General features: G+C 41.8%; 5 protein-coding genes across 12 annotated transcripts in view; 2 read left to right on the top strand and 3 right to left on the bottom strand.

Moving 5' to 3' along the window:
- The window catches only part of SNX10 (sorting nexin 10), a 73,106-nt gene extending 51,065 nt beyond the window's left edge, over nucleotides 1-22,041 (bottom strand). The window contains exon 1 of one of the 2 annotated variants that reach the window (XM_029234018.1): nucleotides 21,952-22,041. The gene's annotated coding sequence lies outside the window, so the exon portion shown is untranslated. Of the gene's footprint in view, nucleotides 1-21,704; nucleotides 21,889-21,951 lie in introns of those variants that run through there. The other variant, XM_029234017.1, reaches the window with a different exon arrangement.
- A 51,858-nt stretch (nucleotides 22,042-73,899) lies between these two features.
- Nucleotides 73,900-84,508, bottom strand: CBX3 (chromobox 3). 2 transcript variants are annotated; one of them, XM_029233967.1, is made up of 6 exons: nucleotides 84,490-84,508; nucleotides 83,018-83,069; nucleotides 79,968-80,110; nucleotides 78,363-78,525; nucleotides 75,553-75,647; nucleotides 73,900-75,229 (listed from the first exon to the last, which is right to left on the bottom strand). In XM_029233967.1, the coding sequence occupies exons 2-6, from the start codon at nucleotides 83,039-83,041 to the stop codon at nucleotides 75,103-75,105; spliced, it is 552 nt and encodes a 183-aa protein (XP_029089800.1). In that variant the 5' UTR covers nucleotides 83,042-83,069; nucleotides 84,490-84,508; the 3' UTR covers nucleotides 73,900-75,102. The 2 variants fall into 2 exon arrangements, with proteins under 2 accessions (XP_029089800.1, XP_029089799.1); XM_029233966.1 differs by lacking the exon at nucleotides 84,490-84,508 and adding an exon at nucleotides 84,239-84,359.
- Nucleotides 84,509-85,251: 743 nt separating this feature from the next.
- On the top strand, nucleotides 85,252-95,457 carry HNRNPA2B1 (heterogeneous nuclear ribonucleoprotein A2/B1). Of its 6 annotated transcripts, none has more exons than XR_003795110.1 (13): nucleotides 85,272-85,485; nucleotides 88,257-88,292; nucleotides 88,390-88,500; nucleotides 88,668-88,814; nucleotides 89,131-89,341; nucleotides 89,494-89,595; nucleotides 89,670-89,750; nucleotides 90,454-90,516; nucleotides 91,800-91,919; nucleotides 92,168-92,290; nucleotides 92,963-93,045; nucleotides 94,425-94,497; nucleotides 95,115-95,457. XR_003795110.1 is itself a non-coding variant. In XM_029233093.1 (12 exons), exons 1-11 carry the CDS (start codon nucleotides 85,480-85,482, stop codon nucleotides 93,022-93,024), a joined length of 1,062 nt encoding a protein of 353 aa, XP_029088926.1. In that variant the 5' UTR covers nucleotides 85,266-85,479; the 3' UTR covers nucleotides 93,025-93,045; nucleotides 93,203-93,708. The 6 variants fall into 6 exon arrangements, 4 of the variants coding, with proteins under 4 accessions (XP_029088928.1, XP_029088926.1, XP_029088929.1 ...); XR_003795109.1 differs by having other exon boundaries at nucleotides 94,425-94,560; XM_029233093.1 differs by lacking the exons at nucleotides 94,425-94,497; nucleotides 95,115-95,457 and adding an exon at nucleotides 93,203-93,708 and having other exon boundaries at nucleotides 85,266-85,485.
- Nucleotides 95,458-95,893: 436 nt separating this feature from the next.
- NFE2L3 (nuclear factor, erythroid 2 like 3) lies at nucleotides 95,894-130,788 on the bottom strand. Its single transcript, XM_029233092.1, has 4 exons — nucleotides 130,213-130,788; nucleotides 107,043-107,210; nucleotides 102,085-102,168; nucleotides 95,894-101,398 (listed from the first exon to the last, which is right to left on the bottom strand). The coding sequence occupies exons 1-4, from the start codon at nucleotides 130,786-130,788 to the stop codon at nucleotides 100,148-100,150; spliced, it is 2,079 nt and encodes a 692-aa protein (XP_029088925.1). The 3' UTR covers nucleotides 95,894-100,147.
- Nucleotides 130,789-138,064: 7,276 nt separating this feature from the next.
- The window catches only part of LOC114901349 (ribulose-phosphate 3-epimerase-like), a 24,116-nt gene continuing 18,001 nt past the window's right edge, over nucleotides 138,065-144,179 (top strand). The window contains 2 exon segments of the mRNA XM_029233055.1: nucleotides 138,065-138,170; nucleotides 141,625-141,646. Of these exon segments, the coding sequence (XP_029088888.1) occupies nucleotides 138,065-138,170; nucleotides 141,625-141,646 (128 nt within the window).

Raw genomic sequence — 144,179 nt, 5'->3', positions numbered from 1 at the left:
GCCTGCGCGTCCGGAGCCTGTGCTCCGCAACGGGAGAGGCCACAACAGTGAGAGGCCCGCGTACTGCAAAAAAAAAAAAAAAAAAAAAAAAAGGAAAAAGAAAATTATATGTGTTGCCTGTCAAAAAGTGAGGTTCTTAGGGTCTCAGGATTTGATTATCACGATGACAGGCTCGATTTCATAATGTTTTTATTTTTATGCCACAAGTGAACAGCGAACTTTAAGAGGAGAGAGAAAGTAGAGACAAGTAGGAGGTGGGGCTTTGCTACATGAATGTTCAGGGAAATAACAAACTTAGCTGCACTGGTTTGGCAGAGCCTCAAACTCACGTAAGGCCTAAACTATTTGCCCCTTTTTAATAGGTAGATAATTCCTCTGCATAGTCTTTTCAGAGAGTTACGGATAAAGCAGGTCCCACCAGACAAACAAAACCATCTTGAAAAGCCCAGTTAAGCAACTTCCTGACCAAGAAAAGTGCCTCAGGTGAGTGAAACCTTGGGGAGGCCTTGGGGAGGAAAGAATTCCATTTATGGGTTCCAACAAGATCAAGTATCTGCTAGATGAATACATTCTAGAGATCTGCTATACAACCTTGTACCTATCGTTAATGATACTGTATTGTTCACTTAAAATTTTACTAAGAGGGTAGATCTCGTGCTAAATGTTCTTACCACGATAAAATTATTATATTTTTTTTAATAATCAGGTATCTGCTAAGTGGTTTTCTAGGGAGCCCTTCAGGAAGGACTAAGGGAGAGAAACACCAATATCCCTAAAATGCCGCTGACACAAACACCCCTTCATGGCTCTTTGACACACACACACACACACACACACACACACACACACACACCCTAGCTTCTCTCTCCTTTTCCTTGCTAACTTCACATTTTTGTTTCATGTGACCCCTCGGTTCTTTCCTGAGAGGCAGCACGGTGCAGGATGTACCATGTGATACCTTGTGCTCCAGGTGGGGAAACCGGCTGAGGGAAAGGAAAAGCACAGCGCTCTCAGCCGTCTCCCCGCCACCGCCCAGGACCAAGGAGACCACCAGCCAGGCCACTGCTTCACGGGGAGGCCTAGGTCCTGGTCAACCAAAGGCCACCATTTCAAATCACAACTCGGCCCTGTCATAGACGTTACCGTGTACCTGTAAGCTGACATCACATAACGCTTTTATTTGCTGTTTGTTATCTGTCCCCACAAGAGCAGGGCAGGCGCTGTGTCTGTCTCATCACTAGCTGTAACCAGCTACTTGGCACAGAACCGGCCACTAGGTAGGTGCCCTATTTCGGGACGGATCCCTGACCTCTGGGCCCTGGGCAGCCCAGAGTCAGCAAGAGGAATCTGAGCAGCTGTGGCAGAAGAGGAATTTCCACAAGGCAGAGGGAGAACACACAGGGAAGAGGCCCTGGGTCTGGGAAATCCAGATTCCCATTTCTGCTTAAAGTGCCCCTCCCCCAGGGCCATTCTCTCCAAGAACCCCGAAGAGCCTGGTGGCTCAGCAGCTCTACGTGCTGAGAGGCAAAGCCCAGAATGGCCGAGGCCGGAAGGAAGCCAGCTTCTGAAAGACAACACGGCAGGCCCAGCCGTCAGCCCCTGGGGACCTGCCAAAGCCACAGGGCTGGGGTTTCTGCTCCTCTCTCTGTGGGGACAGAGCAGAGGCAGAAAACTGGCTTTGAAGAAGCAGGTAACCATGAGTGTCCATGCAGGAGAGCCATTATAGACCCCAGGGTGTTCTCTCTCTAGAGACACTGAGCCCTGGGGTCTAGTACCAGGTACTAGGTGGTGGCCCCTGATCCAGACATACCTCCAGGGTGGCTCGGGGAGCAGAGAGGGAGGATGAGATGTCATCATCTTGGTTAGAGGTCAGACCACTCAGGGTAAGGAGACAGAGAAGACAAGGGGAGGGGGAAGCAGATTCTGGAGTCAGGGCTCAGAAACTAAGCCTGCCTCCCCACTTAAAGAAACCTGATCAGCACCCTAACTGCACTCATTGTCATTCTACCTGCTGAACCCCCCCCCAGGCACTAAGTGGACGCGCCTCAGCCCAGTTTCCAAGGCCACCATCATCTGGCTCCATGTTCCTCACCAGTGCTCCCACCACTGAGGTGAGCGCCCCCCTCCTCCTCTCCCCAGCAGGAGGCCTGGCATCCCTGGATGCCCCCCTTCCCCTCTCTGCCTGCCCCTGCCTTACCCACCCCAGTTGAGGGCAAAACATCAACTGCAAACACTCCCACATCCCTTAGGGAGGCCAAGAACTACTCCAAGCACTTTACACACATCCACTCCTTTCCTCTGCACAACAGCCCCTTCAGGAGGCATCATTAGTATCCCCACTTTACAGATTAGAAAACTGAGGCACAGAGAGATTACGTGACTGTCTCAAGGCCCCATAGCTAGCAGGAGGCAGAGCCAGCAGGCAGCACCAGAGTCCCTGCCCCCAAGCAGGGAGCTGCAGTGCCTCTCACAGCACAACTCAACTGCCACCTTCTCCCCAGGCCTCCCCTGACCCCTTGCAAATCTCCATGCCACTTTCCACACTGGCTGGGCGTGAGGACTGGCTAGGTTCTTGTCTTCTCTCCCCTTCTAGATTAGAAAGCTCACGAGTAAAGCTTCGGGGTATTTCTACATCATCTTCGTATTAGTTTCCTGTTGCTGCTGTTACAAATTGCCATTGACTTAGTGGCTTAAAACCACACAAATTTATGATCTTACAGTTTCGTGGGTCAGAAATCCAACACAGATCTCTTTTGGTCAAAATCAAGGCATCTGCAGCGTTGTGTTCTTTCTGGCAACTTTAAGGGACAACCTGTTTCCTGGTTTTTTCTAGGTTCCAGAGGCTTGGCTCATGGCCCCTTCCTCCATCTTCAAAGCCAGCAACACATCATCTCTTTGACCTTTTTGTGGTCACATCTCCCTGAGCACAGCCAGGAAAGGTTCTCTGCTTTTAAGGACTCTCGTGATCAGATTGGGCTCACCTGCATAACCCAGAATAATCTCCCCATCAATCAAGGTCCTTAACTTAATTACACCTACAAAGTTTCTTTTGCCATGCAAGGAAAAATATTCACAGGTTCCAGGGGTTAGGACGTGAACATCTTTGGAGGCCGTTATTCTACCTACAATTGTTGTACATAAACCTTGAACACCATGGTCCCCATCATACTTCAGCTGCACCAGTCCCTGAAGGCTTGATTATATGGTCCTCTCACTGGCCTCTGATTGAGGTGGACATTAGTTCTGTGCCCCCAAGTCAACTGAGAATTCTTTGAAGGAGTATCCCCAAACAGTGATAGTGATAGTACATGGTGGACACATAAAGATGTTTGATAATCTGAGGATCAAATACAGTGCTAATGAATCTACTGCATTCGGTTCAATTCGTACCTCATCACTACTTTCTGTTTTTTGCTTTGTATTTTACTTTTATTATTTTTGAAAACAACCTTTGTTTCAAAATGTAAAAAAAATGCAAAAGGGTCAAGAATAAACATTCTCACTCTCTCTCTTCTGCCTCTTAGTCATCGTTGGTATCCTCCCAGGGAAATGTTATGCGTCTGCAAGTGGAATATACTCCTATTTATTACCTGCCCCGCCTTCTTTTCTGTAAATGGTAGCATCACATACAGTCCTTCCCATGCCTCCCTCTTTACTTACCAGCATAGACTGCTCCACAGCTATCCACAGAGCATCCTGGTTCTCTTTTTGTGTACTAGTCCACTGTGCAGCCACAGCATAATTCATTTCACCAGCCCCCACGGATAGATACTCTTTTGCTATTAGAAACAGTGCTCAGCAAATACCTGTGAATTTGTCTGAGGGATACATTTCTATAAGTGGAATGTCTGAGTCAAGCAAGGCCATGTGAATTATTAACTCTGATACCGGCAACATGCCCTCTGTGGGGAACTAATACACATTCGCCAAGTGTGTATATATGAGTTCTGTTTTCCCACATCTTCCCTAACACGGATGGTTATCAAAATCCTTTATTTTTGCCAACCCCAGATAGGTGAAATGTAGTATATTTCAATGCACTTCAATTGGTATTTTTTAAATTGTGTGTGAGGTCAAGCATTCTTCATGTGTTTAGGAGCCACTAATTTATTTTATATGGATTATTTCTTCATATCCTTTGACCATTTTCCTATAGAGTTCTGTTCTTTTCCTTATTGAGTTATAATTCTTTACGTATTAGGGAAATTAATCCCTAAATGCATAACATGAAGCGCAAATATATTCTTCCATTTGTAATCTGTCTTTTGTTTTGCTTACAGGGGTTTTGCTATGCCAACTGTTTTGAAGCAATGAATTTTATCAATCTTTTCCTTATGTCTTCTAAGTTTTGTACCATACTTAGAAAGCCCATTCCTACTGCAAAGTTATAAATTATGCTCCTTTAGATTATTCTAGAGACCAGTCAACTATGAGCAGTGAAAAGTTATTTTCTATGGTCTTGGATTACATCCTGGTTATAATGTGCTACTGGCCATAACATATGCAAACAAATTTTAATTTTTATACAGAAACTTTTCTTTTCTGATACTTTGCAGTTTCTAAAACATTGTCCCATGACAATCAGTGAGACAGGTAGCACAGGACTTATCTGTCTTATTTTGCAGAAGAGAACTTCCCAAGCCAATACCCAGAGAGGGTAAACGACCACCCAAAGCCGCACTGTGTGGTCCAGACTCACACTGAGGACTCCTGAAGCTGTTCTCTCCTCTCTGCTCCACTGCCTCTCTCCACAAAAGGACAACATCCACATGCATTAAAATCTTAAAGGACATCTCCAAAGGCATTTCCGAATAATGTCCAAAGAACGTGAATAACTTTTCTTTTCAAAAAACAGTATTTATTTAAATGGGCCACACAGTGATCCAATTAAACAGTGACTCATCCTCAAACGTCTGTGCCAATGTTCTCAGCAACAGACAGAATTCCGTGTTTCTACAGTGTGCCTATATAACCCTGCAAAATTTAATTGAAAAGTAAGAGATGTAAATGTCCCCAGATCCCAAGGCTTCTGAGTGGGTCATCAAGAGCAGTGCTTCTCAATTTATGGAGGGGGAGAAGGTGAGTTATATTTAAATTATGGAGGGCTCTTTTCAAATCACACATACCCCAGCATTCCCCATCACCCACCCCCCAACAGTGCCACCCCAGGAGTGCATAGCGTGCCCCTTCAAGTGTATTGATGGTAGAAAATTTTTGAAAATCACTGTCCAGAGGACAGGGTCTGTGCCTGCACAATCCCTATACACCACACCCTTTGGTTCTCCAACCAACCCCAGCTCTTCTGCACCATCACACTTTGAATTCACCCTAACCAGGTAATTTCTGAAACTCCCCCCTCAGGCCCTTCGCACCTCTTGTTCCCTCTGACATCCCCCCACCTCCCCAGCCCAACCCACCAAGGTGGCTACTTGGTTTAAATGACACCTCCTCAGAGGAGCCTTGCCTGACCACCCACTAAAGCAAATTTCCCCAGTAATGCCCTATCCTTTTATTTTTTTTTCCCTAGAATGTATCATAGTCTGTATAATTTTTATCAATTAATTTACCTTCTTGTTTATTGCCTGTCCTCTCAGAAGTGCCATGAGGTCAGGGACTTGTCTAAATAATTCACACTTTATAACCTTAGCACTAAGCAGAACGATTGGCATATAGTAAGAGCCCAATAAAAAATGGGTCAATTGAGAATCACAACTAGCTGCTGGACAATCATCGACAGGAAGACACTGGAACTCACCAAAAAAGATACCCTACATCCAAAGACAAAGGAGAAGCCACAATGAGACGGTAGGAGGGGCGCAATCACAGTAAAATCCAATCCCATAACCACTGGGTGGGTGAATCACAATCTGGAGAACACTTATACCACAGAAGTCCACCTGCTGGAGTGAAGGTTCTAAGCCCCACGTCAGGCTTCCCAACCTGGGGGTCCAGCAACAGGAGGAGGAATTCCTAGAGAGTCAGAACTTGAAGGCTAGTGGGATTTGATTGCAGGACTTCAACAGGACTGGGGGAAATAGAGACTCCACTCTTGGAGGGCACACACAAAGTAGGGTGCACACCAGGACCCAGGGGGAAGGAGCAGTGATACCATAAGAGACTGAACCAGACCTACCTGCTAGTGTTGGAGGGTCTCCTGCAGAGGCAGGGGGTGGCTGTGCCTCACCGTGGGGACAAGGACACTGGCAGCAGAAGTTCTGGGAAGTACTCCTTGGCATGAGCCCCCCCAGAGTCCGCCATTAGCCCCACCAAAGAGCCCAGCTAGGCTCCACTGTTGCGTTGCCTCAGGCCAAACAACCAGCAGGGAGGGAACCCAGCCCCACCCATCAGCAGTCAAGTGGATTAAAGTTTTACTGAGCCCTGCCCACCAGAGCAACAGTCACCTCTACCCACCACCAGTCCCTCCCATCAGGAAACTTGCACAAGCCTCTTAGGTAGCCTCATCCACCAGAGGGCACAGAGCAGAAGCAAAAAGAACTACAATCCTGCAGCCTGTGGAACAAAAACCACATTCACAGAAAGATAGACAAGATGAAAAGGCAGAGGACTGTGTACCAGATAAAGGAACAAGATAAAACCCCAGAAAAACAACTAAATGAAGTGGAGATAGGCAACCTTCCAGAAAAGAATTCAGAATAATGATAGTGAAGATGATCCAGGACCTCGGAAAAAGAATGGAGGCAAAGATCGAGAAGATGCAAGAAATCTTTAACAAGACCTACAAGAATTAAAGAACAAACAAACAGAGATGAACAATACAATAACTGAAATGAAAACTCCACTAGAAGGAATCAATAGCAGAATAACTGAGGCAGAAGACCAGATAAGTGACCTGGAAGACAGAATGGTGAAATTCACTGCTGCAGAAAAGAATAAAGAAAAAAGAATGAAAAGAAACGAAGACAGCCCTAAGAGACCTCTGGGACAACATTAAACACAACAACATTCACATTATAGGGGTCCCGGAAGGAAAAGAGAGAGAGAAAGGACCCAAGAAAATATTTGAAGAAATTATAGTCGAAAACTTCCCTAACATGGGAAAGGAAATAGCCACCCAAGTCCAGGAAGAGCAGAGAGTCCCATACAGGATAAACCCAACAAGAAACATGCCAAGACAGATAGTAATCAAATTGGCAAAAACTAACGACAAAGAAAAATTATTAAAAGCAGCAAGGGAAAAACGACAAACACAAGGGAACTCCCATAAGGTTAACAGCTGATTTCTCAGCAGAAACTCTACAAGCCAGAAGGGAGTGGTATGATATACTTAAAGTGATGAAAGGGAAGAAAGTACAACCAACATTACTCTATCCGTCAAGGATTTCATTCAGATTCGATGGAGGAATCAAAAGCTTTACAGACAAGCAAAAGCTAAGAGAATCCAGCACCACCAAACCAGCTCTACAACAAATGTTAAAGGAACTTCTCTAAGTGGGAAACACAAGAGAAGAAAAGGACCTACAAAAACAAACCCAAAACAATTAAGAAAATAGTCATAGGAACATACATATCGATAATTACCTTAAACGTGAATGGATTAAATGCTCCAAGCAAAAGACACAGGCTTCCTGAATGGATACAAAAACAAGACCCATATATATGCTGTCTACAAGAGACCCACTTCAGACCTAGGGACACACTCAGATTGAAAGTGAGAGGATGGAAAAAGATATTCCATGCAAATGGAACTCAAAAGAAAGCTGGAGCAGAAATACTCATATCAGATAAAATAGACTTTAAAATAAAGAATGTTACAAGAGACAAGGAAGGACACTATATAATGATCAAGGGATCAATCCAAGAAGGAGATATAACAATTATAAATATATAGGCACCCAACACAGGAGCACCTCAATACATAAGGCAACTGCTAACAGCTGTAAAAGAGGAAATCGACAGTAACACAATAATAGTGGGGGGCTTTAACACCTCACTTATACCAATGGACAGATCATCCAAAATGAAAATAAATAAGGAAACAGAAGCTATAAATGACACAATAAACCAGATAGATTTACTTGATATTTATAGGACATTCCATCCAAAAACAGCAGATTACACTTTCTTCTCAAGTGTGCATGGAACATTCTCCAGGATAGATCACATCTTGGGTCACAAATCAAGGCTCAGTAAATTTAAGAAAGTTGAAATCATATCAAGCATCTTTTCTGACCACAATGCTATGAGATTAGAAATGAATTACAGGGGAAAAAATGTAAAAAGCACAAACACTTGGAGGCTAAACACTACATTACTAAATAACCAAGAGATCACTGAAGAAATCAAAGAGGAAATAAAAAAATACCTAGAGACAAATGACAAAACACGACAATCCAAAACCTGTGGGATGCAGCAAAAGCAGTTCTAAGAGGGAAGTTTATAGCTATACAAGCCAACCTCTAGAAACAAGAAAAATCTCAAATAAACAATCTAACCTTACACCTAAAGGAACTAAAGAAAGAAGAACAAACAAAACCCAAAGTTAGCAGAAGGAAAGAAATCATAAAGATCAGAGCAGAAATAAATGAAATAGAAACAAAGAAAACAATAGCAAAGATCAATAAAACTAAAAGCTGGTTCTTTGAGAAGATAAACAAAATTGATAAAGCATTAACCAGACTCATCAAGAAAAAGAGGGACAGGACTCAAATCAATAAAATTAGAAATGAAAAAGGAGAAGTTACAACAGACGCTGCAGAAATACAAAGCATCCTAAGAGACTACTACAAGCAACTCTATGCCAATAAAATCGACAACCTGGAAGAAATGGACAAATTATTAGAAAGGTATAACCTTCCAAGACTGAACCAGGAAGAAACAGAAAATATGAATTTGAAATCGTGACTAAAAATCTTTCAAGAGGGCTTCCTTGGTGGCGCAGTGGTTGAGAGTCCGCCTGCCGATGCAGGAGACACGGGTTCGTGCCCCGGTCCGGGAAGATCCCACATGCTGTGGAGCGGCTGGGCCCGTGAGCCATGGCCGCTGGGCCTGCACGTCCGGAGCCTGTGCTCCGCAACAGTAGAGGCCACAACAGTGAGAGGGCCACATACCGCTAAAAAACAAACAAACAAATAAACAAAATCTTCCAAGAAACAAAAGGCCAGGACCAGATGGCTTCACAGGTGAATTCTATCAAACTTTTAGAAAAGAGCTAACACCCATCCTTCTCAAACTCTTCCAAAAAATTGCAGAGGAAGGAACACTCCCAAACTCATTCTATAAGGCCACCATCACCTGATACCAAAACCAGACAAACATACTACAAAAAAAAGAAAATTACAGAGCAATATCACTGATGAATATAGATGCAAAAATCCTCAACAAAATACTTGCAAACAGAATCCAACAACACATTAAAAGCATCATACACCATGATCAAGTGGGATTTATCCCAGGGATGCAAGGATTCTTCAATATATGCAAATCAATCAATGTGATAAACCATATTAACAAATTGAAGAATAAAAACCATATGATCATCTCAATAGATGCAGAAAAAGCTTTCAACAAAATTCAACACCCATTTATGATAAAAACTCTCCAGAAAGTGGGCATAGGGGGAACCTACCTCAACATAATAAAGTCCATATACGACAAACCATAGCAAACATCATTCTAAATGGTGAAAAACTAAAAGCATTTCCTCTAAGATCAGGAACAAGACAAGGATGTCCACTCTCACCACTATTATTCAGCAGTTTTGGAAGTCCTAGCCACGGCAATCAGAGAAGAAAAAGAAATTAAAGGAGTACAAATTGGAAAAGAAGAAGTAAAACTGTCACTGTTTGCAGATGACATGATACTATACATAGAGAATCCTAAAGATGCCACCAGAAAACTACTAGAGCTAATCAATGAATTTAGTAAAGTTGTAGGATACAAAATTAATGCACAGAAATATCTTGCATTCCTTTACACTAATAATGAAAAATCTGCAAGAGAAATTAAGGAAACACTCCCATTTACCATTGCAACAAAAAGAATAAAATACCTAGGAAAAAACCTACCTAGGGAGACAAAAGACCTGTATGCAGAAAACTATAAGACACTGATGAAAGAAATTAAAGATGATACCAACAGATGGAGAGATATACCATGTTCTTGGATTGGAAGAATCAATATTGTGAAAATGACTATACTACCCAAAGCAATCTACAGATTCAATGCAATCCCTATCAAATTACCAATGGCATTTTTTACGGAACTAGAACGAAAAATCTTAAAATTTGAAGGGAGACACAAAAGACCCCGAATAGGCAAAGCAGTCTTGAGGGCAAAAAACGGAGCTGGAGGAATCAGACTCCCTGACTTCAGACTATACTATAAAGCTACAGTAATCAAGACAATATGGTACTGGCACAAAAACAGAAACATAGATCAATGGAACAAGATAGAAAGAAACCCACACACCTATGGTCAAGTAATCTATGACAAAGGAGGCAAGGATATACAATGCAGAAAAGACAGTCTCTTCGATAAGTGGTGCTGGGAAAACTAGACAGCTACATGTAAAAGAATGAAATTAGGGGCTTCCCTGGTGACACAGTAGTTGCAAGTCCGCCTGCTGATGCAGGGGACACAGGTTCGTGCCCCGGTCCAGGAAGACCCCACATGCCGTGGAGTGGCTAGGCCCGTGAGCCATGGCTGCTGAGCCTGTGCATCTGGAGCCTGTGCTCCGCAACGGGAGAGGCCACAATAGTGAGAGGCCCGCGTACCGCAAAAAAAAAAAAAAAAAAAGAATGAAATTAGAACACTCCCTAACACCATACACAAAAATAAACTCAAAATGGATTAGAGATCTAAATGTAAGACTGGACACTATAAAACCCTTAGAGGAAAACATAGGAAGAACACTCTTTGACATAAATCACAGCAAGATCCTTTTGGACCCACCGCCTAGAGAAATGGAAATAAAAACAAAAATAAACAAATGGGACCTAATGAAACTTCAAAGCTTTTGCACAGCAAAGGAGACTATAAACAAGACGAAAAGACAACTCTCAGAATGGGAAAAAGTATTTGCAAACAAATCAGCAGACAAAGGATTAATCTCCAAAATATATAAACAGCTCATACAGCTCAATATTTAAAAAACAAACAACCCAATCCAAAAATGGGCAGAAGACCTAAATAGACATTTCTCCAAAGAAGACATACAGATGGCCAAGAAGCACATGAAAAGCTGCTCAACATCACTAATTATTAGAGAAATGCAAATCAGAACTACAATGAGGTATCACCTCACACCAGTTAGAATGGGCATCATCAGAAATCTACAAACAACAAATGCTGGAGACGGTGTGGAGAAAAGGGAACCCTCTTGCACTGTTGGTGGGAATGTAAATTCATACAGCTACTGTGGAGAACAGTATGGAGGTTCCTTAAAAAACTAAAAATAGAATTACCATATGATCCAGCAATCCCACTACTGGGCATATACCCAGAGAAAACCATAATTCAAAAAGACACATGCACCCCAATGTTCATTGCAGCACTATTTACAATAGCCAGCTCATGGAAGCAACCTAAATGCCCATCGACAGACGAATGGATAAAGAAGATGTTGTACATATATACAATGGAATATTACTCAGTCATAAAAAGGAACGAAATTGGGTCATTTGCTGAGACATGGATGGATCTAGAGACTGTCATACAGAGTGAAGTAAGTCAGAAAGAGAAAAACAAATATCGTATATTAACGCATATAATGTGGAATCTAGAAAAATGGTACAGATGAACCAGTTTGCAGGGCAGAAATAGAGACACAGATGTAGAGAACAAACGTATGGACACAGGGGGGAAAGCGGCGGAGTGGTGGGGGTCGTGGTGGGATGAATTGGGAGATTGGGATTGACATGTATACACTGATGTGTATTAAATTGATAACGAATAAGAACCTGCTGTATAAAAAAATTAAATTAAAAAATTTTTTAAAAATAGGGTCAGTTAAGCTTGATTGAATTAGTCCCAGCTAATTCTCTTCCTTTCTGCATCACCATCAAGTTTCTCAGCAGTCCAACCACGTGGGCTGGGAGGATGGACAGAGAACACGTTCCCGGCCCCTCCTGCAGCCCACCTCTGCTCATGGTTACTCATTCACCTTGGGAGAAGAGAAAGCATTTATCCAGCAACAGTCCAGGATGGAATGTCTTGAAGGCCATGTGCCGTCCTCTATTGTTTTCTCTCTTTCCTCCTGACCTAACTCCACTAGGCTGTGGAGGATGAGACTGGAGAGTGATGGTAAAGATACGCCATTCATAGTCAAAAACAGCAACCCAACAAAAAATAACTGATTGTTAACTATGGCACCAGACACTGTACAAAGACTATAACATGAAAGATCTCATCTCATCCTCAAGATAGCCCCAATATGGAAATAGCGTCCAAGGTCACGCAGCTAGTAAGTGAAGGAGCCAGGGTCCAAACCCAGCTAGGAACCACACGGTACCTGCTTACATCTAACACGGAATCCAAGCTACATGCTTAGAGATAAATGCTTAAAAGATAGCAAGGAGTGGAGAATATCAACCAACACATTGAGTTATTAATGTCTCAAATGCTTTAGGGATGTCAGGTTGGGGGCAGGGTTCTGTCTATACATGAACTGGGAAAGCCAACAACCAAACATCTGGAAATGACTTTTTCATCCTCAGAAAGGAGGTAATGTTGAGAGAAGTGTAGTGCCTTCATATGACCTCTTTAGGGTCATTAGCTATAAAGGAGGACCCCCAAGAATAACTAGAGGACAACAAAAATCCAATTCAATGAGCAATCACTGAGAGCCCACTGTGTGATGGTTCTAGGATTGGTCCTGGCGAGGGTTAAGTCACACTCCCTGAGTTCTAAGACCTAAAGATGTCCAGACACAGATATGAAACAGTTTGCTTCTAATGCAAAGTTCACTGTATGTGCCAAAAAAAATAGCACTGGTGACAGGATTACAGGAAGGAGGACAGTGGAGGGAGAGAAGCTTCACGAAGAACGTAGCACTTGATGAGGCCTCGATGCTTGCATGAGGACAAGAAGACAAAACAGGACCAGCCTGGGGTGATTAAGAAGCAGAACCACATGGGACTTCCCTGGCGGTTCCGGTGGTTAGGACGCCGAGCTTCCATTGCAGGGGGCACGGGTTCGATCCCCGGTTGGGGAACTAAGATCCCGCAAGCCACATGGCATGTCCAAAAATTTAAAAAAGCAGCAGCACCACCACTTTCAGTATACCTAGGGGTCCAGTCAACCAAGAGTGAAGGGACTGTGTTGGCAGAATATCACAAGGAGGTAAGTCTGGAAGAGCTTCAGTGGGCATCCTAGGATGGGGAAGTCCTGAATGATGAGAGGAGGAATGCTGACTTCTGTTAGAAGGCAGGGGTGTAGTACACGGAAGCCTGCCACGATGGTAATGACTCATCTGGGGATGGGGTGGAAGATGGATTGATAGGCCGTGAGCTTCATCACAGGGCTGCTGGAATGCACCGGCCAGCAGAAGAGATCATGAACTCAAGGTGGGAGGGGGGATGGCCAAGCGCGTTTGAAAATAACAAGAAGCAGAGCCCAGAGGATTTGGGGGGCAGTGAAATCATTCCGTGTGATACTATAATGGTGGACACATCATATACTTGTCAAAATCCAGAGTGTACAACACTATGAGTTAAATGAACCTCAATGTAAAGTGTGGACTTTGGGTGACAATGGTGTGTCAGTACAGGTTCATTGACTGTAATGACATATGTACACTCTGATGCTGAAGTTGATAATGGGGGAGGGGAGGCAGGCAGGACATAGGATGTCTCTGTATTTTCCCTCAGTTTTGCTGTGAACCTAAAACTGCTCTCAAAAATCAAGTCTAGGGACTTCCCTGGTGGCGCAGTGGTTAAGAATCCGCCTGCCAATGCAACGGACTTGGGTTCGAGCCCTGGTCCAGGAAGATCCCACATGCCGCGTAACAGCTAAGCCCGTGCGCCACAACTACTAACCCTGTGCTCTAGAGCCCACGGGCCGCAACTACTGAGCCCACATGCCACAACTACTGAAGCCCGTGCGCCTAGAGCCCATGCTCCGTAACAAGAGAAGCCACCGCAATGAGAAGCCCGTGCACTACAACGAAGAGTAGCCCCCTCTCGCAGCAACTAGAGGAAGCCCGCGCGCAGCAACGAAGACCCAACGCAGCCAAAAATAAATAAATAAATAAATACGAAACGGTCATTTAAAAATAAATAAATGAATAGCAACCAAAAAAATAATCAAGTCTATTAGGGACTTCCCTGGTGGTCCAGTGGTTAGGACTCTGTGCTCCCACTGCAGGGGGCCCCAGTTCAATCCCTGGTCGGGGAACTAAGATCCCACAAGCTGTGCAGCCAAAAAAAAAAATCAAGTTTATTGAAAAAGATGTACGTAACAAGAATAACCTGAAGACAGAGCATGATGGAAGAAAGGGAGTCAAGGATGACTCACCAGCCAGGTGACTGGAAGAAGGCTGGGGTCATAGGCAATGGGGAAGTTGGAAAGGAGGTCTGTTTTTAGAGGTAAGAGAGAAAGAAGCTGAGTTCAGTTGGGAACAAGCTAGGATGATGATGGACATCCACATGGAACAGTCTTCAGGCACCTGGAGAACAGTTTGGGGCTGAGATAAGAAAAGGGTACAGGCATGCAAATTGGAGACAAAAGTCAGCATTAAATGTTCCCCTTTTACACTGAGTGATAAATTCTCTTTCAAAAAGGAAATCACTGCAACACACTGGAAATAGTCTTCCCACCAAGCTCGCCACATCTGTCACAAAGAACTGCCACTGGGGAGGCAAGTTCAATTACATGGGAAGACAGCAGCACCAGGGGTAGTGATCTACTGGTCAAGTCAACTCTGCCCAACGTGACATCAGTCCAGATAGGAAGAACTGGCAAGTCATCTGAGGGGCCAGCAAGAAGGGAGATTTCACTTTTGAGCAAGGAGTGTCCCCCTAACAGGAGTAGGAAGGGCACAGTGAATGCCAAAAAGCCTGGCTGCGAATTCTTATTCTGCCTCTTGCCCAGGGAAATTCTTTCACGTCTCTGTGCCTTAGCTTCCTCATCTGTAAAATGAGGATAAGAGCCTGCTTCATGGATCCACTGTAAAGATAGATCACATGAGCGAATGTGGAGGTACGCACCTGGAGCTCACTGTGTCAGCTACTGTCACTGCTCATTATTGTCTAGATTCTTCCAAGACCCTTGAAGGGGGAAATGCTGAGGTCTCTTCCTGATGATCACAGAGCACTGTGCCTTTTTAAAAATGTCCCCTTCAAGTATCTGATTTGTCAGGTGGGACAGTAATATTTACAGGAGCAGAATATTTTAAATCTATATGCTCTGAAACAGCCCACGCAGTGAAGCACACACCTTGGCCATTCCCTGCGGCACACACTTACCCAGGGGTGTCCAATGCCTGGCCTTGACCCAAGAAGGCTGAGAAAAGACATAGAGAAAGTCCTTTTAAAAGTGAGTAAAATGCCAAACTTATTATTCCTTAAACGATCTGTCCGAAGCACTGACTGCAATCCTAGGCATCTGATTCATATCTGTCCACAGACTCAGTTTGGCAAAGTTCTCAAAACAGAGGTCACATTTTTGCAAGGTTTCCCAACCGTCAGAGAAATGAGCTGGCTACAAAAAGCCAGCGACCAGTCTGTGCCTCCCTGTAAAAGGTTAAGTTGATTTCCTGGTGTAGGAATTTTCACGTGCACCTGGGCAGAAGGAGTCCCGATTCTGGGGGTCTGATCACCCAGGGATAGCCCACAGAAAGGCTCCACGTCTCCTGCTCTGACACACCAGAACCCAGGGCTGTGGGAACACCTGCATTCTCCTCAGCTGTCCCAAATGCCACTCTACAGCAAACAGAGCCACTGTGTCAGTGAGAAAGGGGAGGATAATTATCAGTAATAGAAACCTCCTTCCTGTGTATTGTGTTTATCATTTCTAAGAAGCATAGTTTCCCTACGTACAATGCCCCCTGCTCTGTTCCGCACTTGGAACCATTTGGGTTTGTAAGTCTGAGAGGAACTGCGGAGCATCCATAGTCATCAAAATAAAGAGAAAAGACCCTGGAGCTCGTGGGAAAGGGAGGAGGGGGAGGGGCAGGGCTGAGAGACCGAGAGAGGGACCCAGGAGAAAGTGGAAGTTCAGGAGCCCCGGAAGGTGACTGCTCCACTAGCTTAGCAAAGTCCTCTGAACCAGCAAAGCACGTGGTGGGGTGGATTTCTCCATCAACATGTCAGGGCTGTGACCAAGGTAAACCAGGAAGAACACGTGAGCCCTCCCCCAACACACAGCCCAGGGAATTAGCAGCAAACCTGGGAGGCCTTTGGAATTCCCTGGGCCATGGGCTCCTGGGTTCTCACCAAGGTTAATTGGTTCTCTAAGGAACAAGGACTGGCAGGCCCTCAGATGACACCTAGGTTAGAAGAGAATGTGTCTTTCTTCTCCAAAACTAAAGATAGTCTAATTTTACTATTTAACATCTAAGCACCAGAGGAATGCACTGAAAAGACTGAAGGGACATCCACCCCAGCTTGCTTGGTTCAGCAGGGACAGGTGCCCTACACTGATGACAGCCCTTTAAGGTTCTGGGCCCCCGAGGCTTGAGTTGCGTGCGTCCTTCCACGTTTTCTCTGATGCCCAGGGAACTTTAGCCAAATGCTGCAGGAGCCTCAGTGGAATCAGGGAAGCATAAAAAGGCCAAAAAAAAAAAAAATTTATTACTTTTGGTCATTGTTCTGTAAGGTTAAAATCATTTCAAAATTAGAAGCTTTTTTTCTTTTTTTTTTTTTTTTGGCGGTACACGGGCTTCTCACTGTTGTGGCCTCTCCCGTTGTGGAGCACAGGCTCCGGACGCGCAGGCTCAGCGGCCACGGCTCACGGGCCCAGCCGCTCCGCGGCACGTGGGATCCTCCTGGACTGGGGCACGAACCCGTGTCCCCTGCATCGGCAGGTGGACTCCCAACCACTGCGCCACCAGGGAAGCCCCAAAATTTAGATTTTTAAAAATAGGAATCTACTGATGAAATCCTCCATACTACTAACCCCTTTCAATTCCACTGCCCAAACATAATCACTGTCTACAGATTAGGGGCATATCCTTATAGACTATTTTTTCCCCAAAAAAATGAGATCACAATATACCTACTGCTCTGTACTTTGCTTTCATTGCTTAATATATAATAGACATTCTCCATATCAGCTCATTTATAGCAATTTCCTCCTTTGTTCAAGGAGGCAAGTATTTCTGAGGGATAAAGTCCTGGAAGGGGAACTGATACATCAGAAAGTATGCAAAGTTTTAAATGTTATAAATACTGCCAAAGTGCCTTTCCAAAAAGTTGTACCAATTTACACTCCCCAGAGAAGTATATGGTGACAATCTATTTTCCCATACCCTCACCATGGTTGCTTTTTTCTTTCTTTTTTTTTTTAATTTTTAAAATTTATTTGGCTGAGCCAGATCTTAGTTGCAGCACACGGGATCTTCATTGCCACGTGCGGGATCTTTAGTTGTGGCATGCAGGATCTAGTTCCCTAACCAGGGATCGAACCCAGGCCACTGCACTGAAAGTGCGGAGTCTTAACTATTGCGGCACCAGGGAAGTCCCACCATGGCTGCTTTTAATCCACACTTACCTGATATTAATGAGGTTTAGGACTAAACCTTTCTGATAAGACTAAATATTAGTCCTATTTAGTCACTGGGGCATCAAGCTTTGGCTAAGAGGTGGCCTGGCTTCCCAGTGATTCACACCCTACCCTTAATCTCAGACTTACTGGAATTTTGCTTGAATTTACAAATCTCTCAGCAAATACTTTCCAACACTACAATTCTACGAAGAGGCCTAAACGGCCTCCTTGTGCCTCAACCAATGCATGTTCTGACTCTTTCCAAGTCTTTTCCCCAAATTTTATCCTCTTGGCTTGTATTTTTCAGCATTGTAGATTCCCATCCTATATCACTGTAGAGTGGTTCAGCTAACAAGATGGCATGCCAAGGATGATATATTTTGATAGCGCTTCCAGGAAGCTTTGCTGGTCTCTCCCACAGTGGGGAAGCCTAGTGGGAGAGTTGGGCGTCTTTTGGCATTTCGTAATTTATTCACCTGCCACCACTCATTCCAAAAGGAGGTATTGGGGTGTGATGGAAAGAATATGAGACTGGAAGTCAGGAGACCTGAGTTTTAGTCCCCTTCCTACTTCTAATTAGCTGCGTAGTTCAGATTAAACTGTGCTGCCTCTCCACTGGGCCTCATTTGTAAAACGAGAATATTGGACTAGAATAGTCATTACTAACCTTTCTTTCTACCATGGGTGACCCTTTAAGAATCTAAAGTAAGTTGCGCATTCTCACCCCCGGAATAATATACTCTTGCACAAGAGTATGAAATCATACATTTTCAGGGAGTTCACAGACTCCCTAAAGCCTATCTCTGTATTCCCAGGGTCAAGATCACTGAGACCTATCATAAGCTTTTAAAAAATAACAGAGAATACAACAGAAATGTATGCAGAATCACAAAACCTTAAGTGAAGTTGAATCATTTCCAGAACTAAAAGCATCTCCTCCGCAGACACTGGGAGGAGGAAGTGGCTACTTAGGGAAAAATAAATGAAAATGCCAATTAAGAGCTGCCCTTGATTGAGGTCTGGCTAAGCCCTTTACCTACATTCACAGAGGAGTGGCTGAGGGAGAGTACCCATTCCAGAGCCAGGCTGCCTCATTCAAATCATGGCTCCATCATTTACTAATTGACTTAGGCTCTGTGCCTGTTCCTTCTTCTGTTATTTTAAAAAAAAGGAAAGAAAAGAAAAAAGGAGGCGAGGATTAAAACAATACCTATCTGAAGAATTGTTAATATACATATGGTATTTTAAACCAGGCCTGGCACACACTAAGCCCTAAATAACTATTCCATATTATAGAAATCTGGGACGCATTTGCTGGGTGGTTAAGATTGTGAGCTGAAGAGTTTAGGAAAGCCATAGATATCTTGATAACTCATTTTCTCCCAGATGTAAACAAAATCTGCTTCAGAAGTTTGTTGTAAGGATTCAAATGTATAGACACCAAGGGGGGAGAGCGGCGGGGGGATGAATTGGGCGATTGGGATTGACATGTATACACTAATATGTATAAAATAGATAACTAATAAGAACCTGCCGTATAAAAAAATAAATAAATTTCAAACATTCACACACACAAAAAAGAAGTTTGTTGTAAGGATTAATGAGCCTGCCACATAAAAACTCTTTTCACAATGCCTAGCACATAATCAGTGCTCATTAAATGTCAACTAATGTTACGAACAATTCTGGGAGGCAAGGATTATCAGTTCCTTTTTTTTAATCTCTGAATAAAGGATAAATCAGACTGTGAGAGTTAAGTGCCCTGCTGACAGTACCTCAGTTAGCAAATGATTATCCCAGATTTCAACACTAATGAGTCTGAAACCAGAAGCTGTAACCAGTACCACATATAACCTCTTAGTTTGAACAGGGCTTAGAGAACATAAAAGCTGATTCATACCTACTAGATTCTAAGAGAAAAAAAAAAAAGATGTTGGTGATAACAGTTCAAAATGCAGGGTATTCTCCATTGAGGTCAACCATGACTTTGGCCAAAAGCCCTCCTTTGCCACTCTTAGAAATGGAAGACTGCAAAGGCTGGACCTGGTCTCAGTCAATTCTAAACCCCTCGCAAGTGGTTCTTAAACCACAGCCCTGACACCAAAAGAGGAAAAAGAAGCCATTTCCCATAAGAGCTGAACTAACAAACTGAGCCCTCTAAAATGAAAGTAGAGACCCTAAGGCTGAGAGGAGCTATTATTAAGAATGTTCCAAGGGAGGGTGGGAGGGAGACGCAACAGGGAGGAGATATGGGGATATATGTATACGTATAGCTGATTCACTTTGTTATAAAGCAGAAACTAACACACCATTGTAAAGCAATTATACTCCAATAAAGATGTTAAAAAAAAAAGAAAAAAGAATGCTCCAAAATCAAGTAGAAATGCTGCAGTAGAACACAACATTAGTCTTTAAACAACAAACTTCTATGTGGGAAAGAATGAAGGTGTTTATTTCTATGTTTGGATACCAAGATCCGGGAAGCCTTCCCTTAAGTAAAACAAGAGGAAGTTACCACAGCCCAGTATGGTGGGGGGAGAAGCAGAATGCCAGTCAGTCAAGAGACATCTGGTGAGAAGCAGTGTCACCTGAGCAAGAAGTCCCCACTCTCAACACCAATTTCCTCCCTAGTGCAACAGTCACCTCGGAAATGAGAATAAAATAGACGGGCAGGCGAAACGGGGTGATCCAGTGAAATATAGGTCAGTGCTAATCACCTTACTTCACATCTTATATATATTTACTTCTGGATGTGTTTTATTTTGTATCTTTATTCAAAACAGTCCCATTAGGCAACCTTAAATCTCCCATGCCTTAAAAAAAAAAAAAGGCCTTAGGACTAGGCATCACTGGAAGGGATGGTAGAAGCAGGAGAAGCACCTCACTCACCTCCATTCTCAGACTGAGGCACCCCAGCTGAGTTTGGTCCAAGGATGCAGCAGCCAGTTCTCCCCAGTGGCTTCACTCACCCAGCCCACTCCCAGGGGAGAAGAGGTTGTTTATGTATTCCAAGCCTACACCCACCTCAGGCCCCCAGGGGTGGGGAGAACGCTGGAGTCAGAAGTCCGCCAGAATCTAGGCCTGTTTCTTCTCCCGCCCGGCTGAGCTGAACAGCTGAACGACTCTCCTCCCTGAGACCTTAGTTTCCCATGCCTCAAATGAAAGGTTTGAAGGAGATCCCATGAAAGCCTCCTTCCTGCTTTCTAATTCCATTATTCTTACACGTAAACGTGCCTTGCAGAAATAGAAGCCCTTCCTTTCAAGCAGGACGTGTGGCTCTACGTCCCCGTGACCATTCCCCTCAATCACCTGCAGACCGTCTTACAGAAGTATAATGCATCAGAGAACAAACGTATGGACACCAAGGGGGGAAAGCGGCGGGGTGGGGTGGTGGGATGAATTGGGAGATTTTGATTGACATATATACAGTAATATGTATAAAATAGATAATGAACAAGAATCTGCTGTATAAAAATTAATTAAATTAAATTTTTTTAAAAAAGAAGTATGATGCATCAGAACTGAAAAACAGGCTGTTGCTTTCCCATGGCACCAGACCTAGTAATCAGTCAACGTGGATTTTCTCTCGGGCCTTTTCCCGCAATCCCACAATCCCACGAAAACCCTCTGCGTACCCCTCCCAATTTCTAAACTCAAAGCTACCCTTTCGTGAATTCAAAAATACCCACCCACAACCCGGCCTGGTGCAAGGTGCCTCAGCACTTTTCCTAGCATCCAGGATTCCACCTCTGCCCCACCCTCTCCCCGCGGTGTCTTTTTAGCCGGATCGATCCGATCCTTGCCCTCCCCTGGCAAACAGGCCGACCAATTTCTCCTCCCCGGCAGGAAAGAAGGCAGCGCCCGGCTCCAATCCCAGGAGACCCAAACCTCTTCCCAGCCCGCAGGGAGTGGCACCTGGTCGCAGCAGGAAGGGCCCCACGCCTCGGGAAAGGAAAGGAAAGGGCGGCCGGCTCGCTCCCAGCAGCGATCCTCCCCCCCGGCGGCGCAGGGGAGGCCTCCCCAGCAGGTCTCCTGTCACTTACGGGCTGCACCTCCGGGCAGAGCCTGGCACAGCAGGACCGGCGGGCCCAGGCGGGCGGCGGAGTTTGCTGACTCAAAGGCGCGTCGGAGGCGACGGCGAGCGCACAGAGCGCAGCCCCGCGCTCCCAGCGCACGTAGCGGCCCCGCGCCCGCGCCCGCGCTCCGCGCCCGCCTCCCGCTTCCCTGGCCACCGCACCGCCCAGCCCAGGTGCTGCCGGGCGCCGGCCCGTCCCGCCCCCTGCCGCGGACCTGGAGGCGGCCCCTCGGCCCCAGGGGCTAGGGAGAGCCGAGCGGCCGCCGGGGGGCGCAGCGCGCTCGGAGCCCGCTTCCCCTTCCCGCGTCCGCGAAACGGGGCTGCGGAGGAGGCACCCGTGTTTGGCCCCAAGCTGAGGCTGAAGGGGTGCGAGTCGCGCCCTTGGAATCGCCACTGGAAAGCCACCTTCAGCTTGCTAACCCCGCCCCGCCCCCTTAGTTAAGGGGAGGATTGATGAATGAGGAAGAGGGATGGTAGATAACGGTAGACTGTCAATGATAGAATGTAGGTGGTGGGCGTATGGATGTTTACTGAAAAATTCTTTCAACTTTTCAGTATGTTTGAAATTTTTCACAAGGAAACTTTGGGGGGAAAGAAATGAGGTCTGGCAAGGAGCCTGGATCAGTAAACCATTTTCCAGGTGGCACCTTGGGCTGCATCTGACCCACCTGTTTGCATGGAAAACCGCAATAATCACTTAAACCGCTAATGGGTGACTACATGGCAGAATAATGTAGTGTTTAAAAAAAAAAATTCCACTGAGTACATTTTAAAGATTTTATTGGCTTTATTCAGTGATTCATGATAGGGCAGCATCCAATCCAGCAGATAGGAGGGAGCTCTAAGGAGCTGTACAAAATGAAAGACTTTTACAGACATAAGGAGGCAAGACAAGGAAGTTATCACAGCAAAAAGCAGATTGGTCATGGCAAGGTCATGTCTTTTCTCTAGGAAAAGACAGGGGTCTATCAAGGAGATTCACCTTGCCAGTGCTGACCAGGGAATTGCAGATTGACTGCATTCCTTTACTGGGAGAGGCTGAAACTACTATTAAGTTAGGTACTAAGTTCCCATTCGGTGATGTCTCCGCATAAGTGCTTAGCATAAGTGACTCCATTTGGGGCCTATTGTCTCTTTTTTTAACAGGAGCCTAACATTTCATTATTTAAGCATGAATTTTCCCATTAGACACAGCCAGCTCTGATGCCCATTCAGGGCCATTACAGGCCCACCTGAAAATGTACACGTCTATCCTCCGTACCCCAATTGGCTTAACAACAAAACTTCTAAATCTACAACGTTGTGTCTTAATATCTTGGATCCTGACATTGCATCGCTGAATCTTGAATCACCTGTGTTTAATTTCCTAAAATTGCACCCCAGTTATAACACACAAGTGACTGTAAACATGATCACTTCTGAAAATCGAATTAAAGTGTATTTTTCAAATTCTTTTCCCTATGCTCCACAAAGAAAAGCATTGACTGGAAAACAAAATGCAATATGTGTCTAAGATCCTAAGAGCTTCTGCAAAATTAAAATCTTTCTGGATTACTATCATCAAGAGCACACCCTTACAAATGTGGGCAGAGCAGCAAAAAAAAAAAAACCTTTAGAGAGTCTATAGGAGGTCATTTAAATATCTGTTAGAATTATGGCCCTAAAAGAAAGGAAGAATATGAAAAGAATTCAGAATAGAATGACGCGATGGATTTTAATCCACTCCATCAGGGTAGCTGCTAGGTGCTGTTTCTAGTTTAAGAATTGTACTGTGCAACCTGAATCCAGGGGACTGAGCTAAGTGACCACCAATTTTTTTAGGTTGTGACTTTTTGTTATACTATCAGTGGGCAGGTAAAAAACTGGGACTCTCTTGTGCTTAAGAAATCCTAGCATGCTAATAAAACCACCATAAAATTGCTTTTAAGAAGAAATTCCCTTACCTGCCCCAATCCTGCCTCTTCAGTAGCTCCTAGGGTCAGGTTAACTGATTCAAACCCCAGCTTTACTACCTCTCACTATGTGATCCTGGGGAAATAACTCTGTGGGCCTCATTTTATCATCTGAAAAGGGGAGATAATAATAATAATAATAGATGATAATAAAGGGGAGATGATAATAATGATGATAATAGAACCACCCTCATAGGGTTGTTGTGAGGGTTGAGTGAAATAATCCGGTAAAGCTCCTGAACTGTGCTAGATACATTGTAAGTGCTCGATAAATTTTATTTATTATTATTGAAACCAAGCTGGGCCCTATGGGGCTCCCAGGTACGGAGGCCTTTTTGTCCCCCATTTCTTGTAGGCAAGACTCCAGCCTCCATGATCTTCCCTGAGGTCCAAAGGGCAGATTCAACAGTTGCAAATCAAGGGAGGAGCAGCCAGGAAACCACCTGAGACAAGATTAAAGGGACCAGAGAAGCTCATCAAGATTAGGAGACTGGGGGCTTCCCTGGTGGCACAGTGCTTAAGAATCCACCTGTCAATGCAGGAGACATGGGTTCGAGCCCTAGTCCCCTGGTCCGGGAAGATCCCACATACCGTAGAGCAACTAAGCCTGTGTGCCACAACTACTGAAGCCCGCGCCCCTAGAGCCCATGCTCCGCAACAAGAGAAGCCACCACAATGAGAAGTCCACACACTGCATGGAAGAGTAGCCACCGCTCGCTGCAACTAGAGAAAGCCCGCACACAGCAACAAAGACCCAATGCAGCCAAAAATAATTAATTAATTAATTAATTAATTAAAAAATATTAGGAGACCACCTAAGACCCTGCACACCCCCTAATCTTGTTAGCAACCCCACCCTTTTGAAACTGCAGAAGAAAGAAGAATGCAGGACTGTTACTGCCTTGAGCCTTACCCCATACCCCTGACCACAAGCCCTGACTATAAGACCTCTCCCTATTCCCCAGGCAGGGGAGCACAGTTCTTGACATGCCAGCCTGCTGCGTTCCCCTCTTTGCCTGGCAAAGAATGAAGCCACCCTTTCTTTCTCCTCCAAAACTCTGTCTCCATATCTCATTTCGGCATCTGTGTACAGGGAGCCAAGATTCTGACAGCATTATAATCCTGTTATTATAACGTGATCCTCTTCTTGAATCTCTTCCATCTCCAGGTAAAGTGCCCTTAGTTAGACCTATTAGGGAAAGCCAGCTTTGTGCCCTGCCTCTAACTCAAGAGTCAATAAAAAGACATTGAGTTCTCATCCATCTCCTGGGAAAACTGCAAAATCCACAGACAATAAAAATGGAAGCTGCCTGAACTTGGTGTTCAGAAGTTATAATTAACTGATACTATACTATCTAAAACTCTATCTTTAAATTTACATGAATTGTCCCGCCTTCTTGAGAAACACTGTCATGGTACATACGCATACTGTACAAAAGATGGTTTTATCGTCAAACAACTAATAATGGGATGGGAGCAAAAATTTTAAACAAATAATTTGGATTTTGATTTCTCATTTTACATCATAATCTTTTTTCAATAGTATGAAGACATATAGATTAATGTGAATAAAAATAATCACTCGACTATTGTTGATGAAAAATTAATCAATGTAAGAAAGAAATGGAAAATTGTATTCACGCCAAATTGAGAATTATAACCCAGGAACAGCCTCTCAGAAAGCTCAGAGAACTGTTCTGCCCATTAGAGGTCAAAGCACTGTTATATAGGTTTTTGAGACAGAGGGCTGTATATTAAATGACATAGTTTTCACCATCCGGATCTGCAGGTACACAGTGGTGGGTCACTGTGACTCCTTACGAAATCAAGAAGGAATGTTATCTTTAAGGAGCTGTCTTGTTGGTGCTGGGAGAATGTTGTTCTTTATGGCTGAGCAGGCATTTCTGCTGGTGGGTAGGTCTGGTAGATGCATAATGCAGATACACAATGCACAGTAGAGCAGGGAGAGGAGGCCAAGGGGCAGACAAAGATTTTTATGTTTAAATTTTCCTTGACTTACCTTAGAATATGAATGTTATGCATGTCAACATATGCTTCCTCCCCTGCTCCAACAATCCCATATTACTGTCCACTGCCCATAAAGCTACTTCAAGGAATTTCCCCTTGGTTGCTGTGATGGAGGCAAATCGGGAGAAAAACTTTGTCTCTTTCCTCTCGTGTGAACTTCAGCCCTGACCTTGCCCAGATGTTCTCCCACATTGCTCTCCAGTGCGTGAGACACACCGCCCCAATCAAGTCCACCTATTGCTATGTCACTGTGCAGGAGAAGACATTTAGCTCTTTCCTCAAGGCAAGGCAGCTCTGAGGAGCATTTCAGGGACTCAGACAACCTGACAACTTCAGAATGGTTTCCTGCCAGCTATGGTTTCCCTTCCTACCCTGGCTGGCACTGGCTCTACTTTACAAGCCTCCCAGCAGCAGCTGGTCTCTGTCTCCATGGCAACAGACAGGCCTGAAGGAGCACACTCTCCAGCTTCCCTCCACAGGACAAAATTAGGGTGCCCACAAGTAGTTCATTAACGAAACAAACACAGTGGATTAAGAGAAAATGGGAGAAATAAAGGAGCAACTGAACAATGATCTGAACAATGAAAAAAATAAAAGAATAAAAAGAATAAAATGAACATATGGACCTAGAGATTACCATACTAAGTGAAGTAAGTCAGACAGAGAAAGACAAATACCATATGATATCAGTATATGTGAAATCTAAACAAATGGTACAAATAAGCTTTTTTACAAAACAGAAACAGATTCACAGACATAGGAAACAAATTTATGGTTGCCAAAGGGGAAAGTCGGGGGAGGGGTCAATTAGGAGTTTGGGATTAGCAGATACAAACTACTATATATAAAATAGATAAACATCAAGGACCTACTGTATAACACAAAGAACTATATTCAATATCTTGTAATAACCTATAATGGAAAAGAATCTGAAAAAGAATATATATATCTGAGTTGCTTTGCTATACACCAGAAACTAACACAACATTGTAAGTCAACTATATTTCAATTTTAAAAAGTTAACAAAAGCAAGAGAAAATATGTAAGGATGGAAAGAAGCAGTGGAAAATGGCAGGTTATAAAAGGTGTGTAAATTACCCTTTCATTTTTGTTTTCTTAGAGAAGGCACATATAGTAAGTACAAAGTGGTAACCATAATCTAATTTTTTCAGCATATGACCCATTTCTCTATTTTGTTTATGAAAATAAATCAGACTCTAAACCCTACTGCACTGGATTAGTGGGAAAGTCAATCTTAGACGTTACTAAAGGCCTCTTAATGCCTTCCCCACAATCCAATTCCTGCTTCCGTGCCCTGCTAAAAAAGGAGCCAGAGATTTTACTCAGAGCTAAATATATGAGGAAGTTTCAGATCTCTAGTCTCCACTGGTTCTCACTGAGATACCCATTGTCCAAAGTCTCATGGTCCTTTTATGTTATTTTTGTGCCATGGAATTTGATGAAGCTGCATGGAAAAAAAACACTGAATGTTCTAAGGATGTTAAAAGAGACAAACAAATGAGCAATTCCATTAAAGAAAAAAGAAATTATAAATCCATAATAGGCAGAAGAAAAACAAGAATAATTGGATATAAAAAATTGCCAACTAAAACTGAGGAAAACTGTAGTCAATGAAATTTAGAAGTCAATGCATGAGATAAACTCTAGGCTGGACACAGGTGAAGAAAGAATTATTAAACTGGAAAACATAACTGCAGCATTTGCCTAGAATGTATCACAGAGACAGTTAAGAGATGTGGATAATAACATTGAGAGAATCCAAAATAAATACAAGTAGTGCTCAAAAAGAAGACATTGGATTAAATGGTAGTGAAGTGATGTTTAAGGTGATGACAGTTGAGAATTATCCAGAATTGTTAAAAGGCGTGATTCTTCAGATAGAAAATTCACTCTAAAATCCAAGACGGAAAAATAAGAATAAAACTACACTTAGAGCAGTAAAAGTGCTATTCTAGAACATCAGGGATAAACGGGTATCCATGAAGCTACCAGAGAGAAAAAGCAGATTATAAAAATTATTTAGGGCTTCCCTGGTGGCGCAGTGGTTGAGAGTCCGCCTGCCGGTTCAGGGGACGCGGGTTCGTGCCCCGGTCTGGGAGGATCCCACATGCCGCGGAGCGACTGGGCCCGTGAGCCATGGCCGCTGAGCCTGCGCGTCCGGAGCCTGTGCTCCACAACGCGAGAGGCCACAACAGTGAGAAGCCCGCGTACCGCAAAAAAAAAAAAAAAAATTATTTACACTGGCCATAGAATTCTCAGCGGTAGCAAGATATCAGAAATGCTTAGCAAAAACAACTGACAACCTAGAACTTTTTATCCAGCTAAGTGATCATGCAAGAGTGAAATCAAAATTTGAGATACACATAGATGAAGGGAATTTCCTACCGACAAACAAACAAAATCAGGGCTCTTGAAGCAGCCACAGCTCTGGCCCACAGTGAGATCAGGTGTTGCCAAGAAAATGCACTGGCTCTGAAAACAGTTGCCATGAATTGGTGTCCCATGTGCCAGGCATTCTTATGCACCATCTTTATCCTTCAATGCCCCTGCCACGGGAGTGGTCAAAGTACATAAATGTCAAATGGGGGAAATACAGGTATTCCCTGCTATGCGTTACTCTGTCTCTGCCATAACTCATTTGTTTGACATCCTTGGGGAATAGTGTTACACATTTTCCAGATGAGATGAAATAGAAAATAATACCTCCACTCACTAGAGAATTCTGGCCAGAACAATTGCTTGCAACAAAACTCCACAATTATTGCAAAGAAGGTACAAGCCCCATTCCTAAGGCCCAACATCTCACAGGTAGGAGACCCTTAAAACTCAGCTAGACCTCTTTTCCTTTTATTTACTGCAATTCTTCACTATCAGGTAGCCCAGAAAGCAGAAGTGGACAGGAAATGTTAGAGGTAGATATGACAACACCAACAAAGAGGGAGAAAAACTTTTTGAAAGCAAGTCTGAAAAGATTCTTGAAGTTCCAACCCTACCACAAGGCTAATGTCCACCCTCCCCACAAGACTATGAGCTTCCTGAGGGCAAGAACTGTGCCTGCAGACATCTGTAGCTCCAGACACAGTGCCTGACACACAGATAGTAGGGCCTCAATAAATAGTCACTAGGATGGAATGGGGAGGAGATGAGGGAAGGAAAGGAAAGGAAAAAGGAAGCGAGCTAAAAGGAATGCTCTGAAAAAAAAAACCAAACAAACCCACTGAGAAAGCCTCAGTCAGCTTATCCTAAGGTGTATTGATTTGTTTTCTCTATATTTGATGCTCTGCTATTTGGGGTCTTGATCCTGGAGAGACTGTTCCCCACCCCATCCCCAGGGCCAGCCAATTCCTAGAAAAAACAAACGACTTCCCTGCAACTACGCTTTTGATATACAAACAAACAAACCAATCCAGACAATCCAGCGGTCTCACCCCAGCCCTCTCCTTATCAAACTGTCACACATCAAGCCAGTATTCTCCCTGCCCTAAAATGCCCCAGGGCCAGGTGCTGGCAAGTAGGGACCACCCAAATAGCCCAGAACCTGCTGAAATTATTCAAACCATCCAGTCCTAAATCTCTTCAGTGTACCTACTCTGCCTGGCCATTCCTTTCCAAAAGAATCTCGATAAGGCTCTGGGCCATGCTCTGCCCTCTGCCACTCTTGTGCCTCCTGACTGTCACTGGTCCTTCCCCATGTGGCCCTGTGTGGACGGCGTGGTATGCCTCCTGTATCTAGGGTTTAGGGAGGATAAACATCTTCCTTCATGACAATCATGTCCACGTCTGTGGTCTTACCACATCTGATTAAAACAAATTCTAGGTGCATTTTTAACACATAAAGGTAACCTTTCTTTCCTTAGAAATACATTTCCTACTAAGTAACAGAATTGTGTGGAGAATAGAGAAAGCATTTGTGAATTTTTCCTGTAATATCTATTTCATAAAGCAAAGGGAACCTTGAAAAAAAACCCACAAATTTTCTGAGAAGAAAACAAACAGCCCATATCTTTTCATCAAGCCAAAGATATGAGTTATTGAAAGAGAAGGTCTCTTCTAACTCAGGTTACACCTTGGTCAAGCCCTAAAAAGATTATAGCTTAGTTCTGGAATTTTTCTAAGTGTTACTATCTAGAAAGCCTATTTCAATTTCCAGTTGAGAGAAAATGAAATTAACAAGAGAAATGTTCAGTTCCTTTTGTAATCAATACAAGTAGCATTGAATTGAGTGAGGCAGCATTGAGACAAAGCTAATCACAGTCTGTCCTTTTCCAGTGCCTTATTTGGAATATTTCTCTTTCTTCAGTTTCACTGTGATTCACTTTTCCTGGAAATTAGTGTGGACCAGATGAAGCCAGTCACACGCTGTTCTGGAGTATTTTTCCTGTACAGAAATTAATATACTTCAGCTGTATATCAATGCCCTAGTTAGAAAACATCACCTCCATACCTACTTATTTTTTAAAAAATATTGAAATCTCTGTTCTCCACAATTCCCTCTGTGTAAGAAAGGCCATCAAAGTAAACTCAGAACCAGAGATGATTCCCACCCTTTCCTTTGCCCCTGCTTTGGTTTATATTTATCTTCTTAAAGTTTATTCATTCATTCAATATGTATTTACTGAGCACCCACTAGGTGTCAGTCCACAAGCTAGTTGGCTCACTAGATATTGTCCCTCTCCTCATGGAGCTAACAGTCTAATAAGAGAGACAGATGTTAATCTAATAACCAAAAAGTTAATAATTAAGTATCATCTGTATTAAGTGCTGTGAAGAAAAAGTATTGAATGTTATGAAGGTAAAAACCAAAAGACCTGACCTGGGGGAATCAAGTGAAGTTTCACTGAGAAAATGGGATTTGACACAAGATCTGGAAGGATAGGGAAAGAACACAGGAGAGTGTTTGAGGCATTTGGAACAGCATGTACAAAGGTCCTGTGGCTGAAGCACAGAGCTGGGGGATGACAGCAGGAGATGAAGCTGCTAAGGTGGTTATAGGATAGATAATCGCCAGGTTAGAGATTTGGGGCTAAATTCTAAAGCATCATGAAGCCGGTGAAGCATTTTACATAGGACAGGAATATGATCAGCTTTCTCTTGGAGGAAAATCACTCCGGATTGTGTGGAAATGCGGAAGGGAGTGGGATGGAGAAGAGTGAATACAAGGAGACTAGTTAGGAAGCTATTACAAATGTGTAGGTAGGAGATGATGGCCTAGGGTGTTGGCAATGAATGTGGAGAACATGAAAAGTTTTGAGAAACATTCAGAAAGCAAAATTGAAAGGCTTGATTAACTACAAGTGGTTTGGTTGGCAGTAATTTCAGAAAAGAGTGCCATTCTCATAATGCCTGAGAGGTAGCAAGTTAGAATGGGAAAAGCCTGGATTGTGGAAGGAAAAGTACATTCAATTTTTAACTCTGCTGCTTATTAGCTATGTAGTCTGGGATGTGTTATTTAAACTCTCTGAGCTTTAATTTCTTTGTTTATAAGTAACCCATGTTCATGTCACTCTATAAATTCAGGTGTGCAAGAAACACCTTGACTTTCTTTATATCAACCACCTGGCTCTGGTTCCCCATTTCACTTGACCTGTGAGAAATTCAATCTTAGTTATTCTTGGTGCTACCTCTGCTGTGGTTGGGCAAATGTCTTGGGGTCTTACACAGTTCCAAGGGACCAAGGAGCCCTTGGATCATCAGATAACAACCTATGCTAGTTACCATCAAGTCACCCACAGTTTTAGAGCCCAGGCTCTGCCTCTTTCATGCCTGGCAGGAGGAAAGGATCTGGGGTAAAACCCAGAGGTAATTTGTCAGAGGTCAGACTTCTAAAGGTACCACCAAGCCCATAGGCCTCCCAGGGCCCTGGACCTGCCAGAAAATGAAATGCAGCTACCCAGTCCTTCCAGGCAGGGTTCAGACAGAGGCATTGTGCGTAGTTAAGACAAACTACCCAGCCTGAAGTCTGGAGGAGGGTCTAGGACCCAAATATAAACTCATGTAAAGATTTTAGGCTGGGGCACCCTTGCAGGAGGGCCTCCAGTTTGTTCTACCAGGCAGAACAAACTTTTGGTTGTCCTTCTTGGAGGACTCACATACCTTCCATCCAGGGAATCTTTCCATCACATGATATCTCAAAGGCACCCCCTTCTTTCAATTCTTCTGGGACACCTTGAAAAATGTCTCCATCAATGATCTCACAATGGGTAGAACAACACCTTGTCAGGGTGGTAGGGAGAGTAACATATGAGTAAATCTAGCTAAAGTTCTGACATGTTGTCATTCCCCTTCCCTTAAGATTCTGGAAAGGTGATAAGTTTGGGGGAAAAAACATGAAAAAAAAAATGTTCAGGACAGAACAATACACTGAAGATAGTATCTAGAAGGGTAGGAGGCAGGTATAAATCTGCCAGCCTCGGCTGAACACGGTGGCCATATGGACACAGTACTGTGGGACAGAACCACAAGAAGCAAGGGAATAGGATCCTGTTAAGGCTGAGGTTAACTTCTACCAGTCACTGAAGGAGCAGCTTTTAAAAGAGGAAGTTCAGCCACCGAATGCAGGCAACCATAAGGTTAATCCTGACAGAGAAACACAAGAGGCCAAGATAGCCTAAGGAAGAAGAGTAAGAAGAGTAATTTCTCCCCAGAAAGTATCACTCTTTCCTTGTGACTCTAAGTAGTCTCTTTCCACACTCCAATATCCGGTCAGATTTTTCTCCACATCAGTTTAAATCCAAAATGTATGGTCAGGGAAACAAATTACACACTTAGGTTGTTCTCAGACTTTTTCAGAATTGTTTTGAATTCTTGATGTTCTAGTCAGTTCTCAGGTCTCTACCTGAGAGTGGGACAAAGAACTGCAAGGGACAAGAGGACTACACACTGAGGTGAGAGCTGGGCCTGGGGTGTTAACCTAGATGCAGGTCTGGCCTCCACACGCTAAGCTCTAGCCATCATGAACCACTGTGGCAGGATAATATTTTAAAGATATTATCTCATATTCTTCCTTCTCCTCTCCCCACCTCTTGCTCATCCACAGTGCTTTCCTTTTTTTTCTCTCTCCATTCAAGCAAAAACCAGAAATATCATTGAGTCTCCTGGCTGGTTTCCAAAATCCTAACCCCACTGAGATTAATCTAAGTGTCCCTGCGTGACACATCAAGAAAAATCAATATGACTATTAAGAATGCATTTAATCCAACAAACAGTGGTTTACTAAAGAGGATTTTCTTTTTTCCTTATACAACAGATAGTCCTGAGGTAGGGCTTTGCTCTTTGGGTTCAGAAACTCTTCCATACCAGAGTTCTGGGTCCGCATCTCTTGAGTTCTATCTACCTTCCCATCATGGCTGCAAGATGGCTGCAGTGGCTCTCACAACCATTTCAACAGGGCAAGCAAGGTGTGTGTAGCAGATGCGATCACCCCATATTCCTATGGCCTGTTCCATTTTCAGGGGTGCTGGCCCAGCTTCCAACTGCCAGCATCCCTCACCCTGCTGAGGTCTCTCTCTGGCCGCCAAAACCTCCTTGAGCAGCAGTCAAGCAAGAGTTGACGAGAGTTGGTGAGTAAATCCTGCTCCTTCGCCCCTGGAAGGGGGATCACATTAAAGTTATGTTCTACATTGCTCCCCCCAGGGGGAATATATCTCAGTTAGCCACACTGGGTGACTTGCCCTGGTAACTCATCTTTTATTGGCTTCATGACCTTCCTGGTCTCTTTTCCCCACTTCCCTACCAATGTTTCCTGGGAACATCTTCCAAATAAACCCCTGATGCTCAAATCCTTGCTTCAGAGTTTGCTTATAAGGGGGCAGGAAGTGAGTGACAGCAGCACCAGAAGCCCTATTACCCTGGTGCTCTCCCCTTTGGGGGGAGGGGGAATTTCCCAGAAGCCCTCAGGGGACTCCTCTTACAGCCTATTGGTCAAACTGGGTCACGTGGGCTCCCTCAGCTGTTGGGAGGCTGGGAGAACAGCTCTGGTGGAAGATGGAGGAGAAAGCAGGGCTTGGTCATGGCGCTTGAGTTGGCCAGTATATTAGTTAGGATAAAGCTCAGGGGTAAGGGACGGAAAACCCCAAACAAGAGAGACTGAAGATAGAAGCGTATTTATAACATAAGAACTGAGAGGCCGGTACACATTGGTTAGGGAATACGCCTGGCTTCGACCCCAAGTTCACCATGTGTTCTGGAAGTTTTCCTACGTGACAGGTACTGTTCTAAACCTCTCATATGCATTACTACATGTAATCCTCTTAACCTTATGACGTAAGTGCTATTATTACGGAGATACGGAGGGCTTAAGTAACTTGCCTGCTGCAAAGTGTCAAAGCCAAAGGCAATCTGCATCTTGAGCCGCGTTTTAAAGATAATATCTTCCTGTCCAGGGACATGGATATATCTGCGTTTAAATGTTCTTTAATGTCTTGTATACTTTTACTAAATTTATTACCAAGTCCAAGACCTGGGTTCTTGGACTCTTTAATCAAAAGCAATTGATAGGGCTTCCCTGGTGGCGCAGTGGTTGAGAGTCTGCCTGCCGGTTCAGGGAACGCGGGTTCGTGCCCCGGTCTGGGAGGATCCCACATGCCGCGGAGCGGCTGGGCGCGTGAGCCATGGCCGCTGAGCCTGTGCGTCCGGAGCCTGTGCTTCGCAACGGGAGAGGCCACAGCAGTGAGAGGCCCGCGTGCCGCAAAAAAAAAAGAAAAAAAAAAGCAATTGTTGAGAGGCCGGATGAGGAATTCAGGCAAGGCTTTATTGGGACTGGTGGAGCAGGAGTGAGTGGGAGAGAGAACAAGTAACAGGCGCCCTTGCCTGTTCCCTGAGGCGGAGGCGGGGGTGGGGAGCTGGTCCTTTAAATGCAACAAGGGTTGAGGGCGGACCTGTGGGTTGGGCGGACCTGTGGGTTGGGCGGGAGGGGCGGCTTAGGTGGTCTGCCCACCCCCTTGGTGGTGCTGTGTGCAGGGATCATGTGGTAGTACCTTGCTTTTGCTCCCTGCACCTCAGAAGTGGCAGTTGGGTTTTGGCTTTTGTGTATCTCTTTCATAATGTGCCCCAACTGTGCATGCCTGCAGTTATTTTTATTAATTAATTAATTAATTTTTGCTGTGTTGGGTCTTCGTTTCTGTGCGAGGGCTTTCTCTAGTTGCGGCAAGCGGGGGCCACTCTTCATCGCGGTGCGCGGGCCTCTCACTATCGCGGCCTCTCTTGTTGCTGAGCACAGGCTCCAGACGCGCAGGCTCAGTAGTTGTGGCTCACAGGCCTAGTTGCTCCGAGGCATGTGGGATCCTCCCAGACCAGGGCTCGAACCCGTGTCCCCTACATTAGCAGGCAGATTCTCAACCACTGCGCCACCAGGGAAGCCCTGTTATTTTTAGTCTCTTATAATTTCTTTGTATTCTGCTGCTGGAGGAGACGTGTGTCCAGGTGCAAGCATGACACTAAAAGGCCCCAGGTCCCAGCCTGTCTCATTACTAGGGTCTTTATTTTGCTATTGTTAATGGTATTTTGGAAATTAAGTTATCCTTGTGGCTGGTGAATCTAAATATAATGGATTTTTTGTATATTGGCTTTATATCCAGCCATCTTACTAAATGTATTCATTTGTCTGAATAATCTTGGGTTTTCTGTGTAGGTATTTATCATCTGTGAATAAAATCAATTTTGTTTCTTCATTTCTGACCCTAACGTTTGCCTGCCTTTCTTCCCTCCTTCCTTCCTACCTTCGCTTCCTCCCTCCTTCTTCCCTCTTTCCCTTCTTTAATGCACTGGCTAAAACTCTAGTACAGTGTAGAATAGAAGTGATAATAGTGAGCATCTTTTTCTTGTTCCTGGTTTTTAAGGAGAAAGTTTCTAATGTTTTATTACTAAGAATTATTTTGATTGTAGGTTTTTTGTAGATACTCTTTATCTGGCTAAAGAAATTTCACTCTATTTCCTGGTTTGCCAAGGTTTTTTCCACAAATGCTTTCTAAACAACTATTGAGAATATAGGGTTTTTCTTCTTTAACCTATTAATGCAATGAATTGCATTTATAAAACGTATAATGCTAGATTAGACTTGTATTCCAGGAATACAGTGAATTTGGTATAGGTGTATTATCTTTTCTGCACATTGCTGGGTTCAGTTTACGGACATTTTGTTTAGGGTTTCTCAGCTATGTTCGTGCATGAGATAGGTCTGTAATTTCCCCTTCTTCCAGAATGAATTGAGGAGTGTTTCTTCCTTTTGTTTTTTTGTTTTGTTTTGGTTTGGTTTGGTTTCTGGCCACACCTCTCGGCTTGTGGTATCTTAGTTCCCTGACCAGGTACCGAACCCGTGCCCCCTGCAGTGGAAGTGCATATTCTTAACCACCGGGGACCGCCAGGAAAGTCCCCCTTTTGTATTCTTTGGAAGGCTTTTATTAAATTGGAAATGGTCTATTCCTTGAAAGCTCAGCAGAATTTTCTTGTAGGCGTGGTGATTTGTTTTATTTTTTGAACATTGTCTTAACGTTTTGTTTTTGAGTAATTTCAGCTTACTGAAAAGTTGCAAGTACACTACAAAGAATTCCCGTATATCCTTTACCCAGATTCCCCCAATTGTTAACATTTGATCGTATTTGCCTTATTTTTATCTTTATGTTGCAAATGTATTTTTCTGAGAGATTTAAGAATAAGTTGCAGACATGAAGTCTCATTACCTCTTAATTCCTCAGGGTGTATTTCCTAAAAACAAAAATGCTCTTCTACACAACCACATACAACCAACAAAATTAACATAGATATTGTATGTCCATCTATCCACAGACCCCATTCAGATTTCACTGTTAGTTCCAATAATGTCCTTTAAGGTCTGAGATCCAGTCCAAGGTCAAAATTGCACTTATTGTTATGCTTCTGTAGTCTTTTCATTCTGGAACAGTTTGTCTTTCATGTCTTCCATGACCTTCACATATTTTAAAAGAACAGTTCGGTTACTTTGTAGATCGCACTGAAATTTGGGTTTGCCTGATGATTCCTCGTAGTTATGTTCAAGCTATGCTGTTGGCAAAAAAAACCACACAGGTGATGCTGTGTTCTTCTCAGTGTAACATATCAGAAGGCACATCATGTCTATTTGTTCCACTACTGGTGATGTTAACTCTTATCACTTGGTTAAGTTAATGTCTCCCATGTTTTCCCACTGTAAAGTTAATTAGTAAGTATTTTGTACTATTAATAAGTAATCAATGACTATTTTTGTGAAGAGATACTTTATATAAATATCCTGTTTCTCATCCACCTTTCAACCATAAGGTGAAACCATTAGGATTTATTGATGATTCATTTATTACTATTACAGTGGTTGCCAATTGGTGTTTTTCTAATTTTGTCATTTCTTCTACATTTATTTGTTGGCATATTACTAAAAGGTAGGAATTACTTTCTCCATTTGTTTATCTATTCATTTATTTTTGTGACAACCGACTCAAGGATTCCTATTTTATTCAATAGGTTATAATCTGATGCAATGGCTTATATAAATCAAAATTATTTTTATAACACAAATTATTATATATTGTACAGTGGGAGCCCCTCAGCACTGGTTTTATGTCCTTTTGACATGCCCCCATAATTCTTTGAGCACTTCCTTACATTTCAGCACAATAAGACGTTCCAGGCCCATTTGTAGTCTCTCTGCCCTGGCCCTGAATCAGTCATTTCTCAAGGAGCATTGATTCCTTTTCAGGGAGAATGATGTTTAGTTAATGTAGAAATGAAGACCTGGGTGCTAGGTGTGCTCATTGCTTCTGATATGTCTTGCTTCTAGTCCCTCTCAATGGACAGAGCTGGGAAATGTAAGTATGTATACACATATATACACTTATATCTATCTCAACTTCTAATATATGTATATGTATTCAAAATCATGAGATACATCAATGCCTCCAATTTGATACCACAAGGTTTATTCTTGTCTGCCTGCATTTCCCCAAGGGAAATCAGAGAGGTTTAAAATAACTCACAAGGTATTGGGCATCTGGGAGATTCCCAAGAGACTTACAACTCGAGGCTTGATTAGGACTATTAGGGCAATAAATAGTAAGTGCTCGATAGCATATATTCTAGCATATATAATACCTGCTCAAGCAGTGGTCATGGATATTAATATATGCAGGGTTGAGGATGAGATAGTAGGAATTTTTCTTCCATGTTATTAGTCCCAGTAGCATAGTCTAACTGGCTTATGCATTTCTTGTAGATGAAATAGACAATTCTGGCCCTAGTTCCAAACAGCTGGCTGATAAATGAACTATTAGAAAATAGCCTCTTCTTAAGTTAAAGGCTGCTGCTGCTTTTTTACTTGTTATTGTCAATTTTGATTACCAGATACCTCAAATTTCAAGTGTATATATAGTCCAGATTGGTGAGAAATGGGAATTTTCTCTTCATTTTATAGCCAGAAACAGAATATACTTGTTCCTTTGTTAGCTCACCAGCACATAAAAATGACTGGAAGAGAACTTTGCTTCTCAATGACTGCCTGCTCTTCAGAGCCGTGCTCCATAAGGTGCATCCCAGAACCAAAAGAAGCCAACAGTAATTAAGCAAAATTTCAAAGAGATTGTGCCTTTGCATGACCAAGATATCTTTCCATTTTCACTCTAAGGCAGGTGCAAATAAGACTTGTTACTGTAGATTGAATTAAGCTGCCTTTAAATTCTCTGTACTGGATTTTAAATGACCTGAAGCCAGACCGGAGCTACCAACCTAAGCAGTGCTGTTTCTTCATAACAACAACAAGAACAATAATAAGTAACATGTAATATAGAATATGTGATAAATCACAACAATAGTGATATAATATGTATATTGTAAATGTAAAATAGTAGTAAAATGTCATCTGTCAAGCCTTTTCACAGGTGCCCTAATACTCTTAAAATACAAACTAATTCTTCTGGACAGATTTTTTAAAAGACACCTCTCTGAGTTTCAGATGTCTTTTCTTTAAAATGGGAATCAGGGCTTCCCTGGTGGTGCAGTGGTTAAGAATCTGCCTGCCAATGCAGGGGACATGGGTTTGAGCCCTGGTCTGGGAAGATCCCACATGCCGTGGAGCAACTAAGCCCATGTGCCACAACTACTGACCCTGTGCTCTAGAGCCCACGGCCGCAACTACTGAGCACACATGCCACAACTACTGAAGCCTGTGCACCTAGAGTCCATGCTCCACAACAAGAGAAGCCACAGCAATGAGAAGCCCGTGCACTGAAACGAAGAGTAGCCCCCTCTCGCAGCAACTAGAGAAAGCCCGCGCACGGCAACGAAGACCCAACGCAGCCAAAAATAAATAAATAAATTTATAAAAAATAATAATAAATAAAATGGGAATCAGAAGTCCTTATCTGCCCATTGCAAAGGTTTGTTTAAAGAACCAAATGAAATCATGCATGCATAAGAAGTTTGTGAATAGTAACAGTTGTACAGATATAAAGCTTTGGTTTTGGCTTGAGAAATATTTCCAGATCCATCAGCATTCATCTCTATAGCCATGATGAGCTCCCACCAGCTATTTGTGTCAAGCCAAAAATTAATGTTTTGGTTATAATAAGAATTATAATGACTTAAATAGAGAATAATAATAGCTACAAACACTACATACAGACATTATTTTGAGTGCTTTGTATATATTAACTTATTTAATTTTTATAAAACTTTATAAGGTAGTACCATTATTTTCCCCATTTTATTAATGAGAATTTTGAATCATAGAGTGTTTAAGTAACTTGCTCAAGGTGACACAGCTAGACCCTTGTGTAAACAGAATTAAAATAAGGGGATCTTCTGATGTGATGCAATCAGAAATACACAATATCACCTATGCAGTGTTCTTTCTAAATGATTATGAACAAAGTATTGCCTTTCTTTATTTTCTCTAAATCAATCTAATTATTATCGAGTCTTCATCCCACCACACTGGTGAGAAATTCAATCTCAGTCATTATTGGGGCTCCCTTACCTTCCACACAAGAGACTGGAGGGCTCCAGGGCATCTAGAAAACAACAGAGGACCTCAGATTTCTAGGTCATATCCATTCCATCAGTCACCACTCATATAATCATTTCCAAGCCACATGGTCCCTGTTAAGTCTGGCCACCCTGCGAAGTGGGAGTGGGGGACCAGGAATCCCTGCAGAGGCTAGGATCCCTTTGTCTGGGTCTAGCTTGCCTGCCCCCTGCTGGTCTGTTGCCCACCTCTCCCGGGATCTATTCCCAATCCACTGTCCTCCATGCCCATTCCTGGATTCCTAGCATAATCTCTTCACAAAAGGCAGGAATAGCCATTTTCAAGAAGTTTCTTTCTTCAAGTCCTGTAAAAAAGACATAAGACAAGGACATTTAAAGAGCCTAACTACCTCCTTGGAGTGCAGAAATCAAGGAGAACAAAGCATAGAAAGTATCCAACCGCAAATCTAAGTTGTCCTGCTGATACCTGAAGACCAGATCCTTGCTGGTCCTAACAGAACAGTGGTGAAATTCCCTGTAAGGTGATGCATCGTCCCTATCTGCTTATATGGAGCAGATCCAGCCACAGCCACGCCATATAACGTAAGCACCAAATCTAAAAGATGATACTGCATATAAAATCTTGATTGATTTATTTTCTGACTTGAAAGAACACCTAAGTAGAGGGCTTCTAAATGTGACACCAACTAACCAAGTTCTCACAAAACCCCTTTGGAGGACCAGTGAGAAAAGAATAATTCTACTGCATTTTTTCCCCTTAAAGATCCTCCTCTGATGGCAATCCTTCAATAGTTTCCCACTACAGAGTAAAAGCCGAAGTCCTTTCAGTGATCTACAAGGTTCTACATGTTCTACCCCCTCTACCCCCAGTAATGTTAACTTTAAAACTTCTTATCAAGGGACTTCCTTGGTGTCACAGTGTTTAAGACTTCGCGCTCCCAATATAGGGGGTCCGGGTTCAGTCCCTGGTCCGGGAACTAGATCCTGTATGCATACTGCAAATAAGAGTTTGCGTGCTACAACTAAGGAGCTGGTGAGCCGCAACTAAGGAGCCTGCTTACTGCAACTAAGACCCAATGCAACCAAATAAATAAATAAATACTTTTAAAAAAAGACAACTGAGTCATATCTGACTTAAGAAAAACAAACAAACAAACTTATCATCGAAAGCATAAGGCCCCACCTGTGATGACCAGTGCCTTGATGTTGTCACAGCATTTTGGGGTCTCATGCATAGATTTGTGGCTCTAGAAATTTGGTTTTGTCCATAAGCCAGAGTTAAGCAGACAGACTTAGGTTAACCATACCATGTCTAGTTGTTAATTTTACAATGAAGAGCACATAAGTATCCAGTGAAGGGAATAGGCATGTCCTCTACCAACTGTATTCCTCTTCTGCCCAGGGGGCAGAATTACTGACCAAAAGGCTTCCTGGAAGCATGGAATCAGTGTATGGATTTATGGAGGTGAGGGTGGGGACGGTCTGACAGAGGTATATTTACCTTGAACCACAAGGTTCTGAACTGTGCTGTCTACTTATACCAGATTTTTTTCCCACTAAATTCCTACTATAGTTCTACATGATCCACATTTCTTTGAATCCCAGGATGCAGAACCACTTATATGGGGGGGGGCCGACTGTAAAGTTATATGTGGATTTTGACTTCGTGGAAGTTGGCGCCCCTAACCTCCGAGTTGTTCAAGAGTCAACTGTATTTAATCCACGAAGTGGATGCTCTCATACACTTTGATGGCAATGCAGATTGGTATACCTTGGGGGGCAATTAAGTACAATCTATTAAACTTTAAAATGCATATACCTTTTGGTATAATGATTTCACAACTAGGAATATAGTGTGGCTTTCACTTATGGAAAGGACTTCTACCCAGAGGTATTCACTGCGGCATTGTTTAGAAACAATCTAAATATCTATTACCAGAGGATTGGTTAAATAAGGAAATGGAGTATCAGTTGATAAAAAAGAATAAGTTAGGGGGCTTCCCTGGTGGCGCAGTGGTTGAGAGTCCGCCTGCCGATGCAGGGGACACGGGTTCGTATCCCGGTCCAGGAAGATCCCACATGCCGCAGAGCGGCTAGGCCCGTGAGCCATTGCCGCTGAGCCTGCGCATCCGGAGCCTGTGCTTCGCAACGGGAGAGGCCACAACAGTGAGAGGCCCGCGTACCGCAAAAAAAAAAAAAAAAAAAGAGTAGGTTAGTTATGGATTGAAAAATAATGTCCAAGGTGAATTTGTAACCACTTTGTTAAAAGTTATGTAGAGACACTATCCCTATACTTATATAACCCAGGAAGGACAGATGAGAAATGGTAATAATGTGCAGCTATGGACAAACCACTTGGGTCCACCCCTACCAGTCAGGGGGCCACACCAGCTTTGAAGTCAGGTAGATGAAATCTGCTTAGCATCCCTGTGATAGGAAATAATGTAAAGCCCTTTTAGTAGCCCTTGTCTCTTTGTGTCCAGAAATGTCCATCCCTCTATCTTGAAAAGAACTTTGGGCAGTGTGATTAGATTATAAGCAAACGGGCTGTGAAGCCAGACCATCTGGGTTTGAATTCCAGCTCCACGGCTCATAAATCCTGCGACCTTGCTCAAGTTACTGAACTCTCTGTGATACAGTGTTCTCAGCTGAAAAATGAGATCATAAATTGAACATATTCTGAGAGTTGGGGGGGAGTTGAATGAGTTAATATTTGTAGGAAGTTTAGTTTCTGGCACGTAGTAACCACTAAAAACAATGTGAGCTATTATCATTACTATACCTAGAGAGGGAAGGAAAGCAATGTCTAACTCTGGCAATCTTAAGACAAGGACACTTGCTTTTTGCTGTATAAATATTAGTAATGTTTGATATTTTTTCCTTTGTGAGCATGATTTCCTTCAGGAGAAAAAAATTATTCTGCTAAATTGAAAAAAAAATCCAGGTCATGGTAGGTTTGAATGAACTATCTAGCTCTCCCCCCAGGGTACCCTGGGGCAGGTCATTTATTCATTCATGAGCATTAGGGTCAGGTTCCCTCTCCCCTCCATACAACTGGCTAAATGCACCCAAATTTGTCATGCATATCGTCCTCTTTTTGTTAATTCTTTCTTAAAGGACAATATAAATGATTCAGTTTGATCTTTCTCAGTCATAACCACATCAGTCCACACTGTCCTGATATTTCATCCAGATGATTTTAATTGGATTTTGACTACCCTGAAGTGCCAATCCTACCTTCACAGCCTGCTTCACACCTCAGTACTTCACATCAGGTCTCCCTGCCTCTAGGCCTCCTCCTGAAACTCCAGCCCTCACATTGATGAGCCAAGTCCTTCCTTCCCTGTTCAGAAGTTTCACTGGCTCTCTCAACTGCGTACAGAAATAAGTACTAATTAAAACCGAGATAGAATAACAAGCTGAGGTTTTTATTTTGTTTGTTTGACTATCTGGTTGGCAAAAATTAAGAAGACAAGGAGTGCCCATTTTGGTAAAGATGTTGAGAAACAAGAATTCTCATACCTTACTGGTGAGGTTAACCATCTCTTGGGATAAATCTGGGAATATGTATTAACATTTTTAATGTGTATGTCCATTGCCTCAGCATTTCCCCTTCTGGAAATTTAATTTAAGAAAATAATCCAAAAATACAAAGGTGGTTGTACAAGAATTAAATGTAGCTTTAAATGATAATAGTAGAGAATTTGTTAATTACTTATGGCGTATTATAGCATGGAATACTATGCTCCCATTGAAATGATTATACAGATTTATATTTATTGACATGGAAAAATAGTATATAAAACAATGTTTTATATACTATTGTAGATATTCAGTAATATTTATTACATGAATTCATTTATAATATATTAGGTTTAAAAAGTTATAAAACAATATGTACATTTCCATTTTTTGTTTTTTAAAAACATACATATCTCTGTGTTACATTATATTATATATATTATATATGTCTCTGTCTGTCTGTCTGTCTCTGTCTCTCTGACCCCCCACTTTATCTATCTATCTTCTATGTATCTCTACCTTACTATCTGAAAAAATCCTGGAAAGATATTGATAAAACAGTGGAGAGTAGAGTTGGGAGAAGCAGGGTTTTCACTTTCTGCTGATTGGTCTTTGGTACTGCTTAATTTTTTAAATTAACATATATCAATTTTATGATTTATTTCAATTCTGAAAGATCAAAACCATATTGTGTGGAATGTACAAATAAATAGAAATTCATAGTATGATGGAAGGGTAAATTCCTACAATCAAGGATAATTTGACATTTTGTTTCAAAATCCTTAAACATTAGCATATCACATGAAGCAGCAACCTCAGTTGAAGGAATTTGTGCTAAGGAAGCAAATAAAATTCCCACTAAAATGTCTAATACTAGAAGGTAGTTAAATAAATTACAATATCCACATGAGGGAGTAAGTTGCAGTTAAACAAAATGTAATTATGTTTTGGGGAAATTAAGAAAGGATCCCCCACATTTCCTAGAACCATTTGCTCTCTCCCCGTTCAATATGTGGTAGTCATCTCAGTGGAAGAGATGAAGATTTTTAAGATTCAAAAGTTGAGGAAGCCAGTGTAGATAGATGAAAATGAGCTCAGACCTGACATTAGCCTTCTCTTCCCTCCCCCCAGCCTTGGGCAGAGAAAGGGGAAGGATATTAACTCTACTGAGAGTCAATTTCTACTCCTAGATGGAAGGGGGCTTGAAAAAAATATTAAGTTCATTTATATAGAAGAGTTTCAAAAGTTACAGTCCTTGCACAGCTGAGTTTATATCTAATATGACTCTAAGATTTTTTAAAGTATGCATGAAAAAGATTGAAGAATATATATCAAAATACATAGTGAATTTTTCTCAATTTTAGCATTTCTTTTTTAGAATGAATAAGAATTACCTTTGGAATTGAAAAATAAAACAATGCTATTAGAAATGCTTCTAAGCACAACTTCTCCTGCTTTGCCTTTAATAATATCCTGTAAATACTCAGTTTCCACTTTGCTCTTACCATCAAGGTGTTTTGCTAATAGTTCTTGCTTTGCCAAGCTCGCCTTTTTTACTTTGTATTAAATCCAGTTTTCTGGGGATTTTTCTCTCAATTATGCTTGTGTTTTTCCATGTTCCCATGGTGAAGGCAGAAGTAGGCACTGGAAGCTGTTGTCATGGATATAGATGACACCATGTTGGCTTAGAAGTATGTGATGATATGGAAACAACGTAAATGCCCATCGACAGATGAATGGATAAAGAAGATGTGGTACATATATACAATGGATTATTATTCAGCCATAAAAAGGAACGAAATTGGGTCATTTGTTGAGACATGGATGGATCTAGAGACTGTCATACAGAGTTAAGTTAGTCAGAAATAGAAAAATAAGGATCATATATTAACGCACATATGTGGAACCTAGAAAAATGGTACAGATGAACCAGTTTGCAGGGCAGAAATAGAGACACAGATGTAGAGGACAAACAAATGGTCACCAAGGGGGGAAAGCCGTGGGGGGGTGGTGGTGTGATGAACTGGGAGATTGGGATTGACATGTATTCACTGTTGTGTATAAAATGGATAACTAATAAAAACCTGCTGTATAAAAAAATAAATAAAATAAAATTCAAAAAAAAAAACGCAAGAAAAGATGGTGAGCATAGAAAGTGATTGACTTTTAGGTAAATCCAAACAAATATTTCCTTATAAAAAGAATACTGTTTAGGGACAAGGGTACTACTTCTTCGTAGCTTTTTCAGTTTCATCACTGGAGATAAGAGATCATGGAGCTGTACATATTTTCTGTCAACCACCACCTCCCACACCAGCATGTATGCTCCCTGAGAATAGGGTCTCTGTCTGGTTTGTTCACTGCTTGTGTCCAGTGCCCAGAACAGTGCCTGGCACATAGAAGGACTCAATAAGCGTATGTGATGACAAGATAACAAAAAGTAATTATGTAGTCCCTGAGACAAAGTAGTCCTGTTTTAAAAAAAATTGTCAGTGAAAGAAAATTTGACTGGTTTCCCTAGAGTATTTTATGCTTTCATTGTTCTTTTTAAATTATATGGCTATGAAGAGAGATGTCTGGTGGTGTGAAGGTCAAACCTGGACGTGACACAATGCTGATCTTACTTCCGTCACTAATCCACCGTGTTCAAGGTCCTCTGAGCCCATTTCCAAAAGGGTTTAAAAAAATAACCTGGGAAAGCCTCGCAGTGTTCAGAATAGTGCCCTAGCTCCAGTTTTCAAAATCTTTTTGCATGCAGATTTTTGTGCCTTTCTCTGTACGTTATATATTCTGAAAACAATAAGGTATTTAATTTACAAATGATGAAATTGCGAAAGAGATAGATTAAAAGTTGACCGAGGTCGCTCAGCTGGGTTGGGAGACAACAGAGATCCAAACCCAGGACTTCAGCCCCTGGAACACTAATCACTACAGGAAAAATACACAAGCAACAAACGTTTGTGAAGTGCATCCCGTGAGCAGGCACCGCAACAGGACTCACTCATGGTGCTTTAAATTTCCCCACAGCCACGAAGGCCATGGGAGAATTATCATTCTCATTAAACAGATGAGGAATGGGAGGCACAAGAAGCGTTTGTGACTTCCCCATAGGAAAGGGCACATCTCAGGCATGAACCCAGCACTTCAGGTTCCATGTCAAATGACCTTGAATGGATTTTTGAATAACCTTTTCCCCGCGGCTTGTGGGATCTTAGTTCCCTGACCAGGGACTGAACCTGGACCCTCAGCAGTGAGAGCACAGAGTCCCTGGACTGCCAGGAAATTCCTGACCAACCTTTAAATATTAACATTATGGTTAAAATGAAGGTCAGATGACCTCTGGGGTGGGGGTGAGGATTGGCTGGAGATGACCGTGAATGAACTCTGTGGGAAGAAGGAAACGTTCTCTACCTCGATCTGGGTGAGTGTCCAATAGTTGTAAACCTATGAAAAAGTCATTGAGCTGTAAACTTAAGATTTAGGCATTTTATTGTATGTAAATTATGTCTCAATAAAATACTGTAAAAATATTACTCACTGTTCTACCGCAACACCTGTTTTATATCAGTGTCATCAGTGTGTATGTGCAAGGATGTGATATTTTCTTTTTCACTTATTTTGAAAACATTTTCCCACGTTGTTTCATAATGTCCATATTTGTCATTTTGAAATGATGATGTTGACATGTTTAGAAATATTTTCCTATTCTTTCACTTGATTCTTAAAGCCCCTCTGCAAGATAGGAGAGACCGGCATTATTTTCTCATTTGGTAAACAGAGAAATAAGACTCGGAATTTATTTTCAATCTGCTTTCAAAAAATATTAGAAGTGGCAGTTAAGGGACTTTTCCAAAGCGCTGAAGAAGTAGGGGTAGAACTGAGACTAACTCTGGGATTGCTACTCATTCCCCTGGACCACAGGTTCCCATGGCTGCTCCCATCTGTGCACCTGACAGGGGTGTGTACTAGGGCTCAACACAACTGTCCACATGCCACCTGGACATCAAACTGGCCTCTGATTGTTTCAGGCAAGAAGATAAGAAAGAATATGCAGCACAGTTGTATGCCTAAGTTTCTCCCCCTTTTTAAAATTACAGAAGACGTACATTTTAATTGTAGAAGAATTGGAAATCCAGATTAGGCAAAAATTCAAATAATCACCGAAACAGCAATGCTCGGACATAACCACTATTAATATTTCGGACTGCATCCTTTCAAACTTTGTGTTGGTACATGCATAGCTGTATTCTCTTTAGGTTAGCATCATATCAGCAACATTTATCCATATTTATAAACATAAATCTGCATCATCTCAATAGCTATACAGGTCTCAGGATGTCACCACACAGTTCTCTTGATGTAACTGACCCTATTTTTAGCAGCATAGGTTACTTCTAATATTTCTCTATGATAAATAATGCTTATTTTGAATAACCTTAAATGTATATTTTTTCTATTTTATTTTTTTAGACTACATTTCTAGCAATGAATTGCTGAGTCAAATTTCTAGGTTTAAAAATATTAATATATTTTAAAATTACTTACACAAGCATATTTTATCAATAAAGGCAATTCATGAAATAAAGTCATTTTAATTCTACCACCTGAACAAACTTTTCTGATCTTTTTGTTTTTCTTTTTATTTATTTATTTTTAACTTTTAAAATTATTTATTTATTTATTTTTGACGGCATTGGGTCTTCGTTGCTGTGCGCAGGCTTTCTCTAGTTGCGGCGAGCAGGGGCTACTCTTCGTTGTGGTGCACGGGCTTCTCATTGTCGTGGCTTCTCTTGTTGTGGAGCATGAGCCTTAGGCGTGCGGGCTTCAGTAGTTGTGACGTGCGGGCTCAGTAGTTGTGGCTCGTGGGCTCTAGAGTGCAGGCTCAGTAGTTGTGGCATACGGACTTAGTTGCTCTGCGGCATGTGGGATCTTCCTGGACCAGGGCTCAAACCCGTGTCCCCTGCATTGGCAGGTGGATTCTTAACCACTGAGCCACCAGGGAAACCATGTTTTTCTTTTTAAGCCTTGTCCATAAACATAAATGATTTGTATAGTTACAGCTTACTTACTTTTCTGTCTTTTTTTAATTATAACTTTACTATAAACTTATTAGCACCTACTTTTTCTAATTTTCGTTTTTAATGACTGTATACTAGTTTATCAGCTTGAAACACTATATTTTTATTTAACAGTCCCTTATTGTTGGACATTCAGATTGTTTTCAAACTTTCAATTTTATGCTATTTTCGTTGCTGTGGATGCAGGCCTAATAACATTTTGGCTAGGTTTTGAAGTCCAGGATTAGCCTAAAAGGCATGTTCTTGGGTTAGTCCAGTGACCAACCACAGCTTCATGATGACATGGGACATACCAGATGACCTTGCAAAGCAGGGCCTTTAACACCTGGAGCTATAGCTGGTCCCAGTATCAGCACAATTAGGAGAGGCTAGCAAGGGCCTAGGTTGGGCTCACGTAGTCCCTGCATCTTTTGATTTACCTCTGCCACAAGAAATGGTCTTAAAACCCACTGCCTCTAAGACACTCTCTAAAGACTCCCCATCATGTAGAGTTACCTATTAATACCACCAACCCCAGCCCTACCCCACCATGCTTGGTTGTACAGATTCTGCTCTGCACAACCGTAGGGGGTGCAATACAATGGGATACTCCCATTCTTACCACAAATCCAATCCCAAAATAAAATATATAGTTATGAACTCAACTGTTAAATTATCTGTGTGGCCCCTACCTTGCAAGGAAATTAAAATCACTTAGAAATTTTTAAAAATGCAGTCATGAGTAGGGGTTATGTAATAGGTGTCATCTATTTACTAATACAGACGGTCTCCGACTTAACGGTGGTTTGACTTATAATTCTTCAACTTTAAGATGGTGCAAAAGTGATACGATTCAGTAGAAACCATACTTTGAATTTTTTTTATTGAAGTATCGTTGATTTACAATGTTGTGTTAATTACTGCTGTACAGCAAAGTGATTCAGTTATACACGTACATACATATTATACATTCTATTTTTTTTAAGTTACTGAATTTTTTAAAAAATTAATTAATTTATTTTTGGCTGTGTTAGGTCTTCGTTGCTGTGTGCGGGCTTTCTCTAGTTGTGGCGAGCAGGGGCTACTCTTCATTGCAGTGCGCGGGCTTCTCATTGCAGTGGCTTCTCTTGTTGCAGAGCACGGGCTCTAGGTGTGCGGGCTTCAGTAGTTGTGGCATATCGGGCTCTAGAGTGCAGGCTCAGTAGTTGTGGCATGTGGACTTAGTTGCTTCGCGGCATGTGGGATCTTCCTGGACCAGGGCTCGAACCCGTGTCCCCTGCATTGGCAGGCGGACTCTTAACCACTGCACCACCAGGGAAGCCCTAAATGCATTTTTGACTTAAGATATGTTCAATTTATGATAGATTTATTAGGACATAACCCCATAAGTTGAAGATCGGTACTTTATATTATATCTTTGGTGTGTCACAGACATCTTTCTGTCAGTTATCTGTGATTTGCCATGGTGATAGTTTAGTGGGCAAGGAAAGGTGTCTTATTTTGTTTCTTTTTATTATGAAAATGATATGTGTCATGCAGAAAACACAGCGAAGAGAATATGGTTGTTAACTCGTTGCTTGTTTAATATATAACATGCCCTTATGCTAAATACATTACCTGTATTTTTTCATTTAATCTTCACATCAATCTTATGAAGTAGGCACTGACATTATTAACATTATCCCCATTTCACAGATTAGGAAACTACAGCATAGAGAGGTAAAGATTAACTAGCAGGCCAAAAGTTATATAGTTGTTAAGTGGCACAGCTAGAATTTTTAACTCCAGACCTACTGGTTATATTATCCTATGAGGAAACACCTCCTGCTCTACATGCCCTACCAAAAAATTCTCCTATAATCTCACTCCCAGTGACAATCACAATTAAAACTTCATGCATACCCCTTTTCTTCTTTAATGTATATTACTTAGTATTACGTTACGTATTCTATATATATATAGTGTAATACTCTATAGGTATAGTTCTATATTAGCAGTAGATCCATAATGTTTCTCAATTTCAATGTTCTTCATTGAAATTCTTTCAAATGGTTCCATTAAAAGTCCATAATATATCTGTGTCATAATTTACCATTCCTCTGGTGTTTGACATTTTGCTCTTCATGTGCCATTTGAATTTTATTTTTATACCTCATTTAATAGTTTTATAGAAGTAGAAGTTCAATGTACAATTATTGAGTGAGTCGCCAACCCCCGAAGACAAATGAGGGGAAGTACATAAGTGTTTTCTCTCTCCTTTATCTCAGCAGACATGCTCAACCTAGCATAGTTTCATGGGTATAATGAAAAATTTTTGAAGATTATACAGATGTTAATACTTCATTAATAAAGAATAAACACTATAGGAGCCATCTAATGAGGTAGTATTCCTCCTTAAAGGATTATTCACTTGCTTGATTTTTTGTCCTAGGTTTATTTACTTTTTCCCATGCTGGTGTTCTGCTAGATTAGCAAAACTAACTTCATCCAGTTTTCTTAGAGTTCTCTCTGTGAAAGACAAGGAAGTCATCTGTATTAGTTATCTATTGCTGCATAGCAAATTATTCCAAAACTTAGCAGTGTAAAACAGCAATCATTTATTATCTCATACTAGTTTCTGAGAGTCAAGGATCTGGGAATGGCTTAGCACAGTGGTTCTGAGAGTGTCTCCAGAAGGTTGCAGTAAAGGTGTTGGCTGGAGCTGCATTTATCTCCAGGCTCATCAGTCCAGTCAGAGAATCTGCTTCCGAGCTCACTCACGAGGTTGTTGGCAGCCCTCAATTCCTCACTGGCTGTCGGCTAGAAGCTTCAGCTCCTGGCCAGGAGGACCACTCCGTAGGACTGCTCACCACAGAGCAAGTGATCTGAGGGGGCAAGGAAGGGAGAGGGGTAATTTGAGAGCACCCAGACAGAAGCTTCAATCTTTTATAACCTAATCTTGGAGGTGGCATACCATCTTTTCTGCTGTATGCTCTTGGTCACACAGACCAAGGCTGGTACAATTTGAGAGAGAACTACCTAAGGATGTGAATGCCAGGAGGCAGAGTCCTTGGGGGCCATCTTGGAGGCTGGCTACCACAGCACCTAACCAACGCTTCCTGTCTCTGCAGCCTGCCTATGCCTCATGAAGATCAGTAGAAAGAGGGGAATATAATTTCACTTTTAAACAGTGAGCTTCCTACTCAGTCACCCTGGGAATTGTAAGCTTACCCATGGTTCACCAGGCCCTATCTGGTTTGTAGAGGCATATGTTGCTGGGAGTGGGAATTTCCTTGCTCTCTTGGTGGTATTTAATTGGCATTTTGTGCTTATCTGACACCCGGACGTTGTATACAATGTACTGTTGGTATTCGTTATTTTATCGTAGGTCTCTATTTCCTTACTGAAGAAACTAGCTTTATATAACATTTTACCAGTTCTTGACTTATAAGATTACTGGTGTTTTTTTTTTTTTTCCCAGAAGCTTTCCACCTTTGTTTTAATAATTATGACATCTTTTCATAGAGTCTTTGTTTTACTGTGAGCTCAAATTCACATATTCCAGCATGTTTTAGAAAAGAAACACACATACCATTGTGGACATTGTGGGCATGCAGCTATATAATTTACTCTTAAAATTTCCTATACCTAAATAAAAGCTTCTATTAGTTAACCTACAATTTAACTTAAAAATCTGTGGATGAGGACTTCCCTGGTGGTGCAGTGGTTAAGACTCCGCCTGCCAATGCAGGGCACACGGGTTTGAGCCCTGGTCCTGGAAGATCCCACATGCCGCGGAGCAACTAAACGTGGGCGCCACAACTACTGAGCCCCAACTACTGAAGCCTGCGTGCCTAGAGCCCATGCTCCGCAACAAAAGAAGCCACTGCAATGAGAAGCCTGCACACCGCAACAAAGAGTAGCCCCTGCTCACCGCAAGTAGAGAAAGCCCACACGCAGCAACGAAGACCCAATGCAGCCATAAATAAATAAATAAATAAATGTTTTTAAAAATCTGTGGATGAAAGGTATTTACAACTAACATTCTACAAAAAGGGATGAGAGATCATGGAAAAAATACTAATACTTTTGCTTTCTCCTTGTGTCATAGGGTAATAGGCATTCTGTTTCTCAATAAAGGATACAAATGCCCAATAAAGGATATTAACTGTGATGGTAATGGTGTAGTCTTAGGTAACTGCTCTTTACAGTTAAAAAGGAATTATAGATAGAAATCCACATTTTATTTGTTTTATGGCTTAGTTTTCTTTTGCTTACTAGATTTTTGCACAATTCAAGTATTTCTGCACACTGTCCAAGGACGTACACCCACTGTTGCAGGACTGAGGGGATTCCTTTCTGGGCCGTTACGCAAATTGGAGGAATGACGACTTCTGACTTCTTTTCAAACAATAAGCTGTCCTCATTCCGGAGTTCTGTCTCACAGCTAGGAGTGTGCTGCTTTCTGCATTGGGGTGCCGAGTAAGATGGCCCATTCCTCAGAAACAGCCACACTCATCACTGACTTTTGGCCTTTCTGCCTCTCTCCCATTCCTACTTTGCACAATAACATTAACAACTTCATCGCCCCTCTGCTCCACCAAATCCTCCAGCTGGGGGTGCCTGCTTTGGTCTTTTGCTTTGGTCTCCTTCGTCCTCCACATCCAGTCTCAGCAGGCCCCACCATCCTAACCCACCTGAGTCTAACTCGGATCTTCATTCCCTCTTCCCAAAGCCTGCACTGAAATGCAACTGCCTGCAATAGTGTTCTCACCAATATAACGTTCCTCTGACTCCAAACTCAGTCTGGCACCTTATTATGGCACAGCTGACACAGTTCATGCCTGTCTTCCTGCCACCACAGTGCTCATGTCCTCACTTACTATGATGGACACACAGCTTGGTGCTGTGTTTCTTGTATGTCCTCTCCTGTAAACTAAACCAGTCTCTTCAAAGCAAGAAGCATTAGGGAATAATGGTGGCCAGGGACTGTGGCAGACACTTTATATAACACCAGTGGTCCTCAACCAGGGGTTGTTTGTGCCCCCCAGGGGAGAATTGACATCTGGAGACATTTTTGGCTGTCATAGCAGGAGGGGGTGTTACTGGCATCTAGTGGGTAGAGGCAAGGGATGTTATTTAACATCCTACAATGCACGGAACAGCACCCACAAGAAGAATTATCCAGCCCCAAATGTCAATAGTGGCAAGGTTGAGAAACCGTGCTATACACTGTCTCGTTTAGTCCTCACAGAAGCCCCACAAGGATATTATCCTCTTCTTCCAGATAAGGAGGTTTTCCCGCTCCTCAGTTTCCTTTTCCAAGAAACTGAGGCTGAGAAGTTTTTGCCCCAGTTTCACCCTGTGGTGGGAGGAGAATTTGCATTCACGTCTTAGAAAAGCTATGGTCTTTTTTCTACTACCTCCTGCCTGGAGCAGGGCTCTCCTGACTGCCAGTCAGGAACAGCTGGGCAGGACTGAGCATGATCTATGGCAGCATTGTTCAAACTGCAGGTTCCCATCTATTAGTGGGTTGTACGTGACATTAGTGGTGGTCTGGGACCGGCAAAATAATAATTATCATCATAATAATAAAAATTAGAAAACGTATTGTTTTGTGAAACTTTTTCAGGTATGTGTGTGGGTGGGTGTGTATACTTATGCTCATGTGACATTTATATCTTACTAAGATTTACCATCAAAATGTTTGAGAAACCTGCTCCATATAGTTGCTGAGTTGTGGGTGTAACCCGTTAAGGAATCCTTAGCTGTGATCTCTGAGGATCATGAAGCCAATTGGATCTAATCCATGGAGGACAGGAAGGGAAAGGTAAAGTTGGGTTAATTACATACTGGAGACACTATCTCCCCAGTAATCATTCGTTCCTCAAATATTTACTTAGCATCTTGCTCTACCTGGGCTTATTCTAGGTGGTAAAGGTACAGTGGAGAACAAAACAGTTATGCTCTAATAGAGCTTACCTTCTGGTGGGGGAAGGCAGGCAACAGGTAGACAAAAAGTAGAAATGACCCACCTAGTACAGACTGCAGTCACTTTCAGAGCTGCTGTCTTCCTGGGAACTTCCCCCGCCCCAACTCTCCAGTCTGCCATTCCATTCACAGGCTCTACCCTGGTTTCTAGTGATTCCAGTTCCTATCTCCCTTCAGAATCAATGCAGTGATCAGCCTCAGCACACACAGAATTTAGAGACAGGAAAGATTAAAAGAAAAGGGCTGAAAATGAGTGAGAGATCGGCTAGTGTAATCCCCAAACCTTATTATTTACTATAGCTTTTAAAATACTGTTAGGATGCTTCAGAATTGCCATCAGGAGATGACAATAAATTGTAGAGCTTTTAGCCCTCTAGTTAAAAATATTATAAACTCAAGCAATTTGTCCTCCCTCCCAATTTGTTTTTTGAAGAATGGATTTCTTTACAGCTTTTTGGGCATCTATTTCATGCTTATAGATAATGAACAATGGATTCTGTACATAGGAGCAAGTGAGCTATGAATTATTGATATGGAGTCAATAAATAATCAGACTAGTGCTTCCTTTGTTGCTGTGATACAGTAACACTGTGCGATATAGATGTACTGTTATAATATGTTGGACATATTTGGAATTTTACAAGGTGTTGTGTACATACATGAACTGCATCTGTCTAGGGCTGGAAGTGTCTGGTTTGTGAAGTGAGTTGAATTGTTTTGGTCAGAGACCGGTAAGGACATTATGAAGAATAAACCTGTAAGCTTAGACGGAAATGGTCTTTAGGCTCTGGGAGCATGTGGATGTGTGTGGTGCTTGAACAGGGGTAACTGGTTGAGATTTTATTCACATCTTTGTCAAATGGTTAATAAGAACCAGTTGTGTGTGTGCTAGACTGAGGCTCAAACAGTGACCAGGACACAGTCCCTGTCGCCTAGGAGCTTGTCATAGGAAAACAGGCAAATGAGCTAGCAATTACAATACCATGAGAGGTAAGAGGTGTGATGGGGTAGAGACAGGAAGCTCATGGCAGGAAGTCTAACTCATAAATTTCTTTTTAGGGGAAAAGTGTAAATTAGTAGGTAGAGGGTAACTGAAGGCAGAAAGAATTTGGTAAGAAATGGAGGAGGTAAGTAAAAGTAGGGAGAGATCACAGAATGGCAGGGCATGTCTAAGTCTATATGAGCATTCAAAGGGGCACTTTGAGTCCTCTAGCCTACCAGTAATTCCAACTTTGTGTTTGGGTATTGTTTTTATGACACTGTTAAAGTGCACACATATTTAAAGGATGAGGAAGGAGGGCCAAAGTATTTCCTTAGTTTGCCTAAATACTGTGAAAAAACAGTATTTTTGGAGGAGGGGAGTGGGGAATATATAACTCTTTTTAACATAGTAATTAAATTCCACCACAGAAGACAGTGCAAGATTATTTCCCTCTTTTCCATTTAACAAATACAATTGAATAAAAAATACTTTCTTTTGCAAGGAGACTTCCTTTCTTCCTTCTACGGATTTCATGGAAGCCCCCTGCGGCCACTCTGATGTAGCTGCAGCATCCACACCTCCAGCTCCAGCTGTGTCCATATCCTCCCCCACAAACCACCTTCCCCTTTATGGAGAGGGCTGCATCTCATTTAACATGCCTGCAAATATTACTTAGACGTGATTCTGAAAGATAGGAAACAGGATCTGTGGGTTTGCAAAATGCTGCAGAAAAGAACTGAAACAGTAGTCTTGAACGAACTTTTGGTTGTAGAATTAATTATTTGAGAATATGTTCCAATTATGGGCCACTTCCCCAGACACACACACATGTGCGCACACACACACACACACAGAGTTTTGCATTAAATTCACGGGGTCTCTGGCATCAGGTTAAAAAGGCCCAGCTTAAAGCACAGGTGTGGATAGTCCCCAGTGGAGGAGAGCCGGGGCAGCTGTGGAGGAACCAGTGAGGGCACGGGGAATCTCGGGAAGTGAGGAGGAGGGACTCAAATAGAAATCTCACGATTTTCCAGACATTGGCCCTGGAAGGTAATAGTGTACGATGATTAAAAAAAAGCTATGCCATGCTGGTAATGTAGGGTAAAGATTCTTAACCATTCTTTTAGAGAGAAGGTTTATCCACACGCTTAATGCTGTAGAACAAGCATTGGCAAACTACAGCCTTCAGGCCAAATCCGCCCGTTTTTCTGTGACCCAAAAGCAAAGAACGGGTTTTACATTTTTAAATGGTTGGGAAAATATCAACAAAAGAATATTTTATGACTTGTGAAAAATATATGAAATTCAAATTTCAGCGTCAGTAAAGCGTTTTATTGGAACACAGCCACCCTCGTTCATCTATGGCTGCTTTCCTGCTACAGTGGCAGAGTTGGTAGTTACCACAGAAATCATATGGCCCACAAAAGCCTGAACTATGTACTATGTGGTCCTTGATAGGCAAAGTTTGCCATCCTCTGCTTTAAATAAAGCTAGTAGGCATCGGAAGACCTAAGCGATGATGTGAATTATTTGGGGCTAATATCAATGAAATAATTATTCTCATAAAAACAGATCATTGCATTTCTTATACACCAGTTGGACTAGAGAGATATTTTACAAAGATCTTTCTCATGTACTCACATTCATATTAATCCTTAGGGAACATATCACTAAAGCTAAGACAATTTAAAATATACAATAAATCTACATATGAACTATTAATCTAGGGTGATTCCTTATTTAAAATATAGGGGAAAATCAAGGGATATAAAATCAAGGTATAATTTTAGAGTTAACTCACTTCACCTTCTACCCCCTTACTGGAATTGTCTGTTCACTGATTGGTGTGGATAGCCATTCTGCCAGACTTCAGTGCGGTCATATTTATTTTAGCATCTCTAGCAACTTTCTATGCTACAAATACAAGTACTATGACAATCACAACTTAAAAAAAATTCTTCTAAAATTTAGTTGACCACTTTAGTACAAGAATCCTTTCAATGAACATGAAATGTGACACCTCTCAGGAAAATTTCAATCAAGGACTCCTCTATGATCTGCAAACTTCTAGAGCCTTTATCCTAAAGAGATTTATTTCTTGTGTTTGAGAATTAAACTCCTGGCTTATTGCTGCATAGGAACAAATTGGTAATAATAGTTAACTTGACACATTAGGAGAAATTATTCCAAAAATTCACCAGCTTTTTTTAGTACTTTATTGTAGGGTTTTTCTTTGGGTTACTTTAGAAGTTGCTTTGCATGTTGATTTTGGAATTTGGTTTGGGGGAGGGGGTCAAGGAGAAATCAGTAAAAATCAATCAGTAAACAAACAGTAAAAAATGGGATATTTTTTAACTTTGTGTTGAAAACCTGCCAAAGTTCAAGAACTGTCAAGCCTACCTCAGCCTTTTCTTTAAAAGAAAAATAAACTATTGAGATGTAATTTATATACCATAAGGTTCACCTGCTTAAATTGTACAATTCAGTGGCTTTGAATATATTCAACTGGAGGCATGACTCTTAAATGTGGCATATTCTTTCTTTTGGCTGGCTACACGTGGTGTCACAATTGCATGTCTTTCATTCAATGCTTTATTTTCAGGCCAACCTGATTGGGTATTCTCACCAGTGTTCATCTTAAAATGTAAATGCCAGCAGGAAGAGAAGTATGTCTGTCTAAAATAGATCTGGGTCCAACACCTAGGACAGTACCAAGCAAGAACAGAGCAAATGGACAACACTTATTTCATAATAATTATACCATTTTTAACTGGAACCTGTTTGTTGGAAGGGATGATAGTGATTTCTGTGGTGTGCTCCAAGGACAAAGAACAAGATAAACTCAAAAGGTCGGAACAAAGAGTTACAGGACTCCTATCGCTCTGTCACAATGAGACCATTGCAATGTCCCAGAGCCCTCCGAAGCAGCATGCCTTGCTCCTTTCCCATCCCATATAAAGGTATTCATCCCACTGGAAACATGCAGACCCTACCCAATCGGCAGGTGACTCACAAGTCCCTTTGTTCCCTGGCTATAAAAAGACAAGCAACCCATGCTCATCATCGACTTTGCCTGGCTACCAGGAAGGTGGCCCGCTGTTCTTGCAGCGACTGTTCTCTTTAATAAACTCTATCTTCCTTACATTCTGCCTTGTGTCTGGAAATTCTTTTCCAACCTGCGCTCAGACCATGACAGTTTCCACCATTGATTTAATTCATCCATGAAAATGAACATGTACTCACAATCTCTAAGTTCTTCTCACTTCTCCTCCTTCCTCTTACTTCTTTCAGGTCAAAATAGGACGATTTGAATCCAGTTTTCTTGGAATATATATGCTGAATGGGGAATGCATATTTGCTACTGAAGACAAATACGCTTTAGTTAGACAAATGAGAAGTAATAGAAGGAGGAATTATAAACAGTTTAAAAACACTGATAAGCACAAGGGAGGCCATTACAAATTACATGGGAGTAAATTCAAGTAGGCTTCATGATTCTGAAAAAAAAAGAGTGAACATTCCCAGATGTATTTTATTAATTCAGGCACTTGACTCACCCAAGCGACAGCACTTTAAATTTTAAAATATATAATTTTGCCCTTTCCAGCCTTAATATGAGGTCCGTATACTGAGCTTGCTCTATTTTAGGGATTTACTTTATTTTTGCCTTTTTAAAATTTATTTATTTTTGGCTGCATTGGGTGTTCGTTGCTGCGTGCAGGCTTTCTCTAGTTGCGGTGAGCGGGGGCTACTCTTTGTTGCGGTGCGCGGGCTTCTCATTGCGGTGGCTTCTCCTGTTGAGGAGCACAGGCTCTAGGCACGCGGGCTTCAGTCGTTGTGCCACATGGGCTTCAGCAGTTGTGGCTCACGGGCTCAGAAGTTGTGGTACACGGGCTTAGTTGCTCCGTGGCGTGTGGGATCTTCCCAGACCAAGGCTCGAACCTGTGTCCCCTGCATTGGCAGGTGGATTCTTAACCACTGCACCACCAGGGAAGTCCCTGCCTTTTTAAAATTAAATTAAATTAAATTTTTTTACTGAAGTATAGTTAATTCACAATGTTGTGCTAATTTTTGCCGTACAGCAAAGTGACTCAATTATACGCATACATACATTCTTTTTTTATATTATTTTCCATTATTCCAGGAGATTGGGTATAGTTCCCTATGCTATACAGTAGGACCTTGTGGTTTATCCATTCTGAATGTAATAGTTTGCATCTCCTAACCCAAACTTCCAGTCCATCCCTCTCCCTCCCTTGCCTCCCACTTGGCAACCACAAGTCTGTTCTCTACGTCTGTGAGTCTGTTTCTGTTTCATAGATAGGTTCATTTGTGCCATATTTTAGATTCCATATATAAGTGGCATCATATGGTATTTGTCTTTCTCTTTCTGACTTATTTCACTTAGTATGGTAATCTCTAGTTGCATCCATGCTGCTGCAAATGGCATTATTTCATTATTTTTTATGGCTGAGTAGTATTCCATTGTATATATATGCTGCATCTTCTTTATCCATTCATCTGTCAATGGACATTTAGGTTGCTTCCATGTCTTGGCTATTGTGAATAGTGCTGCTGTGAACATAGGGGTGCATGTATCTTTTTGAATTATAATTTTGTCTGGGTATATGCCAGATTGCTGGCTCATATGGTAGTTCTATTTTTAGTTTTCTGAGGAACCTCCATACTGTTTTCCATACTGGCTGCACCAACTTACATTCCCACCAACAGTGTAGGAGGGTCCCCTTTTCTCCACACCTAGTTTACGGGTTTACTCTTTTGGCAGATCCATTTTCAGTTTTTGAATGGTAGAAACACTATATTACAAGCCCAAATTTAAATCCAGGGCCCTCTCTCTCTCCATCACTCCCTTCCTCAAATTGATGCCAGGCCCTCTTGTAGGTACTAGGCACACTACAGTGAACAAAGAACAAGTACTTGCTCCCATAGCACTTACATTCTAGAAGGGAGAAAGTAAAAGTTCAGAGTCCTCCTCTGCCCTCAGCTGCATAACACCCACCTGTAGAGAGATCAATATTCTATTTATCTATGATAATATGAGAGAAGTGTAATTTAAGAATCCTCTCCTATTAGGTGTAATGTTCTAGTGCTAGAAGGTTGCTGAGGGTGGCTCTCTCTGGAGAACAACTGAGATTTCAGAGTAAAACTGAGTTTTTCATTGTGTTACCACTCTGTATAGCAAACTGCAAGAAAGCTACAGCATTCGCTCTGCAAAATTTACAAACACTTATCCCTTTCAGCACATCAGAGATAAGTTTCTAGTACTCCGAAAGTTTTCCTGGTGTAGAGGAATCAGATATCCATGAAAGCTAAATAAAGAGACCATAGGAGTGAGGAGGTATAATAGGAGCCTCACTGTGACACTATTTGCTAGAAAGATGAATTCACTTTAAAGTGAGTCCACCTTGGGATCTATCCAAAGGTATTCAGTTTCTGAATACCGAAAAAGCCTTGTTAAGTGCTAGCCTGGATCCTGAATGTAATATGAATCTTCTTTGGCTTACCAATCTCATTCTCAAATTTCTCCATGCCCATTCTCACCTAGATTTTTCCCCTGGATATCTGCCCCTCGTTTCTCTTCCCACTTGATTCTCTCCTACTGCTCATCAAAATGGCTAAGAGCTTTGAGATACTAAAAGTGACCTTGGAGCTCTAAAAATATAAGCTTAACTTATACAACAACCACTTCAGGACATTGTTTTAGGGTGTTATCAGTATCCAATAAAGGCATCAGGGGAAGAGGTAGGTAGGAGTTGGTGGATACCAATGACCTTGATCTGTATAGTCACACTGAAATATCACAATAATGAAAAAGGTTGCTATGCAAGGTCACAATATTAGTTTCAGTGTCATTATTTTCTCCTTTAAGAAGGTAAAATGCAGGACTTCTGAATAAGGATAAAAGGTTGAATGTATGGTTTTATTTTTAAAAAGTGAGGAATGACGTCACCAAGATGGCAGAATAGGTCATTCCTGACTTTGGTCCCCTTCACGAGAAGAACGACTAACAACCATTCAAGAACAAGACATCACTGAGAGAATCCTAGAACATAAGGGTGAGGCCCCTGCACCAGAGAGCCATGCTGAGAGGTCTCCCTTGAACCTCTAGTTCCTGCAGTGGAAAAAAAGAACCCAGGGAGCTAGTGGAGGGAGCTAACCCCTCTAGCCTTGGGTTGCTTTGTGGGACCCCCAACTCTGATTCACTCCATGAGGAGTGCTCAACAACTGTGAGACTCAACCACTGGGAATCTGTGATGGAAAAGAGGGAAGGGCTTGCAATAACCAGTACACAGATCTTGGCAGACCAAGTTCAAACCTGCAGTGCCCAAGTAGTAATCCCAACCAGCAGCTTTGCTCATATGCAGAACCAAGTCTAGGGTGCACTCTGACCAGGGAACTCAGCAGGGTGCAGCTCTGCCTGATTTGGATCCTCAAATGAGGAGTTTTGCTGGCCATATAGCTTGGTTTGCCCATGCCCAGGCAAAGAGCCTCATGCACTGTGAAGAGAGTCTTCCAGCTGCATCTGACCAGAGGGGCTGGTGACAATTTCCGGAAACTGTGTCCCAGTGCTGTTGGAGCTGAGAGGTGGGGGAGCACAGTCAGTTGCCTCCAGAGCAAAAGCCAGTACAGGGAGGGTTCCCATGCTATGAGTAGGCAGGGAGATTAATCCATAGCCAAGGCTAAGGGTAGCTCCTGGCCCCTTCCAACCAGAGAGCTGGTTTGGGAAATTGAGAATAGCCTGCAGCAACCCCTCCCCCTCACACCCAGGAAAGGAAGCTGAGACATAGTCCCACTCACTCTGGAGAGTGTCTTCTGGCCCCCTGACCAGAAGGGCTGGTGACAACTCCTGGAAGCTGTGTGGCCCAGCAATGCTTGAGCCCAGAGAAGGGCAGGCAGAACAGATAGTTTGCAAAGTAAAGCCAGTGGCCTTATTCCGCCAGGGAACTTGGGATTTGGGTTGGCTTAAGTTAAGACAACAGACAAAACTCTTCCTCAGCTTTAGAGCTACTTCTCCTGTTGCACTGGGCAGGGAATCGAATTCACAGCCCCACTCATTGCTGAATGCAGCCTTCAGCCTGTTTGACCAGGGAACCTAACACAGTTAGCTGCATAGGCCATTCAGCAGCCCTGTGTACTGTGGCACTTGAACAGAAAGCACAGCCTATGGCTTCCCTTGTCTGCAGAACAAAACCAGTAGCCTCACCCAACCAGGGAATTCAGTGCACACTTTGGCCTGATTGAGGTCCCCAAACAATGAGCTGGACCCTATCCTGTTGCCCTGCAAGGGCAAGGAAGCTAATTCATAGCCCATCTACTACTGAATATAGTGCCCAGTCCCAACCATGTAGTAAGCCTGACCAGAGAATCCAGGCAGCCACAGAGCTCATGCTGCAGCATCTCTTGGGTATGCCAGCAGTCCTATTCAAGCCAGCAGTCCTATTCAACTGTTCTCACCAGAGACACCCCACCCCCATCCTCAGAGCTTGAACAGTTGCCTTGCCCCAAAACAGACCATAATAGCAGGTCCCACCTGCCGAAGGACATTACCAGCAGGCATACCCAGAAACCCATACTGAGCTGACTGGTGTAGAACAGTCTCTGCCAGAGCAAACCAGTAAAGTCTAAAAGAGGAGGCTGATCATGAAAAATTAGGTAAATAGGACACCTCCAAAGAAATCTAATGAAACTCCAATAACTGACCCTGAAGAAATGAAGATCTATGAACTGTAGGACAAATAATTCAGAATAATCCTCTTAAGAATGTTTAGTGGGGGCTTCCCTGGTGGCGCAGTAGTTAAGAATCCACCTGCCAATGCAGGGGACACGGGTTTGAGCCCTTGTCTGGGAAGATCCCATATGCCACGGAGCAACGAAGCCCGTGTGCCACAGCTACTGAGCCTGTGCTCTAGAGCCCATGGACCACAACTACTGAGCCTGTGTGCCACAACTACTGAAGCCCGCATCCCTAGGGCCCGTGCTCCTCAACAAGAGAAGCCACCGCAATGAGAAGCCTGCGCACCACAACGAAGAGTAGCCCCTGCTCGCAGCAACTAGAGAAAGCCCACACACAGCAATGAAGACCCAACACAGCCAAAAATAAATAAATGAAATAAATAAATTTTAAAAATAATAAAAATTAAAAACTAAAAAAAAAAAAGGAAGTTTAGTGAACTACAAGAAAATACAGACAACAAAATTAGGAAAACAAGGCATGAACAAAACAAGAAGGTAAACCAAGAAATAGCAACCATAAAACAAACAAAAACAGAAAACAAAAAAACAGAAGTCCTAGAGTTAAAAAATACAATTACTAAACTGAAGGATTCAATAGAGAGTTTCAAAAGCAGACTCAATCAGGCAGAAGAAAGAATCAGTGACCTTGAGGGTAGGACATTAGAAATCACCCAGTCAGAGGAGCAGAAAGAAAAAAAGAATGAAAAAGAGTGAAGAAAGGGCTATGGGGATTATGGAACACAATAAGAAGAAACAATATTCACATTATAGGAATTCCAGAAGGAGAAGAGAAAGAGAAGGGGACACAAAGTATATTTGAATCAATAATGTCTGAAAACTTCCCCAACCTAGGGAGAAATGGACATTCAGATCCATGAGGCCCAAAGAACCACAAGTAGGTTGAACCTCTATAGGGCTACACCAAGACACATTGTAATTATCAATAAATTGCCCAAAGTCAGAGATAAAGAAGATATCCTTCAGATACACAATATAAAAGACATGTAAATTGTAACAGCAATAACCTAAAATGTGAGGGGAAGGAGAAGTAAGAGTGCAAAGCTTATGAATTCTAGTGAAGTTAAGTTTTTATCAGTTTAAAATAGGATGCTATCAGTTTAAGATGTTTTATATAAGCCTCATGGTAACCACAGGGAAAATCCTGTAGTAATTATCCAAAAGAACATAATAAACAAGTCAAAGCATACTTATACCAAAAGAAATCAAAACACACAAAGAAAGACAACTGGATAGGAAACAAAGAACAGTGGATCTACAAAATGACAATAAATCAATTAATAAAATGGCAATACAGGTTGTCCCTCAGTATCATGGGGAATTGGTTCCAGGACCTACTGCAGATATGAAAATCTGCAGCTGCTTAAGTCCCTTTTAAAAATTGGCATAGTATTTGCATGTAATGTACACACATACTCCTGTATACTTTAAATCAGCTCTAGGTTACTTAACACAATGTAAATGCTATGTCAGTAGTTGCAGTCCACTGTCAAGTTTTGCTTTTTGGAACTTTATGGAAAATTTTTTTCCAAATATTTTTGATCCACATTGGTTGAATCTGTGGATGTGGAACCTGTGGATATAGAAGGCTGACCGTAGTAAGTCCTTACATATCAGTAATTAAACATAAATGGATTAACTTCTCCAATTAAAAGACAGAGAATGGCTGATGTATATTAAAAACAAGATCCAACAATATGCTGCCTATAAGAGACTCACTTTAGCCTTAAAGACACATGTAGTCTGGGAGTGAAGGGATGCAAAAACACATTTCAAGTAAATGGTAACAAAAAAAACAGACAAACAAAAAAACACAGTTAGCTATACTTATATCAGAAAAAATAGACTTTAAAAATAGTAAAAAAGAAACAAAGAAGGTCATTATATAATGATAAAGGTGTCAATCCATCAAGAAGATATAACAATAGTAAATATTTATGTGCCTAACGTTGGAACACATAAATATATGTAAAAACTAACAGAACCAACAGGAGAAATAAACAGTAATACAATAATAATTGGGGACTTTAATCCCCACTCTCAACAATGGATAGCTCATTCAGAGTATCAATAAGGAAACAGAGGATTCAAATAACATTATAGACCAAATGGACCTAACAGACATATACAGAATGTTTTATCGAACAACAGCAGACTACACATTCTTCTCAAGTGCACATGAAACATTTTCTAGGATAGACCATATGTTAGGCCACAAAACAAGTCTTATGTAGCAAATTCAAGAAGATTGAAATCATACCAAGTATCTTCTCTGACCACAATGGCATTAAAATAGAAATCAACTACAAGAGGTAAACTAGAAAATTCACAAATACATAGAAATTAAATAACACTCTTCTGAACAACCAAAGGATCAAAGAAGAAATTAAAGGGGAAATAAAAAGTTTGAGACAAAGAGAAATGGAAACAGCACATCAGAACAAAATGTGTTGAAGCAAAAGCAGTTCTAAGGGGGAAGTTCATAGCAATAAATGCCTACATTAAGCAGGAAGAAAGATCCCAAATAAACAACCCAACTCTACACCTTAAAGAACTAGAAAAAGAAGAACAAACTGAGTCCAAAGTTAGTAGAAGAAATGAAATTATAAAGATTAGAGCAGAAAGAAATAAAATAGAGAACAGAAAAACAGTAAAAAAGATTAACTAAGCTAAGAGTTGTTTCTTTGAAAAGATAAACATTATTGACAAACCCTTAGCTAGACTAGCCAAGGGAAAAAGAGAAAGAACCCAAGTCAACAAAAGTATAAATGAAAAAGGAGACATTACAAGTGATAACACAAAAATTCAAAGGATCATAAGAGGCTACCATAAACAGCTATACACCAAAAAACTGGAAGACTACCAAGACTGAATCAGGAAGAAATAGAAAATCTGAAAAGACCAATTACTAGTAAGGAGACTGAATCAGTAATCAAAAATCTCTCAACAAAGAAAAGCCCAGGACCAGATGACTTCACTGGTGAATTTTACCAACCATTCAAAGAAGAATTAACACCAGACCTTCTCAAACTCTTCCAAAAAATCTAAGGGGAGGAAGCACTCCCAAACTCATTTTATGAGACCAGCATTATCTTGATACCAAACTCAGAAAAGAACACTATAACATTATTAGAAAAGAAAACTAGAGGCCAATATGCCTGATGAATATTGATGCAAAAATTCTCAATAAAATACTAGCAAACTGACTTCAGCAGTATTTTAAAAGGATCATTCATCATGATCAAGTGGGATTTATCCCTGGGTTGCAAGGATGGTTCAACATATGCAAATTAATTAATGTGATCCATCACAGTAATGGAGTGAAAGAAAAGAATGATATGATCATCTCAACTGATGCAGAAAAAACATCTGACAAAAATCCAACATACATTCATGATAAAAACTCTTAACAAATTAGGCATAGAAGGAACATATCTCGACATAATAAAGGTCATATATGACAAGCCTACAGCTAACATCATACTCAATGGTGCAAGGTGGAAAGAGTTTCCTCTAAGATCGGGAACAACACAAGGGTGCCCACTCTCACCACTCCTATTCAATATAGTACTGGAAGTCCTAGTTAGAGCAATCAGGTAAGAAAAAGGAAATGAAAGGTATCAGAATTAGAGAGGAAGAAGTAAAATTGTCTCTGTTTTTCTTTTTTTAAAATAAATTTATTTATTTTATTTATTCATTTTTGGCTGCACTGGGTCTTTGTTGCTGCGCATGGGCTTTCTCTAGTTGCGGCGAGTGGGGGCTACTCTTCATTGCAGTGCACGGGCTTCTTATTGTGGTGGCTTCTCTTGTTGCAGAGCACCAGCTCTAGGCACCTGGGCTTCAGTAGTTATGGCACGTGGGCTCAGAAGTTGTGGCTCGCGGGCTCTAGAGCACAGGCTCAGTAGTTGTGGCGCACGGGCTTAGTTGCTCCGCGGCATGTGGGATCTTCCCAGACCAGGGCTCGAACCCATGTCTCCTGCATTGGCAGGTGGATTCTTAACCACTGCACCACCAAGGAAGCTCAAAATTGTCTCTATTTGCAGATGACATGATTTCATGTATAGAAAATCTTAAAGACTCGACCAAAAAACTTTAATCAATGAATTCAGTAAAGTTGCAGGATATAAAATTAACATAAAAAATCAATAGCATTTCTATACACTAACAATGAATTTTCTGAAAAAGAAAGAAATTGATCCCATTTACAGTAGCACCAAAAACAATAAAATACCAGGAATAAATTTAACTAAGGAAGTGAAAGATCTCTACTCTGAAAACTAAAGGACACTGATGAAAGAAATGGAAGAAAACACAAAGAAATGGAAAGGTATCCTGTGTTCATGAATGAGAGGGATTAATATTTTTTTAAATTTATTTAAGTATAATTTATATGAAGTATAGTTGATTTACAATGTTGCATTAATTTCTGTTGTACAGCAACGTGATTCAGTTATACATATATATATTCTTTCTCATATTCTTTTCCATTATGGTTTATCACAGGATATTGAATATAGTTCACTGAGCTATACAGTAGGACCTTGTCGTTTATCCATTTTATATATAATAGCGTGCATCTGCTGATCCCAAACTCTCAATCCATCCTGTAATACCTGAAACAGTAAGACTCCTAGAAGAAGACATAGGAGTAAAGCTCCTTGACATGGTGTTTGTAGTAATTTTTTGGATATAACATCTTGGATATAACAAGCAACAAAATAAAAAAATAAGTGAGATTACCTAAAACTAAAACCTTTCTGCACAGCAAAAGAAACCATCAACAAAGTGAAAAGACAACCTATGGAATGAATAAAAATATTTGCAAACTATATATCTGATAAGGGGTTAATATCCAAAATATATAAAGAACTCATAGAGCTCAATAGCAAAACCCCACAAATAACCCAATTAAAAACTGGGCAAAGGACCTGAATAGACACTTCTCCAAAGAAGATATATGAAAGACCAACAGGTACATGAAAAGATGTTTAATATCACTAGTCATTAGGGAAATGCAAATTAAAACCACAATGACCTATCTCCTCACACCTGTTAGAATGGCTATCATCAAAAAGACAAGAGATAACAAAAATACTGTTGTAGATGTGGAGAAAAGAGAACCCATGTGCACTGTTGGTGAGATTGTAAGTAGGTGCAGCCACTATGGAAAACAATATGAAGGATCCTCAAAAAAGTAAAAATAGAACTACAATATGATCTAGCACTTCCACTTCTGGGAATATATCCAAAGGAAACAAAAACACTACACTAACTCAAAAAGTAATCTGGGGGACTTCCCTGGCGGCACAGTGGTTAAGAATCCACCTGCCAATGCAGGGGACATGGGTTCGAGCCCTGGTCTGGGAAGATCCCACATGCTGTGGAGCAACTAAGCCCGTGTGCCACAACTACTGAAGCCCTTGCACCTAGAGCCCGTGCTCCGCAACACGAGAAGCCACCACAATGAGAAGCCCGCGCACCACAATGAAGAGTAGCCCCCACTCACCGCAACTAGAGAAAGCCCGCACCCAGCAATGAAGACCCAACACAGCCAAAAAAATATATATATATAAAATAAAATAAATTTAAAAATAAGTAATCTGCATCCCCATAGCAGCATTATTTATAATAGCCAAGATATGGAAACAGTTTGTGTCCATTGATGGATGAATGGATAAAGAAGTTGTGATATATATGTGATATCTATATCTATCTACAGTACACACACACAGGAATATTATTTAGCCATGAAAAATGCGGAAGTCCTACCATTTGCAACAATATGGATAGACCTGAAGGCATTATGCTAAGTGAAATGTCAGATAGACAAAGACAAATACTGTATGATCTTACGTAAATGTGGAATCTTAAAACACAAAAACAAAAACTCATAGAAAAAGAAATCAGACTTGTGGTTTCCAGAGGTGGAGGGTGGGTGAGGGGGCATTGGAGGAAGGGGGTCAGAAGGTACAAACTTCCAGTTATAAGATAAATAAGTACTAGGGATGTAATGTACGACATGATGTCTATAGCTAACACTGCTGTAGGATATATAGGTTAGTTACTAAGAGAATAAATCTTAAAAAATTCTCATCACAAGGAGAAAAAATTTTTTTCTTCTTTCTTTTCATTTTATTGTGCCTGTATGAGAAGATGGATTTTAGCTGAACCTATTGTGGTAATGATTTCACAATATATGTAAATCAAACCATCATGCTGTATGCCTTAAACAAGTAATGTATGGTAAGTACTTCTCAATAGAGCTGGAAAAAAAAAAAGTGAAAATTCTCTATGCACTCATAGAGCTAAAAGAGCAGTTTTAAATATCAATGCTCTTGTCCTACTCTCTCAGGTCAATTTTTCCCCCAATACTTAAATTTAAGTAAAAGGGCAGATTTCAACCTTCATTTGAAAAGTAGAGTTGGTAGGAAGTTCCAGGGTGTTCTAAGACACTGAAAATATTCACATTAGAAGTTTTCTAAAAGGCAAGGACAGAGGGTATTTTAAGAAGGTGTTTTCAAATTGGCTGAAATCCTTTGCATTAGTTATACATTTTGTTTATATAAAATATCCACCTTTTTTCTGGAAAGCACTCTTCCAGCGATTGATCCAATTATATTTCTCCACACATTTGGTTATAGTTGATAGTTCCAGGGAGGGCATCTGACCCAAGCCTAACAGACCTCTTAAAGGATTTTTGAATTGGACGTCAGAGAAAGAAAAACTCATCGTTTCTTTAGAGGCAGATGTGGAGATCTGGGAGCTGTCAGCACTTCTGTTTTTGATTTGCAGAGATCAGTTCCAGAGAAGAGAGCCAATAACCAGAGATGGCAAGTCTTGGGGTTGTGCCAGTCCAGGGTTGCAGTCATCCTGAGGTTTACAGTGGAGATTGGTAATAATATTTATCTGGTCCTTATTAAGTACTGGAGATTCAGCTGTGGGTGTTTTTTATTTAACCTTGAAAATCCCATGAGATAAATACCATCAAGATCATCCTCTTAGTTTTATAGATGCGAATATTGAGGCATAGGGGTTAAGTAACTACAATAAATAGCTGAGCTGGGATGCAAACCCATGGGGTCAAACTCCAGAGCCCATGCTCTGAACCAGTTATTATTTTTAAAATAAATTTATTTATTTTTGGCTGCATTGTGTCCTCATTGCTGTGCGCAGGCTTTCTCTAGTTGTATCGAGCGGGGGCTACTCTTCGTTGCAGTGCATGGGCTTCTCATTGCAGTGGCTTCTCTTGTTGTGGAGCACGGGCTCTAGGCAAGCAGACTTCAGTAGTTGTGGCGCACGGGCTTAGTTGCTCCGCGGCATGTGGGATCTTCCCAGACCAGGGCTCGAACCTGTGTCCCCTGCATTGGCAGGCGGATTCTTAACACTGTGCTACCAGGGAAGTCCTGAACCACTGTTATTTTGTCTCTAGGCCAGCAGTAATTTCCCTTATCAAAGCAGGTTTGAGTCGGGTATCTCCTACTTCTGGCCAAATTATGTAATGTGTTGTAAGCATACTAAGTAATATACTAATCAAAGGAATACCTCAATGTATGTCCAAAGCCACTTTAATATCCTCCCCTTCAATGTTTCTCCTAGGTTCCCTTTCTCACTAAATCACATTTTCATCCATCCCAGAAAAAATGAATACTTGGTAGTCATTCTGGATCCCTTTCTTCCTGACCTCCACATCACCTCATTTTATATCCAAAACCACTTTATTCTACAAGCACATATTTGGGACTTACTATGGACAAAACCCTATCCTCAAACGAGTCCCCTTCTCTTTATTCCCATAGTTAATGCTCTTGTTCATACAACTGACTTTGACCTTCTTCAGCCTTTTTGTGCCCTAGTTTCCTCACCTGTAAAATGGAGTCAATCATGCCTACTCTAGAAGGCTATTTTGAGGATAAATGAGATAAAATATAAAAAAGTATTCGTCAACTGTTATTTATTCTACGAATGAAACAATTCTTATGTGTGATCATGGAGATTTTCATACTGTTTGCTTTTACAGTAAAAACATGGGCTGTAATGGGAAAATAAAGATTCCAAATGAAGTTTCGTATTTTTGTCTTTTCCAGGTGACATGATTGCCTGCAGAAATCTTTTAACGTAACATAAATTCTTAAAACACACATAAAACCCCACCAAAAAACCCAACAGCCCTAAATCCCCCCTCCTTATTCGCTATTAGCAGATATGCTGATGATGGTCATGTATCTGAATAGTGCAACACATTTAGAAGAGCTACTACATCCATAAGAAGAATCAAGCTATGAAGATTGGCATCTACTACAATTTCCTTGATTATACCAAATCACCTACTGGAGCTTTAAGTTGTTAAAATTGCTCTCCTTGATCAGTGAATACTCAAAGGTACAAATTCATTTTTTCAACAAAAGATGAAAGGGTCTATGTATCATATAGGTTACATACAAATATACTATTCATATTCAGCTTTATGTTAGAGATTTTTATCTTTTGCTCGATGCCAATATTTGTCCAGGTATTTGAACACATTTCAGGCCTTTTATGAAAAAGAAAAACTTCAGTTTTATATGTTGGCCAAGTCTTTTTGTAGTGGCATAATGATTATCTTTGATCCATGAGATTAGGGAAACTGCTACCTACACATCTACTTCTTCAGAAGCACTGATGTCCATCTTGGGAAACAAAAGTCAGAAACCTTCACATATTCAACAAAATCTCAGATTAAAGACCTGACTACAAAAATGAAATGAAATGAAGAAAATGAAAATAGAAGAAATTTTAAAAGACTATCCATGTAACTTCAGAATGGGAGAGGTATTTTGAAACAAGACATGAAATCCAGAAGACATAAAGACTGACAAGGGTTGACCACATAAAATTTGGTACGACAAAATGGTTATCATAAATCATGTCAAAAAACATTGGCAGAAAATATTTGCAACACAAAAAATTAATAATTACATAAGGAACTGCTACAAATTAAAAAATTTGTAAAATTGGCAATTCATTTATAGATGAGGAAATGCAAATAGTAAGCATGAAAAGAATGTTCAATAAAAATATCAGACATGCAAATTAAAACAAGATGCCATTGAACTGGCAACAAAATCAGTCTCAGTATTATTAATCTGCAGTACAACTAAGGATGTGGGGTAATGACTACTGATGGAAGACTCGTACACCAGTACAAGACCGACTTCATCAATTTCTGGAAATCCATCTGTATCTACTTTTCACTATGTATTATGTAAAAGAATGTTCACCACCTTGCTTCCCTGGAGTCCAGTGGTTAAAAGTCTGTGCTAGCAACGCAAGGGGCACCAGTTCAATCCCTGATCTAAGATCCTTGGAACTAAGATCCCACATGCCCCGTGGCATGGCCAAAAAAATAAAAATACCTAGTAATAAATCTAACCAAGGAGATGAAAGACCTGTACTCTGAAAACTATATGCCACTGGAGAAAGAAATTGAAAAGACACAAAGAAATGGATGTTCACCACATTAATCTAACAGCAAAAAACTACAAACAACCTAAGTGTTCATACCCAGCAACTGATTAAGTTGGGGAACCTCCATACAACAGCCTACGGTGTCCCTACTAAAAATAGGTAACACACATTGTTATTACCACATACAAGGCATTGTTTTAAGTGTCTCATATGCTTGCTTATATTTCATCTTGATTTACCTCTATTTTATAGATGAGGAAACTAAGGTAGAGAGAGGTGAAGTAACTTGTTGAGAGACTGTGCTATACTGGTTTTGAAGATGGAAGGGGCCTGGAACCAAGGAATATAGATGGCCTCTAGGAACCAGCCCTAATACCTTGACTTTTTAAAATTTTTAGGCCATGCCGCATGGCGTACGGGATCTTAGTTCCCCGACCAGGGACCAAACCTGTGCTCCCTGCAGTGGAAGTGTGGAGTCAACCACTGGACTGCCAGGGAAGCCCCAATACCTTGACTTTGTATTTTGGACTCCAAAAATAAAGAAATTTGTTGTTTTAAGCCATTCAAGTTTGTGACAACTTTTTATAGCACCAGTAAGAAACAGATACAACATAAGGGGTATTAAAATACATGGACAAGTTTCCAGAAGTGCTCTCACTAAGCTAAAATTCAAGGTACAGTCATCAATTTCTGATCTGAACAAAAGGTTCTGTATCATTTACAAACCCACTGTTGAGAGCAGTGCTAGGTCTACAAAAAATTGATAAACAGCTTAGTATAGGTGATTTCCTTTTTTCTGTATAGATTTTGGAAATTAGAAGAAATATATCACAACAGTATCAGTCCTATCAGAATACCTGTTTTTTTTTAAGATGGCAGCTTCAACAAACTAGAGTCTGAGTCACTTTAATGAAACAAGCTCCTCTTAGGCATCACCTGAAACTTATTTTTTTAAATAAATTTATTTTTGGCTGCGTTGGGTCTTCACTGCTGCACACGGGCTTTCTCTAGTTGCGGTGAGCAGGGGCTACTCTTCGTAGCAGTGCGTGGGCTTCTCATTGCAGTGGCTTCTCTTGTTGAGGAGCACGGGCTCTAGGCACACGGGCTCAGTAGTTGTGGCACACGGGCTTATGTGCTCCGCAGCATGTGGGATCTTCCTGGACCAGGGCCCAAACCCGTGTCCCCTGCATTGGCAGGTGGATTCTTAACCAATGAGCCACCAGGGAAGTCCACTGAAACTCATTTTAAGAAGAAAACCTTTTTGTGTTAATACATATTCTACTTGAAATTCCTAAACTCAAAGGATCTAAAACAGGTACTCTAATGCCTTAGTGATATCACACTATTTACAAATATGAAGTTAATACAGTGAATGTGTTTCTACTCCCACTATAAAGTCATCAGATTAAAAAAAAAGTCTAATCAATCACATAAAGGAATATAAAACTATTTATTGACCACTGTTCACCAGTATTTACAATAAAGTAAACAATATACAGTTGAATAACATTCTGATTACTACAAAGTTATTGTTTTTCCTGGCTTCTGCTGAACCAGTAACCCAAAATACTGAGAAGACTGAGCCTACATGTAAGGAATGGGTTGGGGTAAAGTTTGAAAAAACATGCAGGTCAAGTTTAGATTAGAAAACTTTGTTCACTCATTTATTCCTGCAGATCCTAAACTGCCAACATCTCTAACCATCTGATTAGGTTTCCATTAACAAGTCTGAGACACTGCATGTATAACAGTCTTTCATTAAATACAGCACACGGATTTCAACTTCTTAAGAGTGGTTTGCCAAAAGGAAGCTTTAAATGTCCATTTAACTAAGTCTTGCTTGGCTAATAAAAACATACCAGAATTTTTCTATTTTTTTCATTTGGGTTGACAGAGATAAAATTTTCCTTTCAGGAAGGTTTTACATATAAAACTGCATTTACATGATGGTAGATATGGATGCAGATTCTGATAGGGCTGCTTTAAAAAATTATCCAATTTAAATTGTTTAATTTGTCTCATTAATTACAAAATTATTTAATTTGAAAGGTTAAGACTTAAATTTTCAATTTAAGTTGAAGTGATTTCTTATATTGCTCAAAATGATAGAATCCCAGAAACATGGGCTCATCCATGGTTGTGAAAGGCTGTTTTTGTTTTGGTAAATGTGTTTAAACAATAACCAAAAAAACCCCAAACCATTTACATATGTATTTTATGTATACACATACAGAAAACCCAGAATGGTCCTTAGGCATATATGAGTTAAATGCAAATTCTAAATTCTGATTGAGTAATGACTATGGAGATTTTCCCCAACATTTAGAAAAGCTGTTCTCTAATGCAGAGGAAATAATATACCATGGTATCAAATGTTCTTTTCTGCTAAAGGAAGCAACTACAGAAAGCTTTTATTTGTTCAAAGTAACCAGTGCTACAGATGCAAAAAAACCAAAAACAAAACCCCCAAAAAACCCCCCAAAACCCAACAACTTCCCCAATACTACTTCAAAACGAACATATCAAACTTGACTTTCATTAGAATGTAGTTATTTCTTCACACTAATAAATCAAAAAACCAAGAACCAGATTTTATATATATATATAAATATATATAAAAAGCAACGCAAACAATTATTGAGCTTCATCTTCTGGACAAGAATGCCAAGTTAGTCTCTCCTCATAAAAAGCAATTACAATTTGAGGACACTTCATATTTGCCTCTTTTGCCAGCACCAAGTCCGCCTCATCTGAATCTTTCCTGTTGTGAGGAAAAAAAATATTCAGTTAAAAAGTCTAAACTGTTTTTTGTCAATTGATAAGCATTCACTTAAGGATCATAACTCAATCAAAAGGTATTGCTTCAGGGTTATGTGGTTACTTGTGGCTGTGTTCCAATAAAACTTAATTTTCCAAAACGGGCCACAGTTTGCCACTTGTTGCTTTAGCAAAGTAACTAGAATCATCCTTCTAGCAGATAATTACTCTCTACCTAATGATGGTCAACTACTTATAAAACCTAGGTAGATATGTTTTCTAAAAATTCTTACTGTAAAATATAACAGAAATTACCCACACACTTACCACTTCATGAGAAACATTAATTCTCCACTGCTGTCTGTGGCACCAATTATTCGCTCTGGATCAAGACCTCTCGCAAAACCTCTTGGTTTATCAGCCTGTTTAAAAGAGGTTAAATGATTATTTACATAAATGTTCCCACACATTTTTTTCAGAGAGCAAACTAACAATGTTAACTTCCAATTTGTTTTCATGATATATAACTTTTAAATAAAAACCTTCTGATGGTGAAACAAATGACCAGAGCAAGAGCCCATATTTAGTACTAAAACACGTATTAATTTCCATTAAACTTACAAGCAGAAAAAACAAATCTGGATGTCTAAAATATTCTGAATCATAAATTAAGAAAACAGACAAAACTTTCTTCATTCAAAGACACCAAAAGGCAGGAAAAAAACCCCAATCTCTTTTTTTCTGGTAATTCTAAATCAATTAATAATTATAAATTCTTGAAAGTCAGTATTTCAAATTACTTCTAGGAATCGTCTAAATTACCCATGTTATTTTTTAAAGCACACAGAAACTATAAACAGCAAAGTAATAAAAACTTTAAAATGAGACTAATCAGTATTGTAATCAATCTGAATTACAGTAAACCTTATAAAATACTTAGTATAAATCAAAACTGTGGCCTGAGGGACTCCTGGGGATGCCCGAGACCTTCTGGAGTATCTGTTTATCTCTGCAAGATCTCCTCTTTTCATGTATCTGTGACTTTAGATTGTCTTTGCATATCTCCACCAAACAACATAGCACAGCAAATCGAATACAGGACTAATGCCTTATTAAGACAGACACTGACAAGATTTGCAAAAATGTAAAATGCCACTCTTCTCATTTAAAGTTATTTTTCATGAAAAGTTATGAACATGTAATAATCTTCGTCCTTCTTAACTGAATATACAAAACTGTATAAGTTTCTACTTTAATTTCTAATGCAGTTAGTACTGATAGTTATAATCCATATAAACAAGTTTTTTGGGATCCTCAATAATTTTCTAGAGTGTAAAAGGGACTTGAGACCAAAAAAGAGAAGTGCTTACAAAACAAATCCTTTCTCCCCATGAGACTTTTTACATCATTATCTCGAGCTCTGGAGTCAGACTGCCTAGGTTATAATGATGACTCTAACCTTCACTCGCTGTGTGGCTTTGGGCAAGTTAACCTCTTTGTGATTCAGGTTCATTTTCTATAAAATACATACAATTAATACTATCTGTTTCATAGAAATTTTAAAGTATATGAAAAGCAAATTAAGTCATTTAGAACACTGCTTGGCACATTACGAGGGCTCAATACAGGATAACTATTGTTATTAAACAGTGCTTCTGTTGAGCATGTGGTTGACTTCCCATTTACTTACAACTGATTAAGATTGTTACCTTTTTGCCTTGGCTGCTAAAGTGTTCAGAACCAAATTTGTAGCCCACCTCTGTTTCCCTTCTGTAAAAAATGAGGGTAATACCTATGATCTTGACAGAACTGTCATTAAGAGTTATTGGACTGGGACTTCCCTGGTGGCACAGTGGTTAAGAATCCACCTGCCGATGCAGGGGACATGGGTTTGAGCCCTGGGCCAGGAAGATCCCACATGCCTCAGAGCAACTAAGCCCGTGTGCCACAACTACTGAGCCTGTGCTCTAGAGCCTATCTGCCACAACTACTGAGCCTGCGCGCCTAGAGCCCGTGCTCCGCAACAAGAGAAGCCACCGCAATGAGAAGCCCACGCACTGCAATGAAGAGTAGTCCCCACTTGCCGCAACTAGAGAAAAGCCCGCATGCAGCAATGAAGACCCAACACAGCCAAAAAAAAAAAAAAAAAAAAGTTAATGGACTGCGAAGTACTTAGCATCTAATTCAAATGATCAAATTTTATTTTTTTGCGATATGCGGGCCTCTCACTGTTGTGGCCTCTCCTGTTGCGGAGCACAGGCTCCGGACGCGCAGGCTCAGCGGCCACGGCTCACGTACCCAGCTGCTCCGCGGCATGTGGGATCTTCCCAGACCAGGGCACGAACCTGTGTCCCCTGCATCAGCAGGCGGACTCTCAACCACTGCGCCACCAGGGAAGCCCCAAATGATCAAATTTTAAATCCAAAGTCCTTATCAATAAATCTGTATTGTATGTTTAGTCCCCAAGCCTAGATATAATTTAGACCCAAGACCTTTTCCCAAATTGCCGTGTTAGGCCAAAAGGCAGGACAAGTATGTTTTAAAGTTGAGGGTAAAAGCAAGGATTTATGTAATTTGCTCAAAGCCACAAAGAAATCAACGAAGAAAAGATTGGCTCAAAATACACATGCAGTGAATGAACCAATTATCTCATTTTATGCTAATAAAAATTAATAAAAAAAATTATTATCCAAGATTATATACTTCAAAATCAAAGTACTGTTTGGCAATACAAGGATCATGTGCCAAAGTTTTAGTCACTACCACTCACTAATGATCTATAATCAAAATGTGCTATGTAGATTGTTTTCACTGTACTGTAAGGGATTTTCAAAGATCAATTTTGTATTGTTTTTACTTAAGACAACTGGTCTAGATCAGAGGAAATCGTCTGATCTGAAGTCAAATTCATCAATCTATCCAAAGTAACACTAGCACAATTTTAAGTGGTGTAAGCACTTACTAGACATTTACACAATGTAGGGTAAACCATGCCTATCCTTTCTGTCCCAAATATTAAATATTTAACAAAGGGCTTTTAATGATATTTTTAAAGTACTTGAGTTTTAAAAAGCATTTAAAAAATCAAGTCATCCTTTTACAAAAAGCCTTTTTGCTGGCCAATGTTTTATACGTACAGCATCTCTTTTCTTCTTTGATTTGCTATCATCAGATTCACTGTCAGATAAAGATTTTCTTTTTGTTCCATCTTTTTCTTTACCAGCTTTTTGAGAATTAAGAAATGCTTCAATTAACTCTGGACAATCTAAATTTTCTTCGGGTTCCCAAGTATTGTCTGCACTGTGTTCAGTTAAAAAAAAAAAAAAATTCATTCAATTAAACATGGTTCATCACCATCATCCAGATCCATTTAATACATACCTGACAAAAAGTCCTCTGTACTGCAGATATTAATCATTTCCCCCCTCCCCTCACATTCTTTTGAGGAAATCTATACTTCCTTTTGTGTCTACTTTCACAGTTCGTACTAAGTGGGCAATGTTATTACCTCCAAGGTTAACTGAACCTGACTCTAGCAGAATAACTGGAACCAATATTTTTCCAAGTTATGCGGACAACTCACTTTAGAATTCCTCTGGAAGAGCCTTTAAAAAAGGTGGATTCCTGGTTCCCACCTCAAATTACTTTATCAGATTGTTCTTAGGGTTGAGGCCTCCAATACTGTGTTTTAAAACACAGCAATTCAGAGGCGCTCTCAAATGTGAGACAGTATTTTCAATTTCTGCTGGGTACTCAAATTGGGAAGTGATATAAAACAGGGGTTGGCAACTCAAAGTCAAATCCAGCCTTTTGTATGGCTGGCAAACTAAGACTGTTTTTTACATTTTTAATTGGTTGGGAAAAATTGTCACAATAAAAGTCACATGGAATTGAATTTTGGGGCCCATAAACAAAAGCATTATTAGAACACAGCCATGTTCATCTGTTTAACGTATTGCCTATTGCTGCTTTTGTACTACATTCTCAGAATTGAATAGCTGTGACAGAAGCCCACAAAGCCTAGATTATCTACTATGTGACTCTTATTAAAGTCTGCCAATCCCTGATATACAGCAGAGATGACCATTTCCATGTGTTTTTCAGAAGGGCTGGAAAGAAAATGAATATCAATTACCAAATGTGAAAGTAAGATCACCCTACACCACTAGTTACAAGATTGCTAACTTTGTGTGCTCTGATCCAGAAAGCCTTTACAGAACTAGACAGAATGAAATTAATCATTTTAGAGATGCTAGGAAAGATACTTTTAACCTCTGATTACAACTTGGTCTATTGATGCCCAGATTCTACTTCTTAGAGATTAAGATACAGTAAACCTAGTGTAGGACCTGAATTATGATGAGCACTTCTGTTTAATACCCACTAGTATACCTTACATAGCTTCACTATTTTTTAATGTCCTCTGTAGGAAAACCGTGTACATTAGGTATTCTTGGTAGTACAGTATCCAAAGACATTAAAAAGCAAACTGTACTCTATATTATATAAATCTGACTCTCCAAGGTAATCAACTAGACTCAAATCTGCTAGGTTACCACTGCAGGCAAAAGACATGGATGGCTCTTTTTAAACATACCTCAAACAAGATACCCTGGATTAAAGGTGCTTTTAAATTTAAAGAAACTTACAGAAAATGGATAAAAAGATCTTAGACTAAAAACAAATTTTAAATGTTACTTAAGTGCAGTTAAACATATAATAAAAGCACTGAGATCTCTTACTCTGTAAATCCCTTCCACTTCAGGAAATACTCCACCTTCCCATTCACTACACGTCGGTCCAGTACTTTTTCTACCACAAATTCTTCAGGTTCTGCCTCTTCGACTTTTTTACTTTTTCCATTCTGTTTCTTTCCCATTTTTTGCTAAAACAAAACAAGACAGATTTAAGAAATGTCCTTTTTTGATTTTTTTAGTACATTTTAAAGGCTAGAGTACTTATATTACCGTTGCATTTGACACCTAAATTTCCACTTCTATATCCCAGAGCAGATACCTTCTGAAAAGGTAAAAGTTAACAGATAATAAAATAAAGGAATTCTTGATTCTGTGGGTTTAACTCAAAACTATCACCCACCACCCTTCAGTGAAATAATACAATCAAAAACATTCTTTGAAAGCAGTGTTTTATCTTTTCCTGGTCTTATTTCTATGTAGTCTACAAGACCAATTTTAGTAGAGTTTTCACTCATTTTAACCACAGGACAGCAACAAACAACTATTAGAGAATGATACAAAGGAGAATAACTAGTAGTGACAGGTCTTATTAGTGAACCATAGACCCATTAAAACTACAGCCCCCAAACACTAAGACCCCCTTTCCCAATTGAAACACCGATGTTAAAAGCCTCGACAATTTAAGAGAAAAGATAACTGCAGAACAAAAACATGGTTCAGAACCCTGATATCAATTGCAGGGTCAACCAATGAGACCATAAATAGGTTAAAAAGGACAAGATCATTTCCCCATAATCTCTGTACATAATGTCACTGACCACTCGGAACAAACCTATAATGCTGTCACTTTAAGAGGCCAAAATGCTGGATCATTTTAATTATCTAATGTGAAAAAATCCTTTTCTTGGCTTCTCAAGAGAAAGACTCTAAAGTGGTAGCCAATGAAACTAACTTACAAGTTTTTAGGTTAGATTTTTTTTTTTTTTTGGTATAACACTCTTTGAGAGAAGCAGGAGACCAAGCTCAACAGAACAATAACTCGAAACAGATTTGTTATTGAAAATGGATAAACTTTCAAAAAAACCCAGAAATGGTTATTAAGAGACTAAGGGGGGAAATCCCACATGTTATGTTCATCTTGGAATCATTTCACCTTAAAACAGGTGCTATTAAAAAAAAAAATTAATTGCTCAGTCACTAAAGTCATCCCTCCTAAAGCATGTAAGCAGAAAAATTAACAGCTATGCCTCAAGACTGCAAAGGACATTTAAAAATATGTAATCATTTAGAGGTGTACACACACATGTAAGAAATAAAAATCCTCTGAAACTTAAATAATGCAGCAAACACCTGATTTTGTTGGATACCATTCCCCATGTCAGGTCTTATAACTTTCATTAGTCAAGATACTTGGGTACTGCACCCAGTCAAATAGCCTTCTGCCTCCATACAGTACAAGGAAGGTAATGATGGTAGTAGTGGAAAGAGTGAAGAAAAACTGGTATAGACCAAAGCTTATCAGACACTGATCCTAAATGAAAAACGAAAAAAGTATGTCCATGAAACTAAGAGGCTAACAGAGTAAACAGGAAAACAAAAACAAACACAGAAAATGAAAGCTAAAAAAAATTTGGTCAAAGAAATAAAGTATTTACTACTATGGCACCCATAAACTAGTTTCAAATGCTCATCCTTTTCTTTTTAAAAGAAAATCCACCCACTTTCCCATTTAAATTACAGCACACATTATCTCACAACACTAACAAAATTATTTTAAAATGCAAAGTTAGGTAGATTCTGAAGACTATCAAACTGTATGCAAAGCAATTTAATTTTAATAGACGCATCTATTTGCTTTCTGTGTCTATACTCATCCTCATAGTCTCAGGGACAGCTATTTCGTTTCCCATCCAATACTTCTGATACTGGTGATTGTAAAGCCAATTTAATTATCTACATTTTGGTTTACTGATTATGAAATTTGAAGGACAGTTCAATCCTGAGGAAGCACAGATTATGCTTTGTGCTTTTTCCATTGATGGCTTTGATGGGAATAAATTATGCCACCAGACAGGCTTTATATTTAAATGTTTCTCAGGATGTTTGACTTTGAAGTGCAATCTAATGATGAAACAAATTAAAAATCACGAACGTGCCCTTTATATTGCAAAACTCAAGGGGAGAATACACAAACCAAAACCATTTTGCTTTATTTAGATGTTTACACTCACCTTTATATACTTGCAATTGTTATTAACGCAATGTGTTAGAATTAAATACCGTGGGAACCATAACTTTGAATTTCGTGATTTTTATGTGAATATTCCAACGATTATGTTAAAACTCCAAAGTTGATATGGCTGAATACATACATGTCTACAGGTTTACAGAAGTTTTAATGAAGCCTAAGAATGCAAACTGTGGGTTTAAGAAAACTGCTGGAGAGAAAAAACTTAATTTCTCAAAAGATGCAGATCTAGTTTCCTCTTTCCTGGACGTATGTGTGATGTTTTTTCATGTCGTGTATTAAAAAAACCACACTGCAATGATTTAAATTTAAGACCCTTCTGTATTTTAGAATAAGCAAGTTTGAAATATGACAGTGACCAAAACAATTCGAAACATTCAATGACTTTTGTCTCCATCTAAGTGTACAAGGTAACCGTTCTTTAAACAGGGCAATGCTGAAAATACCTGCTTTCCCTAGAATTCAGTAGAGTGATTTCGAGAATAGTATGCCAATCAACAAGGGCTTTATTGCTTTGTCTGTGTATGCTTATAACATTCTTCCAGGTCACATAACTTTTTGTATCTTTATTTCAAGATAAGAATACTTGGTAAAAATTCATTTCATGCTACTCTCCCAAGATTAGGTTTCCCTAAACGAATCAAGACACTATTAAACCAAGTCAATAAATATCTCAATGTAGTAATTTCCTTTTTGCTCCTAACTCTCCCCATAATAACAGTGGGGAGAGAAGGGCCTGGAAACTATTATATGGATATAAATTTCTCAACCACAGAGATGCAAAGTTATAATTTTTGAAGAAAGTTTGTGTTAGATCCTTAAATATTTTAGGTTGTCATTAACTTACCAATGTAGTTTTATTGGACGCCATTTTTTATTGCAGACTTGAAGAGCTATTACTAGAAAAATGCATGACAGTTAAAAAAGTTTGCAAGACACAAAAAAGTAGCTAAACATAAGCTTTGTTTGGATTCCAACCCCCACCTAGGTAACTCACGTTATCAAACATGTATACAAACCCACAGAGAAGCAGTTTTGAGATTCTGCACAAACTAGTGATACACACCTAAGAGTATATCAGTGTTGTAACCAAGTGTACCTAGATAACCTTACCGGGCACGTTAGTACCCGAGAAAGCTTTAGGTAAAAAATAGACAATTTTTTTTTCCCAATCCAAATCCCACTTATAACAGAATTTTTAAAAAAATGGCCAAATAGTTTGGTTCAAAATCAAACGACTGCCCGAACGATCACAATAACCAATTATTGTGAATTTCTCCTCTACACTTAACAGTCCAAAAAGTCGCCTATGTAATGTAATCCCAACCTGGTTTCTTCTTAGCAGCCTTCCCTTTCCAATCACTAGTTAAAAAATTAAAGGAAAAACACACCGAGATGTTCCAGTCCCATTTCGTGCCACTTTTGAAACCAAATCACTTCTTTTCTGCACTTTCATCCGCTCCCCTCAAGCCCCTGCCCCACTCGGCTTAACAAGGCCTTAGCGCCCGGCCCCCGCCCCGCCCCCTCCCCCCCTCGGGAGCGCGGGCCTCGTGGTCAGCGCATCCGCGGGGAGAAACAAAGGCCGCGGCGCGGGGGCTCAAGGGCACTGCGCCACGGGGCCCGCGCCTCCCCCGACCAGGCGGCGGCCACGTAACGGAGCGCCCGCCGCAGCCTCCGGACATCGGGCCGCGCGGATACGGGAGAATGCACCGCCCTCCTTGGAGGCCCAAGTCGCCGACCGAGGCCAGGAGGGGAAGGAGAGCCCCTCTTCTTGATCCGGGATGGGGGAGGGGAGAAAGAAATGCGCTTTGTCTAGAAATAAGGCAGTTGTCGCCACAGCTTTCAACCTTGGGGAGGAGTCTCGTCCCCTAAACCAACTACAGACGCCGGCCCAGCGCCAGGCCCGCCGCGGGGTCTCTGTTCGCTTCTCCTTTCCTTCCCACCAGCTCCTGATTCAGGGTCGGGCGGGGAAGGGATGGGAAGCGGGGGAACTGGGGGCCTCTGGGGCGCATATGGTATCTTAAGCAACACCACCGAGTGAAAGCTAGAGAAAAAGAAAGACACCGACTTCACCGCCTCCGAGCTGCTCCGGGTCCCCGGTCTGCACCGTCTCCGGCCCTGCGCGCCTCAAGCTCCAGCCACATCCGAAGGGGAGGGGGCTGGGGAGCTGCGCGCGGGGCCGTCGCCGGGGGGAGGGGAAGGTGGCACCGCCCACGCCCGGCGGCCGCGAGGGGCGGGGTGGGCGCGCGCCGCGCAGTGCCCGCCGGGAGCCCGAGCCCGGGAGGGAGAGGGGGAGGGGGCGGCGACGGTGGCGCTTACCGTTCGTGGCGTGGCGCCTGGTGGTCCCCGGAGGGAGGGGAGGGAGAGGGAAGGTTGGGGGTGTTGAGGGCCGTGACCGAAGTCTCGGCGGAGGTTTTTTTCTGCTTTGCAGCAGTAGTGGCTGGCGCCAAAACAGGACTCCGCCCACTTCCTTGCCCCTGGGGTTGGGTGCCTCCGAACGCTGGGGGTAGGTGGGGGGGGGGAAATCGGGAAATAAAAACGAGCGCCCCTTTCGACTACCCGCGAGGTCGACCCCGAAAGCGTTGGACAGGGTTGGGTTCGTGGAGCGTGAAGTGTAATTTTTTGACTAGAAGTCGCTTCGGGTGTTTCCGGAAGGGGCCGAGTCGGTCCTCCGCGCAGAGGAGGAAGGGTGGGGGAGGGAAAAGGCAGGAGAGAAGGCTACTAGGTTTTTTTTAAGACGGGGGGGGGGGGAGATTATCAAAGCGTTGCTATAAAGACCACCTCCGGGGTTGAGGGGGCTGGACCTCTGGGCTGAAGATTAAGCTCCTCCCAACAGCGTTAATTTCAAAATGCGCGACCGTTTCTCACCTGCCCTGCGCTAAGGCGGGGGCTGGACCCAGTTCCGAGAGTCACATACGCAGAACTCGAGCCTTCCACAATTCACAGAGCCCTTTTACGCAACTGACGTCAAGCACCACTACTGGCCGCAAGGGGGAGGGGCACGTACTTGGCGCAAGGAGGTCGTAGAGCGTTCCCGCCATTGGCGGCGGTTAGGGCGTTTACGCAACGGCCTGACGTAGGGGAGGACGCGTTAGTCGGGGGGAAGGTTCTAGAAAAGCGGCGGCAGCGGCTCTAGCGGCAGTAGCAGCAGCGCCGGGTCCAGAGTGGAGGTGCTCCTAGCGGTGTTGTTTCTCGACCAGCGGCAGTTCTCACTACAGCGCCAGGACGAGTCCGGTTCGTGTTCGTCCGCGGAGATCTCTCTCATCTCGCTCGGCTGCGGGAAATCGGGCTGAAGCGACTGAGTCCGCGATGGAGGTAACGGGTTTGAAATCAATGAGTTGTTGGAAAGGGCATGGCGAGGCCGTTGGCGCCTCATTGGAAGTCGGCCATCCGCCTCCGTGGGAGAGCGGCAGCGAAATTGGGCCACTTCAGAAGCGGCTGGTCTCAGGATGTTTTTGAAGAGGGGTCGTTAGTGGAGGCCTGATTGTACAGCGCTTTCCCCACCCTCAGTCTCCCGGCGCCATTTCCCTTTGCTGGGGGTGGGGGATGGGGAGCTTCCACATGGCGGACGCAGCCCCACTTTAGTGAAAATGGGGCGCGGAGGCAGGAATTCTTACTCCCCTTTTACAGCACGCTGGTTTGGGGGCCCCGGCGTGTCCGCGCTTGAGCGTTTCGGCGGGCCTCGGGTCCTCGCGAGCGGGACTGCGGAGCTTCCCCTCCCCCCTCCCGGGAACCGGATTTGGCGGCCGCCATTTTCATTTCTCTCCTTCCTCGCAGTGTTTTCCTTTTAACTCTCTAAGTTCAACTAGTTTGACTCTTTTAACAAAGAATAGAACTGGTTAACTATTTTTTTTTTCTCGGACTGTTTTCATGCCGTTTCGAGGTGGACTCCTAGTGTCTTGTGAGCTCGGGTCTTTAAAGTCTTGCGCACCTCATTAGAGGCTCGCTCCCTTCCCCTCGATGAAATGGCGCCATTGCGTTCAGGAGCCGCACCGAAGGGCGGGGGGAGGGGGCGGCGTTCTCCAGGGCGGGTTCGCAAGGCTTAGGAGGTAAAACCGTGTAGGGTGTCGGGCCCGGTTTAAGGCGAGCGGTAGTATGAAGACCACATTTTGTTTTCCATCCCTTGTTTATTTGAGTAATGGTTTTATCTGGGTCTGCGGTAACTAAAAAGGCAGTTGAATCGTAGGAAACTTCAGAAATGAAGAATCAGATTTAGAGCCATCAGCTTACTACCGACTATGTGGGGAGGCCGTGGGGGAAGGAGGTCTGTGGGGGGCGGTATTTGGTTCAGAATCCTTTATTTTCCTGAAGGATTCTCTTTGAAACGTAGTATTTGTATTTTAAATATTATTTTTACTGGGAAATTTAATCTTTATTGGGCAAGACCACAGGTATTTATTAGTGGTAAGTTAGAAATCATGATGAAAATGAAATAAAAATGACTTTATAGTTGTACTCTGGTTAAAACATGGCTCAGTCCTTCAATGCGTGTATTGCTATATACAAAACTTTTAGGCTGGGCCGCTATGTTTTTGAACTTTGTCACTTGCTTTTCTCGTTTATGTTTGCAATCATGGTTGATGATTACATTGATAAGCATAAGGTCTCAAGCCAAGGGGGTCTACCTGGGTATTTTCCTTGACCCTAAGCACGCTTATAAAATAACTTTGTTTGTAATCGATAGTGGACAGCGGGTAAGTTTGGAAAATGAGGTAAGTAATGAGTTTTTGCCTTTGTTAGTGATTTGTAAAAGTTGTTGTAGATGTATTTTTTAATCTATTTAATTTAATTGGGTTTTAAAAGGTCTATTAACTGACAATATTTGGAGTAAATAAAATTTGCTTAAGAGTCCAAATATCAGTATGCTAAGTAACTTCTGTAATTGTTTTTTAAGTGTCTCAGGAGCTAGTTTGATAATTTGTTTTCAAAATTTTCAGAATCCTGAAAAGTTAACTATATAGGGAAAAAACTGAATTGCTTATCGCTGTATTTTCTGAGCTGTTGGGAGAATGTCATGCATGGAGAGAGGAACTTCATAGAACTATGGGTTGAAAGTTGTAATGCTGTTTGATAACAGTTGGTCACGGACATTGTGACTAACTTTCGTTTCTGAATATTCTTAGTTTTTTAACCTAGTCAACTGAAAACAATGACCCAGCCTGCTTTAACTCATAGCCCCAAATACAGAGCTGTTAATGCAACTTATTTGCTTGCTGGTTTGTAAGGATTGAGTTTTCAGACCAGGCTCTTTTTTTTTCACATGTGAAAGTTGTTTATGCTGTGTAATTTGCCAGAAGACCACTAAGTTCAACATGGTGAAGTGTAAATTGTAGTACTTTGTAGCTACAGGATAGTCGCAGTGGTCATTTAAATATTTTTATGGCTTTGAAAAGTGAGATGATCACAGTGTCTTACTATGTTTCTGCTTTTAAGCTCAGTAACGGTTCAGATTGTTTCTGTGTTGTCTACATGTCAAAAACTAGCTATGTTAAAACTTAATTAAGTTTTAGACACCGTTAATTATGAAAGTTATTCTGCCTTGGTCAGAAGAGAGGTAAATTTTACGGATATTTTGGTACATACATTGAACGCTTAAAATTTTCTGTAATGGAGAGTTGGTATATGGGGAGAGAACAATACTAGGTTTTTGAAAATTGCGTTACATTAGAATCACCACCAGAGGGAGCAATGAAGAGAAACTCACTTTTCAAATAACTGAATCCTGAAATAAATGGCAACTCTTGGTTATAAAAAGGCAACAGTTTTTATATTTTAAAAATTTATATTTAAACGGAATATTTAAAAGTTCTCTGTTCTGGGTTATAGGATTGAATGCAGATTTTGATAAGAATCTTAACTTTTCAGTCACCAGGGAGTAGATTTGCTCCTTTTTCTTCAGAAAGTTTTTTTTAAACTAAGTTATGCTAGATTTGTTTAAAATAATTTAATGTGAAGTAAATTTAGATCAAGCGTTAATGATTTTGAAACTTGTGTAATTCAGCTGAGGCAATTTTTTTGGTGTAACACAACTAATGCAGTTTAACATATGGTTTAAATTTGATGTAAGTTTTTTTTTTCCCCCCCAGAAAACTTTAGAAACTGTTCCTTTGGAGAGGAAAAAGGTACTCTGCCAGCAGGTCACCTCATATTTAAGAATTTAATTTCCTGCATACAAAGAGAAAATGTAAATAAAAATTGAAATGATGTTTTCCTTTGCAGAGAGAAAAGGAACAATTCCGTAAACTCTTTATTGGTGGCTTGAGCTTTGAAACTACAGAAGAAAGTTTGAGGAACTACTACGAGCAATGGGGAAAACTTACAGATTGTGTGGTACGTTAAGTGTGGAAGTGCTTAGGGATAGTAGTCCTTCAAGTGTTGGGTTTCTCTGTTTAAAATGAGTGAATCATGGAGAAAATCACTTTAAAATTCATATTCATTATTTTAAAATGCTGTAAGTGATGAGATTAAATGGTAACATCACTCCTTTGGATTTAAAGGTAATGAGGGATCCTGCAAGCAAAAGATCAAGAGGATTTGGTTTTGTAACTTTTTCATCCATGGCTGAGGTTGATGCTGCCATGGCTGCAAGACCTCATTCAATTGATGGGAGAGTGGTTGAGCCAAAACGTGCTGTTGCAAGAGAGGTGAGCAAATACATAACTTGTTTGTTCAAACAGTTTTGAGGAAAATTCCATTTCGCTCTTGCTCAAGATTAGAAAGTGACTTTTGAAAGAACAAAGTTATCTGTATTTAGCTCAAAGTGTTTTTGTTTCTTTAATAGAGCTTCGTTGGGTTTCTGTACTTATAATTTCCTAGACTAAGTTATTTCAAAGATTAGGTTCTTATTCATAAGGTGCCTTAGTATTTGGTCATAGGATAGAAGCCATGTATGTTACTCAGATAGTGTGCCTTCGTTCATGTTTGTGGTTTCTTCAGTCAGGATGATTTTTTCTGTTTCAGGAATCTGGAAAGCCAGGGGCTCATGTAACTGTGAAGAAGCTGTTTGTAGGTGGAATTAAAGAAGATACTGAGGAACATCATCTTAGAGATTACTTTGAGGAATATGGAAAAATTGATACCATTGAGATAATTACCGATAGGCAGTCTGGAAAGAAAAGAGGCTTTGGGTTTGTTACTTTTGATGACCATGATCCTGTGGATAAGATTGTGTGTAAGTGTCCATAAGTGCTAGGGGTGTGGCTTTTTCACATTTTAAGTTTTGAGTATGTTAACACCTAAAACTTTGTTAAAGTAAAGTTTAACTTGTAACTTGGCTAATATTATAGGATGCTGACTTAATGGACTCTGAACTTTTCATTCCAGTGCAGAAATACCATACTATCAATGGTCATAATGCAGAAGTAAGGAAGGCTTTATCTAGACAAGAAATGCAGGAAGTCCAAAGTTCTAGAAGTGGAAGAGGAGGTAACTTCAATTTCATTTTTTTCTTAAGATTTATTTGTATAAGTGTTTGTTACTAACCAGGGTATTTATTGTAGGCAACTTTGGTTTTGGAGATTCTCGCGGTGGTGGTGGAAATTTTGGACCAGGACCAGGAAGTAACTTCAGAGGAGGATCTGGTAAGTCCGCCTTCTAAGTTTAGAAGGGTGAATGTGCTTGAAAACTGAGTGAGTTTTAATTAGAATCTAGGAAATCCAGGCTAATTTTTAAAAAGTTATTCTTAAGTTCTAATGTAGGTTCTGTCCTGATGGGATATTCTGATTTGGCTAGGCAAGAGGTAACATTTTAAAAGTCCTGTAGTTATAGTCAAGGGCAAATAATTGCATAGATCCTTTATGGTTTTCAGTTTCTGGAAAAGTTAAGATAGTGCAGCCATCTTAAATTTATGAGGTCTTCCTGAATAGTCGGTGGAAATACTGTAGAGACTTATGTGTAGATTTGAAGAGGTCTGTGTCTTTGTTTTTTGCTTTGGGCTTTATATGTAGGTTAATCTGAATTAAAGTAGTGGGGTGCCAACAGAAATACTGCCCCTGTCCATTGTCATTCCTTTTCATAAATGAATATCTTAAGTGGAGGTTTGCCAAGTCCAAGCCCCAAATCAGGCAGTTACCTGATGATGAAGTGGAATCACATACTTTAGTGTATTTTTAACACTAAAATACAGCATAAAATATACAGTAACACCAGTGTACAGCTTAAGGGGAATGGGTTCCTAATAATTCTTATTCATAGATACTAATAGATAACGTGGAGGAAGGGAGGGTAAGGAATTGAGTGGCATGAACCACAGGAAAATAATCTTTTTTTTCCTGCCCATAACAGATGGATATGGAAGTGGTCGTGGATTTGGGGATGGCTATAATGGGTATGGAGGAGGACCTGGAGGTCAGTTTCTTCTACACGTCTTAAGGTTTAATCACACTGTGTTGTCCGTTTTTGAGTGTATACATGAAATTTTTCTTAATGTTTTACCTTTTGTAAAGGGATTAGGTGATAATGGTTCAGTTATTTGGATTTTTATTCTGATTTGCATCTTACCTGTTGTAAATTATAAAAGGAAAAATATGGTTGTAGGTGTTTGTATTTTTGCAAAATCAATTGGGTAGATTTTAAATGAGAATTTAAAAATGCTGTTTAAAGCTGTCCTGTTGTTTTTCAAGCAAGAGAATTGGAGATAGATGTGATATTTTGTATACTGTTTTCCTGAAAAAGTATAGAAAAGTGGTTACGAGCAAGATCAACATGTAAGGGGAATGTATATAAGAGCCCTGTGTTGTCTTAGCTCTTACCAAGATGAGTCCAGGAGGATAATGTTCCAAAAGTCCCCGAAGGAACTTTTCCAAAACATACACAAGTGTGCTCCTGTGTCTAGCTAAGGTGGTGAGCCACTGTTAAATTTATCAAGTGATATGTTTTGTTGAACTACAGAAAAGAGTGATACTTGCTGACAAATGTCTTAATAGAAAGGAACAAGACATTTAAAACTGATCTAAATAATAGGCCTTATTTCTGGTTTTGACCTCATTAGGCATGACTTAGGAGTCACATAAATCTCACTATTTCCAATATTGCTTTGAAATCCAAATATTTGAGATTTGAGAAAGATGAGTTTTTGTACTTACTGCAAGCAATCTGAGAATACCAGTTTAAGTTTAATTACATGCGCAAGTTTGCTAATTTCTGGTCCTCCCCCCCATTTCTACTCAGGAAAAGGGTGGTGGGCATTTTATTTAAGAGACATGGTAATTCACAGGGAAACATGAGTTGGGAACTTAATCTTTTGGACCAGCAGGAAGATGTGGTACTTCTACTTTGTTCCATTAGTCTACACATCTTGTCTGCCCCACCCCACCTACAACCTTACACAAAACATAAATAGGATTTCAGGATACCTTCCAGAGAATCCATGATGTGTCTTTAGTTTTAGGGGAGACCTGTGGCATTACAGGTATTTGTTTATAAAGGTTTTATCCAGTTGTTAGTGGGTAGGCACTCCCCACCCCCAACCGTTTACCAAGGATGGATATTAGAATCTACCCTTGAGGATTTTAGAGATTTTGTAGAACGAATATCTTACTTAAAAAATACGTGTTTTGGAAAGCTGGAAGTGGGTGTTCAAATGGCATTGAAAATATTAAGTAATTACTTAAAGGCTTATTTTATAATAGGTGGCAATTTTGGAGGTAGCCCTGGTTATGGAGGAGGAAGAGGAGGATATGGTGGTGGAGGACCTGGATATGGCAACCAGGGTGGGGGCTACGGAGGTGGTTATGACAACTATGGAGGAGGTAATAAATTCACCTGCATCTTTATGTGGGAATTTGGATTGGAATTAATGATTTTCAACACGTGAGATTTTTCATTTCATTGTTGTTGATGGTTGTCTTTTAAAAAAAAATGTAGAATTGTAGATAGGTGTTTTGCATTTATTCTGATTTGTTTCTGTGGGAATTTTAAGTACTTAGCATGTACCACTGGTTTAATATTTGGTTGTGTTATGGGGTTTATTGTACAGAAATTTCCAAATTTTTTACAGGAAATTATGGAAGTGGAAATTATAATGATTTTGGAAATTATAACCAGCAACCTTCTAACTACGGTCCAATGAAGAGTGGAAACTTTGGTGGTAGCAGAAACATGGGAGGACCATATGGTGGAGGTAATTTATTAGATTTTTCAAATTTGTGATGAAAATATTAAGTGTTCCATGACTTTGAAGAAAGATAACTTTCAAGTTTATTTATGCTTGGGTAACACTTCCCATCAAATACAGTGTTATTGAGAGTAAATTTTGGGGAAAATAAAAATGTAAGATCATTGGGGGGGATTGTTGTGGTGGGATGTTCAGTGATATAAAATATTTTGGGGTTAGTGAAGTGGATTAGATGTTTTCAGTGGCTTGGGTGATTAAGAAAAAGCCAGATAAAATTGCTGAGCATATTGCAAGTGGTGTAAATTTTGTATGACTCTTAGAAAGCTAATTTAGTAAATCTGAACTTTTCGTTCAGATCATCGTTGAGAGTTGTTAGTGGGACAGAAATAGATTCCTTATGTTTCTTATGCTGGGTATACTTTCTTAAAAAATCTTTTAAATGATCATGGAAGAGAGCCCTCTAAAGGAGAAGCAGTAGTAAAATGTTTTCAAGTTTAAAGGAAAAAATTGAAAAATCTGTGAATCTGGATAATTTAATCTTGAGTTAACGAGGGTAACTAGAAACAAGTATGGTCTCTGATCTGCATGTTTTAGGGAGTGTATGGCTGTAAAATAAAATCAACTGTAGAACTTGGGAAATCAAAATAAGTTTGCTTTCTCTTGTTCTGATAATTCTAGGAAACTATGGTCCAGGAGGCAGTGGAGGAAGTGGGGGTTATGGAGGGAGAAGCCGATATTGAGCTTCTTCCTATTTACCATGGGTAAGTAGCTTTTAAGTTTCACGTTATTAATGTCTTGGGAGACCTAGCTGCCAGGAGTTAAAAGCTTTTTAGGATCATGTTATCTTTCCTTAAAATCTGGTTAGATGGATAATTTCATAACCTATTTTTTTTTTACTCTTTACTTCTGTTGAAACAGGCTTCACTGTATAAATAGGAGAGGATGAGAGCCCAGAGGTAACAGAACAGCTTCAGGTTATCGAAATAACAATGTTAAGGAAACTCTTATCTCAGTCATGCATAAATATGCAGTGATATGGCAGAAGACACCAGAGCAGATGCAGAGAGCCATTTTGTGAATGGATTGGATTATTTAATAACATTACCTTACTGTGGAGGAAGGATTGTAAAAAAAAAAAAAAAAAAATGCCTTTGAGACAGTTTCTTAGCTTTTTAATTGTTGTTTCTTTCTAGTGGTCTTTGTAAGAGTGTAGAAGCATTCCTTCTTTGATAATGTTAAATTTGTAAGTTTCAGGTGACATGTGAAACCTTTTTTAAGATTTTTCTCAAAGTTTTGAAAAGCTATTAGCCAGGATCATGGTGTAATAAGACATAACGTTTTTCCTTTAAAAAAAATTTAAGTGCGTGTGTAGAGTTAAGAAGCTGTTGTACATTTATGATTTAATAAAATAATTCTAAAGGAAATTGTGTAATTATAGACTTTTTATTTTAAATAAGTTAAGGAGTGGGTAGTATAATTAAGGTCCATTGCAAAGCTGTTGTTATATTTGTGTAAGATAAATGCTGGTCAGATACAAGTGTGTTGTCTGCAATTCATCAGGATTAAATTATCTAGATAACTTAAGGGATATCTCTGCAAGGAGAAACACCTTTTTAGATCTTTTAGATGCTGCTTCTTCAATGCAAGGAAAGGAAATAACCCCAGCGAGGTACTCTTCAGGGATACAGGTCTAGTACAAGAGAACTCTTGACGGCTACTAAGTTCAGCCAGTCTTAAGAAACTGTGCTGTTTCTACAAAGCTTTAACTACAGTAGTTTATAAGGATGCCAACGAAAGCTGAGGGTGTAGAGCAAAATAGTTCTAAGCTTCAGTTAAACTTCTTTAGGTAAGATCTCATTTACTTTTCCTTTCTTAATTTTCCTCCCCAAAAGATAAACTAATACTCTTTAATGGTCTTTCAGTATAGTGGTTCTCATGTAGTTTAACATAGCTATAAATTGAGTTTAACAATTTATAAACTCAAGAGAATAATTTTATAAACCCTGTTTTCCAATCTGTCATTTACTTAAATTATTTTGGTTGTTTTTTTTTCCCTTTTTTTCCTTCTTTCCCATCCCCCTCCCCCTCTATGAAGATTCAGGTGCTTAACATATCATTTTTTTCCCTGCTGGAATTTTAGCATTGATATGAACCATGGACACGTATATTCTGCTGCCACAAAGACTGTAAAGTGCTTCATTTCAACAGCTGAGGCAAGCCAAGTGATCATTAATAAAGCTTTTCTTGGTTCCTTCAGTGGTGTTGGTAGTGAAATGGTAGGTAAAAGTTAGGCTGCAAGTTGAATGAATCATGAAATTTCCCATCGTTACACCCTTGTGTATTCACATTTCTTGGATCAAGCGTTTTGAGTGAACTAGGGATTTTTTTTTTATTAAAAATAAAGACGTTTTGTTCTTCTGTTATTTTGATACGGTTCTAGCTTTACATGCTTATCAGGATCAGGCTAAGGAGAAGGTAGGGCAAGATGGTTAAATCTACTTTCAGATAATTTATATTTATGAATAAAAGTGTCTACATTATAAATCTTGTATGTATCCAATTCTAAATACTTAGGTTTAAATGTGGTAATTCTTTCCCAATCCCTAACCTATAGGAGAGACGTAGGTTGGCTGCTGAAGTTTCATTTCTTAAATGTCATCAGAGATTGATTGCCTGGCTTTATTGCCTTTTCAGGAATGTGATAATCAGGGCATATTCTACTGTATGCACCTGTGAGTCTTCTTTGATCCCAAGACCACCACTGAAATTATTTAGGTTCTTTGGACAAACATGATAAACTTCTTCAGATACTTTTTTTTTCCTTTGGCAGGAAGGTGTCTTGCTGCAGGTAACTAATGAAGAAGTGGTCAACCACAGAATCTTCAAGAAATAAGAAATTCTGTACCATCTGAAAGTAGTTCTTGTTGGTGCCTTCATTTTAAAAAGCACTCTTTAAGATTAAAGGGAAATGTTTTCTGATAAAATAACAGACTTCATTTAGTACAGGTTCTTAATATAAAACAATTACAAATTGAGTATTGTTTGTAACAGAGTAACATCAGTTCAGCTAGAGAGAGAAATGTATCGTGTTTTGAATTAGGTTTTGTGAGTAGACAGATTAAAATTCTATTTTAAATATAAAGTTTATTAAAATAAATACTTTTGTATTCAAATACTTGGTGTAATGTTTACACATAAAATGTGAATCTTGTTCTATGAACATTAAGTTGTCTAAAGGATTGCCATCCACTAGATTTCTAAAGCAGTTTCACAAAGCAATGCATATTGCCATTTTCCTTTCAATATGGATAGACAAACGAGAAAAGCACTGTGGACATTATTGGCTGTCCCTAATAAAATGCCATTCTTTATACACTGTATATTCAGCGTTTGAATAATGCTACAGATTTCTGGCTTTGCCTTGTATGTTTAACATTGCTGGTGGTGTTTTAAAAGTCATTACAGATTCTAACCAGCTAAAGTGGTCCAACCAAGTTTAAGTGGCTATGCAAAAGGCACTGAGACAAAATCTGTCATTAGTTTCTCTCAAATGTGAATTAGCTCTGTTTCGTTATACACTTAGTATCAGGTGGTTGTCTTGAAGGGTTAAACATGGTGGATAAAATTTAATAGCAAGCAGTGAGTTTCTTACTTGGATGTTCACCTGAAATGATGAAAAACCAGAAAAATAGTAGGGGACAAAGTAAAGTTGACTTGTTCTAACTATCTCTTTTGGTTTTGATATGAGGTATCTTACAGGTAAGTCAAACTAATGATGGCTAACGGAAGATGAACTTTGCGTCCATTGTCGGCTATAAATTTGTTTACATTTGGCTGTGGATTTACTAGGAAAAAATAATTCTTAATGTCTTAAAAATGTCTAGCTCTTCAAAGAAGTTAACTTTTGAAGATAAATCAAGTTGGTGTAATACAACCCTAAAATACCCAGCATTTAACAGTAGCACAGATAGGGGAAGACATCTGTATTATGTATTAACGGGGCGAAATGACCTAGTTTATTGAAACATGCAATAGGTAATGTTGAGTATTTTGTGTGTGTATATGTTGTGTGTGTTGAGCTGCTAATTTTCTTTTAGAAATTGAGATTTAAGGACGGTTTTGTTCTAAAAGGAAATATTTTAGAGAACTTAAATTTTCACCTCACTGTTTTTGTAGGTCAGCAATTTGGAAACAGCTTAGCTGTGCGATTTCTAGCTGAAGCTTAGGGTTGTGTGTAAGTCAGGGAAAACATGACTTGGGCTGGAATATTTGAATCCAAAATGGCCTGCTGACAGGACTGAAGGTTGGTACTGGCTATTTCCTTTACCCATAGTGAAGCAACAAAAGAATCCTCAAAATACAACCAGTGTTTTTGTAAGTTATCTTGTGATCACTGTGGGAGGGGAGGGTTTTACTCACATGACGACCAAAAAGCACGATATTGGGAGCCATCTTGGGGGATGGCTCCCATACCTGGAGTGTTTTCCTCTTTGGTAAAAGCTTTTGAAATTGGATCTTCTGTGTGGTTTTCAGTATTGCGATTAAGTGCATGAGTACGTTAAAGTTGGTCTGAAGTGATTCTTAATATTTAAAAGTACTGAGGCAATTAAGGGAGGCTTTAAAAGAATTGTGTCTTGGTTCCTTAGTAATGACAATTACTAGTTCAAACGTGTGGATATGTGGTGCCTTTGCAGAAGGTAGAAAACATCACTAATCTCAGTATACCCAAAGTGCATGTGTACGTTGTGGCTTATATTTTAAATCAGTCTAAAGTTTGGAACAAATATTCTCAGGTGGTATACCCAATGATTTTTTTTTTTTTTTTTTTGCGCGGTACGCGTGCCTCTCTCACTGTTGTGGCCTCTCCCGTTGCGGAGCACAGGCTCCGGACGCGCAGGCTCAGCGGCCATGGCTCACGGGCCTAGCCGCTTCGTGGCATGTGGGATCTTCCCGGACCGGGGCACGAACCCGTGTCCCCTGCATCGGCAGGCGGACTCTCAACCACTGCGCCACCAGGGAAGTCCCCCTACCCAATGATTCTAATGCTGCTCTGCTATTACTGCAACTAAACTATTTAAGTGAAAAATATTTAAATTATTAAGCACTAATATGTACTCCATAGGATGACTTTGTTCACTTTGTTGTTCTGGCAGCTGGGCTGACTTCTTAACTGCTCCTGTATTCTAAAGGTCAGTGCTGAACTGGAGCCAGCCTAGAAATGGAACCCAGATATCCAAATCATATTGAGCACACGTTGCTTGAAGATTACACGCAATAGTTCTAATTTCCCTGTGAGGATTTCATCATGGCCTGTTGTTAGCTACGAAAAGTAAATAAGGTTTTAATAGGAAAAGGACAAATGAGATGCTGAGCGCCTGTCGGAACCAGATTTTAATTCTCAACTGATGTAATTCTATGACAAAGGGATGATTTCAGGAATAAAAGTATTTTCTATAGGTAAGGAAGGTAAGACTGCTTTTATGTTGGGAGTAGTTAAAAATGTAAGTTTGGGCCAGTCCACTGAAATCAGGAGGGAAAATGATGCCTAGCAAAAAACATGCTTCAAAGAGGCCGAAGGCCAGTTATACAGACTACCAGATTTACAGGTGTAAACACTGCTGATCTTACCTAGTTCTGTGGGTCCTTTTGCGGCTACAGTCTGTATTTAAACCCCCAAACAAATACTTGGAGACACTTGGGAACTTAAGTTTATCATCCCCCAACCTTGATTGATGGAACTGTTTCTCAATTCAAGTAAGTCTTTACTGTTTATCCATGTCTTGTTCAGATTAGCTGAAGAGTGATTTCACTACTTAAGGAATGGGTCAGATAGGTCAGATAGCTAACAGCTGTCCAACAGTCAGTAAAATTAAAATGCATATGGCTTCCATTAGAACTTGATATTTTGATCTGTTTATAAAAGCTTGAGAATCATTTTCTCAACACTCCACCTATTCCTTTCAACTGATAAAACCTGGCTTTTTTTTTTTTTAAAGACTACTGAACTAGCAGAATATTCAATCTTGGTGTATCTTAATCTGTAAGTAGGGAGCTTAGGCTAAAATAGTGGTGTGAAATTTTCACTGCTGACATCAGTGATGGAAAGCAGTGTGGTATTTGTTCAAAGGGACTGTCCAGAAACTAGCCTATGGCAAATGAGATGAAACTGGCCGGTGAAAGCTGCATTCGTTGACCTTTGGTCACAGTGCACCAAATACCTCATGGATCTCAAATTTTCAGTTGCTGTGAATGTTTTGAATCCCAGCTGTCTCTGCTGTGCGCCTCTTTTTTGCCCATTTGATGTTCTTGATATTTTCAGGGATTGGGGAGAATGCTGAGCCTGACAAGAGCAAGCACTGAAATTGAGCAAACTGGGATACCTGCAGTTTCAAAACTTATAATTGGTTGTGGCATTTTACATTGTATGTAGACTTGAAAGAATGTGCCTTGAAGCTCTGTATTTAAGAAGCTAAGACATCTGAGGTGGGCTCCCTTGCAAAAAGCCAGCCTGTCACCATTGAAAAAGTGGTTATTGCACAAAACTGGTCAGAAGAGCGAAACTTGCATCTAGAAGCATTTTGCTACTACGTGGGGCTTGGAACAAATTCCTAGCTCCAATTTAAAGTATAGAGGTTTACTATAAAAACCCACACCCTGCATTTCTGTAACCCAAAATAACTTTGACTTGTGACATTTATGTTTTTGGACAATTATAACCGCAGAAAACATCTGACAACCTTGATTCTAATTTTGATATTAGACTATTCATGTTAATGTTCTCAAACCTTGACAGGGCAGTTGTCTTCAGAAAATTCTTGAGGTTTCATTTCAAGTGCCATTCCTATTGTCCTTTTTATCAAATGGCTGTCTTTTTGCCTCTTTGAATATCTTTCATTTTGCTTCAGTATTTTCATTTCTTTACAAAGTCTGTGCTTATCATCCCTTAGTGGTGGCCTGCGTTCTTGTAGGGCCTCCTGTACATGCTTGATTAAATCTTTCCATATTTAAGCAAGTTAGGGTTTTTTTTGGTGTGAGCTGTCAGTGTTCCAGATGTGGAGCTATCCCTACAGGCTGGCTTTTACTGCCAGGGAATTAGTCCTATTTCTGTATATGCAGGCAACTCTCGTTATGGGAGGCAGGGAGGCTCTTTGTCTTCAGGTGTTAAAGCCTAATGCAGTAATATTTTAAAGCTCCAGTTTGTTTTGTTTGGGCATCCTGGTGTAGAGCTTGGTCTATTTCATGTCATGTTTTGTGTGTGAGGTCTAAGGGGGGGGTGGGATTTTGCTTGTCAGTTCAGTGTTGACTATATTCGGTTTGACTTGAGTCTGATCAATTTGTGTAGTTTTTAAAATTCAGCACTGCTGCCCGATTTGCTAGATATTCACGTGTTTTTAAATGTGGGTATTTTGGAAGAGAAGTTTGCTTAGGATTTCTGTATAAAAGGGGAAAGTTAGTACTTTATAAAATCAAATACAAAATTTATTTCCACAGAAAAAGCTACATAAGTTTTCATCTATTAAGCTAAAACAGTTCTTGAAAACTCTAAATGAAAATATTTTAAATCATAAAAACATGTTTTGAAATGTGTTTGCTCTCTTTGAAGGGACCATCTTACTAAGAAATGGCTAGTGAAAGACAGTTACCAAGTTTCCACGTCACCCTATTTCTACATTAGTTCATGAAACAGGCCCCCAAGTCTGATATTGAAGTCCTAAACTGGTCCATATAAGCTTCAAAATGTAGCCTTAATTGAGTGATTCAAGTAGCAGTAGATAACACTTGAGCTAAACTTCGAAGCAGATTCAATGGTTTTTGATCAGTTTCTGAACATTACGACTTTATGCATATGGATGGAATCCATCTTCAATTTCTTCTCTCACTTTTTCGTTTTCCTTTTTGGTTTTCCTTTTTTTGGCCTGGGGTCACCAATTCCTTGGGTACAATCAAAACACTTCCATCACGGCTGCACTGAAGAGCATACTGGTTTGGATTGACTGGCCTACCTTCATCATCTCTTAACCTACTAAAAACATCGTGATAGAGATCGTGCAGTTTCTGTTTCATTATATTTATAGCTTTGTGACACTGGGATCGCTCTCTCTTAAGGGTTTCCTTCTTTGCTTGCAAGTTACATACGTCATCTTCCAGATTCAAAATTACATCCAGTTTGCGCCTACGGCAGTTCTGAGCAGCAACTTTATTCTTCCCTCTTCGTCTAATATCACGGATGAGCGACACTTGAAAATCTGTCAGATAGTACCTGCTTAGCATGCTGTTGAAAGAATCTACAGGCATCTGGACAATTTCATCCACAGAAAAAGGGATGTGCAGAGCTTTAGCACGCTGTTCATCACGGCTTAAGTTTCTGTCTGTGTCGTTGAGGTACCCACGCCTTATTTTCTGTGACTTCCCAGGCCATGAAAAAGATTCATAAGTGGATTCTAGTGCACTTGGCTGTAAGTGGTAAGTGTGGTTATGTAATACGGGTTGAAATGCAAAGTCCCCATGAAAATGAGAATCACTTCTGTGATCCATGTGACAAAGTTTAGTGGGCTCTGGGTAGTAGCCTCCTACAGCCCCTTCTAAGTCACGGTGGGAAAGAGATTCACTACTAGAACGTGAAGCACCTTCACATACAGAGCGCGAGGAGTTAGACTTGGTGACAGAGGTGCTATTGTGGCTTGAGTTTAAGGAAAGCCCAGAATCAGAATCTGGTTCTTCAAAAAGCTGAGAAACTTCCATTGGATCAAAACCTTCTTCTGTGGCCAAAGACATTAAATTTATCTCGTCAAATATGTTTACATCAAGGTCATACAGAAGGTCTTGGTTTGTTAGGTCCCTCATCTGATTGTCAAATGGAAGAAATCCTGTCAAATTAGTTCCAGAAAGGGTCTGTTCAGGATTGGTAAGAGGAGAATTTAACTGCAGAAATAGTTCTTGTGGCTGTGAAGTCCTTGCTACTGGATCCCTTCTAAATGTATTGTCAGGACACAACAACATGGCCTCATGGAGATTTACATCGTGACTTACAGCCTGGCTATAATCTGCATGTGTAGGAGAATTCATGCCATCATTGATACTTCCTGGGAGAGCACTGTCTCCCAGTGAGATGCCCTGAAAAAGGAAAGGAAAAAAGAGCACTATAAATAACAAAACTATTTTAATAGCAGTTATAGTACCTAATACAGTACTTGTTCTTCTCTTGTGTTAATTCCTCTATGTAAGTAAGGATATGCTGTTGGCTACGAATAACTTCCCTTAGTTAAATAATGCAGGCAACAGAATACATGATGTGAGCCCAGGTGAGAATATGCTATGTCAGGAAAGATCTGTTCTTTGAACATCATGGGAAATTAGATTTATGTTAGTGTGAAAGCAGGTCTTGTTATTCAAAAATTCTAATATCTAATATCTTACTAGTGAAACAGTCTTAACTGCAGGGAGAGAGGTATCTAAAAGCAAATTAGACCAGCATAAAGTGTAATGCTGCCAGAAAAACTAAGGTGTGCCTTAGTTTGTCAAGTTGTGTACTGCCGTTTTGATTCAATATGGATTTTATGAATTTGATTATATCTTTATGATTATTTGGAAGGGGGAACTATACATATTTGGCTAATTCTCCAAAGAAGTGTTTCTATAAGAAGTAAATCTTAAGTCTGTGCTTAAATAATGCACTAGAAACCGTTATCTAAGTATTAGTTTAAACTGCTGTGTATCCTAGGTAATAAGGTTGTGTTTATTCACAGAGAGATCACTGCAGATATTTTTCCTGCAAGGATAAAAGCCAAGATTCCCATTACCTCCAGTGGATTTTCAGGCTGTGATGAAAGCAACTGAAATAAGTCTTCCAGAGAGAAAAATGTGTCTGTTCCATTTCGATGTATCTAGAAAAAGAAGGTGCATCATTCACTTAAATTAAACGACTGAAGTGGTTGACTGGGGCTTTTAGGCTTAATCTGGAAAGGGTAACCAGGTGTTACATCCATGCTGGACTTTTATCTCTAGTTTGAAATTTTTACGTTCTATTCCTTTTTTAGTACTTAGTATTTTAACATCCTGCTGTAAACCTTTAACTTGATGACTCCTCCATTCCTGCCCTAAGCGTTCTTCATCTTATGTCTTTAGCTTATATTCTTAGTTCCACCTTATTTGTCCCTCTCCACCCAACTTTCCAAATTGATTACAAGATATTTAGAGTTACCAAAGTTCTATCAACTTCTTGTTATTGCTATGTCTCCTGCCTTAAGGGTTTAAGTTTGTTGAAATAATTACTTTGATAGTTCTCTAGAGTGGCTCCAGGAACTCTTTAGTCTTTGTAACCTGGAATTATTTTGCCTTCATGCTTAAGTGATAGTTTATCTCTCAAGCTTAATGTTTTCCCTCAGCCCTGTCTTATGGCATTTTTTACTACTGATATGCTATTGGTCTGTTATTTTATAACAGCTAATCTTTTTTTCCCTTGGGTAGTTTTAAAGATTTTTTTCTTAGTCTTTGTTGCCCTGCCATTTCACTGTGATATGTCTGGGATTTAACTTACTTACTCTGCTTGGGACTCTGTATTCCTCTAATCTGAGACATAAGATCATTTTAATTTTGGATATATTCTGCCATAAACTCTCTGAATACTGCTTCTCCTTCATACTTCCCTGCCTCTCCTGGGACTCCTATTAGAAATAATTTAAATTTTTGTATTCTATCACTTTTTTCTTTTTATATGTAAAGGTGAGCTCGTCTTTGTTGAGAAGTTTCTATAGCAATGACACATACCAAGGGTTTACGATCTACGTTTTATATTTTTCTCTGCAAGGACCAGTTTTTGTATCACTTTCTAGACCTTTTCTTGACTCAGGATTCCTAATGGTGATGGTAGTCGGAATCCACACCATTTAGTGTTCTGATTTCTAAAGGTTGGATGGACAGCTCCCTTGCTGTCTCCTCGCTGGTGGCTAGGATTGTTCTATTCCTCATTTCCTGAACCAGAAGAGGCTTTAAACATTGAGCTTTAAAGCAGGGAACTCTCCAACTCCAGCCTCTGTCATGGCATCTGGATACAGTTCTTCTTGGGGACTCTTCAAGCCTTGGTGCCTGATTGTCTTAAATTCTGGATTTTGAGTTCCCTCTTTGCTGCTTGTATCTGTAGAGTTCTGTGTCTTGCTTTTAGAGTTCACTTATACATTTGAAGATATTATCCATTCTGTCTTATCCAGGATTTGTGCATCTGATGTGTCAAACGGATGTCTTTACATGTTAGCAAGTTCATATTCCTGACTCGTGCTGTGTGTAACTCCCATCCCCAACTTTTTACTTTAGGGGTTTCTTTGTCTGCAAAATACCTTGGGTTCTATGAAGCCGTGTTTTCAAGGCTTCTATTTCTATGGATGCTATAGGACTTACTTAAGGTAAACTGGTGAATAATAAGATTTCTTGTTCTTCTTTAACTGGCAAACGACACATTCTTACATTCTTAGTGGGTAGCAAACTTCTTCACCAGTTGGATTATTTAAAATGATTCCTAGTTAAGAAATTTCATAAACCTGATTCATCAGTCCTGGCCAGCCATTGACCAAAATCTGCCTGATGGTCACAAGTGTGTGAGAATGAGTAACAACATCAGCACAAATCTGCATTCCTGCAAAAACAATCCTTAACTGTAGGTAAATAACACTTCGTAGAAAAGAAACCCTTAATATGTAGAACATACAAATATGATGTATGAAGATCATTCTGCTTAAAATGAATTATGGACTGATCCTTAGCTAGTCAAAGATGTGTTTCATTAGATACCTGTTTTCCTCTTCAGTGCCCCTGGAGATAGAGGTCTGAGGAGCTAGCCCCCTGGGTGATCCACAGGAGACAGAGGCAAGAGATGGGAGGGTGCAAGGTGTGACAGAGTCCCTTAGACACCTCATCGAGCTGTATTTCTCCCCTTTCTGCTCTTGAGGGTGGTATTGGCTGTGGTGGCTTCAGGTAACTGCTAGTCCATGGGGGGGCCTCCTTCTTCCTTCGTGTTTCCCTTAAAAAACCTGCCTTCACCTCTTAAGAAAAGTCTCATTCACTTCTCTTCAGAATCTCACGGGCTGATGCCTTCTACTTGAGGGCTTTAACTATGGACAGCATTCTGTTTGCAGTCATCCTCCTTCCTAAATCTTCACATAAAATACAAACAGTTCTATTTTTCGTCAAGAATTCACTGCATTTTGAACAGAGATCACTAGGAGTTTATCTTTTAAAAGATGAAGCAATATATAAATTCAACTTGTCTTTAGTGAGAGGAAAGTACCTTCAGAGTAGTATATATTCCTATATATACTGTGTATTTTACTGTATTAGCAGCTAGCCAAGTCCAGGCTTGCAGTGGGGCTAGAAAGAACTTACTGTTAAAGAGTGAATTATGTCAGTCATCCTAAGTATTTTCAAATGCTAGTGATTCACTTTGGTCACAGACAATTCCCTCCTAAGTAACATATCTCAGTACGAGAGCAGACGCGTTGTTAGACGCTTCTACAAGAAATGTATATAATTGTCATGTCATGTTCTAAGTGATGTGTTTCTAGAAGGTTTTGTTCAAATTGATGTTTGTCTCAAGTCAAATTTTAAATTCTGAGGAAAGCTCCCTACTTCATCTATCTCTTCATTATTATTTAACGAGTGCCTGTTATCTAGCAGTGATAGAAACTACCTTAGTTACTATAGGTAATTCTAGAGAACACAGTTGCTACTTTTCTGGGAAGTCTGGCGAAGGGGTGTAATTGCAAAGACATACCCAAGAGAAAAATGAACCAAGAGCATAAATCTATACACAGTGAAGTGGTAAAGAGACTGGTAAAAACATCTTTTGCCTCAAAAATAACTTGGGAGGCATTCAGGAAAGTGAGCTGAAATGTCTCCTTCAAAACAAATATGGTTCTTTCAGTGTTCACTGGCACTGATGTGTGTGTATAAGCAGGTGGTAAAGCCACAGGAAGGTACATGAATTACAAGGAAAACACAAGGCCTGGGGAGAACAACAGTGGTAAGAGCAGAGGCAGATGGAAACACCTGCATTTCACAGTGAGATGCCAGGCTGCAATGGGATCCTCAACTGTAGGTCATAAAAGTGTTGAACAGCCTGAGAGGTAAAGTGAAAATGGGAGGGTTCCTTGGGGTGAGCTCCCCACTGTGAGACTAGCAAAAAGGGACTTAGAAACCACATAGAAACATGGTGTGTTTAGGGGACACACCAGATATGCATGCAGAGCTTGCCTGAAAAATAAGGGCAAGAGGCCAAGCAAGGGCTTGTTAGAGAAGTGATTGGACTGATAAAGGAGGTGAGGTGCAAGTTTCCAGGACCAGCACGTGGTTGAGAGGCCACCTGGAGGTGGAGGTGCATGTGTCCTTGTGAAGAGAAGGGCAGGTGAAGGACTCCCAGCTGGGCGGTGGGGTCTCTCCAAAGAACCTGTGAAGTGAAAGAGCCCATCCAACAGAGAAGCAGTTTTAAATAACATCCTACGGTCCAGGGAAAACAGTCTCAGGCTGGCACCAGTCAAGGAACACCTTTCCTAAGCTCCTACCACCCATCACACCCTCAGCTCCAAGACGGCTGGCTGTACAAGCAAGGGAGGAAGAACTGGGGAAGAAGAGAAGCTGGCCACACACACCCCTTTCCACTCAGCCAGGCTTTGAGGCTGCAGCAGGGATAGGCGGGGAAAAACTAAATTTCAGTTTTTGAGAATTAACCCTGCCTGGCTATATTTATCAACTGCTGCACTGGGATGACAGGAGAGGAATTTTTGTCTGATTATCTGGAAGTCACAGGGTCTGTCCCAGGTTTCACCCAGCGTGTAGGGGAAGAACTAGTTCCCTAGAACAGCTTAGAACAGGCTGGAGGGGGTGGGGGGCGTGGTGGGTGGGCAAAGGGAGCAGAGCTGTTTTCTAACTCCACTGTCTATCATGTGATGTTCGGTGTGATGTTACATAGGTAAGGCTACAATGATGGTGGGCTGTCTGAGAAGGGCCAAGGCATGGCGCAAATGCCACCTGGGGCTGATCAGGGCAAGACCTGCAAGGGTGCCCGGGAAAGTGTCAAGTGGCTAAAGGTCTGTGGAACCTCCAGACCCGCCTGGAGCATTTGTTTGCCAGGCTTGTGGGCTAGGACCTCAGCAGGGCTGAGCAGAATTATGTTCCAAGTGAAAGAAGGGAGGAAGCACAGGCTACAGGAAGAATCCATCCCTTCAGCCTAGCTTCTGGAGTTCATCTTTCTACACACCCTTTTCACTGCTGGTGAGTGTGGTTATAGAAAGGAGCCAAGGAGGTTATCCTACTCGGCCTGGTCAAAGATGCAAAGTGGGCTCCTGGACTGCCCCTTCAGCATGGCATACCAGGAGACTGAGTGAGGACTTGTGCCTGAGTCCCAGCTGACTGAGGGTGATATGCCTGCAGGGGCCAACCTGGCTGCTTCTGCAAATGGTTGGTTGGTTGAGGATTCCTGGGTTCAGGATGCCAGCCATCTCTTTATCCCTTGCAGACACAACAAAACCTGCTAGCAACTTTCTGGATGGGTGTCTGTGAGTTTAACCAGATGTAATGTTCTGTGGACTGATTCCTTTGTCAACCAAATAACCACATCCACAGTTTTAAAAAAACATGTATTTTCATATATCAGATTTACTTAACGGTAAGGCACACATATACAAAATTCATTCTCAACACAAACTATCAAAAGCCGTAAAATCTACCTTAAAGCCAAAATGGTACGGCCAGGATATTCTAGCTTGCTTACCTCGTTTCTAGGTTCAGAGGTCTTTTCTGCCTCCCAGGCAGGTTTATCTGCTACTTTATTTTCATCTTCATTCTTCTGCTGTAGTGATTTCTCCCTCTGGGTTGATGCTCTTTGCTCATTTTCCTCATGCTGGGACCTGTGATCCACAGCTCTTAGTACCTCATTCTCCTATAAAAGGACCCCCAAAATATGCTAAGTACAAATCCGCGTTTCATCAATTAAATCTTTAAAACCGTTGTGTACTTAACTGCTCAGTGATCAGGAAAACCCACAAGTCAAAAGCTACGTTATCAAACATTTAATTCTGAAACAAAGGTCAGTTTTGTGTCCTGTCCTTTTTAAGAACTCACTGTGAGACAGGCTGTTCTGATCTGGATAATTAAAATTATATGCATTTATAAAGCCCCTGGACTTCAGGGTGGGTTAGAAGAGCTGACTTCACTTTATACATTTCTGTACTGTTTGAATATTTTACAACAAACATGTATTTCTTTTACAATCAGGAAAAAGGTAAATATATTTTTATTTTGAAAAAATAAAGTTAACAATAAAGCTTAAACTAGCATCTCTGATATTTTCAACTAATGTACGCAGATGAGTCCTTCCACCTTTAACTGAGGAGACAAAAGGCAAGAGAATTTTTCTGAACATTCAAATACTTATCATTTAGCATATACTGTATATTCTGATACTTTCAATTATATTAAAAGTTCTCTGTATAATGTTTCCCCTGTAACATAACATCAAGGCCTCTTAAATCCTTTCAAAGGATCTATTTTTAATTTCTTCCAGCAACAAAACACACTGGACTAATAACTCAAGGACAGCACCACTGCCCCCCACTCTAAACCACAGAAATGTTCATCTAAAAAAAAAAAAAGTGAAGGTCAAAGAAATGGAAATCCACAGATGCCAGAAACAAGGAGAGAAGTCAAAGCAAGAGCAGAAAAGGAAGTTGATGTGCTGGTGGCCCACTTGGTTTTACTTGCTTCTCTGTTCACCGTACCAAACTATACAACAAACTCAGCCTCCCTCTTGACACTGTGGATGCTAGTCTTCCTGCCTCAAATGATCTCTCCGTTCAAGTACTTGATCACAAGGAGCTCGTGTGCTCAAGAACATTGCTTCTGCTACCCTATCCCCTTCTGCGTCAAGTTGTTTCTTGTCTATCAGCTAATTCCCGTCAGCCTACTAACACAATAACATCTCCCATCTTGAAAAGTCCCTCCCTTGGTCCCACATTACTCTTTAGATCCCATCCCATTTTTCTGCTCCTCCGGAGAGCAAAATCCTCTAAAGAGTCATCTGGACTCAGTGCATTCTCTCTTGAACCTATTTCAATGAGGGTTTGTCTCCACCCCTCCACTGAAGCAGCACATCAGAGTCCCCCAAGGCTACAGTTCTCAGTCTTCAACCTATTTGACCCATCAGCAACATTTCACTGAGTTTACTCCCTTTTTCTGGAAACAGGTTCTTCACCTGGCATCCAAGTACCTTCTCTCTCTACTCTCCTGTCTCACCGACTACTTCTCCTTTGCTGATTCTTCATCTTCACCATATAAACATGGCAAATGCCCCAACGCTCAGCCTCAGGCACAGCAAGCACTCTTTCAACTTCCTCCCCCATTTCCCCGTTCCTGCTGCTTGTAAGGTGCTCCCTCTGCTCACCTCCTCCCATCTCTACCCCTCCCAGCGCCCCGGCCCCCCTTCCTTCAGGTCCCTATTCAAATATCACCATCTCACTTTTCTTTCCTAAGTACTCTATAAAAAAGCACACCCCTCCCATTAATATCAGTCTCTCTTATCTTGCTTTATTTTTTTTCCGATAGCATTTAGCACCAGCTGATATATTTATTTGTTTGTTGTCTATCCGACTAGTATGCAAATTCCCTGCGGGCAGGGACTCTGCTTGGTTCCTGCTATATGCCCACTGCCTACCCCTGAGCCTGGCACACAGTAGACCCTTAGTAATAGCTGTTGAATAGATGAACTCCCAAACACAACACCCTAAGACTTTGGTAGGGATCTGATTTCTGATGGGTGAGATACCATAGTCTTGCTCTTTCCTGCAATTAAAACACTGATTCCTATCTAAATTCAGGGAAGAAAGGAAAAGGTAGACTGGTCATCACTCTTTAACCTCAGTCTTTTGCCAAGGGAAGGTTTCTTTTGTTAAACCTTAAGAAAATCTAACTCAAAATTCTAGATTCCTGAGGCAGCTAACTTTGTTTACAAATAAATTTGCTGTTGGTGGGCACTGGAGCTTCTTATCTCTAATTCACATGATCTATTTTAGAGCCATGAAGCAGGGTCCCCTTAATCTGTAATATTTGAGTTAACACATGTGGAGACACACATGAACTTGCAAACATAAGAATGTTATCTTTAACAATATATAAATAGACAATAACAGAGGGAACAGGTGGCTAATACACAACTAGATCAAGCCCATAAGGAAACTGATCCAACTTTTAGAGTGTATGAGAGTTTGGTAACAAAAGTATGTAAGATGGGCCTGCCTAAAAACTCGGGAAGAAGAGAACGGAAGGTAGAGAAATTCTGTACGACTACAAATCACATGGCAAGAAGCAGAAAATAGGTTAAAGGACTTGCCTGGTGGCACAGTGGTAAAGAATCCGCCTGCCAATGCAGGGGACACGGGTTCGAGCCCTGGTCCAGGAAGATCCCACATGTCACGGAACAACTAAGACTGTGCGCCACAACTACTGAGCCTGCGCTCTAGAGCCCGTGAGCCACAACTACTGAAGCCCGCACACCCTAAAGCCTGCACGCCGCAACTAGTGTGCCCATGCACCGCAACTGCTGAAGCCAACATGCCTAGAGCCCATGCTCCACAACAAGAGAAGCCACTGCAAAATAAGAAGCCCACGCACCACAATGAACAGTAGCAGCCCCCGCTCACTACAGCTAGAGAGAAAAGCCGGCGTGCAGCAACAAAGGCCCAACGCAGCCAAAAAATAAATTAAAAAAAAAAAATCATAAATGAACGCTAAAATTAGGGAATAAAAATTTGATGAAAATATGATAAACAGTCTCAAAGCGTCACTCCACAGATTACTTTTTAAACACAAAGAAAAAGATAACACTTTAGGAGAAACCTGGCAAACACCGTCTAAACCAAGTGGTCAAATCTATCATCACAATATGGCGATAAACCAAGATGCCTCCTGATACGATATGAAGGATACAATACCACGTCTGTGGTATTCATCATCTCAATGTAATGAGGAAACATCAGATAAATCAAAATTGGGAGCCACTTTACAAAATAACTGATTGATGCTCTTCCAAAACTTAAAGGACAAGAACTGAAATACCTTTTCCAAATTAAAGATAACTTACGAGATTTGAGAACTAAACGCAATGTGTGATCTTGGGTTAGATGCAGACCCAGGAGAAAAAGTAGTTTACACAGGACGTTACTGGGGCAATAGATAAAATCTGAATATGGACAACAGATTATAGTCTTAAGCTTATGTTAAATTTTCCTGATTTTGATTAATTGGTTATAGAAAACATCATTTTGTAGGAAATACTATACACAATAGCTTCAATTCATCCTTAAATGTTTCAGAATGAAATAATTATATGTGTATAGAGATGTAATTATAAATAGGTAACTCAAACGGGGCAAAATGTAAACAATAGGTAAATCTAAGTAAGGGATATATACTATTCTTGCAACTTTAAAGTTTGAAATTATATCTGATTAAAGCTATCCCAAAAATCCCTACATAGCAAAATCACTTTGGCCAGGGCAACAGCAAAAGGTAGACTCAGGAAAACTATTCTTCCATTATAATTTCTGTTCATCTTTATTTTTCCCCCAAAGTATATATAGTCATATCAACTGCTTTACTAATTATTTTCACCTCTTCCTTCCCAACATTTAAATTTATTTCATTTTCTTGTCTAGTTGCTTTGATCATGCTTCCAGAATACTCTTCAATAACAATGGTGATACCTGACGTAAAAGAGAACACTCTTCGCCCCTCTATTCTCAATAGTCTACTACTTCACTACTTCACTTCTGACACCGGATGTGTGGGTCTTCCATACACCTAGCAATCCTGTGACATCAGCTGGGTGTCCTATAATTTAACTCAGTTCTGACACCATCTAATTGGGGATAATATCAGATCCCACAGCTTAAGCGCTCGGTCTCAAAGATGCCACCTCCCCCTTCAGAGGTCAATTCCAAGTCCAGGTTGTCACCTGTGCCTCCCACCAAGTGCCTATAAATAAAAGGTCACCACAATCCCTCCTCCTCCAGTTTAATTTGCCAGAGTGGCCCACAGATCTCGGGAAAACAGTTTACTTACTAGATTACCATCTTATTACAAAAGGACAAAACTCAGGAACAAACAGATGCCTAAGAGCAAGGATTGTGGGAAGGGGCACAGAGCCTCCATGCCTTGCACCACTCTTCCAGCACCTCCATGTGTTCCCCAACCTGAAAGATCTCCAAACCCCACCCTTCTGGTTTTTTATGGAGGCTTCATTACACAGGCATGGTTGATCAAATCATTGGCTATTAGTGACTTAACTCAGTCTTCAGTTGCTTCCCCAGAGGTCTGGGAGGTGGGGTTTAAAATTCCAACCCTCTCATCACTTGGTTGGTTCCCCTGGCAACCAGCCCCCATCCTTAGGGGGCTCTCCAAAAGTCACCTCATTAACGTAAGTCAGGTGTGGTTAGAAGGGGCATGTTATGAATAGGAAGACACTCCTTTCACTTTTATGGCTCTGGAGCTATTTCAGGAACTGAGGACTGAAAGACCAAATATTGTAACAAAAGTTGCTCCCATTGCTCTTAATGCTTAGGAAATTCCCAGGTCTTTGATAGCTCTGCCAAATGGGGACTGGGGGGGAGATGAGGACCAAATACACACTAAATCACATTACCACACCTGACATTCTTTATTTTTATTTTAATGTTTCACCAATAAGGATAACATGCAGTTTTATTTGAGATTCAACAGTCTTTTTTAAAGTCGTTCATTCAATCAATACATATTAAGTGCCAAATATTGGGTTGGCCAAAAAGTTTGTTCGGGTTTTTCGTAAGATGTTATGGAAAAATCCAAATAAATTTTTTGGCCAACCCAATACTATGCTATTGATAGATGCTGGGGATACAATAGTGAAAAAAGAATTCTAGACTGCCCCTTCAGAGCTTACATTCTAAAGGGAGAGGGAGCTCAAAATACAAGTGAACTAAGAAAATTTGCAAGTTATGGCAAGTGAAAGAGAAGAGGGGGCCCTCCTTTAAAAGACTGGTTAGGGAAAGCCTCTCAGGGGAGGTGATATTTTAGCTGAGATCTAAAAAAAGAGAAAGAGCTGTGTACAGAGGAGAGAAATGAATACATTCCTGTTACCATAACGTATTTGATTAGTTTCTTAATGATGGATATTTAGATGTTTCCAGTCATTTCTTAAAAAAAAAAAAGATATTAAAATATCCTCACACATACTTATTTGCACTCATGTGCAAGTAGAATAAATTCCTAGAATGTATGCTAGGTCAACAGATAACTTGTATTTTTCATTTGATGGAATGTTTGTGGTAACTTACAATAATCCTACCAACAAAAGTGCCAGTGTGATAGATGAAAACTGGCATCTCGCTGTAGTTTTAATTTTATTTCTCTTATTATGAATGAGGTTGAACATCTTTCACAAGTTTGAAAGCATTTTTATTTCCTTTTCTGTGAACTATTTGTGGTCTTTTCCATTTTCCTATCCGGGTCTTAGTCTTGATCAGTAGTAGCATAAAATTTTTACTCACCTTCTCCCATTCAGTCTCCGATCGATGCACATATGAAACAAGTGGTGACTATGAAGACAGTAGGGGAGAGAATGCCTGAGTACGCCTAAGGATGGAGGCATGAGGAGCAAAAGGGCCAAGGGAGGAAAGTCACAGTCAGAGCAGGAATCTGAGCTTCCTCTGCAGCCACACAGCAAGGGGCAGAAGAGGCAGCGTGAGAGCTGGCGCGAGTCACCCCAGTGCTGAAAGCCTGGTTTCAGAAGAGGGCCCTTTCTGACACTCCAAGCGTCCGTGAATAAGTGGCTATATGATATATCACCCAAACCAGTCCATTTCTGAGAAGGTAAGAGGGTGCTATTAACAATTAAGCTGGACAACAGGCATAAACCAAGACTGTCCCAATGGCCACCCTATCTACGAGGGCACAGGGGAAGAAGACCGCGTGACTGTTAAGAATCTTGGTGGAAGAATAAAAAGCACTGACTGAATGCCAAAGCCCTGGGGAAGACAGATACTTTAACTTGCACAGCCTTAGTTATTCAGTGAGTATTTTTTTTAGCTAGTCCTTCACTTATTCATTCAACAATCATTTACTGAGAGCCTACTATAAAGCCAACAGAAACAGGTGTAGTTAAGAAGTGACGGACGAGAATTTCCCCAGGTCAGCGTAACGCACATGGTGCTGTGCAACCCAGACGACAGCCCTAAGCTGGGCCTTTACAGAATGCCTCGCCTACCCAGGGCCACCTCACCTAGGGCCACACACTTCCCAAGGCACCCACATCCAAGGACTGAGCAGGGAGGGCCCAAAGGCCTGGCCACCTCGGCCCATCACGGGATAAGTGTGATATGCCACTTTAGCACCAGAGCTCGTGGCTTTGTCAGCCTGCTCTGCAGCTTCACTTCTGCCTCTGTCCAATGTGCTTTCTTATACTTCCTTCCGCAGCTGTAAATCCCAAAGGTATTCCCTTAGAAACATCCTGCCCACTAAACTTGGGCTCAGAGTCCCCTTCCCAGAGAACCCAATTTGTGACAGTCAGTAATCTGCAGGGGGGAGAGGGGTGCAGACACCAGGATCTCAAGGCAGGGAGGGGTGGAGGGTCCAACATTATAATATTTCTATTTAGAAAGTGAAAACGGCCTATTGCACTTATAGTATAATTTGCACAGTCTGCAAGGCCCCACGAAAGCCTTGCGGCTAGGAAGGCTCAGGTCCAAAACAGGCTGAGTAAAAGAGGCCCATCCTACTCATACCAGCTATGTGACCTTGGGCCATTCTGACCCTCAGTTTCCTTGTCTGTGATGTGAAAGGGTAATATTTCTAATTCACATTTTAAGGAATTAGTTGAGAAAAAGCATTTTATACATTTTAAGATGCTGTATAGACATTAATCACTACTCCTTTCTACTGCTTTTTGATTCTGAAGAGTTGCAATTAATGACTAACTGGTGACAACTCAATCAAAACCCCAAGAGAAAGTGAGTCCAGCCCTTAGTAGCCAGTAATTACTACCTCTTTGCTCTCTTCTTTTCCTGTCTTCCTCAACTCAATGACATGGAGCTGAAATAGACGGTACATGTGTTTTATAAGCACTGTTGTATATACTGGAGATTTATGGCCCCTGCCCTTAAAGAATGGGTTAGCTAAACCCATTATTAGGTTACTTTTTATTTGTGTGTAGGTAGGTGATTTTTACTCTCGTGGGGCTGGGACTCAATTAAAAAAAAAAAGGAGAAGAAGAAAGTTTCCACGCTCACCACAGGAAGCCATCATAAACTTGTGAGCTGGGGTGCTTCATCACAACTAAACACCCAGGGACTTGTACTGAACTGGCAGCTGCTGGTAAGGCAGGCCCTGCCCACCACAGCCCTGGCTGTTGGGAGCTGACCCACCCCATCCTCTGCATGGATACAGAACCTTCTCAGTTTGGGCCCCTTAGCTAAAACTGGGTTCTTCTGTCTCTAAAATCCCATGGCTTCTAGGGTTTCTCCTATGACATTTCTTCTGCTCTATGTAAAATTACAACTATTTGGGTCTCTTCTTTCCTACTGGGCTGTAAACAGCTTTAAAATTTTTTTATTTTATTGGGTTGGCCAAAAAGTTCATTTGGTTTTAGGTAAAAATAAAACACACTTCATTTTCACCAAGAACTTTATCGAACATATTCATTAACCAAACGAACTTTTTGGCCAACCCAATATATTATAGTTGATTAACAACGTTGTGTTCATTTCAGGTGTACAGCAGAGTGATTCAGTTATACATATACATGTATCTATTCTTTTTCAAATTCTTTTCCCACTTAGGTTACTACAGAATATTAAGCAGAGCTCCCTGTGCTATACAGTAGGTCCTCGTTGGTCATCTATTTAAAATATAGCAGGGTGCACATGTCAATCCCAAACTCCCTAACTATGCCTCCCTCCACCCTTCCCCCCTGGTAACCAGGGCTGTAAGCTGTAAACTTCTGACACCTGTCCTGCAGCTGTGAACTCACCTTTGCCACCAACACAGGGAGCAGAGCTGAGCCTGGCATGAAGGTTTTCTGAGACAATGAAGGTAGTGGGAAGGGGAAGAAAGAAGCAAAGCTGGGCTTTTCTGCTCTCTTTGCTAAGTCTCTGAAGCTCCTGATAACTGGCAACATGATTTCTGAGTCTGTACTTACTCTACTGTATTGGGACCTGAATAGTATGATGGAGAATTTGACCCTGAAAACACTCTTTGTGAACAGTCCCAGCTGGCTTAGCTGGGCCTTTCATTTAGTCATCTGGGGTAGGAAGGACTGAGACCTGCTGTGACCTTCAGGGCTGGATGGACCTTCAAAGACAAACAACAGTGCGGGGCCTATGAGAAGGATGACATCAGAGGGACAGGGGTGAAGGCCAAAGAATTCTCAGGCCCATCTCTAGGCTGGAGGCAAGCTGGAGTCATCAGGTCTAGAGAGAAGCAAGGAGCCAGGTAAAGAGAGACTGTGACCTGTTTGGCCCGGGTGGTATCTAGGAGCAGTTTATAATAATTAGAGCTCACACTTACTGAGCACTCACTGTGGGCCAGGCAACACATACATGATCTCACTTAAGTTGCCTGGCATCCCTGTAAGGTAGGTACTGTTGTTATCTCCTCTTACAAAGGAGGAAACTGAGGTACAGGGAGGTTAAGCAACTTGCTTTAAGTCACAGAGCTAGTAAGTGACAGGACCAGGGTTTGGCTGCAGGTGTTTTCACTTGATAGCCAGCGCTTGGACACTGCACTGATTCTTGTTTGCCCCTCCAGGTCCCCGCGTGTGCCCCAGAAGCTGACCCCTGCAAACTCCGGGGCTCCCAGCAAGTTTCACCAATGGGAGGCTGCAGCAGGACACTGGAGGGGGCTGGGGAGAGGAGGGAGAAGCCCGGGCATTCCTCCCCGTATGCCGGGCTCCGGTAGTCACCGGGTGTCCCAACATCCCGGTCCGCTCCTATGAGGAGTCATTCACTGAAGACTCTTCATTTGAGCCACTGGGGTGAAGCGTGCCTTCGGCGGGGATGCCAACTGCACAACCACCCATGCTGGCTCCCACTTGCTTCACACAGTTGAGAACAGCAGAGGTGGGAAGAGCTCATGCCGCCCAAATAAAGCAAGTTCCTCTCTGTCTGAATAGCACCTTATCAGGCAGAACAGCTAGCAACAGTGCAAGGCGCTGATCTTATTTGGATTGCGAGTCCAACAAACCAATTGAGAAAAAACATATCATGAGATAATTGGGGTTAAATACCGACTGGATATTTGGTGATAACAATTTTTTGTTGTCTTTTTTAGATGTGGTAATGGCATTGTGGTGATGTTTAGAAGAGTCCTTATATTTTAGGGATATACACTAAAATATTTGTAGAAGATTTTGGGAGTTGATGAAGGTTGTGGGAAGAGTGAGAGAGGAACAAAACCAGGCTTTCCTCTTCTCTTGGCTAAGTGCCTGCAAAGAGCTGGTACAAGAATCACAAGAAATGATGTCTGGGACTTGTTTCAAATTAATGGGGGGAGGGCCAGGGGGAGTGACAGATGACCTAAGACTGTTAAGCTGGTGACAGGGATGGGACTCCATTATCCAATCTCCACTCTCTCCCCTTATTATATGTGCTGGAAACTTTCCACCATAACATGTGATATAGACTAAACTCACTTCTGAAGGCCCCTGGAGAAGACAGGGAGGCAGCTAGAAAACTGGCAGGCGTCCTCCACGTGGTCGAAACAGCCATGCAATGTGACTGCCCACCAGGAGAAGCTGGGTATGAAAATAACCAGTTTCTAAACAGGAGCCTCAACACCTAGGACACAAGGGCATGAACGCCAGCCTGCAGGCTTTGATTTTAAAAGGAGCTGCTTCTCCTGCAAGTCACCCCTGGTGCAGGCTGAGGGACCGGGAGAGGGTGGGGCAGGGGAGCAACAGAGATTCACTTATGATTCATTTAAGGCTAGATTACTCCAGCAGGCAGGACAGGCCAACTGGCTTTCGAAATGCATGATGTTTTTGTATTTTCTTTATAATAGGAAATTTCAAGCACATAAAATAAACAGAAAGCAGAATACAGTAAGCCCTCCAGGTGCCCATCACACCCAGTGGCAACAATTACCTGCCATTCTTATATCACTAATACTGCCACCCCCTCCCCATCACTCAATTATTCTTTCAGTTTTTAGGCAGGATTTACACCGGCCAGAAATGCATAAACTTTAGCTGTACAATTCTGACAAATGGAGGCACCCATTTAACTCCCACCTCAACTGTGAGGTAGAACATTTCTACCTCCCCAGAAAGTTCTCTGCTATTCTTACATTTTTACCTTAGCATTACCTGTTCTAGAACTTAAGCACGAGTTAATTTTAAACTGCACTTATTTGCAAGTTAGTTCTGCATTCATAATTAGCTTTGGGGGCATGCTAGTTCCCCAACCCCAGCAAGGAACTAGAGAGATCTGGCTTTAACTTTAAAACAACAGCTGGCGTCCCACAGTGAGAGACTGAGCGAGGAGGCTGGAGCTGCTGCTGGACTGTGCGCTTGAGGGATCTTGGTTCCCAGGCCGGAGGTCGGGCCCGAGCTCCTGTGGTGGGAGCTCTGAGTCCAAACCGCTGGACTAACAGAGAACCTCAGACCCCAGGGAATATCAGTCGGAGTGAGGCCTCCCGGAGGTCCTCATCTCAGCACCAAGACCAGGCTCTGTCCAACTGCCTACAAACTCCAGTGCTAGATGTCTCAGGCCAAACAACCAGTAAGACAGGAATACAGCACCACCATCAAAAAAAAAAGAAATAACAAAAAAATTTGTCACAGATGAAACAGCAAGGTAAACCCCTATAAGACCAAATAAATGAAGACAAATAGGCAACCTACCTGAAAAAGAATTCAGAGTAATGATAGTAAAGATGATCCAAAATCTCAGAAACAGGGCTTCCCTGGTGGCGCAGTGGTTGAGAGTCCGCCTGCTGGTGCAGGGGACATGGGTTCGTGCCCCGGTCCGGGAAGATCCCACATGCCGCGGAGTGGCTAGGACCATGAGCCATGGCCGCTGAGCCTGTGCATCCGGAGACTGTGCTCCACAATGGGAGAGGCCACAACAGTGAGGGGCCCCGCATACCGCAAAACAAACAAACAAACAAACAAAATCTCGGAAACAGAATGGAGAAAATACAAGAAACATTTAACAAGGATCTAGAAGAACTAAAGAGCAAACAAACAGTGATGAACAACAGAATTACTGAAATTAAAAATACTCTAGAAGGAATCAATAATAATAACTGAGGCAGAAGAACGGATAAGTGAGCTGGAAGATAAAATGGTGGAAATAACTGACAGGGAGCAGAATAAAGAGAAAAGAATGAAAAGAATTGAGGACAGTCTCAGAGACCTCTGGGACAACATTAAACGCACCAACATTCGAATTATAGGGGTCCCAGAAGAAGAAGAGAAAAAGAAAGGGTCTGAGAAAATATTTGAAGAGATTATAGTTGAAAACTTCCTTAACATGGAATAGGAAATAGTCAATCAAGTCCAGGAAGCACAGAGAATACCATACAGGATAAACCCAAAGAGAAACACACTGAGACACATATTAATCAAACCATCAAAAATTAAATACAAAGAAAAAATATTGAAATCAGCGAGGCAAAAGCAACAAATTACATACAAGGGAATCCCCATAAGGTTAACAGCTGACTTTTCAGCAGAATCTCTGCAAGCCAGAAGGGAGTGGCAGACCATATCTAAAGTGATAAAAGGGAAAAAGCTACAACCAAGATTACTCTACCCAGCAAGGATCTCATTTAGATTGCGCGGAGAAATCAAAACATTTACAGTTAAGCAGAAGTTAAGAGAATTCAGCACCAACAAACCAGCTTTACAGCAAATGGTAAGGAACTTCTCTAGGCAGGAAACAAAAGAGAAGGAAAACACAATAACAAACCCAAAACAATTAAGAAAATGTAATAGGAACATACATATCGATAACTACCCTAAATGTAAATGGATTAAATGCTCCAACCAAAAGACAAAGAATGGCTGAATGGATACAAAAACAAGACCTGTACATATGCTGCCTACAAGAGACCGACTTCAGACCTAGGGACACATACAGACTGAAAGTGAGGGGATGGAAAAAGATATTCCATGCAAATGGGACTCAAAAGAAAGCTGGAGTCGCAATTCTCATATCAGATAAAATAGACTTTAAAATAAAGACTATTACAAGAGACAAAGAAGGACACTACATAATGATCAAGGGATCAATCCAAGAAGAAGATATGACAATTGTAAATATATATGCACCCAACATAGGAGCACCTCAATACATAAGGCAAATGCTAATAGCCATAAAAGGGGAAATCGACAGCAACACAATCATAGTAGGGGACTTTAACACCCTACTTTCACCAATGGACAGATCGCCCAAAATGAAAATAAATACGCAAACACTAGCTTTAAATGACACATTAAACAAGATGGACTTAATTGATATTTATAAGACATGCCATCCAAAAACAACAGAATACACTTTCTTCTCAAGTGCTCATGAAACATTCTCCAGGATAGACCATATCTTGGGTCACAAATCAAGCCTTAGTAAATTTAAGAAAACTGAAACCGCATCAAGTATCTTTTCCGACCACAATGCTATAAGACTAGATATCAATTACAGGAAAAAAACTGTAAAAAAATACAAACACACACACACACAAAAAATACAAACACATGGAGGCTAAACAATACGCTACTAAATAACCAAGAGATCACTGAAGAAATCAAAGAGGAAATCAAAATATACCTAGAAACAAATGACAATGAAAACATGACCACCCAAAACCTATGGGATGCAGCAATGGCAGTTCTAAGAGGGAAGTTTAAAGCAATACAATCCTACCTCAAGAAACAAGAAAAATCACAAATAAACAACCTAACCATAAACCTAAAGCAATTAGAGAAAGAAGAACAAAAAACCCCCCAAAGTTAGCTGAAGGAAAGAAATCATAAAGATCAGATCAGAAATAAATGAAAAAGAAATGAAAGAAACAATAGCAAAGATCAATAAAACTAAATGCTGGTTCTTTGAGAAGATAAACAAAATGGATAAACCATCAGCCAGACTCATCAAGAAAAAAAGGGAGAAGACTCAAATCAATGGAATTAGAAATGAAAAAAAAGTAACAACCGACACTGCAGAAATACAAAGGATCATGAGAAATTACTACAAGCAGCTGTATGCCAATAAACCGGACAACCTGGAAAAAATGGACAAATTCTTAGAAAAGCACAACCTCTGAGACTGAACCAGGAAGAAATAGAAAATATCAACAGACCAATCACAAGCACTGAAATTGAAACTGTGATTAAAAATCTTCCAACAAACAAAAGCCCAAGACCAGATGGCTTCACAGGCGAATTCTATCAAACATTTAGAGAAGAGCTAACACCTATCCTTCTCAAACTCTTCCAAAATATAGCAGAGGGAGGAACACTCCCAAACTCATTCTACGAGGCCACCATCACCCTGATACCAAAACCAGACAAAGATGTCACAAAGAAAGAACTCTACAGGCTAATATCACTGATGAACACAGATGCAAAAATCCTCAACAAAACACTAGCAAACAGAATCCAACAGCACATTAAAAGGATCATACAACATGATCAAGTGGGGTTGATCCCAGGAATGCAAGGATTCTTCAATATACACAAATCAATCAATGTGATAAACCATATTAACAAACTGAAGGATAAAAACTGATGATAATCTCAATAGATGCAGAAGAAGCTTTTGACAAAATTCAACACCCAGTTATGATTAAAAACTCTCCAGAAAGTAGGCATAGAGGGAACTTTCCTCAACATAATAAAGGCCATATATGACAAACCCACAGCAAACATCATTCTCAGTGGTGAAAGACTGAAACCATTTCCTCTAAGATCAGGCACAAGACAAGGTTGCCCACTCTCACCACTGTTATTCAACATAGCTTTGGAAGTTTTAGCCACAGAAATCAGAGAAGAAAAAGAAGTAAAAGGAATCCAAATCGGAAAAGAAGTAAAACTGTCACTGTTTGCAGATGACATACTATACATAGAGAATCCTAAAGAAGCTACCAGAAAACTAAAAGAGCCAATCAATGAATTTGGTAGAGTAGCAGGATACAAAATTAATGCACAGAAATCTCTTGCATTCCTATACACTAATGATGAAAAATCTGAAAGAGAAATTAAGGAAACACTCCCACTTACCAACTGCAACAAAAAGAATAAAATACCTAGGAATAAACCTACCTAAGGAGACAAAAGACCTGTATGCATAAAACTATAAGAAACTGATGAAAGAAATTAAAGATGATACAAACAGATGGAGAGATATACTATGTTCTTGGATTGGAAGAATCAACATTGTGAAAATGACTATACTACCCAAAGCAATCTACAAATTCAGTGCAATCCGTATCAAACTACGAATGGCATTTTTCACAGAACTACAACAAAAAATTTCACAATTTGTATGCGAACACAAAAGACCCCAAACAGACAAAACTATATTGAAAAAGAAAAACGGAGCTGGAGGAATCAGACTCCCTGACTTCAGACTATACTATAAAGCTACAGTAATCAAGACAGTATGGTACTGGCACAAAAAGAGAAATATAGATCAATGGAACAGGAGAGAAAGCCCAGAGATAAACCCATGCACATACAGTCACCTTATCTTTGATAAAGGAGGCAAGAGTATACAATGGAGAAAAGACAGCCTCTTCAGTAAGTGGTGGTGGGAGAACTGGACAGCTACATGTAAAAGAATGAAATTAGAACACTCCCTAACACCATACACAAAAATAAACTCAAAATGGATTAAAGACCTAAATGTGAGGCCAGACACTATAAAACTTAGAGGAAAATATAGGCAGAGCACTCTGTGACATAAATCACAGCAAGATCCTTTTTGACCCACCTCCTAGAGAAATGGAAATAAAAACAAAATAAACAAATGGGACCTAATGAAACTTAAAAGTTTTTGCACAGCAAAGGAAACCATTAACAAGACGAAAAGAAAAGCCTCAGAATGGGAGAAAATATTTGCAAAGGAATAAATGGACAAAGGATTAATCTCCAAAATATATAAACAGCTCATGCAGCTCAATATTAAAAAACCAAACAACCCAATCCAAAAATGGGCAGAAGACCGAAATAGACATTTCTCCTAAGAAGACATACAGATGGCCAAGAAGCACATGAAAAGCTGCTCAACATCACTAATTATTAGAGAAATGCAAATCAAAACTACAATGAGGTATCACCTCACACCAGTTAGAATGGGCATCATCAGAAAATCTACAAACACAAATGCTGGAGAGGGTGTGGAAAAAAGGGAACCCTCTTGCACTGTTGGTGGGAATGTAAACTGATACAGCCACTATGGAGAACAGTATGGAGGTTCCTTAAAAAACTAAAAATAGAACTACCATATGACCCAGCAATCCCACTATTGGGCATATACCCAGAGAAAACCATAATTCAAAAAGAGTCATGTACCACAATGTTCACTGCAGCTCTATTTACAATAGCCAGGTCACGGAAGCAACCTAAATGCCCATCGACAGATGAATGGATAAAGAAGATGTGGTACATATATGCAGTGGAATATTACTCAGCCATAAAAAGGAATGAAATTGGGTCATTTGTAGAGGCCTGGATGAATCTAGAGACTGTCATACAGAGTGAAGTAAGTCAGAAAGAGAAAAACAAATACCATATGCTAACACACATATATGGAATCTAAAAAAAAAAAAGAGGTTCTGAAGAATCTAGGGGCAGGACAGGAATAAAGACACAGACACAGAGAATGGACTTGAGGACACGGGGATGGGGAAGGGTAAGCTGGGACGCAGTGAGAGAGTAGTAGTGACATATATGCACTACCAAATGTAAAATAGATAGCTAGTGGGAAGCAGCTGCATGGCACAGAGAGATAAGCTCGGTGCTTTGTGACTACCTAGAGGGGTGGGATAGGGAAGGTGGGAAGGAGACGCAAGAGGGAGGGGATATGGGGATATACGTATACGTATAGCTGATTCACTTTGTTGTACAGCAGAAACTAACACAACACTGTAAAGCAATTATACTCCAATAAAGATGTTAAAAAAATAATAAAAGAAAACAACAGCTGGCAAACCAGGGCACTAGCCCAGGTCCTGCTGCCGAAGCAGGTAACTCTGGCCCAGTCCATGAGCTCTTCTGGGCCTTCAATTCACAGAAAGGCAGTTTTCAGCCAGGCACCCCCTCCATTCACACGTTGCCGGGTAGTCAAAGGCCCTGGGGGAGGAACACCGTGGCTGAGGTCAAGCTTGGGCAGCACAAGTATCACCTGGAGGACTTCTAAACTGCAGAACCCAACCCAGGCCCCACCTGAGAGGCTCTGATTCAGCCAGTCAGGGGTGGGCCCTGAAATCTACATTGTAACAAGCAACCCGGTAATTGATACAGTCACTGGGATGAGAAACTCAGCTCTAAAGAAAGGCTGAGAAGCTCTTCCTTCAGATGAGCCTTCAGGCTTCTGCCTCCCCAACACGCCCAAGGCCTTCTTCATGACCTGGCAGTCTTCCGTTATGTCCTCTGGAAGACAGGACTTTCCTGGGGATTCAACCCCCCAGCTCAGGGGCACTGAGAGCAAATTATCAGTTGAATATTTATTAACATGCCAGGAACGGTCCTAGTCCTTTAACATACAGCATTATTTAATCCTCAAACTCTCCCAGAAAGAGGTTAATATTCTCCGTTTACAATTTGGATACCACGGCTCATGGAGGTTGCCCAGGAAGAGACGGAGCTGGGATGGGGTGACGACGAGTTTTAGGTGTCAGCGTGGCCAGGCTTTCGTACCTAGAAGTCAATCGAACACTAACCTAGGTGTTGCTGTGAAGGTATTTTGTAGATGTGGCTAACAGCTGCAACCAACCAGGTGACTTTCAGTAAAAGAGATTAACTTCTGTAATCTGAGTGGGCCTTATCTCATCCAATCAGTTGAAAGAAAGCCTTTAAGGGCAAAAGTGAGGTTTCCCCGAGGAAGAAATTCTGCCTCAAGCCTGCAGCATTACCTCCTGCTGGTGGTTTCCAGCTGCCCTAGAGTCTGGATGTGCCCAGCCTCCACAAACACGCTAGCCAATTCCTTGAAATAAGTCTCTTAAAAACACACACACACACACACACATACCTCATACTGGCTGTGTTCTCTAGAGGACGCTGGCTGATGCCAATGGGAACCCGGGTCCACCCAATCTCAAAAGGCCGTGCCTTGCTTCTAGCCACTGCCCATACTCTGCCAACCACCACCTGCAACTCAACCAAAAACCACCCAGCTATGTACCTGAGGCTCAGTCTGCTCCAGCTCTCCAGAAGTGTATTTGAATATTAATGCAGATCCTTAACTAGATTTTGAGAATAAATTATTCATATCGAAAGGCTGCCACAAATGGGAGAAGCTTGTTTTTACGTTTTAAGTTTTGTAGTGGGCGGGAGGGAGGCATGGTTTACACAGTGCTTAAGAACAGTGACTGGTGTATTCTGGGCGCGGTCACTAACTTGCTATATCACTTTAGGCAATCCTGAGTTTCACCACCTGATTAATTATGATGCCAACCTCCAAGTCTGCTTGCCACTGCCCCATCCACTCAAATTGGCATTGAGTGGTCAGATGGCCCATCAGGATATCGGATATGACCTACTTTCTGGTTGGGACTCTGGCCGTGAAGGTCCCAAGACATATTCAAGCTCACAGCATCTTGGAAGTTCTGCAGAGCCAACGTGGAAGATGGATGAGGGGCGCTCAACAGACGCTGGCTGAACTGGCCTGTGCTCCCAACCCTGTCCCTGGGCGCCATTTGCAGGTTAAAAGCAAAGATCCAGTTTCCACACTCAAGACACTGCGGTTCAAAGTAGAGGATGCAAGTCCCACAGAAGAAATGTCACAAAGTGCAATAGGGCTCAAAGGAAAGAACAGGAAGTGCTTGTAGATGAGGTGATAGTGGAGAGAAGTCAGAATTTAACAGTAAAAGACTTGAGAGGAATGAAAGGAGGCATTCTGGGCAAAGGCAACAAAGTAAATGGCAGGAAAGCACTGCTGTCTGGGGAAAAGGAAGGGAGAAAGAGCGGGAAAGTAGGCTACAGGTGGAGGATCAGAGGGAGATGAGCTCAGCTAGGGGAGCCACACTGGCCAAACGGGGAGCCTTGAATGACAAAATATCAAATTGGTAGGTAACGGGGACCTAGTGGGAAGCTCCCCAGATGAAAATGGTAAGGACCAAGGCATGCTTTGGAAACCTGCATGTGGCAGCGGAACGCACAGGAATAAGTTGGGAAAGGGCATCAGCGAGGCCCCGCTGAATGAACAGCAGCTGCGGACGTTATCGAGGGCTCACCACGCACCAGCCCTGCTGAACCTGCGTGATCTCTTTTAACCCTCACGACAGCTCCTGCAGGTACTCTTACCATCCCATTTTACAGATATGAGAACCAAGGCACGGGGAGGTCAACACCTGTGCTCTGGGTCATATAACGAGTCAGCGGTGAGCTGAGACCTACAGCTACCCAAGCTGGTCTAACTCCAGGCCCGGCACACTGACCACTAGAACAGCCTGCCGGGGTCTGCTCGCCGGTGCAGATTCTGAGTTGAGCTGAGAAGCAGAGGGAGCAAAGAGGAGGCTCATACACCGCAGAGATGACCTCTCCGTAACCTACCACTTCGGGTGAAGGGGGCTGACTGGGAAGAAGTCTGGAGTAAGGTTCCTGGGGGTTGTGGCACATCAAGCCAGCAAAAAACCCCGATTTCCTCATGAACTTATACCAAGTCCTTCTGCAAATGCCACTACGCATAGCCTAGCTGCTTCCAGGACGGCTGACTTCATTTTCAACAACTGGAGTATATACTTGATAAGCAAGCCGAACACCCCAAGAGGTGCCAGGAAAGAGAGATGGTGACTGCATAACAGATTGGCTTGAGTCCCTTGAAATTCATATGTTGAAGTCATAGCCCTCAGTGCCCCAGAATGTGACCTTATTTGGAAACTGGGTCGTTGCTGACGTGATTAGTTAGGATGAGTAGGGTGGGCCCCTAATCCTATATGACTGGTGTCCTATAAAGAGGGAAATCTGGCTACAGACATGTGTACAGGGACAATGCCATGTGCAGAAGGCAGAGACTGGGGTGATGCAGTAGAAACCAAGGGTTGCCAAAGATTGCCAGCAAACTACCAGAAGCTAGGAGCGAAGGAACCCTGCTGAGACCTTATCTCCAATTTTTTGCCCCCAGAACCGTGAGGCAATATATTTCTTGTTGTTTAAGCCACCTGGTTCGTGGTACTTTGTCGCAGCAGCCCTAGGACACTAATGCAGTGACCCATGCCATCCTTTCCAATAAGACGACCATAGGTGCATCTTCACTGCATATTTTAGTAAGTAAAACAAAGTCTACTGTGAAACCTTGTACTGCAACGGATGTAATTACATATAAGACTATCTCTGTACCATGGCTGTGAGCTGAAAACTGGCAAGTGTTTGATATTTCATCTATCTCCAATTGCCCGGGCATCAGGGACTATCTTTGATTTTGAAACAAAAACCAACTTTTACTTTATCATCAAGGACCTTCTTTCCCTTCCCTTTACTTTTAGAAGCAAATATTGACTGTATCAGATTCTTCCTGTGACCCGAAGAAACCAAGTCCAAAGGACAGTAAATCTGAGGTCCTGCTGTAGCCCTCTCCCAGCAGAGGGTCCCCGGTCTGTCCCAGGGCACGAAACCACATCAAGATGACCACAACCTCTCTCAGTTGTAAAGTGGCAACAGTTCTCTGAAATACGGATACTGGCTTTTAGCAGTCACCCCATCTTCATATATGCTCACACACGATTCTGCAACAACTGTTCATTGCTTTGTTTAACCCATGCATGACTTTGAAGAACATGCGCTTCACGGGTTGGGAGTGAATGGCTGTGGTTAAGAAGGGAAGCTTGTCTACCCTGGGGAATTCCACGTACTGTTCACAGCTAATGATTAGCCCCACTGAGAAGTGACACCAAAGCAGTACTTCTTTTGATACTTGGAAAATCCCCTACTCCAAAATATTTTTGCACATGTACAAAAATTATGGAAAGTTACACTATAAAACTGGAATCTCCTACAGCTCAAATGTAAGCCACCAGAATTATCTATTTTAAAACAAAACAAACCTATGATGTTCCTATGGGGCACAGCACTCACTCTTCGAAGTTAACATTTATTGAGCATTTAAGATGGGACAGGCACAGTTCTAAGCCTGTTGCATGGAATGAATTGTTTAATTCTCACAACAACCCCCTGTGGTAGGCACCATTATTATTCCCATTGTGCAGGTGCGAATGAAGCACAGGCTGGTTAAGAAATGGCCCGAGGTCACACAGCAATGCGTGGTAGAGCTGGGATCCCAAACCAGGCAGTCTGGCTCCAACACACCCCACCCCCTTAACTAACAAACAACCAACCAAGCCAGACATGTAGACAAACAAGACAAAAGGGAATAATGTGAGTGGGGACAGGTTAAGGAGGGTGTGTTGAAGATGGGAACAAAAGAAGAGAACAACAATTACATCCCAGGCACTGGGCTGGCACTTCACACGTGCTTTTCCTACTTAACTGGCACAACACCCTTGAGGGTAAGCATTACTTTCCCACTCAACAGATGAAACACCGAGACTTGGGGAGATTAAAGTAACCTATAATGAGGGCAGATTATTATGTGACGCCCCAACATGCAGCTTTGCTCACTGCAAAAACCAGTGCTGTTTTTTTCAGCTCATTTTCTCCAGAGTCATGGTTTCAAATTGTAACTTTGGCATTATGGATGGTGCAATCTGCTTTTCGAAGTCAATCCAGCATTGGAGAGCAGTGGTGCTGGGGGCAGGAGTGGGGCGCATTGCCCCATTCCAGCTGCAAGCTTGCACAGAAGACCTGAGTACAGCGTAGATGCTCAATGTGCCAGCCCGGGAGCCAGGAAGCTCAGGGTCTAGACCCAGTTCTGGCACTCATTAACTGTGTTGGTTTAGCCAAGCCCTCCAGCCTCGGTGGGCCTCTATTTTCCTTAAATACGAATTGGATATAAGGATGCCTGGCCTGTGGACCTCATAAGGGCATGTAAAACGTGTTACCAATAAAGGTGAATTGGCTGTGAAAACTGTAAGGTGCTCGACAGCTGATCATCGTCAGAATGAACAAAATCAGGTCATCCCAGCAGCTACCACGGTCCAGCAGGTCCACACATGCCAGCTGGGGAAGGCAACACCAGAAGAATGGCCCAGCGTGAACCTCACCCTCTCCCCTAGGAAATCTGGGCTCAGGGCATCCAAGGTCTGGCTGGGCCTAGGTCCTCAGAGCTTCCCCCAAGGCAGGCTTGCTGGTCTAACTAGGTATCAACCAGGCTGGGCCGGGGAGGGAAGTCCTTGAAGAGTGAACAGCCTCATCTCCCTCACTGCACATTTTGCAGGCCGGCTGGCATTCAGCAGCGATAAGGGCAGGGTGCCACCTGGGCCGGCAGCCCACACTGGCTTTCATCCATGTATGTTGCAGGATCGGGAAAGGTAGCAGTGCAGTGCGTACCACTCCTGCAGGGGCAGGGGATTCAGGTGAGACCACCCCACAGGGTAGAGAGAGGCTGGACAAGTGAGCTGAAAGAATCTTTCCCTCCTGGTGTTCTGAACAGACAGGAGCCCACCGAGACTCTCACCAACCCCCTCGCCATTAGTTCCGGCCCCAGGAAGAGGAAGGGATCAGATCTGCATAACACTGAATCACCAGGCACTTCGGCACAATGACCCCTCCAGGAGAGGGTGGAGAAGCTCGTCTGGCAACTGCCTACACAAACAGGGCAATTCTGAAGAGCAGCAAACAAACCAGTCTGGCCCCAATTCCCATTTTGCATAAGATTGCAGTCCACAAAAAACAACGTCCAAGGAACCCTTGTTGATCACTACCGATTGTTAACACTAAGGTTTGGGCCAAGAGAGAATGAAAAAGGCCCCTTTGAGGGAACTTTGGATAAGGCCATTTTGTGGAAATAGCTGTGCTGCGTCTTTAGACTCCAACTTGCCATTGGGAGCACCAGATGCTTCAGTCAACAGATCTCGGTGAACTTTGTTTTAAAAGAAAGTTACACTGAAAGGTTCGAACCTACAAACCAAAGGGGACTTGTTAGTCACTAGGTGACTATCAGGGTACCTGTTTTCTTTATGCTAAAAAGGGGTTACACGAGTTCCCGGGGCTGGAGGATTGTCAGGTGTGGGGGTGGTTAGGTACGAGCAGGTCCGTTTGTGTGCTAGCCTCGGAGCTGACACTCACCACAGCTGCTTAATTCAGGGACGCATCAAAAAACAAACTGCAATGGGTTAAAATCCAGAGGGGGCCATCGTGTTGGGCCGGGTGCATGGTTCTTAAGAGAAACGTGCATCCTCCCGGGGGCCAAGGCCTCCTTCGGTTCCAGAAAAAGACATCTCAGCTTACACGAGGTACCGAACGAAGAGAGTGGGCCATAAATTTTCCAGCATACCGCCTCCTCTCCCCTCCCCACCCCCGAACTACCCCTGATCACCGTCAAACACACGAAAGGTGTTCTCTAAAACCTAACGGATGATTTCATGCACTTCATTCCCAAAAGCCTAAGAGCCACAGCGACAGCACTAAGAGGCTTCGTTCGGATTCACAAAAAAGGGAGGCGCACAGTCGTCCGCAAACCCGCAACCCCCCGGGGGCGGAGGGTGGAAGAGCGCAGGGTTGCCCCCGCCCAGGTCCCTCGCTACCCTCCAGGGCTCCCGGCCAGGTCCCCCATCACCCCGCTCGCGTCCCGCTCTCCTGTTACCTCGCTCGCGTGTCCGCCGGCGTCCGACACTTGAGACGTCGGTTCCGCGGGAGCCTTCTCCTCGTCCCCGGCGGCCAAGGGGCTACTCGGAGCCGCTCTGGGATTCCCGCCGCTACCCGGCGCAGCCTGGCTAACGCCGTTCACGCCGGCGCCCACTCCTCCGGCCGAAGAGGCGGCGGCGGCGCCGAGCAGCGCGTGGGCCCCGTCGGCGTCCCCGGCAGCCACGCTGTGCACCAGCCACGCGTCCACTCGGGTACAGGGAATGAAGGGGACCCCCAACGCGCGCACCTCCCGGAGCAGCTGGCCCTCCGGCGGCGCCACGGGGTCCCGCTCCCGGCCCTTAGGGTGCAGGAGCTCGGCGCGCCCCCACCCTCCCGAGGCCGGGAAGGGGCTGAGCGCGTAGGCAGGGCTCGTCGGGCCGCCCGAGAGCAGAAGCTCATCTCCGAGCAGGGTCCGCGGCGGGAGCAGCAGGTAGAGGTCCAGGTCCAGGTCCAGGCGAAGCCCCGCCAAGCTCAGCAGGATGGTGAGGTGCAGGAGGCTGCCGCCGTCCGACCACCACGGCTTCAGGTACTTCATCCCCCGCCGCGCGCCCGGGGACGCCCCTGCCGGCGCCCGCGGGTCCCTGCGCGCCGGCCGCCGCTTGGGCACGTGCGGGCCCTGCGCGCCGCCGGCACCTGCCCGGAAGAGACAGAAACAATGGACCCGGGCGTGCAGCGGCCGTCGCGGGACCCCGGAGCCGGGCACAAAAACAGTCCAACCGCAGCCGCCCAGGTGCCTGCGGCTCGGGAGAGGCGGAGGAGGAGGAGCCACCTACGCGCAGAGCTAGCCAGCTTAGCCGCCCCGCTGCCCCGCAGCCGCGCGCTACAACCAGGCCCCGCCCCGGGCCGCGGGCGCCGCCACTGGGGACACGCCCACTGCCGCCCCAGGCCTGCGTGGGGCGGGGCTCCCGGGCTCAAAGGCTCTTTATTCGGGGGGGAACGCAAAGCTTTCTGGGAGCAGAAGTTGTTCTGGGCGCCAAGTGGCCCCCAACCCTGTGGCCATGGGCTGGGCGGTTGTGGCTGAATGCGCGGGGTGGGAGTAGGGGGTCCGGAGTAAAGGTGGGTGGGAATGGACCGGATGTGTAGACTTGGTGGGGGGGGCCGAGGGGAGGGAGTCGAGGCACTGGGCAGCACGCAAAGGGCTTCCACCCACATGAGAACACTGAGCTGGCACAGTGGGTTCACATCCCAGCGCCACTACCAGTCGTGTGACCTTGAATAAATTACTTCTCTGTGCCTCAGTTCTCTTATCTGTAAAATGGGGATAGTAGTACCTGTCCGATACAGATGTGGTGAAGTCAGAGGAAATATAAAATGTAAAGCCCAGAGTTTGACATATAGATTCCACTGCTACCGTAAGGATCAAAAAGCACTGCTCTCCATTCCCTCCCCCCACTCCCGACCCTGTGCTCCAGCCTCACAGACTCCTCCCTGTGTCCTGGGCTACCCCTGCATGAGGCTATGCCTTCCCTCATGGTCTCCCTTGCTCCTGAAGTGACGGTTAAGAGCACCAGCGCTAGAGTTATCGTGCATGACTTCAAAGCCCCCTCCATTTCTTACTGGCCTGGAAACTTGGACAAACTGGTCACTCTCTGTGCCTCAGTTTCCTCACTGTGAAATGGGACTAATAAGAGCATCCCCTCAGCACACCTGTTGTGAGCCCCAAATGAGCTGTATGTATACCACCAACCACAGTACCTGGTAGGTAGGAAGCAGTCTCTGAATGTTACCCATTATTTGTACTACCTATCCTCCAAGGCTTAACCCAAAGATACATCCTATGAATTTTCACCATTTGTGATTCTCTTCCCCCACGGTGATTTCTCCATATGCCAACATTGCAACACCTGGCACTTTTCACTTTGCATTGTAGTTGAAATTGTTCTGATTTGCCCATTATGAATTCTTGAGGGCAAAAAACCTGTTTGGCTCACCTTTGTGCCCGCGTGGTACCCAGCACTGGGCCTTGCCATTGTAGGTTTTACTAACTCCCATTTCCTTCCAGGGCGTGGTGGGGGGGGCAGAGAGGGAGAAGGTGGTGATGCCTACCTGAGGGTTGGCAGTTGTGTAAGAAGTTGAGCAAGACTTGTTTTTTGTTTTTTTTTGCGGTACGCGGGCCTCTCGCTGTTGTGGCCTCTCCCGCTGCGGAGTACAGGCTCCAGACGCGCAGGCCCAGCGGCCATGGCTCACGGGCCCTGACGCTCCGCGCCATGTGGGATCCTCCCGGGGCACGAACCCGTGCCCCCTGCATCGGCAGGCGGACTTCCAACCACAGCGCCACCAGGGAAGCCCCAAGACTTGTTTTTAAAGGCCCCTTCCTCCACCTGGTTTTCTCCTCTGTCTTGGGCCTACTGTAATGAGAACTTCACAAGAGATGTCAGTTTGCCCGGTGAGAACCAGGGGAGCTGAAGCAGACTTCTTCAAAGTCGCTTCCGCTTTAAGCCTTGGGGGTGGGGTTATGGGGTGGTGAAGAGGCTGGAAGAGAGACACTCGCAGGGTTAGTGAGATTTGGGACAGTAGCCCTGTTCACAGCATTTAGTCCCTGGACAGGGATTCAAGTTCTGGGCTCGGTTAACGTCTGCTGAATTCAGATATTTACCTCAGTTTTTACTGAGAACGCACTGAGCTGCCTGACACTGTGAAGGATAGGACATGATTTCATTAGGGACGGAAAGAATGTTCTCAAATACCTAAATATTTTGGAGATATAAATGACTATACAGGAAGTGCCATAACCCAGGTGAGAACAGAGATGGTACCTTCTTTAAGGTGGTATCTCCTAGAACCTCACATGCAGTCGGAGCTCAAGACATATTTTTTTCAGTTGAATTGAGGCATTTACACTTGAGATGCGTTTTGAGGGATCCTAATAGACTAGGAACAGGAAGGACCTTCAAACTTCCTTCCTAATGTGGTTGGCGACAGAGGTTGACCCTCCACCTTTAAAATGTGAGCTGATAATCACAGTATCTGTCAGACTGCTCAATTCAAATGTGTGGATTATGGACTGGTGAGAAGGGGGGGCACAGAAAGGACCTTGAGGCCAAATATGAAACAGGAGACTCATAATCAGTCCTACATACCTTTGACCTTCAACATAATGAAAGTTCCCATTTTTAGGAAGGCAGAGAGAGTGGAGTGAGAATGGGTTTTTTTGTTTGGTTGGGGTTTCTTTTTTGTTTTTTTTTTCTAGAATACCTCCACCATTGCCTTGTAAAAGTCTTGAAAAGTCATTTATGTTTATTAAAATCCTTAAATCAGTGCTACTCAAAGGATAGTCCAAAACTGGGATCAGTCCACAAACTGTTTGTTTCTGGTCCAGATGAGGAGAGTAATAGAATTGAGTGTTTAGAAATGTTTATAGTAATTTGACATTGTTGTAACAACCAAGCCATGATCAGTGGGTTTGCTTTTGTATACTTTTGTTACTTAATTTTTCTAGAAATGAATTTTTTTTTAATTGTACGGAAGTACTGACCTATAACAAATTGGGGGAAAAAAGCTGGTCCTTCACCAGGATTAGTTTGAGAAGCACTTAATGCATTCTTGTGAGGTAGGCAGGTTCCAAGATGACTTCTAGTCCTCCCCTTTCCTCGAGTGTGGGCTGAACCTGGTGACTTGCTTCTAACAAACAGAATATGGCAAAAGTGATGGGATGTCATTTCCAAGATTAGGTTACAAAAAGACTCAGCGTCTTCTGTCTTGCTTACTATCCTAGTCGGGCTGCTATAACAAAATACCATAGAACTGGGTGGCTTATAAACAGCAGAAATTTGCTTATAGTTCTGAAGCCTGGAAGTACAAGGTCAGGGTGCCGGCACGGTTAGGTTCTGGTGAGAGCCCTTGTCTGGGTTGTAGACTGCTGGCTTCTGATTGTATCCTCACAGAGAGGAAGGGGCAAGGGAGATTTCTCAGCTGCTTTCTTAAGGGCACTTATCCCATTCATGATGGCTCTGTACTCATCACCTAATCACCTTCCAAGGGCCCCACCTTGTAATACCATCACCTTGGAGGTTAGGTGTCAACACATGAATTTTGGGGGGATAAAAGCATTCAGACAGCACTACCTTCTCTCTCCATCTCTTGCTCTCTCCCTCTTGGAGAGGGCTGCCATGTTGTGAGGATCCCTATATAGAAGCTCATGTGGCAAGGCACTGGTGCCTTCAGCCAACAGCCAGTGAGAACCTGAGGCCTGCCACAGCCATCTGAGCGAGCTTGAAGCAGACCCTTCCCCGGTTGAGGTTTGAGATGATGGTAGCCCCAGCCAACTCCTTGATCGCAGCCTTGTGAAAGACCCAAGCCAAAGGATGTATCTAAGCTGCACACGGATTCCTGACCCAGAAATGACTCTAAGATAATAAATGTTTCAAGCCACTAAGTTGTGGAGTTAATTTGTTACACAGCCTAGTTAACTAACAACCTGTGTCAGAAGCGGACATCAGACAAGTGGAAGGAAAAACTAAAAATGCAACTGCAGTTGTGTAGTATGGTTAGTGATATTCTCCATGAATCATTTATAACTGTGAAGTAACATTACAGTAGTACATTCTGGGTCCTTCATGCAATAATCTGGCTTACGCCTATAAATATAAGATTGTAACTTGGCATGAAAGATATCACTGTCAGCTGGTGTGAGGTGACCACAAGCATCAGCATCTTCTCCCATGGCAGCTGCTTTTATCTATCCGAAATAAGCAAGAGGGCTGCCCTGGTGGCGCAGTGGTTGAGAGTCCGCCTGCCGATGCGGGGGACACGGGTTCGTGCCCCGGTCTGGGAAGATCCCACATGACGCGGAGCGGCTGGGCCCGTGAGCCATGGCCGTTGAGCCTGCGCGTCCGGAGCCTGTGCTCCGCAACGGGAGAGGCCACAACAGTGAGAGGCCCGCGTACCACAAAAAAAAGAAAAAAATAAATAAGCAAGAAAGAAAACAGGTCCGAACATTGGCATCCTTCTTTTAGAAAGTTTCTGCTAATATTAGCTACAAGAAATTTAAATTCGTGGTAGAAATTCCAGGGTTAAGCAAAAAAAAAAAAAAAAATTCCAGGATTAATACCATATTAAAAATCTAAGACATAAATTAAGATATAAGTCATATTATCTAGGAGGAAGAATTAAGCATAGCTAGTTTCAAAACAGGCACAGTCACTAGAATTTAAATGACTCTGCAACTGTTGAGACATTTTGCCAAAGGCTTCTGCAAAATAGGTTCAAGAATGGCCTGATTTGCAATCTAATATCTAACAGTCTTGGTGATGATGAATCAACTGATACTTCGTGAAGAGGAAGAGTTTTTTCTCATTCTCTTAGCAGTCTATAATCTTCTGAAAGTTGCTCTGGACTTTGGGATGGTGATGCTCACCATCTGTGTGTTCACACATGGCATTCATTGGAGGAGCTGCGACGTACTGAACCCTGCTCTGTGCTGGGACCTTTCCAGGCACAATCTCATTTACTAGTCACAGCAACTCTATGAAGTAGGTATTACCCCCATTTTGTATTATCTAGATAAGGACACTGAGGTTCAGCGTCATGATACCCTGTGCCCACAGACATGCCGGTGGTAAATGGCAGAGTCAGAATTCAAATGCACAATCTCTCCACTCTGCACTGCAGTTCACACCTCCTCTGTGCTGTCTGGCTTGTTTATTCATGACTCAGCCTCCTGCTCCTGCAGGAGAGAATGCCCTTCCTCAATCACTGCATTCTTCCCACAGCTTTTGAAAGTGTAAAATCTGCTCGCAGTTTATCTTCTCTGCAGAGTTTCAGGGGAAATGAAGTATTGGTTTTGTCTCTCTGTACGATGCTCCACCTTCTTGATCTTTTACACAAAAATAACCACCTCTGTATTTAGAGCAGCCTGTGTGGTTTGGTGATCCCTGCACAGTTTTGACTCCTATGGATCCACGTCAGCCTCAATTACCATCAGTGACAAAGCAGGCCCCCATTTGGTGACAGTCATTGGGATACAAAGACATGTAAGACAAGAGCTTACAGCCTTATTAGGGAAGCAGGATGTGCACAGGGTGAAATGCATGCCACTGATCTGGGGGCATAAGACTCCTCATGTGAGAAGTATGTTTAAGGCCAGGCCTGTGCCAGGGAACTCACAAGCTAAACAGCTTTGCTGCCCGCCACCTAGTCTCTGTGGTGTGAATTCTTACATTCAGGTCAAGGTTCCAAAGTCTGCAGTTGCTCTGTGTGTGTGTGTGTGTGTGTGTATGTATGTGTGTGTGTGTGTGTGTGTGTAAGGGGATTGCAGGGACAGAAAGGAAATTAGGAAAAGAGGTCTAGGGGACATTGGAGTGAGGCCGGTCGGCAGGGAATGAGAAATCTACAAGTTTGCAGTAGAGACATTTGGGAGCAAAGGGGAACTGCCATTGCCAACCCTCGTCCTGTCTATCACATCCAGAATGCTGGACCCCTAAGCTATCGTGGGCCTGTTCTGTTTAACCACAGACCTAGTCAGTGTGGCGAACCACTATAATAAACAACTCCCAGACTCAGTGGCTTAACCCAATGAAAGTTTACTTTCTTATTTCACAGTCCAGAAGAGGGTTTAGGATAAGGGGACTCTGTGCTCTTTGGGGTCATTTGAGGACACAGGCCCTCTTCTTATGTGGCTCTGTCCTCCTCTGGGTCCTCAGCATCCTCTCCATTCAGCTGGCATATGGAGAAAGAGAGTAAAGAGCAAGCAGAGGAGGATTTTACGGGCCAAACCCAGAAGTGGCCCCCATGACCTCCACTCACATGCCATTGGTCAGAACTTGGCCATGTGGCCTCACCTAAGTGCAATGGAGGCTTGGGAGGTGGGCCTAGCTGTCCTCCCAAGACCAAAGGGAAAGGGTAGATACCTGTCTTTGCCACATCTGTCCCTTGGTCTTATTTTGCATTCTATTCATTCAGAAACCATTTACTCAGCACTACTGGGTATCTAGCTCTTTTTGACTAAAAATATTATTTTAGCCACTCATAGGCAATTAGCACACAAATGCAAAACTAGAATGGCTTGTTCAAGGCAGAGCAGCACTTTACACTGACAGTCTGAGTGTTTAAGAAATGCTGACTGAAACAACATGGATGGACCTAGAGATTATCATACTAAGTGAAGTAAGTCAGAGAAAGACAAATATTATATAATATCGCTTATATGTGGAACCTAAAATATGACACAAATGAACTTACCTACGAAACAGAAACAGACTCACAGACATAGAGAACAGACTTTTGGTTGCTAAGGGGGAGGGGGTTTGGGGTTAGCAGATGCAAACTATCAATATTATATATAGAACGGATAAACAACAAGGTCCTACTGTATAGCACAGGGAACTACATTCAATATCCTGTGACAAACCATCATGGAAAAGAACATGAGAAAGAATATATATATGTACGAATCACTTTGCCGTATAGCAGAAATTAACACAACATTGTAAATCAACTATACTTCAATAAAATTAAATTAAAAAGAAAACAGAAATGATGCCTGATGAGAATGGTCAAAGCCGATGGTACATATGTGGCGAGAGCTTGGGATTCCCCAGTCTAATCCCAGTTGGGCCCAAGCAAGTCATTTTGGGAAGGGCACCTATATCTCTGGACGCTGCACCTCTCACCTGCACAGTCAGAACTTGAACTGGACAGGTTTCTAAGTTCCCTTCTCACCTTGAGTGTCCCTGAAAGTCTTGGTGACCACAGATGACTATGTTAGATTACTACTAAATTCAGGCACTCGGCGGTGACCACCGCGCAGACCGGACTTTAGCTCACTCGCAACTCACTCTGCTTCCTCTGCAACCGTGTCTGACAAACCCGATATGGGTGAGACTGAGAAATTCAATAAGTCGAAGTTGAAGAAAACAGAAACGCAAGAGAAAAATCCACTGCCTTCAAAAGAAACGATTGAACAGGAGAAGCAAGCAGGTGAGTGGTAAATGAGGCGTGCATCGCCAATATGCACTGTACATTCCACAAGCATTGCCTCCTTATTTTACTTCTTTCAGCTGTTTAACTTGGTAAGATGCAAATAGGTTGGATCAAGTTTAAATGACTGTGCTGCCCCTTTTCACATCAAAGAATGGAGAACTACTAACAACAAAGGCCGCGCCTGCCTCTCCCGTCCGCCCGCCTGTCTGGCTGGCAGGGAAGGAAAAGAACTTGCATGTTGGTGAAGGAGGAGGCTGGGTGGGACGACAGTGAAATCTAGAGTAAAAAGCAAGCTGGTCCAAGGGTGTCCTGCGGGCTGTAAAATGCAGTTTAATCAGAGTGCCATTTGTTGTTGTTGTTGTTCAAATGATTTTAATTGTTGGAATGCACAATTTTTAAAAATATGAAAATAAAAAGTTTTAAAACCTGAAAAAAAAAATTACTACCTGGTCTGTGTTCTCACTTAACTATGAGGCTATCAGACCTAAAGCACCACCACACAACTTTAGAAAAGAAAGCAAAAGACAATACACTCCACTCTTAACCATCTCCAGCTAGAAGAAGAATCTGAAAGGCATCTCTCTCTGACAAGTTTGCATCTTTGTGATGCATCTTCCTTATTTTTTTTGCACATGCCCCGTCTGATGATGACATTCTGAAAGTCTAACACTCCAATTGATCTTCACTCTCCAACTTTACACTATTTGATGATAGGGAAGCAGCACATAAGTTGGGTTGTGGGGAAAGTCACTGATCATTCACAAAGTAGAAAACCCAAGCAACCACCACTGAGAATTAATATAAGTGCAGTTTACAGAGGACTGATGTATTGCTCCTTTGCTATAAGAAACTCGTTTTGAGGCCAGTGACCCTGATCATTGTTTAATAAGGTTGATGGTTTTTAAAAATTATCTAACAGAGGTTTAGTTTAGCACCTGAACTCTCTCATTTGCTTAATCATCTCCCTTAAGCATATTTGTATTTTTGATAGCAGCTATAATGTTCTCTTTACTAATTCACATCATTAACCAATTCCTGCCTAACTGTTTCTTTGTCCCTGCGGGTTTTCTCTAATTCCTAGTTTTATCTTCCTGAATTCTGGAATCTCTATCTGATCTTAACTCAGCAGCAGCCTTCTGATTGCCAAACTATTGATACAAGAACAGAAGGCAGGGCTTCCTGGGCCATCTAGATCTGCTTCTGAGCCCCTGCCAACCTCTGCCTGCCTTCGCCCACCTTTTAAAAAGGTATATACTAGTCATAGTTTCTGCTTGCTGACCAAATGTTGTCTATGATATTGTAGTAGGTTGGATAGACCCCCCTGATTTCATGTCACCACACAAAACCTCAGACTGTGACCTTTTTTGGAAATAGGGTCTTTGCAGATGTAACTAAGGTAAGGATTGAGGTGACATCATACTGAATTAGGATGAGCCCTGAACCCAATGTGAGTGTCCTTTTAAGAGACAGACAAGGACACACACACCTATAGAGAAGGAGGTGATGCGAAGACAGAGGCAGAGATTGGAGTTAATGCTGAACAAGCCACCAGAAGCTGGAAGAAGCCAGGAAGGATTCTCCCCTTGAGCCTTCAGAGGCAGCACAGCCTGCCCGCGGCTTGATTTCAGACTTCCGGGTCCCTGGAACTGTGAAAGAACACATTTCTGTTGTTTTAAGCCACCAAGTTTTTGTGTGGTCATTTGTTATGGCATTTCTAGGAATGTAATACACATAATTTTACAATTTTCCTTCTCTTTTTGTTTTGTTCTTGTTATTATAGAAGAACGATTTTTGTCCCTGCGTCAAGACTGGGATACTCTGGGTACTGTCACGTTCATGGCAACCTCAGAGGCAGGATAGAGGAAGGAGCGTCGCTGAAACAGGAGTTACAACATTAGCACTCAGGAGGCCTGTTCAGGGAAGGGCAGATGGGTGGGTGGCTCGTCTTGGAAACCACCTGAACCTTGGGCCTCATCCTTGTGTCTTACCTCCAAGGCTCCATCTGCAGTGACTCTTGTCCTGTCCCCCACCTCTCACCTGCTGGGAGGCCCCAGCAAAACACTGCATCAGGCTTTTGTAAGAGAAGCTGATAAAAACTTATCTGTGACTTCCTTCCTACAAACTTGAAATAACTTTCAGTTTTCCTCCTGATGATAGAAGTAATATGTGCTCCTTGTAAAACAACACCAACAGATAAGAGAGAAAGGAAATAGGAACTTGAAATCACCTAGAATTTCCCCACCCAACATAGTATGCACACCTGTATTTATATTATTTTATAAAAATAATTTTTATAATTTATATAATACCATATGTAAGTTATATAACAATTTTTATAAAAATAATTTGTTTTTGTAACAAATTGTTTTTGTAACTGCTTTTTAAAAACCACTATAAGCAAATATAGTTCCACACTGTCATCTTTATAAGCTGCAAAATATCCCAGAACACAGATGTGCCTTGATTTAGTTAAAGAGTTTACTACTGATAAATGTTTAGGTTGTTGTCATATATTTTCACTATTATAAACAATTTTACAATAAACTTCTTTTAGACATAATTTTGGGCACATATCTGATTATTTCTATAGCATGAATTCCCCCCAATTTTTGAGTCAAAGAATATAAACTTTTAGAGGAGTTAGATATAGTCTGCCAATTACTCTCCCGAAAGGACCATGTATGATGACTTTCAGTCCTTTTCATCAATATATCCTAATTTTGAGTTACAGTAAATATTCCCTAATTTTCTGAATAAAACTATCATAACCTTGCTGTTACTAACATCTGGATTAGAAAGGATCTTAAAAAAAAGAGTTTCATACAGTAACTGGAATTTTTTTGGAGTGCATTTTCCTTCAGTTGTCTCCTTTCTCCCTTTCTGTCTTATTTCTGTTTGAAAGTGCTTTGTGATCACAGTGTGTTATTTACTACTTTGTGACTCTTACAAGCATCGATTAACCATGAACATGACTCACCCTGATGTATGTCTTTCTTAATTCAGTGGTAAGTGCACTTTCCCAATTCCGTTGCTCTAAATATCTCCAAACCTTCAGGACTGCCAGAATGAGTTAGGAAGAAACAGTATCTGGATCTGTTTCCTACAGAAGTGTCAATATTTGCTAAAACAAAGAGCTGGGACTACCCCCAATGGAACGCCATCTGTCCTTGTCTTTGAGAGGCTGCAGGAAAATCCTTTCACAGCCAAGAGATGGTTATTTGGCATAACTGATACTGAAATTCAGCAAGGTGGCTTTCAGAGGTGAAACAGGCTGATAAAGAGAGACTTTGCTGTGTGAAAACGGGAAGTTTAGAAATGTGTTTCAGTTTTGAATCTATAAACTAAGGATTATTTACTTTACCAAAATATTTCCCATAGGAATCTTTTAATCAGCACGATCACCTAGCTGACTTAAACATTCCGGTCATGAACATGTTATTTTCTTGTACAGCTTTTCAGGAAGTGAGCAGCTGGTAAGATGAGACACAGCTTCCTTCTCAGAGTCTCATTACTTCAACCATGCTGTTTCTTAAGCAGATAAGCTCCCTACTTTGTTCTACGACATATGGAAGCTCAGTTCTGTTGCAGTTTTAGGGTGGAGGCATAAGACACAGAGTCCAGCTTCTGAAGTATGGTTAGTTGCCTGACTCGGGTTCCAAAGGAAACCTGGTCACCTGGCTTCCTTTGGAGAAAACCCAGATTCCTTTGAATAGCAACCTGAAGAATAATTGAAGAGATCATCTCAGGTTGGAGTGAAATTCTTCAAAATACATTCGACGGCTTTCAGGGCCCAGTCCTCCTCCCGAGCGCTGCTCAGTGGGATGTTTGCCACTTAGAATTTCAGTCCATCTGTGTAGTGTCCAGCTCTCCCCTGAGAACACATTCATTTGGGAACCTCGAACATTCCATAACATTCTTATGATTCCCCACTTTATCCAGCTATGTCACTTCTTCCAAGTTTATTTCCAGCAGATGCTGCCAGCCCTCAGTGGGACCTTCACCTAATCTCCTTCTTCTCAGGAAGAGAGCAGTCATCCCAGCCTCAAGAGGGCTGTAGGCCACCTCCTCTAGCTGTCCCTGCTGTAGGCTGGAATGAACCAGGAGGGCAGATCTTCCCACACTGCTCTGCATCTTGGCCCAGGTTAACTAGATCCAGCTAAACCAGAGGGTCTTGGCCACTATGGAAACATATTTCAGCCCCCAAAGATACATGGGTATGTTTCTCTAATGGCTTTTTATATGGACTAGATTTATGCATTCATTCAATACATACTTAGTGAACATTACTATGCGTCAGGCATTGTTCTGAGAACATGTTTCTGTGAATAAAACAAAGCCCCAGGTTTAATAGAGTCTGTAATCCACTGGGGGCAGACAGACAATAAATAATTTATCAGAGGGTGATACATGCTAAGAAAAATAAATAAATAAAGCAGGGAAAAAGTGTTGAAGGAGAGGAGAGTGATGGTGGGTGTACGGTGCACACAACCATGTTACATAAGGAGGGAGACATGGAAAGTCTGACCTGCAGGAGGTGAGGGAGAGCACCAGGCAGTTCAGTGGGGAAAAGCATAGCCCAGTTAGTGAGAATAGCAAGTTCGAAGGCCCTGAGGCAGAAGAGCACCAACTGTGTTCAAGGAATAAGGGGAGGCCATGCGGAGGAAGGGAGAGCAGTACCCGGTGCCAGCTCACGCTGGACATGATAGCATGGTGAAGATTCTGTATTTTACTCTGAGTGGGATGGGAAACCAGCAGAAGATTGTGAACAAGAAATTAATACATGTAAGACACTTCAAACACTGTGCACAGTAAGTACTGAAAATTCTAGCTTTTGTTTTTACTTTTCTTGACTCTAAAGGTAACTAACTTCCATTCTGCATTATGAGAATGATAATTTTTAGCCTAAAATATGGCACAAAGGATAGAAGTCCTGATCTGACAGATCAGATTTGTGGTTACCAGTGGCCAGGGGTGAGGGGAGGAGAAATTGGAGGAAGATGGTCAAAAGGTACAAACTTCCAGTTATAAGATAAATAAGCACTAGGGATGTAATGTACCACATGATCAACATAATGAGCACTGCTGTGTGTTACAGATGAAAATTGTTAAAAGAGTAAAGCCTACGAGTTCTCATCACAAGGAAAAAGTTTTTTTCTATTTCTTTAATTTTGTATCCATGTGAGATGTTTACTAAACATATTGTGACAATCACTTCACCATGTAAGTAATCAAATCATTATGCTAGGTATCTTAAGCTTATCTGTATAAGTGCTGTATGTCACTTATATCTCAATAAAACTGGAAGAAAAAACCTCATTAATATTGAAAAATCCTGATCTTACAAACTTTAGGTCCAATTTTAACATCCTACATTTACAAAGAGGATTGATGATTAGAAAATTACCTCATGTCCAAGACTAGGTTCTTTTCATCTGCTGCTTGGCAATTTATTTTCTTTCTTTCTTTTTTAAAATTTATTTATTTATTTATTTATTTGTGGTTGCGTTGGGTCTTTGTTGCTGCGCACGGGCTTTCTCTAGTTGGCAGTGAGTGGGGGCCACTCTTCGTGGCAGTTGTGGGCTTCTCATTGCAGTGGCTTCTCTTCTTGCGGAGCACGGGCTCTAGGGGTGTGGGCTTCAGTAGTTGTGGCATGTGGGCTCAGTAGTTGTGGCTCGTGGGCTCTAGAGCGCAGGCTCAGTAGTTGTGGCGCACGGGCTTAGTTGCTCCGCGGCATGTGGGATCTTCCCGGATCAGGGATTGAACCCGTGTCCCCTGCATTGGCAGGCGAATTCACTTTTTTTTTTTCAAAAAGCAGAAAAATCATTCTTATTTTTATGCAAATGCATATTATAACTCGCCGTTCTACACCTTATTTTTCTTACTTATTGATGTGTCTTAGAGTCCTTCCCTATTAGTACCTTTTTTTTTTTTTATACAGCAGGTTGTTATTAGTCATCCATTTTACACACATCAGTGTATACATGTCAATCCCAACCTCCCAATTCA

Source organism: Monodon monoceros, unplaced genomic scaffold (genome assembly GCF_005190385.1).
Source record: "Monodon monoceros isolate NGI ecotype Baffin Bay Population unplaced genomic scaffold, NGI_Narwhal_1 Super_Scaffold_2, whole genome shotgun sequence".
In the NCBI taxonomy this organism is placed as follows: domain Eukaryota; kingdom Metazoa; phylum Chordata; class Mammalia; order Artiodactyla; family Monodontidae; genus Monodon; species Monodon monoceros.
The sequence above is the reverse complement of the archived record's forward strand: the minus strand, read 5'-3'. Positions and strand labels throughout refer to the sequence as shown.

Bases quoted from the DNA above. Each gene is read 5' to 3' on its own strand.
- NFE2L3 (XM_029233092.1), bottom strand. From the start codon at position 130,788: ATGAAGTACCTGAAGCCGTGGTGGTCGGACGGCGGCAGCCTCCTGCAC. The intron at 102,169-107,042 runs GTAAGCAAGCTA...TTCTTTTTCTAG, and splicing joins CCTCTGAACCTAGAAACGAG to ATACATCGAAATGGAACAGA. The intron at 101,399-102,084 runs GTAATGGGAATC...TTCCTTTTTCAG, and splicing joins AGCCTGAAAATCCACTGGAG to GGCATCTCACTGGGAGACAG.
- HNRNPA2B1 (XM_029233094.1), top strand. The intron at 89,342-89,493 runs GTAAGTGTCCAT...TTTTCATTCCAG, and splicing joins TCCTGTGGATAAGATTGTGT to TGCAGAAATACCATACTATC. The intron at 89,596-89,669 runs GTAACTTCAATT...TATTTATTGTAG, and splicing joins TTCTAGAAGTGGAAGAGGAG to GCAACTTTGGTTTTGGAGAT.
- CBX3 (XM_029233967.1), bottom strand. From the start codon at position 83,041: ATGGCGTCCAATAAAACTACATTG. The intron at 80,111-83,017 runs GTAAGTTAATGA...GTTTTGTTTTAG, and splicing joins CGTCCAATAAAACTACATTG to CAAAAAATGGGAAAGAAACA. The intron at 78,526-79,967 runs GTAAGAGATCTC...AACTGAACACAG, and splicing joins AAGTGGAAGGGATTTACAGA to TGCAGACAATACTTGGGAAC.